General features: G+C 35.9%; 1 pseudogene; it reads right to left on the bottom strand.

Annotated features, from left to right (window-relative positions):
* Positions 1–33,285: 33,285 nt before the first annotated feature.
* LOC138822093 (U6 spliceosomal RNA) lies at positions 33,286–33,385 on the bottom strand (annotated as a pseudogene).
* Positions 33,386–144,179: the final 110,794 nt, after the last annotated feature.

Here is a 144,179-nt window from a genome sequence, read left to right as displayed (position 1 = left end):
AACAATCTCTGATGAGTTAATTGCTTTCAGAAATATTCGTTTGAGCCAACAAATACAGATATCGTTTGATTTTAATTACTTTCTGCTATTAGGACTTTCACAGACACCAAAATCAGAGGATATTAATTTTTCTGATAAAACACATAATAAATTTTTGTAATTAATATAACATGAAGACTGTAACCTTAATAGCACTAAAATACTAATATTCACATTGTATAATAAATTGACATCCGTTGGTTACCTCAATTTTTAGATTATTTATAATTTTTAGAATATTTATAAGTGTAAATTGTTTGCAATCTATAGAAAATAAGAAAAAGATTTGCATGCATATTACTACAGATGCAAACAGATTCACCTGGTTATTCATGATCTTCTATTCGTTGTTTTCATTCACACATGGAGTACATACAAAGAAGTGAAAATTGCAAACTTGAATTTACTAAAGGGTTAATTACATGGAGTTTATGTTGGACTAATAGCAGATTTTAGAAATTAGTTTTGTCTCTTCCTTTCACCCTCCTTTCCTTCCTTTGTTTCTTCCTTCATTCCTTCCTTCCTTTATTCCTTCCCTCCTTCTTTATTTCTTTCTTTTCTCCCTCCTTCCCTCGATCCCTATTCTCTCTCTTTTTCTTTCTTTCTTTCTTTCTTTCCTTCCTTCCTTCCTTCCTTCCTTTCTTCCTTCCTTCCTTTCTTTCTTTCTTTCTTCCTTCCTTTCTTTCTTTCTTTCTTTCTTTCTTTCTTTCTTTCTTTCTTTCTTTCTTTCTTTCTTTCTTTCATTGACAATATTTCTTATGGCTATAGAAATATACCAACTGTTGTACTCTAAGGTATTATGAGTAATTATAAATATAACTAGATTAATATTAATTTTAATTTCCTGTTATATTTTGACAAATTATACTAAAAACAATTTCACAAGCGTTGCAAGATATGTATCAAATATTACTTTTCATGATATTGTTTATTTCTTCAAACTAAAATAAGAATTTAGACACAATATTGTGTATGTGTGTGTTGTTCTTGTAATTTTAACTCAAGACCTAAAACTTAGTTTCTTTTTTCCCTCAAAGATATTTCTCTATCATTTGAGCCAGAATAACGTTTTTGGCTTTGTGTGTGTGTGTGTGTGTGTGTGTGTGTGTGTGTGTGTGTGTGTATGTGTGTGTGTGTGTATGTGTGTGTTATGATTTGTGTGTGATATGTGTGTGTGTTGTGATGTGTGTGGGCTTTGAACCGCAGCTTTCTGAGTAGCGAGGATTACAAGCTTGAGACACCTAAACTTAGCAAAGATTTAACATGTTTAAGAATAAATTTCATATTATTAGTTTTTTAGAGGTTCAATTTAACAAACTAACATTTAGTTATTTATTTAGTTATTAAACTTGAATGTGCAGTGTGAAAAATAGTTTTCATTTTTATGAAAAAATATACACTCAAAGGTTTAGATGACAGAATCTTTGGACAAATTGAAATATTATATTATTCAAAAGCGAAAAATAGTCATTAATCAAATTTCTCATGTAAACTAAAAGCAAAAGTCTCTGTCAGACTGAATGAAGCAATTTTACATTACATTTAAAATTATCTACTTTGGTCACATAATTTTCTCTTCCTTTGAACATAAGCTATATTTGACAGAAAAAAGTAGATTCTTAAATTTTGGGGTATATAAAAATATCAGTTATTGGTCATGTATTTCTGAGGTTTGAATAACAAGTCATTTCAGAGAAACACTGAATTTCATGTATTTTATGTCATTAGTGATTTTAGAAATGAATCAATCTCAATATGAGATAAGTACAGCACTATATTCCATCAGTTATCCAATTATTCCAACAGACTTCAATAGAACTTATTTTTGAATAGCTATTCTATAGAATAACTAAGAAATAAATGATCGTGATAGTATTTATTGTTCCTTCAACTAGAAAGAAAGAATCTCACTATAGATGACACATACTTGAATGGAAATGCCATAAAATTATGAAAAATTCAAGTCATTATGAGTTAGATGAAATAGTCATTTTTGAAGGTCAAAAATGAAAACTCTTGAAGCTTCCTTATCTGTTAAATAAAAAGCATTTGCATTCTAAATATTTCATTCATCTCTCCAGCAATGGTATAACCAAACCACCTTTATGCCAAATAGCTTCTCTGATTAAGTCAAGTAAATATTTAGGAACAGAAGTTATCACAATTGTATAGAAGTATCTATCCTCCACTCAATAAATTAAATCTGAAATCAAAAAGGATTGGGATTAATAATTAGCTTTCACTATGTTGCCATAAAGAGGTGAACCCTTTCAAGTGGGCATAGTCATAAAGATTTGGTCACTGACAACTTGTGATCAAAGAGGATGTCAACATCAAAGTCCTTTCTTCCTCTTCCTTCTTTTAATTCTCTTTCTCCTTCTTCTTTTCCTTCTCCCTCTCCCTCTTTCCCTGCTCCTCTTTCTCCCTTCCCCCATTCCTATTCCACCTCTTCTTTACTTCCTGGCTTCCATGAATACAAATAATCCATCACATGTTCCTGACATGGGGTACTGTGCCACCAGCAATCCAAAGCTATGAGGATAAGAAACATAAAATGAAATGTTTAAAATCAGAAGTCAAGATTTATCTTTCCTCCTTTTAAGTTAATTTTTAATGTATTTTGTCATATTAATAGGAGACTGAAACACCATATTCTCATTTATTTTAAGCGATAAGATTTACTGGAAAATAAATCAGACCAACATCGCCCTAATGAAATGATTGATTAAATTAATATTATATTAGGACAAATCTACTTTAAAATATTAGATATAATTGAATAAGAGGCAAAAAATCACCTCTATGATTTCTTATGAAAAGACAGCAGAATACGATCTGTTAACAAAAATGGGTCCCATGGAACAATGGGAAACAAAATCTATACCTACAGATTGTGATATGGCTAGAAATTAGTTTCCACTATGCTAAGTCTTTGACATTTTAGGTTTGTTTACACAGCTACTGTCATCTCTTAGGAAATGACTTTAGTATTACTCAAGGGTTTGCAGCTTATAGCCCAGCAACAAATAATGCTTCTAAATGTAAAAAGGCAGGGGGGTCTAGTTCAAAGCTGGCTTGGTGCCAGCTTAGTAAGGTATAGTTGCACCATGGAAGAGGGGTAAAACAGCAGTGGTTATAAAAACAAAAAGCACTGGTCTGAAGCCTCAAAATAAGGACCCCATTTTGTGTGGACCAAACAGTCTCTAACATGAGGTTCTTTTTAAATTAACAGGCACGATTTTAGATTTTTGCAGAGTGAGATGATGCATAGTTACAGACAAAGTCTGATATGCCAGGTAATCCAGTCTGCTCTTTCACATGTTACCCAATTGCCAGGTTTCAACACAAATGACTACAATGAGATTGTCCAAATTATACTGTGACTTTTACCTCTCATGAATCAAAATTCTGTCTAAAAATTTCTGTCTTGCAGATGTTTTCACAACATTTCGCATGATCTTTTCTACTATTTTGTCTTCATTATTGATGCTCATACCACTTTTTTGTTGTTGTCTTTTGTGTATCAGCCATTTTTAGTGCTTGAACTCAATTTTTAATGGTCTCCCTTGTATTTTTTGCTCATGGCTGATGACACGCTATTCCTTGTGCCACATCCTCACCTTCTGCCTCCTGCGAGATATTTGGAGATAAATTTTCACATTTTTGTCTGTTTGGACTGATATTGAGCTAAAATATTCAGGTGTTAACTTCCTGAGTTTCTATGATTATACACATGAACAACACCAAGCTTTGCTGTACTTTTAATTATGTCTTAGAAGAAAGTGAAGTATATTTGTGTTAAGTGTGTAATTTTCAAATACAAGTTTACTTGATATAATGTAACATCAATTTGAACAGTTAAATCAATGAATGCTACACATTCCCAAAGAAATATAATTGAAAAAATAAATAATTATTTTCTTTAAACAAGTAAAGGAACTATGAATTTCTTTCACTTTACAATTCATGTTTTATATAACTTTAATTAGCAAACTTCCATGACTAAAAGTAAATATATTAATTTTATACTACAAGAAGCAAAGTGATTATACTTAAGATTAGATATTTCATCACAGCCAGAAGATATGTTTTTGAGCATTCTCCCCATAAAGAAATGTTACATGCAGAAATTAATGGATTTGATGTGGCTTGATCAGTAAACAACATATAAATAAATGGGATTATCTCTCCATACTTCATAAATGTGTAAAAAATAATTATGTAGCTAGGCGCCAATGGCTCATGCTTGTCACCCTATTTACTAAGGAGGCTGAGAGGTGAGAATCATGGTTCAAAGCCAGCCTAGGCAGGAAAGACCATGAGACTCTTATCTCCAATGACCCACTAGAAAACTGGCTGCGGCTCAAGTGGTAGAGCACTAGTCTTGAGCTGAAGACCTGACCGACATCGTCCTGGTCCAGATTTCAAGCTCCATGACCGACAAAAATTAAAAATAAACAGTTACAAATAAACTAGTATTTTGGTATAAATGTTAAAATATGTATTATAAAAATTTTTAAATCCTCACTAGATATACTAGTTTATATAAACATAGAGAAATGAACTCTGGTTTTAAATGTCATTGAATCAATTGTGTAAATCACACATTTCTCACTCAATACATATTTGTATGTTTATATACTTATATGCCATAAGTATAATTAACTGATATGTTATAGGCAGTGTTGTTTTAGGAATATCCTTTTCTAACATTAACCCTTCTACCCTAAAATAAATAGGCTCTCCAACCTTGTAAGAAGTTTCATCTCATGGAAGGAGAAAAATATAAACCATAATCATTTTTTGGAACAACTGTAACATTTTACATGAATTTCACTTAGTTTAAGAAACAAAACATTCAAGTCATCTTAACTGTACAAGTAATAACAAAATGTCTTCTGAGCTTTTCAGTCTCTTAAGAGATGAAAACCTTTAAAATTATATCTATTTTTTTCTGCCTAACATCCTATTCCTTAGGAAGATCTTTTGTGTAAACCTTGTGTTCCTGTTTAGAAGACAGGAACAAAGGCAATAATGAAAATAGCAAAGGAAAATATTTGAAACAATTATAAAACAATCGTTGACACTCCTGTTTTCACTGGTTTTAATGAGAATATACGTTAAAGTATCACGTTTTTGTTATCATTTAAAGAGCAATAATTAAACTTCAATTAACAGTGAAGAAGGGAACAGAAAACTGAAGACAGCTTGACTTTGAACAATCCAACATAAATAACATGGATTTTTTTTCTATGTAGTTGCCAAAATAATAGAGAGCAACACCCAAAGGCAAGAAAACACCTGAGTCAAAGCAGTAAATGTTTGTCTATAAAGTAATGGTGAGGGTCTGACTCGTTCAAAGTCAGGCTTGCAAAGAGGAAAAGTGTATTTGCTTTAGTGTGAACGAAAAAAACATATAAAAATCCTTTATTGAAAATTTACATATCTAGACTAGGACTTCTTGTGTTGTAGAAGAGGAAAGGTATGAAAAAGTTCAAGATTGTTTGACTATTCCCAAGATCATTCTTCTTTATCAGCTATAGCAATGCAAGTAGCCTTGGTAACTCTTAGTATCATGATTGTTTACATTTAGAAGCATTATTTGTTGCTGGGGTATAAGCTGCACACCCTTGAGTATTAATAAAGTCATTTCCTAAGAGATGATAGTAGCTAAAATGTCAAAGACTTAGCATAGTGCAAACTATTTTCTAGCTATATCACAATCAGTAGGTGTAGATTTTTTTCCCCATTGTTCCATGGGAACCATTTTTGTTAACATCTTTTTCACCATCTGGTGATCCTATTACATCCTATACCATCCTGGGATTGCTTATCTTTACGGGATTCTCTAATTTCTGTTGGAAAGTTAGGAAGGAGAGAAGATTGAGTTACTGTTTCATTTTACCTTATTTTTTTATTACCTTAGAAACTGTAAATCAAAATAACATAAATTATCTTTATAATAACAGGAGACAGATTTCATTTCTATATTCTTACCCTAGCCTTCTACATAACTTTGGTACTTAGTGATCCCCAAGTATGAAAATGAAGATAGGGAGCTTCTTGTTTAAATATTATTTACGAATTCAGGACTTCATTAATGCAAGTCCCTTAGTAGTATGTACATCATACATGTGTAAAAAGCTGGAGACAACTTTTTCTTATTCTTAGGAACTAGGACACGTGGTATCCTTGTAGTTGCATCAGGAAAAGGCTAGTTATGTTAGCTTACTACACCAAATTTGCTGTAAAATATTACTACAAGATAATTGTCTTGAATAATCCGTATTTATCATTTACATTTCTAAAGGACAGAAATCTAAAATAAGTCTCACTAGAGTAAAATAAAGCCTCCTACAGAGCTAAAATATTTTTTTCAGGTGATTCTAGTGTAAAAGGCCTTTACTTCCTGTTCCTCTTTCCAGAAACTTCAGTATGTTTGTTCTTGTCTTTTCCTTAATCTTCTAATGTAGCATCTTTACATCTTTTTGATGATTCGTACCTAATGATATCCCTTTTGAACTACAACTGGGACTTTTGAGTATATTTTGCCCATCTGATAATTATTCAAATTTATGTTCCTTGGGTAATGAAAGGTGATTATTTTACAAACTTATATATAAAATGTAAATCTACATTTGATTGCTTAGATATTTCGGGACTATAGATATTTTTGGAAAGGAATTTTACTGCCTACCACAATGAGTGTGTAAGCATTCTTTCTACTATAACCTGTTATCCTTTCATTAATTTTGAACAACATATTTCTTCAATGAAATATAACTTAAAAATTTAGTTCCTGAAAGCATTTAATCCTGATTAAAAATTGTCATGTACTAGAAATCTTAAATATTAGACAGCAGTTTTGACATTATCGCTTTTTGTATATTCTGCTTACAATCTTCTCTTTTCAAGAGCATTTGATTATTATTTTGGAATTATGGTTAATAGTTATTTGACTGATATTTTTAAAGAATGCAACACCAATACTGGTTCTTGTCTTTTAACTTATTTATGTGTAATCTATTTCTGAAAGAAACACAGCTATTTGAATTACATGAACTGCTTATTAAAGTGTGGAGAGGAAAAGAAGAAAAAAGATGTCACTGTGTGTATGTCAGATTGACAATTTACCTAAAAGTTATTTTCTTAACATCATGTATTTTTCATTTTGTTTGGATTCTGATAAAATTTAGCCTCTCAACTCACACAATGTTAATGCAGTCTTATTAAATGCCTACTAAAAGCAAACAAAAAATACTATATATTTTAAATTTTTTAATTGTTAAAATTATTATTTATTAAAAAACAATATTTTTTAAAAATTAGCCAAGGAAATTGTTTATTAGATGTTTAGAGTCGTGTTCAGACTCTATTTTTGAAGCCAGAATGGGGAAAAATCATGCTTTTCTTCTTCCTTGATGCACTCTGATTTATTTCATATATTTCTGAAAGAATAAAATTCTGGCTTTGAAGCCTTTTGCTTGTTATCCACAATGTGTCATTCTTCCTTTATTAATAGGAGAATTTAGAGAAAGGATGAGAATTCTCACTAGAAAAACGAGAAGAAGAAAAGAGAAGCGAGAAATCTAGATATTTCTTCCTCATCTCAATCACAAGTTCTTGATAATGATTGTGGATGTTAGATGTAGTGCTCTAAAGTGATTAAACACATTTATAGAAAAAGTTAACCCCTCAAATGATCACATAGAGAATGCTTATTTGTTTAAAAAATGAAATAGCATCAAACAGGAAGTGTTATTTATTTGTTTAGTACTTGTTTAGTATTTCTTAAATTCTGATGTGCTGTAGTCATACAAGAATGGTAAGAAACTAACATATTAATATCACATTCTAATATTCGCTTAATGCTTGCTGTGTTTGAGTTTTGCTTCAATTTTACATGCTATATTCTTCCAGTATATAAGTTGAAAAAGATTCCCTCTGGAAATATGCTATTTTTATAGGTAAGGGTAAAGAAGTTAGCTCTTAGACACAGACAATGGGATAGAAATCTTCCCCTAGAAGTAGCCTTTGACCACTTCTGGTTCATTTTTGTAAGCCGAAGAAAGTCACATGACCCATTTTGACATTGCAGAGTAGAGGTAAATCTCACCTACAGTAAGCTGATGCAGGGTAGACTAATATGCCAAGATATGCAATACTTGGGATAAAGAGGAAAAAGAAGAGAACTATAATACAATCAGTCATACTTGCCATCACATGTCTCTGCAGGAAGGAAATTATTATGTACCTTTGTTTCTAAAACTACTGAGATCTTCAAATCATGTCTTTTATGTTTCCATGTTACTGGAATTAGAGAACATCTTAATACTGAGACAGAATAAAATCTAAAAGAAAGCGGGACTAATCATTTCAATACTACATTTTGTTCTGCTAGGACATGAAACCATTTTATAGACAATACTTTATACTGGTAACTTCTTTTTTCCAGAACTGGATTTTGTTAATATATGTGACTATCCACCAGAATAAATGTTTTCATTTATCTGCATTTTGTGTAGACAGCATATTAAAGTAGATGTGGAGTTCATCAGTAGCACTTTTTAAAAGTGCAAAAAATGTGGACTGGGAGCCAACATACATATTTTTCCAACATCACCTTCTACTTTCTCCTTCTTTCTTCCTAGGAAATACACCCAATCAATAAAAAGGTTTGGATTTTTGGCTCTTGAACTTGAAAGTTGAAGTAGAATATTATGGATGTCTGGGACGACTTTTTATGTTTTTTTTTTAATATAATAATGTAACATGCAGCATCCCTATGAGCCCTGCAGGTCTTAACACTGTACTTCTTTAGGGATGTGATAGGAATGTCAGCCTTACTGTTTTGCACTTCCTTTTCTACCACCTAGCCTAAATTATAATACATAGTAATGGAATGAAAAAGTAATGCCATATTAAGAAAATCATTTAGGGCTCTGGAAATTTGGCTTCATGGTACAGTGATTGCTTAGAATGCAAGAAGTCCTGGGTTCAATTCCTCATTACCACATAAACAGAAAAGGAAGTGGTGCTGTGCCTCAAGTGGTAGAGTGTAAGCCTTAAGCCATAAGAAAGAAAGAAAGAATGAAAAATCTCAGGAAGAGTTCGCTGGCCCTGAGATCAAGCCCCAGGACTGGCAAAAAATTCTTTAGCTAGTAAATGCCAAATTAAGAACCTATGTTTGAATATATAATTGCTCCTTCCAATTATGACTTAACAATAGTTCTTAATTCATGTACTTTGCCTATATTAGAAGGCTATGTTGAGAAAAAAAACTTTTTGTTTGTAAGTCATGGCAATTAATGTCAGGAATGTGCTTAGATATCAGGTGAAGATTAATCCTGGAAATTCAAAGATTCCAGGCTTTTGAGTGGTCAATGCTAATCACAATGAGAAGGGTAGTCTAAGTGAGAATTGGAAATCTTTTTGGTCAGTATGGCACCAAAAAGGCACCAGCTAATTAATAGTTGGGATAGAAGTGAAGGAATGAATCCAGATGGAAGAAATAAATGAGAATTGCTAGTTGTTTTTGTTGTTGTTGTTGTTGTTGTTTTTAAAGAGGTAGCCGAGTATGAACAGCACCATGCACGTGGTATTCAGGTAAGGAGTAGGTTTATTCTTCATTCCGGCTGGCACCAGGCCATCTTGGTTCCTCCACGTTGTGGGGAAAGGCCTGGGAAAGATTGCTGGGAGATCTGGGAAAGAGAAAGAGCTGGGAAAGAGAGAGAGCTGGGAAAGAGAAAAGAGCTAGAAAAGAGAGCATCTGGGAAAGAGATGGGAAAGAGAGAGCTAGGAAAGAGAAGAGATCTGGGAAAGAGAAGAGGAGGAAAGAGCTGAGAAAGAGCTAGAAAAGTGCAGAGAGAGGGCGTCTGGGCCTGGGCTAGGTCTTCTCTAGGGTATGGGCGCAGTAAGGTGTGGCCACATGAAATTCAGATTGACCTCAGTGGATGCAGATGTGACCTCTTCCAGGTGTCCTAGTTGACTAGGTAACACAGGTACTAGGTGGAGACTTTGCTGAGAGGAGGGTGGAGTCTGCTAGCCATCTAGGAGTGGACCTTACAATAATAATAACTAAATTATACCAGAAAATGTTCTAGGGAACCATATTGGATTAATGAAGAACTAGTTTTGAACCAAGCTTATTTTTCATTACCTTTAGCATTCTATATCACTTATGCTTGTTCTTAATCTCTGTGTGATAAATTGTATGAAATTCTTTGTTGTTCTTTCCTATCTGATCTCCATTGCTTTCGAAAAATTTCAGTCTTTCTATATTTATCTACTAACAATTATTTATACTAAGTCTACCATCACAGACATCAGAGGATGCTAAAGTAAGAGTCCAATAGCTCATGAGCCATTAATGTAACAACATGGAAAAGGAGGACATATTTATTGCTACCTCAAATTTTCTGAAAAGCTGAAATGTCATCATTTGATTCAAATTTCCATTATTTGTCTACAGTGTCATTAAGTGCACATAAATACAAATATGAGCCAGGTGCTTGTGGCTCACACCTGTCATCCTAGCTACTCAAGAGGTTGAGAACAGAGGATTGTGGTTCAAAGCTAGCCTGGTCAGGAAAGTACATGAGACACTTATCTTCAATTAACCATCAAAAACCAGGAAGTGGTGCTGTATCTAAACTGGTAGAGCACTCAATTTGAGCTCAAGAGCGGAGGAACAGTGCCCAGGATCAGAGTTCATTCCCCACGACCAACAAAAAAAGTAAAAAATTCAAATATACTTTAAGTTTCCCCAATAGGAACTACGAAGTGAATAGTAATCTTCCCAAGCAGAAAAATTTTTCCAATATGATTCAGTGCTCCGACTTTTGTTGAATTATTTAAATTATGGCTTCTTTGCTGGATGTATTCTCTTCTTTTAAAAATTTTCAAATGTTATTTTTATAATAACCTTCATCTAAAATTTCTTGGTTCAAAAGGGTAGTTCATACAGTTGATGTCACTTAGCTTTCTTAATATCTCAGTTTAAAGCCAACCGAGGCAGGAGAATCTGTCAAATTCTTATCTTCAATTAAACACCAAAAAATCCGGAAGTGGACTTTTGGCTCAAGCAGTAGAGTACAAGTTTTGGGGGCAGGTGGGCTGGAAAGACATCTGTTCAGGGACAGGTTCCAGGCTCTGAGTTCAAGCCCCAGAAGCAGCACAAACTAAAGAAACAAACAAGCAAACAAAAAAAAACCCACATATTTCTTTGGGACCATCCTTAAAGCCCTGGTTTGAAAAGAGGCTACTTTTGCTGATCCTGCTTTTTGGAATCCTTATTGATATGGCGAAATCAGGACCAGAATAAAGGAATGGATATCTGGATTTTACAACAAGAGAATCATCTCAGGAGTTAAATATCCATGCATAAGACATTTTAAAACCTCCGTGTCTTTGTTTCTTTGCAGTAGAACATTGTACAACAATGTTATTTCCATTTTTTCTGTGCTGGCCTTCAAATGGCATATTGTTTCCTTTTGTAATACTCTCAACTAGAAGTCTACAGAAAGTTTTATGAGTAAGGAGCACACTCGAAAAAGTCAGGGACAGAGTTTCCTTCAAGTCTTGGATTATTTTCTTGTACAGTAAAAGGACAACACAAATTAACCTGAACTTTGTAATTTCTCTATGTTCAATTTCTCTCCTGGATTCAGTTTCTACTTCCTGTAAAAGTTCCTTCCAATTACTTCCAGGAACAATCTACAGTGCTGCTCCAGGAAAAGTGAATGTTTTCTGGCTTCATTGAAATAGCACAAAGACATCTTTGGGCATGAGGTAACACATGTTTCAGAGACAACTTAGTAATGAGAAAATATGGAATTTACATGGCTTATAAAACATTATCCATGTACATATGGCCATATAAGACTACGTTAAGTGAAATGAGCCCCCAAATAGGGACACAACTTGTTTTTTTCTTTCTTACTATTGTATTTTATGTAGCTTACATATATAATGTGGTTTTTTGTTGCTCTTCTATTTTCTTCCTCCATGATATAACCCGTTTCCCCTGTTTGATATCGGTGACCTTGCACATACATTTTTCTAATGTGGTGAGGGGAAGGGAAATAAAATGGTGAAACAAGGATATAGTATGACCTGTTGTAACAATGAGATGAACAAAACACTATGTTGAAAACGAACTTTACAATTTGGGAATAGGAGGGGAGGGTTGCAGTGGTGGGGAAAAAAGGTATGGCAGGGGAAAGACAAAAGAGGAGGTAACAATGTTCGTTAGATAATGTAGTCATTAACTTACTTATGTAACTCTAACCCTTCTGTCCACCATGTTCAAAATTAAAAACATGAAAAAAAATTATCCTGGAGTACATTAAGTTCAAATTTCCTAAGTGCTCTGTAAATTAAGTCTTATTTTAAGTGGGAAGAAGGTTCTCAGAAACATTTTTTGTCAGTGTTTTTGTTGTGCATTATTACCCAAGTGTACATAAGTTAAGAGAAGGAGAAACAAAAGGAATAGGAGAAAGAGAAGTTCTGTATTTAAGTTTAATGGTTCAATACTCTATAGAAGACTCTGCAAATAAGACAACTTTGAAATAATAAAGCCAAGGCCAGTATGTAGATCTATGGGAGGGACATAGAGAAAGCATTACTACTAAGTGGAATATGAAGGATGAGACCAGTCTCTTTCTTCTACTAGCTCTAAATCATGATAGGTAATCATGCAAATTTGTAAAAAGTAGAATGGAAGAATAATTCTGGTTCCAAGCCAGTCAGATATAAGACCATGGACTTAACTGGAAAAAAGGCCATGTCGAGATAGCAGGAATTATACTAGCAATGAACTAGTGGCTAAGATCACATTTCTTTTTCTTTTTCTTTTTTTTTTCTTTTTTTTAGATGGTAGTGGGCCTGAACTCCGGGCCTGGGCACTGTCCCTCTATTCTTCAGCTGAAAACTTTTTCTCTACCTTTGAGCCCCACACACTTCCAGTTTTCTGGTGGGTAATTAGAGATAAATGCCTCAGAAACTTTCCTACTCATGCTGGATTTGAACTCCAGTCCTCAGATCTCAGCCTCCTATTTAGCTAGGATTACCAGTGTGAACCACTTGAAACCTGCTTAGGATCACATTTCTAACATGTATACTCAGCATATGTAATGTGTATGGTCATCTATCTTTATATGAACTCGAGTTGAAAATCTGGGAAACAGCTTAGATTTTACAAATGGTTGTAGTTCAAAAGTTGATACCCCTGGAGAAATAAAACTTAAGAATGAAAAGGAGTCTGGGAAGTTCAGTTTGCATCTAGCTTGGGCAAAACAGTCTTTGAGACACTATAATTAACCAGCCAAAAGATGCATTAGAAGAATGTCTCAAGTGATGGAATACTAGTTATGAGCAAGAATGCTGAAAAAGAGCTTGAGGTTTTTGCGTACATATATACATATAAATACGCACATACACACGGAGGCACTTATATGTTCAAACACACATATGGAACAACTCTCAGATTCTGTAGAAAAGTTAGAAAATATGTCCTGAGTAAAAATAAAATCAAGTGATAATTTTGAATATTAGAAAGTCCTCAAGTGAAATTTCCCCATAAAGCTTGAGAATATTACATAGGAACAGAGATAGTAAGGAAGACAAGTCATCATTAATAAAAGGATCGGATCCAGGGAGGAATGAATCAGAGACCCCTTCAGATGCATTGGAAAATGTTCATATCCTGTGTCAAGTGTTAGAACAGCTTTGAAAATAGTACATAAACAGTCTGAGCCATCAGTCTAGTGGAAAATATAATTGGAGAAGTTCAGAATTGCTAGTCTGTATCTATATTAAATAAATAAAAAAACTATGGTAGGACAATGTGATACAAGCCAGGAATTCTAGCACTCATACTAAGACAGGTGATTAGAGAGTGGAATGACATAGTGATACTTTCAGTGGAATAGGTAGTATAATTTTGTCTTAGTAAAACAAACCAAGAAAGGAATAAAAAATAAACCAGAAAGGAATACACAGTTGAAAGTTTGAACTAATTTTGTCAATATGTTTTTTTAATTTAGTTTTATTTTTTTTGTGAACATACTGTACAGAGGGTTTACAATTACATGGGCAGGATAATGCATACATTTCTTACCAAGCAAGTTTCCTATTGAAATGCAACTCATATATAATCCTCAGTTGTGTTTAAATGTCGTCTTCATTACAGAACATTACTAGATGCAAAAGAGCTCATGATTTCTAACCAAGAATTTGAAAAAGCAATCATCATTCTGTTAGATTCCAAAGAATTGATGAAGATTACAAAACCTTAAGCCTAGAGAAATAGGAAAGTTCATTTAATGTAGGACTTTGTAGACCTGGCTAGATAAGAATTTAGACTTAAAATAAATATTTTTGTTTGTAATTTAATATTCTATAGGATATTATGAAATTGTTTTTACTTAGATTAATTTACAATTTCACAAATGATTCTGGCATTCTATTTGCCTAAAATATTCTTTCAAGTAAGGTATAATTAGAACTTAGTTAATTTCAACAGTTTATAAGTAACATGATAATGTGAATAATCTAGATAAAGTTGACAACAAATTGATGCTATTAATTTACAAATTTACCAAAAGGGCACAACTTTTTGAGACTTTGGTGTACCATGTTATGAAGAGAGTAATTGTGTGACATTTTTTTTCTACCAATACATATCAGAGGAAGAAATTTCCTTAATTATATACCTCTGTATACAATGAGAAAAATTCTAGGGTTAGGGTTTGTTTTTACTTTGTTTTTGTTGTTTGGTTTGTCCTAGGGCTTAACTTCTTAGCCTGGGCACTGTCCGTGAGCCTATTTTGCTCAAGGATACTGCTCTACCACTTGAACCTCAGTACCACTTGTGTCAGGCATTTCGTGAGCAGTTTATTGGAGGCAAGAATCTAAGGAACCATCCTTCCTGGGATTTGTACAAGAGTCTTCAGATCTTAATATTCAGACATTCAGATCTTCTGAATATCTATAATAGATAAAATATATAACTATAAATAATATTTGCAAGTGTTCTGATCTCAAGAATAACACTGGGTGGAAAATGATGTAGCAAAGTTCAGTATAGTGTTCTTTCCACAATACGAAGAGCATCACATTAGCAGAAGTGTAGTATTTTTTCACAATAGTTATATGCTTTTCATGTTGTGAATTTAAGGAATTTTAAGGTGCACATTACAAGTTGGAAATTGTTGGGCTAGGATGACTTTATGGCATAAAACTTGGGATTGATGGTTATAGAAATAATGGCTTACATTGATGAACAAATGTTTACTCTAGAGGAATTAATATAGATACTTCATAGTTTTACCTTCTACCAGACTGTGGCTATTTTTTCTGTTGAATTTAAATATGTTACGACCCATTGAAAACTGCACTTATTGCAGAATTAAATAAAATGCAAACAGGTACTATTTTGAATGACTCTAGTATGGCATGTTCAGAATTTGAAAATGAGTAGTTTGTAGTCATAGGAATGCTGAAGAACATATATAATCTGTCCTCTTAACAATTATTCCGTTTTAAAAGTCAGGAGTCTCAACAGAATTGAACTAATTTTGTTTCAGTATAAGACAATAATAAAACAATGTTTTTTTCAAAATAATGGCAAGTATAATCTCAAAATATTGTATAGTTTGATAATATTCAGTTGAAGACCCTCTGATAAAGGGGTAATTAATTCAAATTAGCAGCCAAAATGTTCATTTCTTTTTTGGGGGGGGGATCCGGTCGTGGGTCCTGAACTCTGGGTCTGGGCGCTGTCCCTCAGCTCTTCAGCTGAAGGCTAGCGCTCTACCACTTGAGCCACAGCACCACTTCCGGCTTTTTTCTTTTTGCTTATGTGGTGCTGAGGAATCGAACCCAGGGCTTCAGGCATGCAAGGCAAGCGCTCTACCACTGAGCCATCTTCCCAGCCAAACAAAATGTTCATTTCTTAAAAAGGTAATATACATAGAATACTATTTACTATACCAATACAGTGAAATTATATTTTATACAGCTCATTTTTAATTTAATTTTATTGTCAAGGTGATATATAGAAGGGGTTGCAGTAATTATAAGGTAGTGAATACATTACATGTGTAACTTTTTACCCCCTCCCTCATTTTTCTCACAGTTTTCCTTCAGCCCAATACCCCTCATAAGTTGTAATGTAAATTTCCAACACGTTGTCTTGTGAGTATTGCTATTGCATTGGTTTGCCCTTTGTTCATTGTCTTGCCATTTCGTTGTTCCTCTTCCCTTGCCAAATTAAGATAAATGTATATACAATACACAGGATACTGAAATCAAATATAACAGTGATAAACCAATGGGAAAACACAAGAGAAAAAAGAAATCACATAGTACATTAAAAACAACAACCACAAACAGAAAACTCTGTTCCCATATCCAGGAGTCCATTTTGCTCATCATCTTCTTATATGGTCATACATACATAGTTATTGAGCAATTCTGCTCAACTGCTAGGACTATCCTAGACATTTCCTACTTATTACAAATGAGAAAACCACGGAATCTGTTTCTTTGTGTCTCATTTATTTTACTTCGTAGGATTTTTCCAAGTTTTTCCAGTTCCGTATGAATTTGAAGTATAAAATTCCACCGTGCATACATAAACCACATTTTATCAATTGGTTCACCTATTGAGTGGCATATTGGTTTAAAACATGACTGCATGTAAGTATCACTGAGGATCATTCAAAAATGAGAGATGCCACTTCACCAGACATTCTAAAAGCATGATTTCTAAGTAAGATAGGATTTTATGGTGGTACGAGTTTTGAGAAATCTCGATGAGTCTCATGTATATCTTGCACTGAATTAAGCAGGAAGATATCCAATATCATAGAGGATAAAAATGGTAGTGTCAAAAATATTTCCCTTGAGAAAGATACAGGAGGCTTCCAGAAGTATAAAGTATTTCAGATAATTTTGAAGAAATTAGAAATGCAAGCTTAAGTATGTCTCTTTAAATAATAATTATGTAAGTGGAAGGGCAAAAGAAGGGGACGAGAAGAAAATAACTGACAGCAGATCATTGTCCCAAGATAGAGTATAAAAAGACATAATCTATAACTTTCAAGTTAAAGAGAGACCAATAGAATACATCCCATTTAATTTAGGTACATGCAAAATAATTACTTTGCTTTTTCCTACTTTAATGCTCCAAAACAATTGAAGATTTATAAGAAAAGTTATGTGATTGCCATTGTTTCAACCTGAATAATAACTGTGATGAGCCCTTTTTTCTCACTTTGCAGTTGGAAAATATCCCTAGTTGAAGATGTTGTGGCTGATTAGATTTAGAGTTAGGGGCTTGTACTTGTACATTTATCCCAGAATAGGTTAAAGCAGTTTCTCCCTCCCCAAGATATCCAAGTACGTTGTCTGAATCTGTACTTTGAACACACCCTCACACCTAAGCACATTATTTGAAAATATACTTCAGCATTTCTTGACACATTCTACTTTGTGCCCTTGTCTTCTTTGCACATTCCTTTTGAGTTTATAGTTGCTCTATTTCCATTTCATCTGTAAAAACTGCTAAGAAAAATTTTCAACTACCACTTCTTTGCACATGCCCAGTCTATCTATGAAGGTATATTGTCCATGTTAAGCAATAGGGTAGTGCTAACTCTCTGAGGAGAAAAGTTCCATAATATGACCCTGTGTCCATATTAGAGTGTGTGTAGAATTTAAAGCATTTTAAGACAAACTGTGATATTAGAATTGAAAGGCTCCTTAGTGACATTTTCTGGGAGCTCATTAGTTTTCCCAAGAGAAATATGAATATCCACAAAATCTGGATTAATATTTTTAATTTTACCACTGTGTATGCATCCATATTAAAAATTTGCACAAAGAAAGAAGCAAAAAAATCTAAACCATAACAGGTAGATTGACTATGTGCTTATAACAAATTATGAAATAGATTTTGGAAGTATTGCAAATTCCTAACCAGTATGAATTAACTTCCGCTCTCCCCACCACTACACACAAATATTTAAGAGTGTGAACAGAATTATTTCAAGTAATATACTGTAAATGTTACTGCAATATCTAAAATTCCCTTGAAAGTAATAGATTCTACATTCTATTGAAATATTAGTTATTTTATTCTAGGAAACTTTTGGAACAGTAGATTGTATATCTTTGAAATGAAAAAGGTCAAAAAATAGTAGCATAAAAGTTTTAGAGGAAGTCTGTCTTCAGCAATATATATATATATATATTATATGAAAAAGACATACATTTTAGAGATTATTTGTCATCAGAAATATATACATATATCTGAATTTATGTGTAGAACAATGTAAATTATAGTGAAACTAAAATATTAAAACATAATCAAAATTTAAAAAATACATGAAACCATGTGCCAGTGACTCACGCCTATAATTTGAGCTATTCTGGGTAATGAGATCTTAGAATTGTGTCCGAAACTAGCCCAGACAGGAAAGTACATTTTAGGGGGATGGGAAGGTGGCTTAGTGGTAGAGCGCTTGCCTTGCATGCATGAGGCCGTGGGTTCAATTCCTCAGCACAGACATAAGCAAAAAGATAAAAGCTGGAAGTGGCGCTGTGGCTCAAGTGGTCGATCTCTAGCCTTGAGCTGAAGAGCTGAGGGACAGCGGCCAGGCCATAGTTCAGGCCCCACTACTGGAACCCCTCCCCCCTGCAAAAAAAAGTACTTGTTAGATTCTTATCTCCATTTAACTACTAAAAACAGGAGTTACCACTGTGCCTCAAGTTGTAGAATGCTAGTTTGAGCATAAAAAGGCTTAGGGATAATGCCCAGGCCTTGCAAACAACAACAACAATATATATTTCATTAATTTCAAAAAGGCACCTTTTAACTGCTGTGAACATTTATTAGAAACATGAATATATCCCTCTGGAAAATGTTAAGTTAAAACTATAAAATATATTATATTAAAGACATGACTATTTAGTTTAAGATATATAGGTAATGATTAGGAATTAAGAATAATGATAATATATTGGGACTGTTCTTTTATTCTATTTTACTATAGTAATAAAATGATATTTGTAATGATTGTATAAAAATACTAATGTTTGGTATTTGAGTTATAATAAGCAATAAACATTTTAAATTGATTTCCATAGGAAAAATTCATTTTCTTAATGGTATCAATTCTTTTTTATTCTTTTCTTTTTTTACCTTTTCCTCACTTTTAAAAAAAAATTATTTTTTATTGTGAACATACTGAACAGAGGGGTTACAATTACATGGGCAAGGTAATGAGTACATTTCTTATCAAGCATTGCCACCTCCTCCTTTGTTTACCCTTCACATCCCTTCCCAGGGTATCAATTCTTTTGTAATGTCAAAACAATTAAAAAATTAATCCAAGGCTGGTTTGCTCTAAGACTATATTTGTTTTCTTGTTCTAGTTTTTATATGTTGGTAGAAATTAAAATTCCAAAAATTCAATGGATATTGGTATTCAGGAACATCTTTATAGGTACTAATATTGGAGTTGCTTAAGTGGAATTCTTTTATTTAATTTGTTATTTTCACAAATAAATCAAGATGATTATGTATTTTGTTTCTTTTCACTGCTATAGGCTCTTACCTTAAGAATAATTTTTTTCCTAGCAAAGTAGAGAATAAAATTGGATTGAGGAAATAACATATGACTTTCATAGAATGCAGATGCATAGATTTTGGTCATCTGTCATTTGCTAAAAGTTTCTTCTAGAAAAGGTTATCAATTACTTATAAGTGATGCATAATTAATAGATTTTACAGTTATCACATACACTTTTTGATTGAGTTATCTCTGTATAAACTCAAAACAAAAACGGACCAAAAAAACTCAAAATACACAGAAATCACATTTTTGTTTTAAACGCTGTAGTTTACAAATAATTTTTAGCCAACAATGAAAACATCTTTTTAGGTATTCTACAATTTGTGTGAAGTGTTTTTAACTATAGTTTTCTTTTTTGCTGACATGAAATTCACATGCAATATATAATCTCATTTTATTGTATACATTTTAGTGCTTTGGAAGTAAATTGTACAATAATAGGTTTTCCAAGCCTAATTTTCACAAACTTGCATTTCTTCAAATAGAAATGCTGTAAATTTTAGAACAGACATTAAAATAGATATAAAATTCACTTACAGGAATTTGTCCAGCATATATCCTCTATAGTGTGTCTTTTCAAATTTGTTTTTGGGGATTATTTCCAGGGTCTCACACATATTATTCAAGTACACTGTCAAGGAATTACATTCCCTGTCCAAACAAGTTTTTTACTTCTCTTTAATACATACATAGAAATGTAATGGCTGGATCATATACAATTCTCTTTGACCTTTTGAAGACTTGAAAACTTGCTTGCCAAAATGATGGCAGTATTATACAAATCATTCTCCTATGTAGAGTTTATCATTTTCTCCACAAATGCATTACTATATTTTGTGTCATCTTTTTATATTAGGGTCATACGTGTGAGTTTTCTTTGTCTTTTTTCTTAGAAACTAAAGAGGAACTTATTTCATATGCTCCTCCTATTGACTATTAATTTACATATGTTCTTCAAAGAAATATCCTATTCAGGTGAAAATTTATATAGAATTAGAAGATATAAAAATACTTAAGATTCAGAAATATTGTAGCATTAACATTGTAGCATTAAAAAATATGTTCCCTGTATCTGTTGGATATGTTTTCACTTCGGTTATAGTATCCTTTGAATTATGAAAAGATATCACTTGATATAATCCAGTTTATTCTTGCTTTTCTTTAGCCACTGATGCTGTCCATGTCAAATTTTTAGAAACCCTTACTGATGCAATGTCATGAAATTTTACATTTATGTCTTATAGGTTTTCACATCTCACATTTAGTTTGATAAACATTTTTATTTTAAATTTTTGTATAAGTCTGGAGGCAGGAAGGGGGCCTGAAGCTCATATCTGTAACCCTAGCTACTGAGGAGTTTGAGATCTGAGGATCACAGTTTAAAGCCATCTCGGGTAGGAACTTCCACGAGAATCATATCCAAGAAACCCCTAGAAAACCAGATCTGATTCTGTGACTCAAGCGGTAGGGCACTCACATTGATCAGAAGAGCACACAGACAGCGCCTAAGCCCAGAGTTCAAGCCCCATGAATGACAAAAAAAAAAAAAAAAAGGATTGAGGTAGTAGTCTAAGATCATTCTTTAAATCTCGAGAGACAATAGTGTCAATACACCCATTTAAGATTTTATTTTTATTTCATGAAGTCATAGGATAGTTTTCAAATCTATTGATCATAAAACTAAGAATTTATTTTTGACCAATCTGTTACATTCTTCTATGTATCTGCTCTTATAGTAGAACTATTTTATCTTCACTACAAAACATGGTAATAAGATTCAAAGCTAGTATGAAGGCTGAAGCGACACCATTTTACAAGATTTTTCTGACTGACCTGTATTCCTTGAATTTACATATGAGTTTATTGAGCACGTGGACCAATATTCTACAGAAATATCTAGATGTTTGATGTCACTCATATTTTGTACCTTGGAAAAACACAAGACCCCAGATATTATACATAGAGAAATGTCTTTAGAGAATACTGGAAACAACTAAAATTAATTTAGGACTGAGTTAATATTTAGATAGTGCTGTAGCATAAAAAATCTGAATGATAACAGCTTGAGCTGTACAAGAGAGGAGAGTGAGAGGGGAAAAAATGATGGACCACATAGGAGCTATATGTGTTTCAAAAAACAGAAAGACTTCAGAGAAGAGAAGGAGAAAAGTAAAGTGTCCTGAGTCAAGTGTCTTTTTAATCCATGTAATAGTTTGGACCAAAAGTGAGTGAAAAATGGGAAAAATAAAATAGAAAATAAAGCATTGTATATACCTGTTACAATGTAAGGAAATGTAATAGGATGTAATTAATTCCCAAAGAATAGGATGTAATTAATTCCCAAAGAAATAAGAGAAAGAAAAGCTAAACTCTAAAGGTAGAAAGAAAGAAGAGAGAAAAGAAGCAAATTAAAACCTTTACTAATAACAATCACAAGAGTTTTGAAGTGGAAAGGCAGTGGGAATATTCTAAATAACAATAAAAATTGCTAGCGTGGATAGAATATGGATCACATTTTATCATATGTAATTTTGAAAACAAATACTAGGAATGACAGTTTCAAAGTCATGATTTAAAACTTTATTTGGATTATAACTAGGTAGTGTATCCCAGTGATAAAACATTGGCCTAGCATGTGTGAAGCAATGGTGTGATCTCCCAAACATTACAAAGTACACACAAAGCACACACACACACAAACCACATAAACACACACATACACACCACATACACACATTTGGAATATTTATATTATCTTATTAAACCGAGGAAATTATCACAAATAGTAAAAGTATGTTAATATATGTAATCTTAATATTGCTCGTACTATTTCAAAGTTTATTAGAAATAAAATAATCACAATATACTTGGATTAAGTAAATTGAAAATTAATAGAAGACATGAGAATCTTTGCAAATAAATTTAAATAATAAACATTTTGAAACATATGTCCTTTTATTTTGACAAAAGATTGATGTTACTGGTGTTTTAACTCAAGATTTAGAACATGATAGCGAGGTGCGCTATATAACACTAGCGATGGCTTTATCGCTAATCATTTCATTCTGAATAGTTTTATAATAAGGTCACAGAGTTTCTCAGTATCTCTCGAATTACAAACCCTATTTACACTTCCCACCATAGCTAGAAAATGGATACCACAAATCACAATGCCGAGCTCAAACTTTTCTTTTAATCCAAGTAAAAATATTTCCAAAAAGTGACCAAGTAATGAAGCCTTTCTTAATAAAGTATGTGCTTCTTGAAAATACAGTATTTGTTACCTGGACAAATACATTAATAACTATAAGAAAATAAATTTATTTAAAATCATTAGCCATTTAAAAATTAAGAAAACAATTTTTAAATAGTCACATGTTAAATATTATAAAAGCAAAATACATATGTCTGAATAATTTACATGTGTAAAAATCATGCAAAAATAAATTAAGTAATCCTACAAATCTGAAAAAATGAATTACCCTAAAGAAACAAAAGAAATCATTTAAGCCCAAAATTTGAAATTTAATAAATAAAATGAAGTGTACTCTTTAGTTGACTTAATTAAGTGTAAACCCTCAGTATATCTATTTTATAATAAAAATGCATTAACAAAGAAAGCAAAAGTACCCATGGATCAAGAGCAACAGCAAAAGCATCAGTAGTTCTTCTTTTGAGTGTAAAAAAAAAATCGATGGAAGAGATAACAATGTTCCTTCCCTATGAAATGTACTCATTACTTTACCTTATTTATTTAACTGTAACCCCTGCGTACATTACCATTAAAATAAAATTAAATTGAAATTAAAAATAAACCAAATGATATACCAATTAAGAATTCTTAGAAGCCATTGGTTAAAAACATTGTAAAAAAACTGCCCTAAATACCCAAGGAATATACTTTGATGATAGTATTTAAATATGTCAACTTCAGCAGAAAAGCAAAAAGTTTCAAAACTGTTACAAAGTAAAGTAATAAATCAGAATATATTACTGTTAATAATAATCATAAGATGAATTTATAGTGGTAGTCAAATATGTAAGAAATGAGGCAATTTACCATTCATTTGCACTTAATAAGTGAGAAAGAATTTTTTAGGTCTTTTTAAATTATTATAAGATTAATGAAGAAACTATTCTTTCACATCATATGATAATCAGATGAAGCTGATATTAGAGCAAAGAACAGATTTTACTAAGTTTTTGAATGTTCATGTATATACTTACTTTGGTTGAGGGAAATTCAGGGTCTTTCAACTTGGGGTATATTTTTCTTGCGAGGCCGTCGTCATATTAGTGGTTAATTTTAGGATAGGGCTTTCCTTTCCACAAGAACATGCACCTGATCTGTCCTTTTAGCCTTCCCATTATCAATGGCATCCGAGATGAACACCAACTTGTCCAGCCTGCTACCTTGACTGGCCTGGATCCACAGTCCTTCCAAGCATAGTAACTAGATAGTGAAGGATGGTGGAAATGATCCAATGCACCCAGCTATAGATTGAGAAGGAATTCCACTAAAATTTTGGCCTGTGTTCTGTTCTCAAGGATCCTAAATAGTTAAGAGTACCGATAGGACCCCCTAGTGCCAAGCAATAACAGTATTTTTAAAGCAATTAGACGTATATATGACTTAGGCTTGTGATTACCTCAGGAAATGAATGAAAGAGCAGTGAAGCATAGAAGACAGGCAGAATTTTAACTAGGTACTCAGAGGCTGAATAAGCTTAACTAGCTACTCGGGAGTCTGAAATCTCATGACCACTGTTCAAAGCCAGTCCAATAATGAAAATACAAGAGATTATCTTTAAAAAAAAACGGAAGTGGCTGAAGTGGTAGACCACTATCCTTGGTCAAAGAAGCTGAGGAATAGTTCCCAGGCACTATCAAGCCTCAAGAATGATGAATGCATGCATGAGCACATGCACATGTGTGTTTGCATACTCGCATGTGCATGAACACACACACACAAATGAGTATTTCAATGTGAAGTTCTTTATTTTTTTACCTTACTGTACTTTAATTCCCTGTATTAGTTCACAAATTAACGAAATCAGATAAGAACCTATTTACATAAAATTCATCATGTTTCTCTAAAATCTACACTCTTTTTGGAAGCCTGCTTTTATTTGACCCAAAAATAAATTATTCAGGAAGTCAATTCATCATTCTCAAGTCTATAGTATTAGATGATTGCTTAGGTTCTTCCTAGCAATATGATTTTGTGAAATCCTGCATCAAGCAATATATTTCTTTCACTAGAAGGGAAGCCTCTGTCAAACAATTAATAATAGGTTTTTCACCTCCTGGCATGCATCTGTATTTATATTATCTTCATATATTTCATGATCTGTGTATGACAAAGACTAATGTGAAAGTAAAAACACCCTTCTCAGCGCTTAGCATTTGTATACCATTCATAGATATGAAGATGCTTAAATGTTACTGAAATTGCTTTGGAATAAATAATGTTCACCCTGACTATCTTGAGAAAGAAGAATTGGTTTCTCAGCACTTTAGGTAAGAACATCGGGGAAGGAAACAAAAGGAAAATTGAGGAACAACTAAACACATACATTCAAATGAAACAAAACAAGACAAGAAAACACAAATTAATTCAGCACTCATAAACCTGCAGGAAATGCAAAGATTTTTTTTAAAAAAATCAGCTATGACAAGCTTATGAAAATCCTGACTACATGGGAGTGCACTGATGTGAGAACAGTGGCTAAAGCCGAGATTATACAGAAAAAACTGTGCATAATACCATTCACTTGTTATTCTAAATTCCCGGAAGAATAAGATAAAGTGGACTGAGTCCAAGATCATACACAAGTAGGAAGCCAGTTTCTATCTGAAAGATTATCAGGATAATTTAGGGATGGGCACATGACAAAGTGGTAAGAACATCCATTTAGGGGGCACAAGACACTGAATTCAAACTGTAATATTAGGGGTATTAAAGAAAAAAGCTATGATTTTAAATAATTGGAATAATTGTAACACTTGAGTATTTTAGTGGAGAAAAATCCATTAGAGAGATAGAATGAACGCACGTTCCAATGCTACTTTAGTGATAATGTTTAGTGGTACTTCAGACAAAACAGAGTTATTTTGCAGATGAGCATGGATGTGCATTTGGGTGATGGAAATACTCTACTTACACAGGTGTAAATTAAATAGATTTTTTTGGATAGATTGTAGTTCTTGAACTAAGTGCCTGGGTGATGTCCCTGAGCTTTTTCTCTCAAGGCTATCACTCTATTCCTTTGAGCCACAGTTCGAATTCTTATTTTCCATTGGTTGTTTGGAGATAAGAGGCTCATGGACTTTCCTGCCCAGGATGGCTTTAAACCATGTTCATCAGATCTCAGCCTCCTGAGAAACCTGGATTCCAGGCATGAGCCATCGATGTTTTTAATAATTTAGTAAATTGTATACTTATAGAAGTTATAAATTATCATTGTAACCTGTGTAATATATGTATGTATGTATATATCAATGCATACAGATAGAAATAGTTTAACATATTTTTCTATCTACAGTACATATATGAAATCATCCTTCATTATAAAATAAAATGGAAACAAAAGTTAATGAGAAGAAAAACAAAGGGAATTGTTACACGTTTCTTTTTGTTGAATGAAATATGTATCAGTTTAGAAAAAACCATCTCTACTTTAACAAAATGGATAATTGCTATTAATTCCAATCCATCTATTTGCCCATATTGTGCATCCTCACACATGAATGTCAAAATCAAACCACACTTTTTGTGTGTATTTAACTCACCTGTTATAATTTAGGGGATTGATGAAATAATCAAATAAAGATTAAAATAATAGTAAGTGAGGCTATGAGTTAGAGCTGAAAAAGATTTTAAATATTATAATACCTAATTAAAATGTATATTTCTTAGTTTTATTTTGTTGTTGTGTCTCTCATTCATACATTAGGAAAGTACATAGAAGGTTCTCACTAAATTTATGTAAGTATTAAAAATATATTGAAAGAATATGGACACAGTGTGGTTTTAGCTTATTGAGACATGTAGAGGATAGTGTGTTTTGAGGACTTGCAATACGTTGTGATGGAGATGAAAGGAAGGATGAGCTTATTCTAGAAAACTGACTAGAGGATTGCTCCCAGAAATATAGTGATGAATTCTTCCAAAAGGTTACAGTAAAATCACTTTCACAACCTTGTTCATTACTGCAATATTCACCACAGCCAAGTCATGGAAACAGCGAAGATGCCTTTTGGCAGGGGGATGTTTGGAGGAAATATGTCATATATATACAATTGGGTTGCACCTATCTATTATGAGGACTGTTACATTATTTGCAAAGAAAGGGATAGATCTAAAAATATGTTAAGTAAAAGAAGTCAGAGCCTGACACACAAAGGACCCATGCTCTGTCGCATATTTGGAAGCCAGAATTTTATGCAAGTTAAACAACAGTATTAACCAAAGCTTTCATTTTTCAGAGCAGTATTTAAAGGTGTAATTTCTTATAAAATTGAACTTTTAATCCAACTAAATTAATACCAGGAAACTATCACTTGGAAGATGTGAGGGGAAGTCAAAGGGAAGGAATAAAGAGAGTTATGGAGGAAAAAAGTGAAGACATAATATTCAATGCAAATAATATGAAACTAGAAAAAATTAAAGTGGGGTGAGGTTTGGAAGGGTAGGGAAAAGTTATATAAAGATCCATTATATTAAAAAAACTCATTTTTTGAATGGAAATTTCCGTGTACACCTAGTTAAGATAATAAAAATATGATTAATAATAATGGAGACATTTGATCTTAAACCCTGTTCTCTTAAACCATGAGTCAATATAATAATTTCCTCCTCAGAAACTTTCTTTGCAGGTATTTTCCTCATAGTGACAGAAAAGTGATCAATGCAATGAATATCAATACCTCACATTGCACATATAAAATCATAGTAAAAATGTTAGAATTCATCACATGATAAAATAACAGGTAGAATGTGCCAAATGCTAATTGAATGTTTTTCCAAGTACTTTACCTATGGTATATAATTTAATCCTCACAATAATTCCATAAAGTTGAACTACTTACATTTTTAATTCTTGGATGATAACATTGAAGTCTTCAGAGTTGGAATTACTAGTATAACATTGCACACATGGTAAGTGTTAGCCTGAGGATCATCTCCCACTGTATCAATTAATCTCATTCTATTTTATGACGAAAATACCAGCACTTAGTCTACAAATTTTAGGAAAATTTCCCAGAATTATTGTTTTCACTTTCACAATATTTCACTTTATCTTTGTTAGAAAATAGGGAACTGTAATATGAAAACTCAAAGTTCATAATCAATGCATACCATCCTGGTGAAAGGAACTGCTAAAGTATAACATTCTTGATTTCTAGCTCAAAATAGTAGAAATCATATTTTATCCCTTCACTCAACACTGCACTGCCTGGGGACCCTATCTCTGTTTAACACTGTCTTACTGAAAGAATGACCTCCCCAATTCCTGATGGAAACAGACTGCAGGTCTGATGGACCAATCATTTCCACATTGTAGGTCAACTAAGTTGTTTACCTTTCTAAGTATTTTGATTGCTTTTTATACCCAACATTTTGAGAGAAAGGTACTACTTTAAAATGCTATTAAAGCAACACTGATATAAAAATCACCTTTGACCCCAGATACATATTTTACCTTTCCTATACTGAAAAATGCACTCTGAACTATCATTAATGTTAGGAATGAGAGGATAAAAAATCATAGACACCAAGACCTAAGTATGAATTAAAGACTCAGCAACTTGTGAATACTATTGGTTTAAAAACACATGAAGGGCGGGGTAGGTGGCTTAGTGGTAGAGCACTTGCCTTGCATTCATGAAGCCCTGGGTTCGATTCCTTAGCACCACACAAGAAAAAAGAAAAAAGCTGGAAGTGACGCTGTGGCTCAAGTGGTAGAGCGCTAGACTTGAGCTGAAGAGCTTAGGGACAGTGCCCAGAGTTCCAGCCCCACTACCGGACCACTCCCCCCAAAATAAAGACATAAATAGTACCATTTTTTTTCAAAATTTCTTATAATAGTGAAGATTCAATTATAAACTATTAACACTTGAAAATAAGTCATTTTCATGGGGGTAGAACACAAAACACAAGTTTAATCCTAATCATATTAAAAGGCTTTTATTTGTACTACAAATTCATTCTTATAACTACAAAGATTCTAAAAATTACTGAAGCACAGTGACAAAAAATAATTTAACTGCATCATCTACATTCAAAGGAGACAGTGCTAATAAAAAACAAAATTATACTAATAATTAGTTTACCCAATTCACTTACATTATTTATTCTATTTCTTTTACTTTCATAAAAACTGGCTTTTCATAAAATGATCCATAAAAAAACCTATATACCCACTTACATTTTCAGATCTTAACAATATTTTTTCAGAAATGTCTTTAGCTGTATAGTCAATGAACTAAAATATTACTAAAATATTTAAATGGTTTTCAGAAATTGCAAGACTCGCTCTGGGATGTTATTTATATTGGAAAAGATATTTGAAAAGCCTTATTTGTTAAAGTTGTGATAGTTACTCCCACAAAAGAACCATTAATGAAGAAACCTTTGTATGTGCAAAACAACTTCAAATGCATCCACAACCTGGAGATGACACAGGTTTTAGTTTTTTTTAATATATATCTAAGAAGCATAGCTACAATCCTGATTTTCAGTCAATATGATGTGATATTCAAACCTTAAAAATACGGGGTTTTGTTCAAGCCCCATGACCGACAAAAAAACAAAAACAAAAAAACAAAAAAAAATACGGGGCTTATTTAACTTAGTGTGAATAGATACGATCTTACAAATAAAGTTATTTTCAACAGAAATCCGGAAAGAGTTTATCCACCTTGAGTTTCACAGAAATAATCAGAGAGTAATACCTATTTGGTCAAGTCGGTCAAAATCACTCCATGAATATTTCTTAAAAATATAACCAATTTAAGAAGTCAAATACATATTTTGTACTGACAGTCATCTTACAGCAATAACTTACTACCTAATTATTTATTCATCTTTTTACCTAACGTATATTAAGAACTGAAAATGATCTCTTTTATCTAACTTATGTTGTAAATGCTTTGATTATGGTGATGTTATAAACAAATAAAATGTACAGAAGGGTGGTTCCACTGAAATGACAGGACAGAACACTGATAAATAAAAAACATTGCAACACAGCTCATTTCAGCATGACCCTGTTCATATTGGCAAGCAACATTGCAACAACACACACACACACACACACACATACATAAACACACATGTGTGCACAAGTACACACACATACACATGCATGCCAAATTCAGGGTTTATTTTACAAAAAAATATTAATGATTAGGACGAATGATAATTTGCCTTATTACAAAATAATACATAATGCAGTCACCATGGTAGTTACATTTTATCTGCCCCTCAACATGTGACCACTTAATTTATTTTAGGTAATTATTTAACTAATTCATTCTTTCATTAGTTAAATACTAATACTAGAGCTTGAACTCAGGGCCTAGCTCTGTCCCAGAATTTGTTTTTTGGTTTTTTTTTTTTTTAGTTTTTTCAAGGCTAGCATTATATTGCTTGTACCACAGCTCCATTTCTAGCTTATGCTGGTTACTTTCAAACCAGAATCTAATGGACGTTTTTTTATTGGTCTGGTTTCAAACCAAAATCATCAAATTTAGTCTTTCTGATTATCTCGGAATAAAGACATGAGTCAACACTGTGGCTCCTACTTTTTCCTATACTTATCTATTGCACATACTTGGATAGCAATTTAATATTGAGAGTATAGAAGCAAGATGTATAGTGATTATATTGTTCTGTCAGAAATTCAAGTTAGTAATGTAAATTTCTTCTTAAGACCATACACAAAAAATACTTAAGAAGAAATCTGATGTGTGTGTGTGTGTGTGTGTGTGTGTGTGTGTGTGTGTGTGTGTGTGTGTGTGTGTGTGTGTGTGTGTACTGTTGCAATACGTTTCACATATAAGCACTGTGCAGGGGTGTCCAGACATTCACAGTAATTGCGTGAATATCTGCCTTGAGCTACCAACTCATGGACAATGTCAAATTGTCCACTCTAGGCTTCCTGAGGAAGAGGGGTATACTCATCATCAGCCCTAGCATTCATATGAGTGGCCTTTTTGGAAATTAGTCTCCGCACTGTAGTAAGCTGCAAGAAAAGCACTCTAACACTGAGCCACCTTTCCAGCCCAGATGGAAGCAACACAGATGCCCCTCGGTAGTTGAATGGATCAAGCAAATGTGGAATATATACACAATGGAATTCTATGCCTCCATCAGAAAGAATGACATTGCCCCATTTTTTAGGAAATGGAAAGACTTGGAAAAATTATATTAAGTGAAGTAAGCCAAGCCCAAAGAAACATAGGTCCCATGGTTTCCCTTATTTGCAATAGCTAGTATATGTATGAGTCAAGCAAAAAAGATCAGATAAAGTGAAGTTAGGAAAATGAACCCAAAGATATGTATTTAAATATTTTTTTCTTTCATGCATTTGTTTCTAACGTATTTATAAGATTATTTGTTGCTTTGTATGTCCCTCCCCCATAGTGTACCCCTTGCTTTCACTGTATTTGATGTCGGTATAATTTGTGGAAGGGAAGGGGAAAAATAAGTCGCTTTAATAAGGATACAAGTGGATCGTTGCCACAATGAGAAGTACACGTTGTCACGTTGAAAACGAACTTTACAACTTTGTTGGGGGGAGGGAGTGGGTGGGGAGACTGGGGGAGGCTGGAAGGGATGGGAAAGGTAAACAAAGGAGGAGGCTAAAATGCTTGATAAGAAATGTACTCACTATCTTGCCCCTGTAATTGTAACCCCTCTGTACAGTATTTTCACAATAAAAACAAAACAAAACCAAACAAAAAAAAGTAATTTAAGTAGTCATGCAAAGGACTTTTATTTTACTACTGCATTATACATTTTTTCTAATGCTGAGTACCAATAAATAATGAATGTATTAGAAAGCTCTTAAAGCTCATATATTGAATAGTAAGTTCTCTTACACTATATCATTGTATTTCCCAAATCATTTACGTAGAAGGCATTGTTTCCTCTTTTCGCATTTCTAGAATAAGCTGCACATGAAGACACCACTGGTCCTCATTTTCATTCTTTTCATTTGAATACAGAGGAAAGTCTTTCCTCTGCTCTCTATCAATTTCCTACTCTCCAGTTAGAATAATTTAAAATAGTAAAAATGGAAAAAGAGAAAATAAATCATGGTGGAAAAACATGCAGAAAATTCACCGGATTTTTCTGACCAGTTCAACCAACGTGAACTATTGGGGATATACATGGACACCTCATTCACACTAGTACTCAAATTCTCTGGTTAGGCAATTCTGATGAAGACAAGGAACAAGATGAAAACGTGAGGAATGGTATCAATTGCAATAAAATAATGGAGAAGAATGCAAGCAAATTTCTTCTTTGGGATGCCGAAATTAATCGGCTTACTGCAGTGCAGAGACTACTTTCCCAAAAGGCCACTCACATGAATACCAGGAATGAGGATAAGTATACCCCTCTTCATCGGGAAGCCTAGAGTGGACATATAGATATTGTCCATGAGTTGGTAGCTCAAGGCAGATATTCATGCAATAACTGTGAATGACTTGGCACCCCTGCATAGTACTTATATATGGAATAATACCAGAATGGATTCTTTCTTAATTCATCATGATCCAGATACCAATCCCCAAACTAATGGCATCTTGACGCCCTTGCATCTTGCTGCTGGGAATAGGAATAGCAAAGATATGTTCTATCTCCTTCTGTTGAACCATTGTATCAAACCGGGTCTGAAGAACAACTTGGAAGAAACTGCATTTGATATTGCCAAAAGGATAAGTATGTATCACTACCTCTTTGAAGTTGTGGAAAGCTGTACAAATTATTCTCTTATGTAGTAATGGTTTGGTTAAGTTTCTTAAATTTCAAAGGTGCCATTCCATCCTTTGTGTCCCTACAAAATATTTTGATAATAAAAAGCAACAGCAATATCTTAATTTAAAAATTCATGGATTCCATGGTATTGTTCCACGTGAATTGCCTCACTTTGATGTCAAAATGTATTCAAGAGTTGATTGTATGCATCTATAATGATTTCTGCAGAGCTTGTCATTTTTTTAAAATTTTAACTTATCTGTTGTATAGTATAGAAACTAAAGTTATTCCTGGTGCTTGTCTGAAAAAAAAAGTATATCTAGGTTTGTATAGAGTCCATAATCTATTTCATTATCTTCTAGATATAATACTTTGAAGTCTACATTGTTTTATAATATATAGATTCATTAATAAATGCGTCCTTTCAGATTACATTCCATATAAAAAATTCAAGTTTTGTAAAGGCTATGCTATGTAAGGGCCTTTCTAAGGTGAAGATTTAATACACTGATGTCAAACTAACCTTTAATTCTATGAATTACATGTATTGTTACACTTGTGTTTTTGTAATCAACTTTTTAATAACTGTTTGTCATTTCTTGCATTTGTAGAATGAAAAATATGGAATATTTCACGAATTATTGTATCATCCTTCTGCAAGTGCCATGTTAATCTCTGTATTGTTGTCATTTGGGTAGACCTGCTGCTGAAGCATGTAGTATCCTCTAAATTTAAGTAGTTAATGATGCAATCTTTATACAGGCATATATCCTTGGTTGCCTATTTGTAACAAGGAACCCTTATTGTCCCTAAAATGCTATTGATCTTATTTCTCTAAATTTCTGTGTATAGTGGGAAAAACTTACATTGTTTGGTCGATTACTCACATTTGCAATTTTTTGTCAATGACTATTTTGTCGTTTTCATTTTAAATTTGATCATATTTTGAAGCCTTTATAGCGAAATCCAAAGGTGATGGCTTTTCAAGTACTTACTTATCAACTGAGTTAACTTTGTGGAGCTAATGGATTAAAAGTAAGCCTTGCTTAAAAGCTACTTCTAAATTTCTGCAGCTTAAAATTTCCTAAATGAGGTCGCAGTGGTACAAATGTCTTCCTGAACCTTTACCCTTCTTCAATGTAGGAACAGACCAACCAGAACATCTTACCCTGACAGCATAGATTGTCTTACTGGAACAAAACTAATTTTAGTTACAAGGGTTCATAGAGAGATGAACACTTCAGACCGAATTGTTCAGAATAGAAGGTATTTTATCAAAATATAATTGTTTATTATACCTATCATTTCAAAAGTAGCTAAAGCCAAGAAGGTGAAAAAATTGTTCATATGCATGTTTACCTAATATCCTGGCCAGTCTACCATCCAACCAGGCAGGAACTTACACTACTGACTTTCTATCAACAAATATTTCCATAGCTCCTGGAGAAGTCCATATGTTTCTCCCGGATATTAGGACTTAATTTGGTAATGTTTTAATCAAAGTGTTTCCTCTTGCCTCTAGGCTGTAAATTTACAAATAGTAAGGTTCTATGTTTAATTCTACCAAAAACTGAGGTAGAGATAATGGAATAATACTTTAAAGCACAGTTGCCTTTGATACCCTAACCACAACAGAACAATGCATAACAATTTCTTATATTATATATACTTATATATTTTATATTTATATGTGCTGATCTTAAATTTCACGCAGTGAACCTTACTAGAATTAATTGATAATTTAACAAATAAATTGAAATTTACTCCCATAAATAGATTGGAACATAAATAATTAGGTTTAGAATATATATTAGTATATAAAAAGTATCAATGCAATGTCTTCGGTATAAACTTGTGATACCTTCTAACTGTTCTTGGTCTTCTGAATTCACATAATAAAAAAAAACAGTAAGTATTGTTTTCCTCTAATCTAGAAGATATTTCACACTGCTGCTGTATTTATTGTGTTAACTCACTAGTCCCAAAGTGTTTTTCTACGTATTTCTGAAACATTCTTACTGATTACACCCAAATTTTGCTGATATGATCCTAAAAACTATTATTCTTCTGCAGTACCCACGGGTCCAAGGATATCAGATCCCAGTTGCCTGCATCACTAGATAATATGGGCAAGACTTCTCACCTTGGCCCATGCAACATGCTAAGAGAAAGTAATTGAAGACCCATCTCAATTTCTCATTTCCTATAATATTTCAGTACTAAAATACCTCGCAGGAATTAGCAGTAAGCAATTGTGAAATGTAAGACAACTTAAAATGAAAGATGAGATCACAAAATATGAGAGAAAGTACTGTAGTTCAAACTTTCAATTTACAGATGCCCAGCCCATATGAGTGAACAAAATCACAAATGTCACAAGATTATTTTTAATACCCCACTCCTAATGATGAATAAAAGATTTCAGTCCAGCATAAGTAGGCCAAAAAATCCCTGGAATGATAGATCCATAATTGTTCTACCAAGGCTAGGAAAACTTGACTTAGAGGTCAAATATAATTTCGAAAAACATTAATTGAGAAGACCCTTAGAAATTCAAAACACTGGTACTTCAGTAAATCTTGGTTTTGTACTCTAAAAATGTTGTCATTCTCAAACCAATGATAACCTACATTTAATCTCTTGAAAGTATATTCCTTTTCAAATAAACTTTTAAAAATCATATTCACCAAAATAACACTTGACAGGTAGATGATAGTGACATTAAAAGTTTTTCAAGTGTAGGAATCAAGTTACAATAGTTGATTTATTTACCCAGCCCTAATGCCAAATAAGTTCAACCAGTCATTAATGGGTAGAAATAGTATCTCCCACCATTTGCGTTGGTCAGTAGGTGCCTTCCAGAAATGTGTTAAATAGATCAGCCTCCCATAATTCAAACCCAAATATTAGCTAATAAAGTAAATTTCATCACATAAGAAGGTACATTTTAAAAAGTCACTAGTAGTTGCCTTATCATTGTTGCCTTATCATATAATTTCCCTATCTGTCAAACAAAGTAAGAAATATGATTTTAAGTCTTGAATATGGGTACTGATCAGAGATGTGACAAAGATAAAATCTGTCTTCTATTTCTATCATATTCCTCTACAGTAGTAAATTTAATTTTCTTCTTTTTCTAAAACTTATAGGTAGTAGAAAATATCATCCCATGTAAAATAAAATAATCACACACCATTGTACAAAGCCATTTATAAAAACTGGTAGTTAGGTATAAATTCTAAGTGATTTTTAAACTTTCTTGGTGACTAAAGATTAATCTTCCAAAAAGATGAGAATAAAATCATGTCTAGGTGCTTCACATCTCCAGTCTTGCAAATTGTTATTGCAGATGAATGAATTATGGAAATATAAGCTGACATCAGTTCAAGTATATGTGGGATTGAAACTCCATGGAATGTATATAAATCTTTCAAAGTATTAACAGACAGTTTAGCAGAATGACTATCAGGAAGTTGAAACCAGAAAGGAATAATAGTAAAGACATAAAATGAATGAAAAATGGAACAAGGGGCAAGTACAGCTAGAATACTCAATGTACAAATGTAATAAAGGAAGTGGTGAATCTGAAATAAATCTTGGAGAAAGGGTTGGTTGAGAATGATAAAAAGTGACTCTGATCCAGAAGCATTGGACAATTAGTTGGACATATTTAATTGTAACACACTTGCACAACCTTTTGAAATTCAGTTAAAAACACAACTACAAACAAAAACAAACAAAAATCACAACCAACAGCAATCTTTAGAGAGTATGTATATGAGCTCACAAAATTTTAAGCAGTTAATGAAGCGCTGTCATGGGAGAAGCAAACAAACTGTTGAAAGAGGGCAGTTTGGTGTAAGGGAGAATTTTGAACACATTTAAATAGATTGTCAAAGGTTATATATCACCTACATCTACTGCAAATATTTTCTTCTGTGAGTATTCTTTTTTGGGGGGGTGTCCGGTCATGGGGCCTGAACTCTGGGCTGGGCGCTGTCCCTCAGCTCTTCAGCTCAAAGCTAGCGCTCTACCACTTGAGCCATAGCTCCACTTCCGGCCATTTTCTTTTTGCTTATGTGATGCTGAGGAATCGAACCCAGGGCCTCAGGCATGCAAGGCAAGCGCTCTACCACTGAGCCACTTTCCCAGCCCCCATTCTTTGAGTATTCTTTGTCTGAACTGGTTACTCCAGTCCTGAGGTACACTTTATAGTTTGTGGAGATAGAATGGAAGAAACAAGAACAAGAACGCATTACACCACTGGAGAGAATACAGTCCTCTATGGTTTCTCTCATCTTTCTTCACTACTCTTTTCTCATACTTTTAATAAAGTCAAGTGATTTTGAATTACATCTTTCCTTCTTTTTCAGAGAATTACTGTTTGGTAATTAAATGTCAATTCACAAATTTTGATGTCTTTTTTTAAAAAGAACTTTGAATTTAAATTCCACTACAACCTTGTTTCACACAGTGAGAATATATTTCCTGGGTAAGGACAATTCTCAAGGGAACCTACAGGATTCACAGCAAGGTTTGTGAGGCTTGTTTGTTTAGTGTGAAAATGAGTCATATTCACCCATATTGCTAGCTCTCAGCTAAGTCTCCACGGATTTCTTTGCATGAAAGCTTATTTTCCCAGACAATTTTAAATTGTCTTAATAGTCTAAGTTGTTAAAACGTTTGAACAATTAAAATTTACCTGTCATAAATTTTAAAACTCTTTTGAAATTCTTTTATCAGAATCGTGAATTCACCTATCTTAATCCTGCCTTCACCATCAAAAACAGTTAACGTGTTGTTTTCATGATATAGTGTCCATGGAACTATTTTCCAGTGCCTTTGTTATGCATATATATGACCATATAAGCTGATGCTGAGCAAAATGAACTCCAAGATATGGAAACAGAAATATTTATTTGCGGTTGTTGGTTTTTATGTACTATGTGATTTCTATTTCTTTTGAGATTTTCCCCTATGGTTTATCCCCTGCTGTGTTTGATTTTGGTACCATGTGTATTGTGTATACATTTACCTTAATTAGGTAAGGGAACAGGAACAAAAAAATGGTGAGGCAAAGAACAAAGAGCAAACCAATGCAATAGCAATTCTCACAAGACAATAAGTTGGAAATGTACATTAAAACTTTTGAGGGGCATAGGGGTGAAGGAAAAACTGTGAGAAAAATGAGAGAGGGGATAACAAGTTTGAAAAGTTATGCATTCAGTACCTTACAATTGCTGTAACCCCAGTGAACATTAAAATTTCACATTAAAATTAAATTTAAAAAATAAGCTGATGAAATAAAATTTCACTGCTTTGGTATAGTAAATATTATTCTGCATGAAGTAACTTTTAAAAAATCAGTATTATTTGGCATCTAATTTGAATTAATTACCTCTTCTTTTTCAGAGGGTCATCAACTGGAATGATATCCAACTAGACATTTTTTTCACAATATACTTGCCAGTATTTTGAAAATAGAATAAATTTAGTACTTTCTTATATTAAAAGAGAAAACAGTTTAATTCTATGGAAACCCATAACTTTTAAAAGTAAATAAGTTGTTAAGAGGACAGAATGTATGTGGTCTTCAAAATTCCTATGACTAATAACTACTCATTTTCAAATTCTGAACATTCCATACCTGAGAGATTCAAAATATACCTGTTTGCATGTTATGTAATTCTGCAATAGATGCATTTTCCAATTGGGTGTTACGGACTGAGAAGTGAACAGAAAAAGAGCCACATTCTGATTTGGGATAAAACTATGAAGCATGTTATAATTAATTCTTCAAGAGTAAGCAGTTGTTTATCAGATTAAGCTATTATTTCATGACCATCAATCACAAGATTTATGCCATAAAGTCATCCTAGCCCACCAGTTTCCAACTTGTAGGGTGCACCTCAAAATTCCCTTAATTCACATCAAGAATAGCTTATCTCCATTGTGAAAATACACTGCACCTCTGCTAATGTGATGCCCTCCGTGTTCTGGAAAGAGCACCACAATAAACTGGGTTGCATCATTTTTCCTCCACTGGTATTCTTGCAAATATTATTTATATTTATACTTTTTAACTATCATAGATAATCAGGATTCTAAGATTGAAAGATTACAGTTCAAAGCCTGTGAAGACTCAGGGTCTATGTTGAAGGGGTAGAATGATGCAGGCTCCGGCCTCAGGATTATCTGAGGACTGTGTTTGAGTATTAGGAAAACTCTTGGTATGCCGGGCTAGAGAGGGAAAATGTTCTCTCTCCCTATCTCAAAACACATGTCACAGACTCCTGGGAGCTGATGAAGGAGCTCTTCTGCTTGCTTAATCATAGTTGAACAGCTGGTCAAGCATTTTCCTGAGATTGGAGAAGTGGTTTGAGCTTGCTCTAAAATAGTTTAGATAATAATATACCAAGACAGGGCTGGGAAGGTGCTCAGTGGTAGAGCGCTTGCCTTGCATGCATGAGGCCCTGAGTTCGATTCCTCAGCACCACATAAGCAAAAAGAAAAAAGCCGGGAGTGGTGATGTTGCTCAAGTGGTAGAGCTCTAGCATTGACCTGAATTGCTGAGGGACAGCACCCAGGCCCAGAGTTAAGGACCCATGACTGGACCCCCCCAAAATAATAATATACCAAGGCATTGTCTCATAGGTCAAGTAAAAATATTTCTGTTGAAATTTTTGTGTCAATGTCTTCTTACCAAATCTTGGCAAAGATCATGCTTGCTTGTCTTTAAATACCCACTAACAATAAAGCATAGCATGCACTGGCAATTGCTGTTTGCACTATGCATCCCCTGTGTCCTGGTGATTTCGTTACCCTTACGCAGGAACCCCAAGGCACTAGACAATACAATTGGCACCCAAACAGCGACCCTTCATTGTTGAATTCAGGAAGGGATATTCAGGTAAGTACTTTTAATGACAGGGTGATGGGACAAGTTAAATCTACTCCGTACTTACATATGCTTAAACATTTCCTTGCTGCTTATGGTCTAAATATTTCTTCTTCTGACATAGAAATATGTATTAATGTAGTTAGGGAATGTAATCCTTGGTTCGCCGATGAAGGAATATTAGATGTTGATAATTGGAAACGAGTAAAGAATAACATAGAAAGAGCTATTCGAGAAGGGGAAAAGATTCCTATTAGATTTTGGGTCATTTGGGCTATTTTACGTACCCTTTTTAAAGCTTAGAATGAGGAAAGATTAATAGCCGACTTAAAGAAAGAGGCCACCCTTTCTATTGTAGATTTACAATTGGACTCTGAGGTTAAGGACGGAATTGATAAGGATGCATTGCCATTAACAGAGAAAAAACAAGAAGTAAAAAAAAGGCTGAAAGGAACAAACTGAAAGTGTAAATAAAATGTCTGAGCAAATGGAATTGATTTAATCAAAATTACAACATATGTAGTGGGAAATTAGCAGAGTGAAAGGAGAACCTGAGAAAGTGAAAGTAAAGCAGCCTTCGGCTCCTTCACTGGCCGATGCAATTTTTACAGCATCATTCCCTCACAAAACAGAAGGCTCAGACAGTGAGTTTGATGATGAAATGCCTATATTTCTCTTATCCTGTAATTCAACCACCCCCTAGGAATGGTGTATCTCAACCAGCCAGATATGAAGGTGCTGCTGTTGATGATATTGGTAAACTTAAGAAGGCAGTGATGTTGTATGGTCCTTGTAAGGTCCGCTCCAGGATGGCGAGCAGACTCCACCCTCCTCCCAGCAAAGTCTCCACCCAGTACCTGCGTTACCTAGGCAACTGCTATACCTGGAAGAGGTCACATCTGCATCCCCTGAGGTCACATCTGAATTTGGTGTGGCCACACCTTTCTCTGCCCATACCCTACATAAGGCCTAGCCCAGGCCCAGAGGCACTCTCTTGCTGCTCTTTTCTAGCTCTCTCTGCTCTCTGCTCTTTTCTAGCTCTCCCACTGTTCTTTTCTAGCTCTCTGTTCTCTCTCTCTGCTCTCTCACTGTTCTTTTACCCTAGATAAGGCCTAGCCCAGGCCCAGTGGCACTCTCTCCCTGCTCTTTTCTAGCTCTCTCTGCTCTCTGCTCTTTTCTAGCTCTCCCACTGTTCTTTTCTAGCTCTCTGCTTTCTCTCTATGCTCTCTCACTGTTCTTTTCTAGCTCTCTGTTCTCTCTCTCTGCTCTCTCAGTTCTTTTCTAGCTCTCTCTGCTCTCTCTCTGCTCTCTTGCTGCTCTTTTCTAGCTCTCTGCTCTCTCACAGCTCTTTTCTAGCTCTCTGTTCTCTTGCTGCTCTTTTCTAGCTCTCTCTCTTCTCTCTCTTTCCTCTCTCTCTTTCCCTTCTCTTTGCCAGCTCTCTCTTTCCTAGGCCTTTCCCAGCCGTGTGGAATGCCTACCTTGCCTGGTCCCAGCAGGTCTACTCAATAAACCTACCCCTTACCTGAATACCACGTGAGTGGTGTTGATCTTACTCGGCTACCGCTTTTTAAAAACCTAACATAAATGGTGCCGTGACTCAGATAAAGGGCTTAAAGTCAGGATAGCTGGGATTTCTCTCAGGATTTTTTTCCCTTTTTTTTCTTTTTTCTTTCTTTTTTTTTTTTTACCTTTTTGCTCTGAGGAATACCCACAGTTCTGATGGCCTTTTGCGAACCCATCTGTCTGTTGCAGACACAGTGCATCGATACCATTGCTCGCCTTCACATCCACGTCCACACCACTTCTCTACTCTGGTGAGTGACGCTACTCTATGGTTCTCTGTTGCTCTCTCTAGAGGGCTCTGGGGGAAGTCGGGACGCAGCTTCTGCCTGGTCAGCTCTCCTTCACTCACCAGACTGACTCTCTCCTACTCATTTAATAGGGTGCTGCGAATCATGTCTGAGCCATGAAACCCCTTTGAAATGTCTCCTGCACTCCCTGGAAAATCAGAGCACCTCATTTTTATGCCATTCTCAGATGTAGACAGTTTTTGCTACTGCAATGGTAAATGGTCAGAATTCTGTTTGTTTTCGGGCTCTCTTTGCTCTCTCTCTGCCATTCATGGCCAACTTTCCCTATCTCTCCCTTTCTTTTTTCTACATTTTGGCTTGTGCCCTGAAGAGTGCAACGCTGGCTGGGTCCCAGGGACCCCCTCTAGGTTCTCTCTCAAAGGCTAGCCAATTGTAGTCTTGGTCTATTTGTTCAAATTGTCTTTGCCTTTTTTTTTTTTTCAGAAATTCGCCATCTTGAGTTCGCCATCGTGGCCACATGGTGGCTTAAGGGTTTGGCCCCATCTGACCCTTAACCTTCCACCAAACTTACTACTCCATCCGGCTATTCTAAGGTGCCTTGCTAACAATTGGCTCTTTTCACAGGCCATGGTAACTGAGGCCCAAACATGTGATGTGCTTTGTTAGCAAATAGGTCTAAACATTGTTGTCAAAATTTTAGGTTTTGAGTTTTGCCTTTTTTGTTTTGTGTTCTGTATTCTACTGACTACATGGTTCTAAAATACTGGGCATATCTGTGCTAAAATTCTCATCACATCAAATGAGTTTTGTCATTTCAGAATATTTGTTGGCAATTCTTGATAAGCCTTTTTGCTTTGCGTTGTGTATTCTACTGACTACATGGTTCTAAAATACTTGGCATATCTGTGCTGAAATTCTCATGACATCTAATGAGTTTTGTCATTTCAGAATATTTGTCGGTCAATTCTTGATAAGAACCAGGTAAGCTCTACTTATTCTACTTGATCTCCTTGTTGCTTTAATTGGAAATAATAAAGGGCTTTTGTGGCAAAGATTGCAGTTCAAAGGCAGCCCGGGCTGAAAAAACCCTAAGACTCCATCTCCCAAATAACCTGCAAAGAGCACAGCTGGAAGCATGGCTCAAGACTATCTCTAAGCAGCCAAAAAATAGCAATTGTAACTCAAAGTGGTAGAGCAGTATCATTGAGCAGAAGTGCTCAGGGACTGTGGCCAGGCCTTGAGTTCAAACCTCCTTGAATACCAACTGGGACAAGCCATCCCAGCAATGAGCACCTAGACTCAGCCAGTCTGGGGAACAAGGGAACATGGAGAGGAGTAAGAGGAGATGTCACATCAGGTACTTTGTTCTTGCCCTTTCAAAATTAACCAGAGCCGGGAGGTCAGGGGAAGTAAGAAGCCTGCACATCCAATGTCTATACCTGTCTACCTATTAATGGAACAGGAATTTATATTCTTTCCTTTGTCACCTGACTTCGCTACCTAGTCACCAGATGTCAGAAGTAGCTAGGGACATTTCTACAACATTTTCAGCCCCAAGTCATTCCTCTTGACATTTATTTGCTCTCTAGTATTTTTTTCCAGCCCCTCAATGATCATGAGACTTCTCCAGACTTCATCTAAGGACTCACGCCACCAAGGGACAGCTGCTGCTCACTGCCTTCTCTGGGAGGGGACCAAATTCCAGCTTTTTATCCCTATTGTTGATGCCTCCTTGTCAGCAGGAAGTAGCCAGAGAGAATCCATGCCCTATTTTATGATTATTAAAAGGCTAGAATGTAAGGTCTGATCCAGGATGGCAAGCAGACTCCACTCTCCTCACAGCAAAGTCTCCATCCAGTACCTGCGTTACCTAGGCAACTGGGACACCTGGAAGAGGTCACATCTGCATCCCCTGCGGTCACATCTGAATTTGATGTGGCCACACCTTTCTCTGCCCCTACCCTAGATAAGGCCTGGCCCAGGCCCAGAGGCACTCTCTTGCTGCTCTTTTCTAGCTCTCTATGCTCTCTGCTCTTTTCTAGCTCTCTTAATGTTCTTTTCTAGCTCTCTGCTTTCTCACTGTTCTTTTCTAGCTCTCTGCTCTCTCTCTCTCTGCTCTTTTGCTGCTCTTTTCTAGCTCTCTGCTCTCTCGTAGCTCTTTTCTAGCTCTCTCCCTTCTCTCTCTTTCTTTTCTCTTTCCCAGCTCTCCCTTTCCTAGGCCTTTCCCAGACACATGGAGTGCTAACCTTTCCTGGACCCAGCAGGTCTACTGAATAAACCTACCCCTTACCTGAATATCACGTGTGTGGTGCTGTTCTTACTCGGCTACCTCTTTTTAAAAACCTAGCAGTCCTCAGTCTCATTATGTTAAGAAATTGTATAATGGGCTTGCCTGACATTACAATAATTTTGTTCCAGAGGATTGGAAGATGCTTTGTAGAGCCTTGTTTAAGAAACTGAAATACCTACAATGGCAAATGTGGTTTATTGAGTTATGTACAAAAAGGGCTAGACAAAATGCACAGAGCAATAATCCACGCCTGCAGATGTTCATATGCAAGTGAACTCTCCTGAAGAGATCCATGAGGAGTTAAGAGACATAGGTATTGAGGCATGGGAAAGGATTCGATCAGAAGGAGAGCATTATGGCTTTGGACTAAAGTAATTCAAAAACCTAATAAACCCTATGTTGAATTTTTATCACGATTGAAATTGACCTTGGAATGTACTGTTGTGGGAGAGGCTGCAGGGCAACATCTGCTGCACATGTTGGCTTATGAGAATGCTAAGAAGGACTGTAGATGAGCCCTATTGCCTATTAAAGAATCTGGGGATGTGACTACATATTTAAGGGCCTGCAAAGACATTACATCTGAATCCAGGCGTATACAGGAGTTTGTTGAAGCTATGGCCACTACCTAGCATGCTTTGCAAACAAAATCCTGTAATCTAAAGTGTTTTGGATATGGTCAAATGGGACATATAAAGAAAAAAATTTAAAAGGCTACTGATGTTAACAAGGGAGGACCGGGAATTTGCCCTAAACGTAAAAAAGGGAAGCACTGGGCAAGGGACTGTAGATCAAAAATAGACAATAATGGAATTCCTATAAAAGATGTTTACCCTATGCAAGAAAACTCTCCATCGGGCCAGCCCTGGGGCCCAAGATTAATAAGCGAGGGCAGCCAATCATCTTTTCCCTTGTCCCTGCCACAGCCCACAGCGCCGCAGTGGACATACCAGCCTTAAAAGATTTTATTTTGAAAGGTGATGATAAGCCACAAAAAATTCCTACCAGAATTTGTGGACCTTTACCTGAAGGAATATTTGGCCTAATGACTGGTAGATCCAGTCTTAATGCAAAAGGAGTTTTAGTGTATTTATTGATGTATAGTATATTTAGTATATTTCGTATATTTATTGATGCTGACTCTATTGGGAAATAAAAAATTTAATGTCAGCTGCTACAGATATTTCCTTTAAAAATGGAGAAAGAATTGCTCAAATCTTGTTATTACCATATATATCTATTGGAAAGTCATTTACACCCCACATTGGGGGATTTGGAAGTACCAACCAACAAAATGTGTTTTGGACTACTCATATTACTAAAACGCAGCCTAAGATTAAGATTAATATTCAGGAAAAGATATTGACAGGACTAATAGATACTGGCTCATATATTACAATTATTAACACTCATGAATGGCCGAATCATTTATTATATAAAATAATCCCCTGTAATATTAAAGGAGTTAGCAATACTCCTGTAAATTTTATAGGACAAACAGTGTCATATGTTACTATAACCTCAGAAGACGGACAGAGAGCTGTCCTTAAAACTTATATTACGGAAGTTCCATTTAACATAATTGGTAGAGATGTACTGGAACAATGGGGAGCGCATATTCAATTTTAACATTTTTAGATGGAGCCCATAAAGATATTATGGAAATTTGAGGAACTTCTTTGGAATGAACAATGTCCTTTATCTAAAGAAAAATTAGAAGCATTTCATCAATTAGTTGAAAAACAGTTAACCAAAGGACATATTGAGCCGTCTATTTCACCATGGAATTCTCCAATATTTGTTATTAAAAAGAAGTCAGGGAAATGAAGATGCGGACTGATTTACGAGGAGGTAAGGCATCCATGTACCATATGGAGGCTTTACAACCTGGTATACCGTCTCCTGCCATGCTTCCTAAAAATTGGCCAATAATAGTAATAGATTTACAAGATTGCTTTTTGACCATTCCTGTACATGTAAAAGATTGTAAAAGATTTGCCTTTTCTTTACCATCAAGCCCCTCATCAGTGCTTCCAATAGAAGGTGTTGCCCCAACGAATGATGAATTCTCCAATTATTTGTCAGATGTATATTGATAAGGCCTTAAAATCTGTTAGACAAAAATGGCCTCACATTTATATTTTTCATTACATGGATGATAATCATTTGCAGGACCAAATATGACAGAATTAGAATTGGTGTTACAGTGTTTACCCTCTATATTTAAAGATTTTGGATTAATAATAGCACCTGAAAAAATACAAAAAGATACGGTGGTAAAATATTTAGGATATGTTGTTGTTTTTTGATTGTTTGTTTGTTTGTTTGTTTGTTTGTCGGTCGTGGGGCTTGAACTCTGGGCCTGGGCGCTGTCCCTCAGCTCTTCAGCTCAAGGCGAGCACTCTACCACTTGAGCTACAGCACCACTTCCGGTTTTCTGGTGGTTAATTGGAGATAGGAGTCTTATGGTCTTTCCTGCCCGAGCTGGCTTTGAACCGCGATCCTCAGATCTCAGCCTCCTGAGTAGCTAGGATTACAGGCGTGAGCCACCAGCGCCAGCCCGGCATGTTTTTTTTTTTTTTTTATTGTGAAAATATGGTACAGAGGGGTTACAATTACATGGGCAAGATAGTGAGTACATTTCTTTTCAAGCATTGTAGTCTCCTCCTTTGTTTACCCTTCCCATCCCTTCCCATCATTCCTTCCCCCCATCCAATCCCCCCCCCCAAGTTGTAAAGTTCGTTTTTGATATGACAACTTGTACTTCTCATTGTTGCAACAGGTCCACCTGTATCCTTACTTAAATGACTTTTTTTCCCCTTCCTCTCCACAAGTTATACCGACATCAAATACAGCGAAAGCAGGGGTTAAACTGTGGGGGGGGGACATACAAAGCAACAAATAAATGATCTTATAATTGCGTTAGAAACAAATGCATGAAAGAAAAAACATTTAAAACACATATCTTAGGATTTATTTTCCTAACATCACCTTATCTGACTTTTTCAGCTTGTCTCATACATATATTAGATATTGCAAATAAGGGAAAACATGGGACCAATGTTTCTTTGGGCTTGGCTTACTTCACTTAATATAATTATTTTTCCAAGTCTTTTCATTTCACTAAAAATGGGGCAATGTCATCCTCTATACTCCTGGATTGGAAAGATTAACATTGTGAAAATAGCAATACTTCCCAAGGCTATCTACAAATTCAATGCGATACCTATCAAAATTCCAACATCATTCTTCAAGGAAATAGAAGTGGCAATCCAAAAATTCATATGGAACAATAAAAGACCCCGAATAGCAAAAATGCTCCTCAACGGAAAGAACACTCCTGGAGGGATATCAATACCAAATTTCTAACTCTACTATAAAGCCATAGTAATCAAAACAGCTTGGTACTGGCACAAGAACCGACCTCAGATCCAATGGAATAGAATTGAAAACACAGAAATGAACTTACAGACTTATAGCCATCTAATCTTTGATAAGGGAGCTAAAAAAATAGAATGGAAGAAAGATAGCCTCTTCAGTAAATGGTGCTGGCAAAATTGGTTAACTACTTGTAGAAAACCAAAGCTAGATCCTTATCTATCACCCTGCACCAGAATCAGCTGCAAATGGATCAAAGACCTCGAAGTCACAGCAGACACTCTGAAAACATTACAGGATGGAATAGGAGAAATCCTAGGTCTCCTTGGCGCAGGCTGAAATTTTCTTAACAGAGACCTGGAAACACAACAAATCAAAGAAAGGTTGGACAAATGGGATTGCATGAAGTTGCAGTGCTTCTGCATGGCAAAGTACATAGCTAGCAAGATCAATAGAAAGCCCACGGATTGGGAGAAGATCTTCACTAACCATACAATGGACAAGGGTCTCATATCTAAAATAAACTTGGAACTCAAAAAATTAAATGCGCCAACAACAAGTCCTCAAAGAAATAACTGCCCAATAAATAAGTGGGCTAATTACTTAAAGAGAAACTTCTCTGAAGAAGAAAGAAGGATGACCAATAGACACATGAAGAAATGCTCAACATCCCTAGCCATAAAAGAAATGCAAATCCAAACAACATTGAGATACCACCTCACCCCAGTTAGAATGGCTAAAATCAAGAACTCTAATAACAACATATGCTGGAGGGGACGTGGACAGAAGGGAACCTTACTTCATTGTTGGTGGGAGTGTAAACTTGTTCAAACACTTTGGAAAGTAGTGTGGAGGTTCCTCAAAAGACTCCATATAGAGCTCCCCTATTACCCAGCAGTACCACTTTTGGGCATTTACCCAAATGTTTACAAACAAGACCACGCTAAAGCTACCAGCACAACTATGTTTATTGGAGCATTACTTACCATAGCTAAGATCTGGAACCAACCGAGATGCCCCTCAGTAGATGAATGGATCAAGAAAATGTCGTATATATATACAATGGAATTCTATGCCTCCATCAGAATATGTTGTTTGTAGATAAACAGTGACACCTCAAAAAATATATTTATGACGTGATCAATTACATATATTAAATAATTTTCAAAAGTTACTAGGAGATATTATTTGCATGCGACAGGCCTTAGGAATTCATACTTATCAATTACATAATTTGTTTTCATTGCTACAAGGGGAGCCTGATTTACATAGCAAAAGAACTTTAACTAAGGAAGCTAAAAGAGAAGTACAATTTGTAGAACAGAGAATAAAAAAATTGTTTTTACATCGAGTAGCGCTAAATCAACTCATAAATTCATATATTTTAGATACATGGAAATACCCAACAGGAATTATACGACAAAATGTGCTACCATTAGAATGGATTTATACACGGCATAGTTTTACAAAAAATATTATGCCTTATGAACAACAGTTAGCAATTATTATTTAACAAGCCAGGCAATGGGTATTTACCCTATCGGGGTATGATTATTTGAAATTATCTTTCCTTTGCCAAAAGACCAAGTAAAATATTTGTTAAACTTGAAATGCTACAAATAGCATTAGTAAATTTTACTGGGCAATTTTCCTATCATTTTCCCAAAGGTAGTTTGTGGGATTGCTTGCATATATAACAACTTGTCATTAATAATATAATTACCAAGGCCCCTATTTCCACTGCTCTTACCGTTTTTACAGATGGCTCCAAAACAAAAAGTGCTATTGGACAACAAATAAATATTGGGTACAAACAGCTACTTAAGCATCAGTTCAACAAAATGAACTTTTTGCTATTATTAAGATGTTACAAGATTTTGTGGGATATATTAATATTGTTACTGATTCTGCCTATGCTGTAGGAGTTGTGACTAATATAGTCACTGCTGTTACACATTCTTCTAAACTCCAGCTAAACCAATTATTTAAACAATTAAGAGCATTACTGCAACAATGTAATGCCAAAGTGTTTGTAACTCACATTAGAGCTCACTCTTCGTTACCTGAGTACCTTGTATATGGCAATAATCAGGTTGATAAATTAGTTAGTTTTGCTTCTGCTAAACAGGATCATGCTCATTTACATACAAATGCTAGCCATTTATATATGCATTATAAAATACCTTATTCTCAAGCTAAACAAATTATAAAAAGGTGTCCTATCTGTAGACCAATGCATTTGAGAGTTGTACCTGCTGGAGTAAATCCTCACGGTTTACAACCTAACGAGTTCTGGCAAAGGGATCTAATCCATGTATAAGCCTTTGGCCATTTTTCCTTTGTACATGTTACAATAGATACACATTCCAAATTTGTTTGGGCTTCTGCCCTTATGGAAGAAACTGTTAACCATGTAATAGAACACTTATTGGAAGCTTTTGTCATTATGGGAGTGCCTGCCAAAATAAAGACTGATAATGGACCATCCTATAAAAGTATCAGATTTAAAAGATTTTGTGAACTTTATGATGTGGTACATATTACAAGAATAAAATATAACCCCCAAGGACAAGCCATTATTGAACTAGTTCATGGCACACTAAAACAACAAATTAAAAAATTAAAAAGGAGGAAAAGGTTGGATGAGGTTATGGATATTTTGTGGTTTTCCATGCAAAATCCTAAAATAATTTTACATCAAGCTCTTTATGTTCTTAATTTTTTAAACTTACTACAAGGAGATATTTTAACTAGTGCTGAGCACCATTTTGAACAAATATCAGAAAAACCTTATTTAAATGCTCCTGTATGGATTAAGATTGCATTGGATGCAGAATGGCAATTAGGAACATTATTACATAAGGGGCGAGGATAGGGTTTTGTGTCTACACAGTTTGGCAAACAACACTAGCTTCCTGCCTGATGGATACAGATGCGGCCCAGTGAGGACAACCCCGTATCCTGCAAGGAATCGGACACCAGTTGAGGAAAAATAAATCCCCACTGCCCATTTGGGGGCAGGTTAAAAAGTTGACTGGAGAAGGAAAAAAGATGTTACAATTCAATGGTAAACCTGTCACGGCTGAGAACTTGTTCCTGGCCATGTGTGCCCTGCTTACTGTAAACTCTTTCCATCCTAATGCTAATGTAACTTATTGGGCCTTTGCTCCTAACCCTCCTTTATTGGAATCTGTTGTTTGGGGAGACATGCATATAACCGTCTATACTGTTCCTGCGGTTTTATCTGCTCCTTGGAATAATTTCACATTTTCCAATAAGGATGATGGTAGCTTTTTAAATTTTACTTACTATACTCATTCCTTGCCTGTTTGTCTGCGGCCTCCTCCATGTTTAGTAATGAATTGGCAACATTGGGTTTTACCTGGGAAACGCACTTCCAATTCTAAAACACAGCTGCAACGATTAACTACTTGGCCATTAATAGTAGCTGAGAAAGTGTCACTGATGGCGAGTTATCCTTACCTATGTGCCCTGTTTTTACTTATATTGATTTAAAATATCAGCCTTTTGTTTGGCAAGAGTGTAGAGGAACATTTGGAAAAATGTTCAATAATTTTATTATTTAAGGACCTTTTGGACAGTTTATTAGCACATGTTCAGAATGGAATATTACCAGATGTGATTTATCAAATGTTACTAGGATGCCAGAAGCCATTAATGGATCGCTTACTGGAGCTCGATTGATGGCCTGGGGAGATGGAGACATTGCAGATGCTCTATGGGCTTTCAGGGCTGCAACCACTGCTGTTCAGACTCATCTTTGGAAGGTCGCAGCCGCGCTCAAACCCTTGATGCTATCAAATGGATCGTTTTCAGGGATGGCGAACTCTGCATCCACTTATAATTTTACTTTGTACAAATCTTATGATGCAACTGCTTGTGTACCTCTGCCTTATGCATTTTTAGTGGGAAATTTTACATTTTCTCCTACTATTTCTTGTTTTAATTGTCGCCTGTATTCTTGCATTAAATTCCTCTCTTAAATTTAATGACAGTCATAGTACTATGATATTACAACAAAGAACACATATTTGGCTACCTGTTAAATTAGGAAGAGAATGGTCCCAAAATCCTTTGGATAGTGTTGTTATTGAACTTTTTACCAAACTACTAAAATGTACAAAGCATATGATTGCTTGCTTGTAGTTAAATAACACTAATAATAAAGCACAGCATGCAGTGGCAATTGCTGTTTGCATTCTGCATCCCCAGTGTCCTGGTGATTTTGTTACCCTTACCCAGGGATCCCAACGCACTAGATGTTGACAAGAATCTCTAGATTCTTATCTCCAATAAACTTCTCAGCAAAAGCCAGACACAAGTGAGCTGAGTTTGAAGTGGTAGGGCACAGGCCTTGAGCATAAACAGGCTCAGAGACAGTGTCCAGTCCCCGAGTTTAAGACCTAGGACAAACCAATAAAACAAAAACAAAAATAAAACAAATCCCAAACCTAGCATTTTTCTCACTGTATACAGAGGCACGTAATTAAGAAAATTGCTTCCTGTGTTACATACAGGTAGAAGAAAGATGTGACACAATTATTCTCTTCATCCCATGTTATACCAAAGCCTCAAAAAATCGCCCTTTTTCTAAATTTATAAATTAATATAATCCATTTGTTGCCAACTCTGTCTACATTATTCACATTATCATTTTATACATGAAGTGTTGGTATTATCTATTAACTGAGTTCTAATTATAACTCTCATGAAAGAATATTCTAGGCAAATAGATTGCGAGAAATATTTGTAAATTTGTCAATTAAACCCTCTACTTAAAAAGAATTTTGTAGTATCCTATAGAATATGAAATTACAAACAAAACCAAAATATTTATTTTAAATCTAAACTCTAATTTTGCAAGATCTACATAGTCCCACATTAGATTAACTTTGCTATTTTTCCATGCTTAAGCTTTTGTAATCCTTCATCCTTTCCTTGGAACTTATCAGAATGATGATTACTTACTTTTTCAAATTTTGGATGGGAATCATGAGCCATTTTGCATCTAAGAATGTTCTGTAATGAAGAGAACATTTAAAACACATCTGAGGATTATATATGACTTGCATTTCAATAGGAAACTTGACTTCTCAAAACATAATGACAAAATTAGCCCAAACTACCAACTTTTTATTCCATTCTTGTTTGGTTTGTTTTATTAGGACAAAATTATACTATCTGGTCCAGGGAAGGTATCACTGAGCACTTCCACTATCTAACCTCCTGTCTTAGTCTGAGTGCTAGAATTCTAGCCTTGTATCACATTGCCCCTCCATAGTTTCTTGGTAAATTTAATCTAGATACAGACTAGCAATTCTGAATTTCTCTAGTAATATTATCCACTATACTGTTCAGAGTATTCATGTACTCTTTTCAAAGATGTTCTAGCATTTGACACAGGATATGAACATTTTCAGATGTACCTGCAAGAGTCTCTGATTCATTCCTCCATGGATCCAATCACATTAATAATGATTACTTGACTCTCTTACTATCTCTGGTCCCTATCTATGTAATATTCTTCAAATTTTTTGAAGAAGGTTCACTTGAGGACTTTCTAACATTAAAAATTATCACTTGATTCTAGTCTTACTCAGGACATATTTTCTATTGTTTTCTAACTTTTCCACATATTCTGAGAGATGCTTCATATGTGTATTTGTGTGTGCACATATAAGTGTATCTGTATATATGTGTATGTGTATGCTTGTACGTATGTATACAAAATTGTTAAGATCTTATTCAGCAATCTTGCTCATGACTGATATTCCAATACTTGAGCCATGCTTCCAATCCAGCTTTTGGCTGGTTAATTATAGTTTCTCAAAGACTGTTCTGCCCAGGCTGGATGCAAACTGAACTTCCCAGATTCCTTTACATTCTTAGGTTTTATTTCTCCAGTAGTATCAACTTTTAAATTATAAACATTTTTGTGAGTGTAAAGGCTAAGCTGTAGCCTAGATTTTTAACTTAAGAATTCATATAAAGATAGATGAACATGCACATTATATATGCTGTTTGTACACTGTTAGAAGTGTGATCCTAAGCTGGGTTGTGGTGAGATCTTCGGATAGGGTTCAAAGCCAGGCCAGGCAGGAAAGTCCTGGAGACTCTTTTTCCAATTAACTACAAGAAAACGGAAAGTGGCACTGTGGCTCAAATATAGAGCATTAGCCTTGAGCTGAATAGCAGAAGGACAGCTCCCAGGCCCAGTGTTCAAGTGCCAAGACCACCACCAACAAAAAATACATAAGTAAAGGAAAGAAAATAAATGTGATCTTATCCACCAGTTCATGGCTAGTATAATACCTGCACTCTCAGTATGGACTTTTTTTTTCCAATTAAGTCCTTGCTCTTATATCTGATTTACATTGGAAACAGAATTATGCTTCCATCCTACTGTCTACAAAGTTGCAAGATTAGCAAGCGTGATTTAGAAAGGGAGTGGCCTCATACTTCCTGTTCCACTTAGGAGTAATGCTTTGTATATATCACTCTCAAATCTACATACTGGACTTGGCTTTATTGTTTCAACGTGGTCTTATTTGTAGAATGTTCTATAGTGTATTGAACCCTTATACTTAAACACAAAACTTCTCTTTCTCCTATTATTGCTATTGTTTCCTTACTGTTAACTCATGTACACTTGGGAAATAATGCACAGCACATACACTCACAAAAAAAAAAAAAAAAAAAAAAAAAGATCGGAGAAACTTCTTCCCCTTTAAAATTCGCCTTACTTTATAGAGCACTTACAAAGTTTGAACTCAATATACTCATGGAAAATGTATTTAAAAGCAATATAAATTTCATATTTTCTCTTCACTAAGTTGTCTCTGAAACACGTGTAACCTCAGAGCAGGGTGTCCTTGTGTTATTTCGGTGAAGCAAGAAAACATTCATTATACCTCAGGGAGCATCATATATTGTTCCTGGAAGTAACTGCTACTGGATGTGGAAACGGATCCCAGGAGAGGAATGGAACATAGAGGATTGACAAAGTTCAAGTTAACTTGTGCTTTCCTTTTTATTGTACAAGAAAACCCCAAGGCTTGAAGGAAACTCTGTCCCCGACTTTTTCGTGTGTGTTTTACTCATATATAACTTTTCTGTAAACTTCTAATTGAGAGTATTACAAAAAGAAATAATGTGCCATTTGAAGACCAGCATAGAACCAAAGGAAATAACATTGTTTTAAACATGTTCTATTGCAGGGACTGGGAATTTGCTTCAGTGGTAGAGCACTTGCCTTGCATGCATGAGGCCCAGGTTTGATTCTTCAGCACCACATAAGCAAAAAATAAGCCAGAAGTGGTGCTGTGGCTCAAGTTGTAGAGCGCTAGCCTTGAGTTGAAGAGCTGAAGGACAGCGCTCAGGCCCAGAGTTCAGTCCCATGACTGGACCCCCCCAAAACCATTCTGCTGCTAAGAAACAAAGACATGGAGGTTTTAAAGTGTCTTATCGCTGGTATTGTCACCCCTGTGATGATTCTCTTGTTTCAGGAGTCAGTTATTCCTTTAATTTGGTCCTGAATTCTCCAGAGCAATAAGGATTCCAAAAAAGCATCCAGTTAGTATGATCAGCGAAAGGAGCCTCTTCTCAGACCAGTACTCCTTTAAGGAGAGTCCCAATGAAATATCTGTGATTTTTTGTTTGCTTGTTTTTTTTAGTTTGTGTTGGTTATGGGGCTTAAACTCATAGGTTGGATCCTGTCCCTGAACATTTTTCTTTCCTGCACACCTGCCCCCAAAGCTAGTACTCTACTGCTTGAACCAAAACTCCACTTGTGGCTTTTTTGCTGTGTAATTATAGATAAAAGTTTGACAGACTCTCCTGCCAGAGTTGGATTCGAACTAAGATAGTAAGAAAGCCAAGTGATATCAACTGTATAGAGTCGCTCTTCAAAGAAGAAATATTAGATGTTTATTGTAAAGCTAATATTTGACATTTTTCTTTATTTTTTATTGTGAAAATACCTTACAGAGGAGACACATTTACATGGGCAAGATAACAAGTACATTTCTTATCAAGCATTGTTGGCTCTTCATTGTTTTCCCTTCCCATCCCTTCCCATACTCCCCCTTTCCCCCCATACCATCCTCCCCCGCACCAAAGTTGTAAAGTATGTTTTTTGACAAAACGACTTGTACATCTCATTGTTGCAATGGGTCCACCTGTATCCCTAACGATTTGTTTTTAAAGAATATGTCCAGCACAGATATCATAACATAACTCACCAAAAGTAGGTGCACTGGATCATTTTGGAATTATTTTTTTTGCTTGGGAAGATTATTGATCTTGTCGTTCCGTTTGGGGAAACTTAAAGTTATATTTCACCTTTTTTGTTGGTTGTGGGGCTTGAATTCTGATCCTGGGCACTGTCCCTCCTCTCTTCAGTTCAAGTTGAGTGCACTACCACTTTAGCTACAGCACGACTTCCGGGTTTCTGGTGGTTAATTGAAGATTAAGGTCTCATGGACTTTCCTGACAAGGCTGGCTTTGAATCCTCTGGTCTCAACCTCCTGAGTAGCTAGGGTTACAGGTGTAAACCACCAGCACCCATTTCATATTTGCATTTAGGTGCACTGAATGACACTGTGTATACAAAGAATGGAAATTTTAACGAAATGAATGGAAATTTAACGAAATTTTAACATTGCAGCTTTTCAGAAAAATTGAGGTAGCAGTAAATATGCCCTCCTTTTCCATTTTGTTACATTAATGACTCCTGAGCTATGGGACCCTTACATTAGCATCCTGTGACATCTGTATGGGTGTATTTAGTATTAGGAAATGTTCATAGAGAAATATAGAATGACTGAGATTTTTAGAAAACAACGGAGATAAGGTATGAAAGAACAGCATAGAAGGAGATACATTTATCACACAGAGATTAAGAACTAGCCTAAGAGATTTAGAATGCTAAAGGCAATGAGGAAAAGCCTAGTTGATAAGTAGTTCTTCAATAACCAAAAATGGTTCTCTAGACCAGTTTCTGGTATACCTTATTTACTGTCATTTTTTCCTTCCATCTGGAGTTACTCCTTATTTTCTGTCACAACTATTAATTAACCTCTGCCTTTTTGATGCCAAAACTGATCAAAAAGATTTCAAAATCACACTTAGACTACTTTTCACTTTGTGATTAGCAGTGATGACACAAAATCCTGGAATCCTTGGATTTCCACAATTAATCTTCAGCTGACATCTAAGCACATTCCTGGCATTAATTGCTGTGACTTAATGAACAAAACATTTTTCAACACAGTATCCTAACATAAGTAAAGTACATGAATTAGGGGCTATTGTCAGGTGTCAGTATGGCAGGAGCAAATATATATTTCAAGTATGGGTTCTTTATTTTCCATTTACTAATTTTTTTGCCAGTTCAGGGGCTTAAACTCAGGGGAAGGAAATTATTCCTGAGCTTTTTTTTATTCTCAAGGCTAGCACTCTACCACTTGAGGCACACCATTCCTTCTAGTGTTTTGTTTTTTCTATTTTATTGAGGAATTGAACCCAGAGTTTCAAGCATGCTAGGCAATCACCATACCATGAAGCCACATTCCCAGAGCCCTAAATGACTTTCTTAAGAAGGCATTACATTTTTATTCCGTAACTATGTATCATAAGTTTGGCCAGGTGCTAGAAAATGATATAGAAAGCAATAAAATACAATAAGTCCAGTAAGGCTGGATGGACAATGAATTTCATGGTCTAGCCAGGGCACAGTGTGGCTTACCTCAGGGAGCTGTTTCAAAAGGCTGAGCGAGAAAGCTCCTGACCCACCTCCAGTATGAGAGGGTCACCTTGGATTCCAGACACATGGGGATGCTGGGCCCCCTCCTCCAGCACCCATTCAACAAGTTTTTGTGAAAGTGAGAGAGACAAGTCAGAATTAAATTTCAGTTGGGTGCCAGTGGCTCAGAACTCTAATCCTAACTACACTGGAGGCTGACATATGAGGATCATGGTTCATAGCCAGCCCCCGCAGGAACATCTCTGAGACTCTTATTTCCAAAGAACCACCAGAAAATCAGAAGTGGTGCTGTGGGCTCTAGCCCACCGAAAAAGGCACTAGTCTTTTTCTGAGGAGCTCAGGAACAGCACCCATGCCTAGGGTTCAAGCCCCACAACTGACAAGAAGTGGACTTCCTACCACAAGAAGTGGATTGAATAGCACCCATTGTCCTAGGGAGCAGGGTAGTGAAGTCAGGCCAAGCTTCCTGTGAAGTTGAAGTCATAAGGAGGTCACCTGACTTTTCTGTGCCTTGGTTTCCCCAGATGCAAAATTCAACACAGTGAAGGATCCCCTTCCTCATAGGGATAGGGTAATGTTGAAAGAGAGCCATGTTTTGTTTCAAAATCCCCAGCTGTTGCATGATTAATAACTGGCCCCACCTGAGCCCTTTGTGGGTATCTTCCTATCATTTGCTCACAGAATTGCAGAGAACTTTCTCTGAATGCCATTCTCTCCATGCCAAGCCATGCTCCAGAGATTTCCTCTGTATAAATCCCTTGTTTCCTCAAAACTGTCATGTGAGGAGAATGAGGTCTGATGGTTGTGTCCCTACCCAGAACTTCACCTGTGGTCAAGAATCGGCTGCTGTGGACTAAAAGTTTGGGATAATCCATTTAAATCGATGACTGAGCATGGCGCTACATGTTTACCATCCCAACTACAGAGGACCAGGCCTGGTGGAGCAAACCTGTCCCAGATAGGAGGACCTTGATCCAGTCCAACTAGAGCATACATTGAGTCTCTGTTTCAGAAATACCCAAGACAGAAAGGTGGCTCCTCAGAGCCAGGTGAGGAAACAAGCAGGGGGTCATGATGCCCCCACAGGGGTGTCTGATCCCAGGTACTGGTGATTTGGGGGCAGCCACTTACCTATGCTTGTTGGGAAAAGCTGCTCCAAGTGGGTCAAGCAGCAATGGCAGCAACATTGCAAACATATGGGCCAAGACCAGAGAACCAGGGACAGGGACCAGGTCAGGGCTTTAGGCGGGTTGGCAGTGCACCATTACCTGAGGTTTGAAATCCTGCAACTTGGGAATAGAGGGAGGGAGCCGGGGTGCGGGGCAGGCATCTCAATTTCCTACTATAATCCAAAGTTGCTTGAGTCTCTTCCTCACCACTCAGCCACCTCTACCTTCATCAACTGCTGGTAGTGTTGTAAACTAACAGAGGAAATCCCAGGTGCTACTAGGAAGTATGGAATGTGGGTGTGACCACCATTCTTGTATCCCATTTGTCAGAAATAACCATGAAAGAATGGGGTGTGGCCAGAATTCTGTGATGCAAGCACCATGGTCGGAGTCAAGAAGACATCAGCTCCCCCAGCCCTTTTCCCAGGGACTAATGTCCAATTCAGTTGGAGACAAGAGGGTGACCTGCTTTAGCTAGATGGCTGCACAGATTATTGTGTATGTCTGTTTGTTGCCAGCCCCGGACCTTGAACTCAGGATCTGGGCACAGTCTGTGAGCTGCTTTTGCTCAAGGCTCGCCCTCCACACTGGAGACCTGGGCTTCTGGCTTTGTTGGCACTGAAGTTGGACAGGGATCTCAGGGACTTTCCTGACTAGGATGACTTTGACCATGATCCTCCCATCACATCCTTGTAAGTATCAAGGAGGACTGCTGAGAGCCACTGGTGCCTGTCTAATCATTGGTATTGCTGATATTCTTGGACAGACCGGTGAGTACCCTATCTCTGGTTGAAGTGGTGGGAGCTGGAGCCCACAGTTGGAATCCTGGTCCTGCCACCTCCAAATGGTTGGGGATCCTAAGGAACTCATTCCTATCCATATGAATACCAATGGAATGTGATGTATGTCATGATTGAATGGGCGGTTCTTGAATGATTCTAGGATAAAATTATACACAATTATATTATAGGACACTGATCGATTTTAGTTAATTCTGTATTAAGCAGTTAAACAATCACATTCATAAAATGGAGGCATAATGAAATGCATAAGAATTGGGCCTCACATACTGCAAAGGTACCATTTTTCTGCCAGGACTGGGATTGAAACTCAATGTCTTGGTAACTCTGTTGCACTGTGTGGGAATGGGAAGCTGGCCTCCTTAAAGTCAAGAAATTCAGGTCTGTTCCATATGCCTAAAATAGATCTCCACCACAAGAAAACATCCTTTTGATGTACAATTTACATATATGATTTATATTTATATACATATGTTGCCTCCATATTGCATTCAGTGTAGTTATTTTATTTTTTGTTGTATTTATGTATTGACCATTTATTTTATTGACTATTATGGAACATAAAATATTGATTACATTGATTACACAGGATATAGGTCTGCATATGTATTGCACTTCATACCTGACACCCAGGACTTTCACAGAAAAGGAAAACATGTGTCACCATCATCTTCTTACTCCACGATTCATTTTTGGGAGTGCTGGCATCTGAACTCAAGACCTACAAGCCTATAAGGCCCAATTCATGAATGGGTGAGTGTTAGCCTGCCATCCTGGGGCAAATTGAGCTGACAGGCTGTTCCCAGGACCTCAGATCAAGCCCCAGGGATGACCAAAATAAGAAAAGATTGACATGCAGATGGCAGTACGCTAATAAATATATATCTTTATAGAGTGTCAGAGATGTCTATACATTATTCAGTTATATAGACTACATTCATTCCAATTCCTGCGTATTAATTATGCCTCCAGGTAATTAATGTAATGTAATTAATTAATTGTTTTCATCCTTAAACTATTAATGAAATCAGTGTCCTGAAATTATTGCGTTCCTTTAAGTAATAATATTCTTTCAATGCTTCATAAATATTAAATAAAATGAATCAGCCTCCTGAAATGATGCTGTCTAATTTTATAGCAGCATCATTCATGATCAATTCATTCAACCGTGACATTGACAATATTCCATTGTTAAGCCTATGGATGGTAACCATTTTCTTAGTATCTCCTGCAATTGGTTGGTGTCAGGACAGCGATTCGAAATCAGGGCCTATGTTGCCACGTGGGCCTATGGCTTCCCTGATAGTCTGGCAGCCTTCAGCAATGCAAGGTGAATTATCCTTTGCAACAGTGTCATTCAGACCCATGAGGGTCACCATGCAAAGGAAGAAAACATAAAGTGGCCATATTGTTTCTGTGCATTGCTTTCCCTGCAAGGCCTGGGTTTCTAGGATCCCAGAAGGAGCTGTAAATCTAGTGGCTGCAACTCAACCTAGGGTGATCAAAGCTGAGGCAGAGTTACGACGACCTGAGTTCAAGCGCCGTATTGAGAAAAGTAAAATGAAAAATTTAGCTCCCTGGCTTGCAATTCAAGCTGTTTATTCTTCCAGGCTTTGGATTTGAACTCAGGATCTGGATAAATCTGCAGCAATGTGGATGAAGGGGAAGATCACCGTACTTGAAGATAAGAAACTCAGGCCTGTACACTAGTCCTGAATTCAAGCCCCAGCTCTGGAAACCTACCATTTAGATACATTGTAAAGGTAGGATTTATACTTACCTATATATGTTCAGTCCATACATGTTTGGTGTGGTTGTTCTTATATTTTTTGTTTTATTCATTTATTTACCATTGATTGTACTAAGATGAAACCCCTTTAATTTATTACATTGATGACATCCTAGATTTATAAAAATGTTCTCCATCATGCCAGGATTCTCAGGATCACCCAGGATATTCAGAGAAAAGGAAAATAAGTTTCACACTTGGCTTCTTACTCCACGATCCACTTGTTGGTAGTGCTGGGATCTTAACTGAGGTCCTAGTAGGACCAATTGGCCAATAAGTGAAGGTGAACACACTAAACTGTGAGCAACTAATGAGCTAGGCCATTCTCAGGATCTGACATTGATTGCCAGGGTGGTCCACTATAGTCATGAATTCATAATTTAAACATACGATCTATATTGACATACATGTTTGTACAGCATCTTGTGTTTGGTGAACTTCTTCTCCTTATTTTGTCTCTATTTCATGGAGGTATTGTGTATTTTACTAAATATAGTGACAGGTATAACTTTGCTGAGATGGATGAAAACCTGTTCCTATGGTTATAGTGTTGCCTATCAATTCCTCTTCTTGGTTGAGACTCAGGACTTTCACAGGAGAGGAAAATGTGTGCAACAACTGCCTTCTGACATCAGGAAGAATCTTTTGTGAACGCTGGGATTTGAATTCAGGTTTGGATAGCTTTGTTGGACTGAGGTGGAAGGGGAAACACACCATCCTTGAGCCTTGTTGAGGGCCTGATTTGAAGCCCCAGCACTGGACAAAATAGCAAGCACACCTTTTTTAAACATAGGATCTCTCTTTACCTATAGGTGTGGTATGCATCTTGCATTCAGTGTAGTTAAACTTTTTATTAATATTTTATTTATCTTATTCATGGATGTATTGTGCATTTTATTGAAAATTGTGTCAGATATAACTGTGCTTACATGGATGACAACCTATTCCCATGGCTATTGAGTTGCTTATATAGCATTTTCCATCCTCAATGAGACTCAGGACATTCACAGAACAGGAAAACATGAGCAACCCTAGGGTTTTCACATAAGAATGAATCTTTGGGCAGTGCTGGAATTTGAACTCAAGGCCTAGCAGGCCCAATTGGTGAATGGGTCATGGTGAGCACACCAGCCTGTGAACCACTAAGGAGGTAGGCCATTCCTGGGACCTGACATGGAGTACTGGTGGGGGCCAATATAGTCATAAATTCATAATTAAACAAAGGATCTATATTTCCATACATGGGTGGGCGACATCTTGTGTTGGGTGTAGTCATTCTCTTTATTTTGTGTCTTAGTCATTGATGTATTATGAATTTTCGTGAGTATAGGTTGACAGATATAACTGTGGTGAACTGGATGACAACTTATTCCCATGAATATAGAGTTACCTATACCTTCTCTATCCTAGCTGAGACCCAGAATTGCACAGCACATGAAAACAGGTGCACTGACTGGCTTCTAACATCAGGGTGAATTTTATGCAGTGCTGAGATTTGAACTGGAGGCCTAGGAAGCCCAACTGCCCAATGTGTCCACGTGATCAAACCAGACTGTGAGCCAGTAAGGAGCTGGGCTGTTCCCATGAACTGAGATCGAGCCCCAGGGAGGCCAAAATAGTCCTCAATTCATCATTGAAACATGGGATGTATATTCACATCCGTGTGTGTACTGCATCGTATATTAAGTGTAGTTATTGTCTTTATTTTGTATTCTATTCATGGATGTATTGTGTATTTTCTTGAGTATATGATGACAGGTATAACTCAGCTGACATGTATAACAACTTATTCCCATGACCGCAGGGTGGCCCATGCAATCTCCATCCTAGCTGAAACCCAGGAAATGCACAGGAAAGGAAAACAGGGGCAAGAATTTGCTTCTGACATCAAGATGAATCTTTTGACAGGGCTGGTATCTGAACTCGGGGCCTAGCAGGCCTAATTGGTGAATGGGTCCAATGAGCACACCAGCCTTTGAGCCATGAAGAAGCTAGGCATTCCCAGTACAAAGAAATACTCCTATAAATATGTTAGAAACAATGCAAGCAAGAAAAAAAATTTCAATACTTATCCTTGGGTTCATTTCACCTATTGTATTGATCTGGTTTAATCAATTCTCTGCCTGCACTACCAGATTATTTGAAGAATACATAAGATAATCACACTGAGAAGTGATTTAGAGAATTAATTCATATTGTTTATTTTGAATTTTTTGAGGTAAGTACTTGGATTCAAATTCAGAGCATTGCATTTGCGAGGCAGGCATCTGACCACTTGAACCATGCCACATCCAGCAATTTGTGCTTTTTTTGTGTTTGAGATAGAATCTTGTATTTGGTTATTCTTAGGCTACCTGTATAGTGAACTTCCTAGTTTTATGTTCAACATAGGTAGGATGACAGCCACACATTGGCACACCCAGCTTTTATTGATTGAGCTGGAACTTTCTTGTATGTTTTCCAGCTTGACCTCGAAATGCAACTATCGATATTTCCATTTGCAGAGTAGCTAGGATTATAGGTATAAACCACCTCATTTGACTTATTATATGGTTTTATGAAAATTCTGAAAGTATGAGAAAATCCTCTAGAGTTACTAACCATATCTATATTCTAGGTGATACACTAATGATTATTCTGTCAAAAACTTTTTGACATTATTCTGACAAACGTTTTTAAAATTTTTTTTGCAAAATGCCATTCAGAGGGGTTACAATTACATGAGTAAGGTAATTAGTACATTTCTTATCAAGCATTGTTGCCTCCTCCTGTTTCCACTTCTCATCCCTTCCGATTTCCCCTCTCCAAGCCCCCAACATACCACCCCTGGCAAAAGTTGTAAAGTTTGTTATTGGAAGTAATGACTTGTATAGCTCATTGTTGCAATGGGTACAACGTATCCCTATTTAAAGGTTGGTTTTGCACATTCCCTCCACAAATTATACCAATATCAAATAAAATGGAAACAGGGGTTGTACCATGGGGGAGGGACATACAAAGCAACAAAAAATAATCTTATAAATATGTTAGAAACAATTGCAAGAAAGAAAAAAAACATTTCAATACTTATCTTGAGGTTCATTTCACCTAACATGAACTTATCTTACCTTTTCTGCTTGTCTCAAAAATATACTAGTAATTGCAAATAAGGGAAACCATGGGACTTATATTTTTGGGCCTGGCTTCTTTCACTTAATTTTTTCCAAGTCTTTCCATTTCCTAACAAATTGGGCAATGTCATTCTTTCTGATAGAGGCATAGAATTCCATTGGGTATATCTACCACATTTTCTAGATCCATTCATCCAATGAGGGGCATCTGGGTGGGTTCCATAACTTATCTATGGTAAATAATGTTGCAATAAAAATAGTTGTGCTGGTAGCTTTAGTATGGTCTTGTTTGTGATCATTTGGGTAAATGCCCTAAAGTGGGATTGCTGGGAAATAGGGGAGCTCTATGTGGAGTCTTTTGAGGAACCTCCATACTACTTTCCAAAGTGGTTGAACATGTTTACACTCTCACCAACAATGCAGTAAGATTCCCTTCTGTCCCCATCTAATCCAGTATCTGTTGTTATTAGAGTTCTTGATTATACCTATTCTAACTGGGCTGAGGTGGTATCTCAATGTTGGGTTGATTTGAATTTATTTTATAGCTAGAGAGATTGAGTATTTCTTCATATGACTATCGGCCATCCTTCTTTCCTCTTCAGAGAAGTTTCCCTTTAAGACGTTAGCTCACATATTTATTGGGCAGTTGTTTCTCTGAGGATTTGTTATTGGGCGATTTAATTTTTTGAGTTCCAGGTATATTTTAGATATGAGACCCTTGTCCATTGTATGGCAACTGAATATCATCTCCCAATCCATGGGCTTTCTATAGATCTTGCTAGCTATGTTCTTTGCCTTGCAGAAGCTCTGCAAATTCATGCAATCCCATTTGTCCAAAATTTCTTTGATTTGTTGTGTTTCTGGGTCTCCATTAAGTAAATTTTGGACTGTGCCAAGGAGACCTGTAATGTTTTCAGAGTGTCTGCTTTGACTCCAAGGTCTTTGATCCATTTGGAGTTGATTCTTGTGCAGGGTGATATATAAGAATCTAGCTTTAGTTTTCTACAAGTGATTAACCAATTTTGCCAGCACCATTTACTGAAGAGGCTGTCTTTCTTACAATCTAATTATTTAGCTTCCTTATCAAAGATTAGATGGCTATATATCTGTAGGTTCAATTCTATTCCATTGGTCCCGAGGTCTGCTCTTGTGCCATTACCAAGTTGTTTTGATTACTATGGTGTTGTAGTAGAGTTTGAAATTTGGTATTGATAGTCCTCCAGAACTTTTTTTTTTCTGTTAATGATCTTTTATGCTATCCAGGGTCTTTTATTGTTCCATATGAACTTTTGGATTGTCTCTTGTATTCCTTGAAGAATGAATTTGGGATATTGATAGGTATTGCATTGAATTTGTAGATAGCCTTGGGAAGTATTGCCATTTTCAGGATATTGATCCTTCCAATCCAGGAGCATGGGAGATTTTGCCACTTTCCGTGTTCTGTTTTGATTTCCTTTTCCAGGTTTTTAAAGTTTTTATCATAGAGGTCCTTCAATTTTGGTTAAGTTAATTTCTAGGTATTTTATTTTTTGTGGAGCTATTATGAATGGAGTTGCTTTCCTGATTTCAGCCACACTTCTCTCATTCTTGGCATACAGAAAAGCCATTGATTTTGAGGGTTAACTTTATACCCTGTTACTTTGCCCCAGGTTTGAGTAAGCTTGAATAATTTGGGAGTGGAGTCAGTGGGATTCTTTAAATACAAGATCATTCCATCTGCAAAGAGGGAGAGTTTTCCATCATCGTTCCCTATTTGGATCCATTTTATGTTTGCATCTTGTCTTATTGCTGTAGCTAGTCATTCTAATACTAGATTGAAGAGGAGTGGCAAGAATGGACATCCTTGTCTCATTCCTGATTTAATAGGAAATGGCTTTAGTTTTTCACCATTAAATATAATGCTGGATGTAGGTTTGTCATATACAGCTTTTATTGTATTGAGGAATGTTCCCTGGATTCCTAGTTTTCCAGAGTCTTCATTATCAATGGGTGCTGAATCTTGCCAAATGCCTTTTCTGCATCTACTGAGATAATCATGTGGTTCTTATCCTTGGTCTTGTTGATGTGATTAATTTTATTAATTGATTAGTGTATATTGACCCAGATTTGCATCCCTGAAATGAATCCTGTTTGATCGTGGTGTTTGATTTTTTGCATGAATTGTTGAAGTTGATTGGCCAAAATTTAGCATCAATGTTCATCCAAGAAATGGGTCTATAAATCTCTTTTTTGATGAGTCCCTGACTGGTTTCAGGATAAGGGTTATGATGTCTTCATAGAATGAGTTCAGTAGTGAACTTTCTCTTTCAAATTCATTGAAGGGCTATTGGTGTGAGCTCTGCTTTAAAGGCTTTGTAGAATTCTGCTGCAAATCTTTCTGGTACTGGGGTTTTCTTAGATGGGACTCCTCTTATTGTTGTTTCTATCTCAATGATTGATATGGTCCTGCTAAAATGTTTTAACTCATCTTGGTTTAGATTTGTCTTGTCAATATTTGCTAGGAAAAGGTCAATTTCTGCCAAGTTCTCAAACTTATTAGCATAGTTTTGATACGTATTCCCTTTTAATGTTCTGAATCTTGGTTGTTTCTCTGGTGATGTTTCCATTCTCAGCACCGAGTTTATTTATTTGGGTGAGTTTTCTTCTTTTTATGATAAGATTTGTTAAGGGCCTGTCAACTTTGTTAATTTTGTCGAGGAACCAGCTCATTGTTTTGTTGATTCTTTCTATGGTTTTCTTCGATTCTAATTAGTTTAATTCTGATTTAATTTTAATTATTTCTTTCCATCTCCTGATTTAGGTTTATCTTGCTGCTCTTTTTCAAGGAGGTTCAGATGTCTCATTAAATTGTTGGTTTTAGATCTATCCAAATAGCTGATGTAGGAACTCAAAGCTATAAACTCGCCTCTGACTACTGCCTTTGCTCTGTTCCAGAAAAGCTGGTAATTTGTGTGCTCATTTTTTTGAATATCATGAACATTTGAATTTCCTTTCTAATCTCTTCCCTGACCCACTGGTGATTCAACAGTGTGTTGTTCAGCCTCCATGTGTTACAGGACTTTCTTCGGTGGTTTTTGGTGTTGAGTTCTAATTTTATTACCTTGTGGTGTGAGCGAATGCAAGGTATAACTTCAATGTTTCTGAATTTGGACAAGATTGCTTAGTGACCTAAAATGTAGTCTATTTTGGAAAATGTACCATGTGCTGCAGAGAAAAACGTTTATTCTGATGCTGCTGGGTAGGTGTCTGTTAAATCTAGTTGATATATGCAGCTGTTTAGATCAGCGGTATTAGACTTGAGCTGAAGAGCTGAGGGACATTGTCCAGTCCCAGAGTTCAGGCCCCAAAACTGACCCAAAAAATGCCTCTGCCTCATCTGCCTTGGTTGCTTTGACTCCCCTCATGTTGGCATACTAGGAGGCCAGCATAAGATGAAGCTCCTGAAACCTTTTTGGATAGAAAAAGAAACCACTGCATGGGAATTGAGGGGTGTTTTAGAAGATGTTTGGAGCTGAACATAGGAAGGAGGGCTCATGGCTTCAGCCTCAGTTGTCTTTTGAACCATTGCCCAGTTACCAGCTATAAGTTTTTGCTCCAAAATCAATGTGGCAAAGTCTGCAATTCTTATTGACTCATCGACATACACAGACCTAGTTAGGCATCCAGAATGACTTAAAATGTAGATTTCCTAATTCAGAGAAATCTGTACCAGAGCAAATGGGCATAAAGAACTTTTTTTAAAAATTTTTTTATTTTATTTTATTTGTGAACATACTGTACAGAGGAGTTACAATTACATGGGCAGGATAATGCGTACATTTCTTACCAAGCGGGCAGAAAGAACTTTATTTAATCAGGTTCAATTCATTTTTACTTGCTTATAATTTAAATGAGAGAACAATATCAAACTATCCAAGCTTTCACAAAATCAAAATATCCAAGCAACTACATTTTACAGGAAGTAAATATTCACAGCACAAATCAGAATTTCTTAAGAGCTGGTACTTTCAGAAAATAAGGAATTAGGGTTCAGGACACATGTCAGATACATTTCACAACAGCATCAAAATTAAATTCATTACCACAGGTGGCAAAAGTTGCTTACTCTCAGCATGTAAGCACATTATCATTGTTTTCTGGTCCTTAGTAAAAAAGATGGAAGAATTTGATTTCCCTTCTCAATTTCAATCTTCAAATTCACATTTTCTTCTAAGGAAGTCATTTATCTCACACACCTGACAATACATAATATGTCTTCAAACCAGGGTCTCCTGGGCATCTGGGAGCAAAATAGGAAGAGTGAAACAGGCTACAGGAAGCTTGATTGTTCAGGAATAAATCATGTTTGTACTTCTGCTTTTTCTTTTTAATTGTGAAAATACCATACAGAGAGGTTTCAATTACCTGAGAAAGGTAATGAGTACATTTCTTATCAAGCATTGTTGCCATGGAAAGACTTGATGGCACAGCTAAGCTAGTTTGGGAGTGCTTGTCCTTTCCAGCACCCAGGTGGGAAGATGGTTAGTTGGGAGGGGAGAAATGTCTTAGAGTTTCAGAAAAAGGCAAAAGAATTGTGCATGTTTTTTCTTCTCAGAAAATAACCTTTAAAAAAGATACGTTTTTCACTTCACAAAACAATTATACAGTAGTCCCCTTCACTGTAATTTCCCCTTCTGTAGTTAGTTACTGCAGAGCACATGGGCAGCAAAGATGGCGCTGAGAGGGAGTTGAGTCAGCAGAGCTCAATTTACCTTATGTTCAGTGCTTAACCAGCCCGTGAAAGCTTAGGTGCATGATAGGGTGTGACCTTGACAGTGGTTGGTTCCTCTTCCTCCCCTGCCATGCCACCTGCTGTTTTTTGCTTTAAAAAGGGCTGCTCTCTGTTAATAAATGAGTTTTCTTCCTGCTTGACTTGGCTCCCCGCTGTGTCTGATTTTCTCTCGGGCTAAGAGGACTGGAGAATGGGCTAGCACCGCACTTACCTTTCCCCTTCTTTTTTTTATTGTGAAAATACTTTACAGAGGGGTTACAATTACATGGGCAAGATAATAAATACATTTCTTGTCAAGCATTGTAATATCTTCCTTTGTTTCCCCTTCCCATCCCTTCCCATCCTCCCCCTGCCCACACCCACCCCCCCTCACCAAAGTTTAAAGTTCGTTTTCGACATAACGACTTGTACATCTCATTGTTGTACATATCCATATTTAGACTATTTGTTTTTCCCCTTCCCCTCTACAAATTATACCTGGGATGGACAAAGACCCAAAGAGTTACCTGTGCTCAAATATGCTCTGAAAAGTTTAATGGAAAAACATCTCATAATTTGAAAGAGACCACATTCACATAATACCTTTATTCTTTTTTTTTTTTTTTTTTGGTTCTTTTGGAGCTAAAGTTTAATTGTATATATCTTTGATTATTTTCCTGCCTAGGCTTCTGTTTCCTGGAATTACAGGTATGCACTTCCACATCCATTTCACTATTTTTTACAGTATATTGTTACAATTTTTCTATTTTTATTAGTTACTGTTATAATTGTCTTACTGTACCTAATTTATAACTGAAGTTTTATTGTAACTATATTTGTTTCTTCTTCTTCTTCTTCTTCTTCTTCTTCTTCTTCTTCTTCTTCTTCTTCTTCTTCTTCTTCTTCTCCTCCTTCTCCTCCTCCTCCTCCTCCTCCTCCTTCTCCTCCTCCTCCTCCTCCTCCTCCTCCTCCTCCTCCTCCTCCTCCTCCTCCTCCTCCTCCTCCTCCTCCTCCTCCTCCTCCTCCTCCTCCTCCTTCTTCTTCTTCTTCTTCTTCTTCTTCTTCTTCTTCTTCTTCTTCTTCTTCTTCTTCTTCTTCTTCTTCTTCCTCCTCCTCTTTTCTCAGTGCTGAAGATCTAGCGCAGGGTCTTGCATATAAAAGGCTTGGTCTCTAACACAGTTCTACATCCCAACCATCTACAGCTTCAAAAAAGCTAGTTTGTGAATTTCACAATGTTTAATAATCAACACAAATTTTCCTTTTCCTTTCTAGGCTCCAGAAAATGGAAAAGTGGGGTGGGGGAATAAATGGGACAGTCACCTAGGGAAAATTTTGCTTATTATCTTATTTTTTGTTCATATGGCATTTAAAAATATATTACCATATAATTTAAATAATATTTTTAAAATTTCTTCATAGGAACAAAGAATAACTAAAAGTTTTTTCGTTTTGATGTATAAAGTTCACAATGCTATCTCTTTAAGAATCTTTTAAAACATTCTATTGACAATCTCCATAGAGGCAAAACAGAAGTATATATATTAAATATTCTAATCATCATATGAAATAATTAGGAAGGGCAAATCAATAGAAACAATGAAAACTATGTCAAACACAATGAACAGGACAATTACCCATCAAACAGATGCTTATCATGTTTGAAAACAGCAGTCAGAGAATTTGCAGAATTACTGACAGGACAAAGTTTGAATTCAAAGAGAGAGGAAAACCCTTAAAATATTGAAAGACAAACATGCACCAATATGTCATGCCTGTAATCCTACATGCTCAGGACACTCATTAGTGGCTAAAGAAAAGCAAGAATAAATCGGTTAACAACTAATGATAACCTTTCATAATTCAAAGGACACTATAACAGAAGTGAAAATATATCCAACAGATACAAGGCACATATTTGTTAATGCTACAATGTTAATGCTACAATGATCCTGAGTCTTAAGTATTTTTATATCTTGTAATTCTCTCTCTCTATATATATTTTGGGTCCGGTCATGGGGCTTGAACCCTGGGCCTGGGTGCTGTCCTTCAGCTCTTCAGCTCAAGGCTAGTCCTCTAACACTTGAGCCACAGCGCCACTTGCTGATTTGTTCTTTTTGCTTATGTGGTGCCGAGGAATTGAACCCAGGGTTTCAAGAATGCAAGGCATGAGTTCTACAACTTAGCCACCTTCCAAGCCCTTAATTCTATATATTTTTTTCTGAATAGTATACTTCTTTTTATTTAATAGTGAAAATACTGAACAGAGGGGTTACAATTACATTAGCAAAGTAATGAGTACATTTCTTTTTTTTTTTTTTTTTTTTTTTTGTTGGTCGTGGGGCTTGAACTCTGGGCCTGGGCGCTGTCCCTCAGCTCTTCAGCTCAAGGCGAGCGCTGTACCACTTGAGCTACAGCGCCACTTCTGGTTTTCTGGTGTTTTATTGGAGATAGGAGTCTCACAGTCTCTCCTGCCCGGGCTGGCTTTGAACCGCGATCCTCAGATCTCAGCCTCCTGAGTAGCTAGGATTACAGGCGTGAGCCACCAGCGCCCGGCATGAGTACATTTCTTATCAAGCATTGTTGCCTCCTCCTCTTTTTCACTTTCACATCCATTCTCATTCCCCCACCAAGTGTCCCCCTACCTCCTCCCCCAGGCCAAAGTTGTAAAGGTCATTTTTCAACATAACAACTTGTATAGTTCATTGTTGCAATGGGTCCATCTGTATCCTTATTTAAACTATTTGGTTTTCCCTTCCCCTCCACAAATTATACCAACATCAAATACAGTGAAAACTAGGGGTTATACTGTGGGGGAGGGACAAACAAAGCAACAAAGAAATAATCTTATAAGTGTTAGAAACAATCACAAGAAAGAAAAAAAACATTTGAATACTTATATTGGGGTTCATTTCACCTCACATCAACTCATCTGACCGTTTCTACTTGTCTCACAAATATACATTATTGTAAATAAGGGAAACCATGGAATATATGTTTCATTGGGCCTGGCTTACTTCACTTAATTAATTTTTTCCAAGTCTTTCTATTTCCTAAGAAATGGGGCAATGTCATTCTTTCTGATAGAGGCATAGAAGTCCATTTTGTATATATACCACAGTTTCTTAATCCATTCATCTACTGAGGGGCATCTGGGTTGGTTCAATATCTTACCTATGGTAAATAATGCTGCAATAAACAACAGTCGTGCAGGTTGCTTTAAAATAATCACGTTTGTATCATTTGGGTAAATGCTCAAAAGTGGGATTGCTTGGAAATAGGGCAGCTATATGTGGAGTCTTTTGAGGAATCTCCATACTACTTTCCAAAGTGGTTGAACAAGTTTACACGCCCACAAACAATGAAGTAGGGTTCCCTTCTGGACACATACCATCCAGAATCAGTTGTTAGAGTTCTTGATTATAGCCATAGTAACAAGGGTGAGGTGGAATCTGAATGTTGTTTTGATTCGTATTTATTTTATAGCTAAGGAGGTTGAGCATTCCTTCATGTGTCTACTGGCCATCCTTCTTTCCTCTTCAGAGAAGTTTCTCTTTAAGTCTTTAGCCCACTTATTTATTGGGCAGTTGTTTGTGTGAAGATTTGTAGTTAGAGGATTTAATTTTTTGATTTCCAGGTTTATTTTACATATGAGAACCTTGTCCGTTGTATGGCTAGTGAAGATCTTCTCCCAATCCTTCGGCTTTCTATTGATCTTGCTAGCTTCATCCTTTGCCATGCAGAAACTCTGCAATTTCATGCAATCCCATTTGTCCAACCTTTCTTTGATTTATTGTGTTTCTTGGTCTCTTTTAACAAAATTTCGGCATGTGCCAAGGAGACTTAGAGTTTCTCCAATTCCACCCTGTAATGTTTTCAGAGTCCATTTGGAGTTGATTCTTTGGCAGGGTGATATATAAGGATGTAGATTTAGTTTTCTACAAGTGATTAACCATTTTGGCCAGCACCACTTACTGAAGAGGCTGTCTTTCTTCCATTCTAATTTTTAGCTTCGTTATCGAAGATTAGATGGCTATAGGTCTGTAGGTTCATTTTTGGATTTTCAATTATATTCCATTGGTCCTGAAGTCTGTTCTTGTGTCAGTATCAAGCTGTTTTGATTACAATGGTGTGGTAGTAGAGTTTGAAATTTGGTATGGATATTCCTCCACCCCTTTTCTTTCTGTTTTTGATCATTTTGGCTATTCGGGGTCTTTTATTGTTCTGTATGAATTTTTGGATTGTCTCTTCTACTTCCTTGAACAATGACGTTGGAATATTGATAGGTATCACACTGAATTTGTAGATAGCCTTGGGAAGTATTGCCATTTTCACGATGTGGATCCTTCCAATCCAGGAGCATGGGAGGTTTTTCCAGTTTCTAAGTACTGTTTTGATTTTCTTTTTCAGGTTTCTATAGTTTTCATCAGCCGGGCACTGTTGGCTCATGCCTGTAATCCTAGCTATTCAGGAGGTTGAGATCTGAGGATCATAGTTCAAAGCTAGCCAGGGAAGTTAAGTCAGAGAGACTCTAATTTCCAATAAACCACTAGAAAACCAGAAGTGGTGCTGTGTCTCAAGTGATAGAGAGCTCGCCTTGAGCTGAAGACCTGTGGGAGAACACCCAGGAACAGAGTTCAAGACCCATGACTGACAAAAAACAAAAAAAGTTTCCATCATTAAGGTCCTTCACTTTTTGATTAATTCCTAAGTGTTCTATTTGGAGGGGTGGCTATTACAGATGGAATTGTTTTCCTGGTTTCAGCCACATTTTTCTCATTGTTGGATTAGAGAAAAACCATTGTATTTGAGGGTCAATTTTATAACCGGCAACTTTGCCAAAGTTTTGAATCACTATGAGTAATTTGGGAATGGATTCCATAGGATTCTTTAAATACAAGATCATGTCATCTACAAAGAGGGTGAGTTTTACTTAATCTTTCCCAATTTGGATCCATTTTATGTTTGCACCTTGTCTTATTGTTGTAGCTTGGCATTCTAACACTAAATTGAAAAAAACTGGAGAGAGTGGACATCCTTGTCCCCTTCTTTTTTTTTATTGTGAAAATACTTTACAGAGGGGTTACAATTACATGGGCAAGATTGTCAAGCATTTTAATCTCGTCCTTTGTTTCCCCTTCCCATCCCTTCCCATCCTCCCCCTACCCCCCACCCCCCCCCACCAAAGTTGTAAAGTTCGTTTTCGACATAACGACTTGTACATCTCATTGTTGCAATGGGTCTACCTGTATCCATATTTAGACTATTTGTTTTTCCCCTTCCCCTCTACAAATTATACTAACATCAAATACAGAGAAAGAGGGGGTTATACTGTGAGGGAGGGACATACAAAGCAACAAGGAAATAATTTTACAATTGTGTTAGAAACAATTGCATGAAGAAATAAAAACATTTGAATACATATCTTAGGATTCATTTCCCTAACATCAAATTATCTGACCTTTTCTGCTTGACTCAGACATACTAGATACTCCTAGTAAGGGAAACCATGGGGCGTATGTTTCTTTGGGCCTGGCTTACTTCACTTAATATAATTTTTACCAAGCCTTACCATTTCCTAACAAATGGGGCAATGTCATTCTTTCTGATGTAGGCATAGAATTCAATTGTGTATATATACCACATTTTCTTGATCCATTCATCTACTGAGGGACATCTGAGTTGGTTCCTTATCTTAGCTACAGTAAATAATGCTACAATAAACATAGTCGTGCTGGTAGCTTTAGTGTGGACTTGTTTGTGAACATTTGGGTAAGTGCCGCACAGGCTGAAATTTTCTTAATAGAGACCAAGAAACACGACAAATCAAAGAAAGGTTGGACAAATGGGATTGCATGAAACTGCAGAGCTTCTGCATGGCAAAGGTCATAGTTAGCAAGATCAATAGAAAGCCCACAGATTGGGAGAATATCTTCACTAGCCATAAAACTGAAAATAGTCTCATAACTAAAATATATCTGGAGGGGCTGGGAAGGTGGCTTAGTGGTAGAGCGAATGCCTTGCATGCCAGAGGCCCTGGGTTCGATTCCTCAGCACCACATAAGCAAAAAGAAAAAAGCCAGAAGTAGTGCTGTGGCTCAAGTGGTAGAGCGCTAGCCTTGAGCTGAAGAGCTGAGGGACAGCGCCCAGGCCCAGACTTCAGGCCCCATGACCCGACCCAAAAAAACAAACAAACAAACAAAATAAAATATACCTGTAAATCAAAAAATTAAATCCCCCAACAACAAATCTTCAAAGAAACAACTGCCCAATAAATAATTAGGCTAAAGCCTTAAAGAGAAACGTTTCTGAAGAGGAAAGAAGGATTGCCAATAGATACATTAAGAAATGCTCAACCTCCCTAGCCATAAAAAAATGCAAATCAAAACAACATTGAGATACCACCTCACTCCTGTTAGAATGGCTAAAATCAAGAACTCTAACAACAACAGATTCTTTCGGGGATGTGGACAGAAGGGAACCTTAATGCAGTGTTGGTGGGAGTGTAAATTTGTTCAACCACTTTGGAGAGTAGTATGGAGATTTCTCAAAAGACTCCACATAGTGCTTCCCTATGACCCAGCAATCCGTTGTCCCCTTCTTGATTTAAGAGAAAATGGCTTTAGTTTTTCACCATTAAGTATAATGCTGGCTGTAGGTTTGTCATATACAGCCTTTATTCAATTGAGGAATGTTCCCTGGATTCCTAATTTTTCCAGAGCTTTCATCATAAAGGGATTGTTGGATATTGTCTAATGCTTTTTCTCAAACAATTGAGATAACCATGTGGTTCTTACCCTTGCTCTTGTTGTTACAATGTATTATATTAATTGATTTGCGTATATTGACCCAACTTTGCATCCCTGAAATTAATCTTGTTTGATCGTGGTGTATTATTTTTTGGATGAATTGTTGAAGTCAATTGACCAAAATTTTGTTGAGAAGTTTTGCATCATTGTTCATCAAAGAAATGTGTTTAAACTTCTCTTTTCTGATGAGTACCTGCCTGGTTTGGGGATGAGGGTTTTGATGTCCTCATGGAATAAGTTCTGTAGTGAACTTTCAATTTCATTGAAGAGTTGGAGTAGTATTGGGGTGAGCTCTGCGTTGAAGGCCTTGTAGAATTCTGATGTAAATCTGTCAGGTCTTGGGCTTTTTTTAGATAGGAATTCTCTTAAGGCTGTTTCTATCTTAATGCTTGATATGGGCTGTTAAAATGGTTTAATTCATCTTGTTTTAGTTTCAGCAGCATGTCGATATTTGCTATGAAAACGTCGATTTTTGCCAAGTTCTCAAACTTATTAGCATAGTTTTGAGAAATATTCCCTTATAATGTTCTGAATCTTGGTTGTTTCTCTGGTGATGTTTCCATTCTCATCTCTGAGTTTATTTCTTTGGGTGAGTTTTCTTTTTCTGATAAGATTTGTTAAGAGTATGTCAATTTTGTTAATGATTTTGAAGAACCAATTCTTTGTTTTATTGATTCTTTCTATGTTTTTTGAATCTAATTCATTTAATTCTTATATAATTTTAATTATTTCTTTCCATCTACTGGGTTGGTGTTTATCTTGCTACTCTTTTTCAAGGAGGTGCAGATGTCTCATTAAATTGTTGGTTTCATATATCTCCAACTTGCCTCTGAGTAATGACTTTTCTGTGTCCCAGAGGAACTGGTAATTTGTGTGCTCGTTTTTGTTGAATATCATGAACACTTAAATTTCCTTTCTAATCTCTTACATGACTTACTCGCGATTCAACAGTGTGTTGTTCAGCATCCATGTGTTACAGGACTTACTTTGGTGGCTTTTGGCGTTGAATTCTAATTTTATTTCCTGTGGTCTGAGAGAATGCAAGGTATAACTTCAATGTTTCTGAATTTGGACTTTTGTTTTGTGACCTAAAATGTGGTCAGTTTTTGAAAATGTTCTATATGCTGCTGAGACAAAGGTGTATTCTGATACTGCTGGGTGAATTATGCGTTAGATGTCTGTTAAATCCAGTTGATCCTTGCAGTTGTTTAGATCTGCAGGTTATTGTGTTTTTGCCGAGTTGATCTATCTAGTGGGGACAGTTGTGTGTTAAAGTCCCCAAGAATTAATGTCTTTAGATCTATGTGAGCTTTGAAGGAAAGTAGTTTTTCTTGGATAAATGCGTGCTCCGTTGTTTGGCAAATAGATATTTAGAATTGTAATATTTTCCTGAAGGAGCAATCCCTTAATTAGTATGTAGCGACCTTCTTTTTCTCTTCTCACGAATTTTAATTTAAAGTCTATTTTATCTGATATTAGGATTGCAACTCCCACCTGTTTATGGGGGTCATTTACTTGGTAGATTTTGTTCGTCTTTCACTTTCAAAATGTGTTTGTTTTTATGGGCAAGATGTGACTTATCACTTATTATAATTCAAATACCATGCAAGAGTAATTTTATATAATCATTACAGGTATCATTTTATCACTATCATGAAACAGAATAAAAGACCATTCCAAATTATTACCTACCTATCATTATACTTAATTCCTAAACATTAGCTAAATATCTTAAACAATCTAAATAGTCATGTCTTTAACATAGACATAAATATTCTGTACTTTTTACTTAAAAATTTCCAGGGGCATATATTCATGTTTCTAAGAAATGTTAACAGCAGTTAAAAATGCTTTTGTGAAATTAATGTGAGACATGTTGTTGTTGTTTACAAGTCCTGGACATTGTCCCTAAGCTTTATTTGTGCTCAAGGCCAGCACTGCACAACTTGAAGCACAGGGCTAATTTCTGTTTTTAAATGGTTAATTGGAGAATAAGAATATAACATGTACTTTTCTGTTTGGGCTAGATGTGAAAACAATTGTTAGATCGCAGCCACCACAGGAGCTAGAATTATAGGCGTGAGTTACCGTCACTTGGTTTGATGATTTTTTAATTTTAATTCTGTTTTAAGATGTTTGTTTCACTATAATGCACATAATTCTATATATAAATTTATATTTATATATATATATATGACGACAAATTCCTTCTAAAAATGTATGACTGTCTACACATAACATTTATACACAAACACACACACACACACACACACACAAACACACACATATTTCTGAATATATACACTTCCTCTAAAACTTTTATGCTACTATTTTTTACCCTTTGCATTTCAATAGATAATCTATTTTTCCAAATGTTTCCTAGAGTAAAATGACTAATATTTCAATAGAAAGTAGAATATATTATTTTCAAGGTAATTTTAGATATACACATGATGTTGTAGTAATATTTATAGTATATTACTTGAAAAAATTCATTTCAAACCCTTAAATATTTGTGTGTAATGACAGGGAGAGGGGAAGTTAATTCATACTGGTTAGAAATGTGCAATGCTTCAAAAATCTGTTCAATGATTTGTTATACTCACATAGTCAAGCTACCTGTTATGGTTTAGTTCTTTTTCTTTCTTTATTTATTCAAAAATTTAACACGGATGCATGCACAGTGGTAATATAAAAATTATTAATCAAAATACAAATAATACAAAATCATAGACACATACCAGACTTTCAATAATTAGCACTTATGATGATAATAATAATTTTGCTGAAGATGATGATGACCAGAGTGACCTTGATAATGGCAATGTTATGATTGAAAAAGAAAAATTTTTAGACATCTTTAAATTTAGATTTCCCACATTGAATACATAATAATAAACAGCATTGGATTACATACAATAAGAATAACAAGAGGAGAGTTTCAATATCAAGAAATAACAATCCCATAATCAGGTGAGACAGTAAATCCCCAACGTTATTCTTGCAGTCTCTCTAATGTATACTCAATTTTCTTGGTGGTATTGTTTTCTTATAAATAAACTCGTTTATTTTCACATGTTTATTATCCCACATAGATATAATATAATAAGCTGAGTGCTTTGCTATCAAATGATCTTGTTTGTTCGAGCCTTGGGAACTTAGGAGAAAGCCTTTCACCACCCACATAGCCAGTAGCTTAGTTGTATATCCCTAGAGGTAACAATACATGCCTCAAGCATGCTTCACTCATTAGGCAGAAATCCTTAGTCAGTTGTAGTTTCTATCCAGGTCACTGAAGAAAATCTATGTATAAATTTATGAAGAACACTTGGCAGCACATAAAGCAATAAGAAAAATTTGATGGACTAAGATTAGTTTTCAAGTTAGTGTCATTAGTTCAAGTAACATCCTCATATAGATACTATTCAATAACCAATGTTTTCCAATGATATGTTGAGTATGTCCTTCAATACAAATGTAGACACATGACCCAATTTACATAATACCACATACATATCTGTAGTTGCCTTAAAAGGACACAACCCTTAGTGTCAGGAGGTAAACTTTATTTTTATTTCTGCATGAAACAATTTGTGACTTTATACCAACAAACTGAATTTGATTCTTTCCTTATTTGTAAGCTAAGGTGGAAAATGTAAGGACTCTTCACTTTTCTTTTTTCTTGCTCTAGGACTAAGCAAAGTATTCTTCAATATTTCTGGTAGATTACATCCATTTATAGATGAGAAATGTAAGGCCAACAGTCAATGTAGTGAGTAAATAATGATACTAGAATTTGTGTCTGAGCTCTTCCCTCTGCATGCTTACAAGGAGCAGTAATTTGTTGATGGAGAGGACCAATATGAAAACACTATGGGGAAAAACATACTTTGTAAAAAGTTGTTTAAGACTAGGTGACCAGTGATGAGTGCATGAAACAGACTTGTGTCAGGCGCATAAAAAGGAGTACATAGAAATCATATTAGTGCTGGGCGCCAGTGCGTCATGCCTATAATCCTATCTACTCGGGAGGCTGAGATCTGAGGATCACGGTTTAAAGCCAGCCCAGGCAGGGCTCAATCTCAGGTCCTGGAATGGATTTAACACTCTATTGGCTCACAGGCTGGTGTACTCACAATGACCCATTAATCACTTGGGTTTGCTAGGCCTTGAGTTTAAATCCCACCACTGTCAAAAGATGAATACTGATGTAAGAAGCCAAGTGATCCTCCTCTTTTCCTGTGCTGTGAAAGTACTGCTTCTCAGCTAGGTATGGAACATGCTATATAGGCAAATCTATAGCCATGGGAACAGGTTGACATCCTTGTCAGCACAGTTTTACCTGTCACCATACTCAGTAAAATACACAATATCTCCATGAATTAGACACATATTAAGGAGAAGTGCACCGAATGCAAGATGCTGTCCATACATGTACATCAATAGAGGTCCTATCTTTAAATTATGAATTTATGCCATCCTGGCCTTCCCTGGTGCTCAATATCAGGTCCTGGAAACAGTGTAGCTCCTCAGTTGCTCACAGGCCAGTGTCTTCACCTTGACCCTTTCACCAATTGGACCTGCTAGATTCAAATAACAACACTGTCAAAACATGAATCCTGATGTGAGCAGTACATCATTTCACCTGCTTTCCAGTCCTGTGAAAGTCCTGGGTCTCATCTAGGATGGACAAGGCATAGGAAACTCTATAGACATAGGAATAGGTTGTCATGCATGTCAACACAGTTATATCTGTCATCATACTCAATAAAATACAAAATGCATCTCTAAGACACACAATAAAATAAATAACTACACTGAAACATGATGCATTCCCCACATGTATGTAAATAGAGATCCTATTGGGAATATGATTTTTGTCAGTGTTGGGCTTCAATTCAGGCACTGGGAGCACGCCTGAACATGTAGTCTTCAAGGATGATGATCTTCTCCTTCTCCCACAGTGCAACAGAGTTACCCAGACCTGAGTTCAAATCCCAGCTCTGGCAGTAAAATGGGGCGTATTCGGAGCTAGGGTGCTTCCTTCATAATTTTTTTTAACAGAATCAGAGGTTGAACTCAAGTCGTGGCAACTCTGCTTCAGTTCCGATCATCTTAGGCTGCAGCCTCTGGACCTATAACCCATCATCGGATCCTAGGACCCCAGGGCTTGCAGGAAAATAAAATAACTGCGAAGGGAAAAATAAAGTTGCAGGAAGTTCCACTTGGTGCTTTTATGCTCATTTTCCTTTGCATGATGATCATGCTGGGTCCGAACTCGGCGGCCTGCAGAGTGAAGTTGACCTGGAGTGACTGAAGTTCTGCTGGCTCTCGCAGAAGCCCAAGGCGTTGGGGTATCAGAGAACTCAAGGTCGAATGCAGGTCAGCCCCCCTCCATTGAGGGAATGGCGGGAGATCCTGAGATACTCTTTTCTGGCACTTGGAAACCTCATGGAATTCGATCAATCTCATCTTTGAATGAGTACTTTCTGCAGGATGCATGTAGGAAATGATAGGCAAAACTCATTGTGTATCAGTGAAGAGTTGATGAAGGTTGACCATAATCATCACAGTCATGAAATGGAGGCATCGGGAAAGATCCAAGAATCGGTAGTCATGGGGTATATTGGATTCCATCACAGGTCGCCATCTATCCTACTGTATACAAATATGCAGACTACCTTTAGCTTAAGAATGGATTAGTATTGTGCTCTCTCTCTCCCACTTCCGGGGCTCAATCTCAGTTCCTGGGAACAGCTTAGTTCCATATTAGCTATCTGCCTGGTATCCTCACCTTGACCCTTTCTCCTGTTGGGTTTGCTAAGATCTAAGTTCCAACCCCAACACTGCCAAAGGAGGAATGCAGATGTGAGAATCCAATATGTCCACTTGTTTTCCTGCCCTATGAAAATTCTGGGATGGAGAAGGCTTAAGCAATGCTATAGACATGGGAATTAGTTCTCATTCCTGGAAGCACAGTTATATCTGTCATCATAACTCAATAAAATACAAAATGCATCCCTGACTAAGACACAATAAAAAGAATAACTACATTGAACACATGATGCATTCCACACATGTATTTAAATAGAGATCCTATGTTTGATATAGGTGGGCATATATTTTGCCAGTGTGAGGCCTGGGAGCAGACCTGACCTTGTAGTCTTCAAAGACAGTGAATCTTCCCACACACCCATAGTGCTATAGTGTTACCCAGATCTGAGTTGGAATCCCGGCTGTGGTAGAAAAAAATGGTGCAAATTCTGAGCTAAGGTAGTTTATTATTTATTATTTTTTATTTTATTGTATTTTTTCCAACCAAGCGATTTGAACTCAATTCATGGCAACTCTACCTCAGCTTCGATCACTTTACGTTGGTGGGCTGCCATGGGCATCTAGCCGATCCTGTGATCCTAGGCCCTGAAGCCTTGCAGGAGAAAAAAAAAAACCCTCAGTGAAAAATAGCTGCGGGATGGATTTTTTACATTTTATTCCTTTACATGGTGACCAACCTGGGTCTGAATGACAAGGCTACAAGTTTACTTCACTTTGCATTGGCCAAGGCTAGTGGGCTATCGCGGAAGCCACAGGCCCATATGTCATCGAAGGCCCCGATATTGAATCCTGGTCCTGACACCTATCAGTTGGGAGACTTCCCAAGAGACTTTTTCCTATGCACGGGAATAACGATGGAATGTTTGGAAACTCATGATTGAATAAGTTTCTGCAGGCATCAGTCTAATCTAAAATGGGATGCAATGATCCTAGGACACTGATTGATCTTAATGAATGGTTTATTAAGAATGAAAACAATCCTATTCCTTCAATGGCAGCATAATAAATACCTAAGAGTTGGAAGGAATGTAGTTGATGTCATTGAATCCTAAGTAGATGTCTCTGGAATTCTATACAAATATATATTTATTGGTATTCTGCCACCTGCCTATCCATGTATTGTTATTTTGTCCAACCCTGTGGCTCAATCTCAGGGTCTGGGAACTGCCTGGCAGCTTCCATGGCTAGAGGTTGCCGCGTTGACACATTCATTCATGAATTGGGTCTGCTAGGCCCTGAGTTCAGATCTCAGCACTGCAAACAATTGGATTGTGGAATAAGAAGCCAAGTGTGACACCTGTTTTCCTTTTCTCTGAGAGTCCTGGGTGTCAGACATCATGGACAACATATCTATAAATTTAGATACTATGTGATGGGATGTCATCAGTATAATAAATGGAATGCATATCCTCACAGTCAATAAAGGGTAAATAATTGAATAAAACAAAAATACAGTCAATAACCACAACAAACAGGAGATGGACTGAACATCTATAGGTAAATACAAATTCTATCTTTACAATGAATATAAATAGTATGTTTGCCAGGGCTGGGGCTTGAATTCAGGTCTAGGGACCAGGCCCGACTTCTTGTCTTTAAGCATGGTGAGCTTCCCCTTCGTCCACAGTGCTACAGAGTTACCCAGACCCTGAGTTCAAATCCAAAGCCTGGTAGAGAAAAACAGCGTGAATTGCAAGCCAGGGAGCTAATTTTTTTTCTTTGCGAACCAAGTGCTTGAACTCAGGTCATGGCACCTCTGCTCAGCTTCCATGATCCTAGGCTGGGGTGCAGCCACTGGAGCCACAGCCGATCCTGGGATCCTAGATCTCCAAGCCTTGCAAGTGGGAAAAATATGCACATAAAAAAGTGGCAAAGCCGTCACTGGTGGCTCACAAATATAATCCAAGCTACACAGGAGGCTGAGATCTGAAGATCGAAGTTGAAAACCAGCCAGGGCAGGAAAGTTCTTGAGAATCCTATCTCCAAAAAACCACTAGAAACCCGGAAGTAGCACTGTGACTCAAGCAGTAGTTTCATAACATGTTAGTTAAAATAGATCAGAGGACTTAGAGGGTTCCAGGAAGATGGCGGAGGACAAGCTGGAATCTGAACAAGCTCTCGCATAGAAAGCAGTTTTAGAGTTCCAGTGAACAGGCCTAAGCCAGAGAATCACACCAAGTGTGACATCACAGGATAGAGGGTTAGACAAGAGAGGGAAAGCCAAGGCAAGATGACACATCTGAGCGCTTGCCAGCAGCCGCCCCTGTGGCGGTGGCAGGGTCGCGGCAGAGACTGCAGCTGGGGCCATACCTGAGCACTCACACAGAGAGTTCGGGATGAAGGAGCCAGACGCAGCGGCCAAGCGGATTCTACTCAACACCAGCAACAACCGACAAGGAGCAGACATCTTCATCCTGCAGTTTGCAGACCAGAGACGACCCAGGATCCAATACTCGGCATGAGTAGAAGCCCGACATCCTCACTCCTTCTCAGGGAGCAGAGGAGGGAAGGCCACCCTCCCCCCCAACACCGGTGATCTCCACCTTGGATACTGAGAAAGCTCGGAGGAGCTGCCAGCTCCAACTCAGGCCTTGGAATAAAACGAGTCATTTAGCAGGTCACAAGAACATAACAGCGAAGTGACCTGCCAGACTCGGCTCCATCCAGGGAAAAGTCACCCAGCTCAGGCGCCAGCCATTGGAGTGGCCTTCCTCACTGGCTAACCAGAGCCAGAGGCTGCCCCTCCCTCTAGCAGCCTTGGCAATCAATGGAAAAACAGAAACCCTGAGAATGGCTCCAGGCTGGGCTCTGTGAGATTTTTCACAAAATAGCCCCAGGGAAAAGCTACTGATTGTTGAAAGGCCTCAACTCTACCCAGAACCTAGCCTCACCACTGCATCCCCCTCTGTTGTGATTCTCAAAGCAGATCACCCTCCCATTAAACTAATCTGGAAGGGGGATCTCAAAATCTTGGGTAAAGCAGAGCATTTTTCTGCCTGTTCGAACAAACTGACTTAAGAAACCAATCAAGCCACAGGACCTTAAGCTGACCAGAGACTCCAACAAGAGGCTGGTTACAGACAAAAGGGAGATACAGGATTCTTCCCAAAAAAATAAAAAAAATCAAAGAACTTTTTTTTTCTTCTTTTTTTCTTATTCTTTTTGGTAACTTATATATATAATTTTTTTTACTTTTCTAAAAATTTTATTAATATTTAATTTTTGCCTTTTTTGAAAAAAATAATTGTTTTCCAGTAACTTTCTTTTCCTCTTATAATTTTTATTTTAGGAATATATGAATGTGCGTTTTCCTTTCTTATCTTGTCGTCTTTCTCTTTTTTTTCTTTCTTAACTATCTTTTTGTTTTTCGTCTAGCTCTACTGAACTTCTGATTTTTTCTCCCTTTCTTATCCTTCTCACCTTTTACTCTCCTTTGATCTTCTTTATGTGACTTAACTCTTGTCCTGCACATCCTCAGATAAACCCGTGTTTAACAAGGAGACCCTATCCCCCACTGTGCACACACTTAATCCACAAATTTATTACTCAATTCAAAACCTCTGAGACTTAAATTCCTTAATAGCAGTACTACCTCTTTATACCTATATAATATTTTAAGCATTTTTTTAAAGTTTTTCACTTCTCCTCTATGTCCCTTCCCCTCTCTTAATATACTCACATTCCTCTCTATATAGATGGTCTTTTAGCCTCCATAATAATATTAATTTTTACATTTCTATTTTTTCTGGTCTCTTTTCATTTCCCTTTCTCTTTCTTCTTTTTTTCTCTCTCTCTACTTGCATCCTACCCAACCCATTTCCTGCATTGGGATTAGGACATAGTTAACTCTCCCTGTGCCTCCCCACACCAATCTATTCCTATTTTTTACCCACATCTCTCCCTAACCCTAATAATTTCTGGTTTTCCAAATTCTTCTCTGTGGTTCGAAGCCCATTAACATATAGTTGTTTGATGTTGAATAGATGTATCTGTTGAACTAGATTGTATCTGTAGACTATTGACTGTACAAATGCAAACTTTGGTTGATGGTTGCCTTAAGATAGTGTTCTAGCACATAACTGGTGCTATTTTCATCTCATATGGGCAGAGTAAGCCGGAAAAACACAATAAAAATGGCAAGTCCGGGTATCTCAATTCCCAATCTTGATAATCAGGGGTCAGAACAGATAATGAATAAACCAGAGGAGAGTTCCCAAATAGCTCTACAAACACTGTGGCAAACATGATAAATGAGAAGTTTGACAACTTACAAAGGACTCTGTATGAGCGTGAAAGGGAGAGAGAGGAGGCATCCCAAAGCTTATACAGGAATATCATAAGCGTGAGGAAGCTACTCAAAAACTGATACAGGATTTGCGTGAACAACTTGAGAATACTCAAAGAGAAAGGGAGGAATGGCGTGAGCAGGCTGAGAACACTCAAAGAGAACTGCAGGAATCCCACGAACGGGAGGAAAGAGAACTACAGGAATCCCACGAACGGGAGGAAGATAATCAAGAGTAATACTGGAATTGAGAGACCAGGTAGAGAATACACAAAGATCACTAAAGGCATTCATGGAATCCATTAACAAAGAGCTGAAGGAAGTCAGGGAGACCACAAAGGGAATGCTGAATGGAACCCAACAGAAGGAATGGGAGTCCAAAGAAACCATATCCAATCAACTAGGTGATTTGAGAACAAACACTGAACACCAAATTAAGGAAGTAAAGAAATTCATACAAGACCTAAAACAGAGCTTCAACAAAGAACTTGAAGCCATCAAAGCTAACCAATTAGAAGGAAAAGAGATAAAAAAAACAAAGTAGAGAGTCTTGACAGCAGGTTAGACCATGCAGAAGATCGAATCTCAGGTATTGAAGACAGCCTAGATATTATAGAGAAAGAACATACAACCATCCAAGACAAGTCCAAGAAATATGATAGATCTATCCAACACCTGGAAGACACCATCAGAAGGCCTAATCTAAGGATAATGGGTGTAGAGGAACACCTAGAAACAGAAGTTAATGGTATAGGAAATTTGTTTAACAGGATCCTAGCAGAGAACTTCCCAAACATACAAAAAGATAGGCCTATTCAGATACAAGAAGCTTTTAGAACCCCAAATAGACCAAACCAGAATAGGACATCCCACCGTCACATTATAATACACACAGGATCAACTCAGACCAAGGAAAAGATCGTTAAAGCTGTCAAGGGGAAAAGGGTAATCACCTATAAAGGGAAACCAATTAGAATCACCTCAGATTTCTCAGCAGAGACAATCAAAGCAAGAAGAGTCTGGAATGATGTATGCCATGCCCTAAAAACAAACAACTATTAACCAAGAATACTGTACCCAGCTAAACTCTGCTTCATAACTGAAGGCCAAATAAAAAACTTCCAAAGCAAAGAAAAATTGAAACAATACATCTCCACCAAACCAGCCCTATAAAATATTCTTAAAGATGTCCTACACATAGAAAACCAACAAGACCACAATAAAGGCCAAGAAACTGCACCCAAACTGACAATACAAGAACCATAGGAAGAACCCAGTTTTTGCAGTCCCCAAGAAGTTGGATAACATGGCAGGAACTCCCAAATACCTCTCAGTCCTATCTCTTAACGTTAACGGACTGAACTCTCCAATTAAGCGACATAGACTGTCTAGTTGGATTAAAAAACAAGACCCTTCTATCTGCTGCCTGCAGGAGTCACATCTTGCCCATAAAAACAAACACATTTTCATTGTTAATGGCTGGAACAAAATCTACCAAGCAAACGGCCCCCATAAACAGGCGGGAGTTCCAATCCTAATATCATATAAAATAGACTTCAAATTAAAATTCTTGAGAAGAGATAAAGAAGGTCGCTACATACTAATTAAAGGATCTCTCCTTCAGGAGGATACTACAATTCTAAATATCTATTCGCCAAACAATGGAGCACCCAAATTTATCAAAGAAACACTACTTTCCCTCAAATCCCATATAAATCCAAAGACATTAATTGTTGGGGATTTTAACACACCCCTCTCCCCACTAGATAGATCAACTCGGCAAAAACTCAACAGAGAAACCGCAGATCTAAACAGCTGCATAGATCAACTAGTCTTAACAGACATCTACTGAACATTTCACCCAGTAGCATCAAAATACACGTTTTTCTCAGCAGCACATGGAAGGTTTTCTAAATTAGACCACATTTTAGGCCATAAATCACACTTGTCTAAATTAAGAAACATTGAAGTTATTCCTTGCATCCTCTCTGACCAGAAGGAAATAAAATTAGAACTCAACACCAAAAGCCACCAAAGAAAGTCCGGCATCACATGGAGGCTGAACAACACACTGCTGAATCATAAGTGGGTCATGGAAGAGATTAGAAAGGAAATTAAAATGTTCATGCTATTCAACAAAAATGAACACTCAAATTACCAGCTCCTATGGGACACAGCAAAGGCAGTACTCAGAGGCAAGTTTATAGCTCTGAGCTCCTACATCAACAAATTGGAGCGATCTGAAACTAACAATTTAATGACACATCTAAACCTTCTTGAAAAAGAGCAGCAAGATAAACCCCAATCCAGTAGATGGAAAGAAATAATCAAAATTAAATCAGAATTAAATGAATTAGAATCCAAAAATACTATAGAAAGAATCAACAAATCAAAGAGTTGGTTCTTCGAAAAACTTAACAAAATTGACAGACCCTTAGGAAATCTTATCAGAAAAATGAGAGAACACACCCAAATTATTAAACTCAGAGATGAGAATGGAAACATCCCCACGGAAAAAACCAAGATTCAGAACATTATAAGGGAATACTTCTCAAAACTTTATGCTAATAAGTTTGAGAACTTGACAGAAATGGACCTTTTCCTAGCAAATATTGACATGCCAAAACTATACCAAGATGAGTTAAACTATCTTAACAGGCCCATATTAAGCACTAAAATAGAAACAGCAATAAGAGACCTCCCAGCTAAGAAAAGTCCAGGACCAGATTGTTTTACAGCGGAATTTTACAAGGCCTTCAAAGCAGAGCTCACACCAATACTCCTCCAACTCTTCAATGAAATTGATAGAGAAAGCTCACTACTGAACACATTCTATGAAGCCATCATATCCCTCATCCCAAAACCAGGCAGGGACTCATCAAAGAAAGAGAATTTCTTTGATGAATATTGATGCAAAACTTCTCAACAAAATTTTGGCCAATCGAATTCAACAATTCATGCAAAAAATCATATACCACGATCAAACAGGATTCATTTCAGGGATGCAAAGCTGGTTCAATATATGCAAATCAATTAATATTATTCATCACATCAACAGGAGCAAGAATAAGAACCACATGGTTATCTCAATAGATGCAGAAAAAGCATTCGACAAGATCCAACACCCCATCATGATGAAGGTTTTGGAAAAATTAGGAATCCATGGAACATTTCTCAATATAATAAAGGCTGTATATGACAAACCTACAACCAGCATTATTCTCAATGTTGAACAACTAAAGCCTTTTCCTCTTAACTCAGGAACAAGACAAAGATGCCCACACTCTCCACTTCTCTTCAATCTAGTATTAGAATGTGTAGATATAGCAATAAGACAAGATGCAGACATAAAGGGGATCCAAATAGGGAAAGAAGAAATAAAACTGTCCCTCTTTGCAAATGACATGATCTTGTATTTAAAGAATCCCATAGACTCCACTCCCAAATTACACAAGCTGATTCAAAACTTTGGCAAAGTAGCAGGTTATAAAATTAACCCCCCAAAATCAATGCCTTTTCTGTCTGCCAACAACGAGAAAAGTGTGGCTGAAATTAGGAAAGCAACTCCATTTGTAATAGCCCCACAAAAAATAAAATACCTAGGAATTACCACAAAAAATAAAATACCTAGGAATTAACTAAAGAAGTGAAGGACCTCTATGATGAAAACTTTAAATCTTGAAAAAGGAAATCAACACAGAACTAAAAAAATGGCAAAGCCTCCCATGCTCCTGGATTGGAAAGATTAACTTCGTGAAAATGGCAATACTTCCCAAGGCTATCTACAAATTCAACGCAATACCTATCAAAATTCCAACCTCATTCTTCAAGGAAATGGAAGAGGCAATCGAAAAATTCATATGGAACAATAAAAGACCCCGAATAGCAAAAACGCTCCTCAACGGAAAGAATACTGCTGGAGGAATATCAATACCAAATTTCAAACTCTACTATAAAGCCATAGTAATCAAAACACCTTGGTATTGGCATAAGAACAGAACTCAGGACCAATGGAATAGAACTGAAAACACAGAAATTAACCTACAGACCTATAGCCATCTAATCTTCGATAAGGGAGCTTAAACAATAGAATGGGAGAAAGACAGCCTCTTCAATAAATGGTGCTGGCAAAATTAGTTAACTACATGTAGAAAACTAAAGCTATATCCGTATATATCACCCTGCACCAGAATCAACTCCAAATGGATCAAAGACCTTGAAGTCAAAGCAGACACTCTGAAAACATTACAGGATGGAATAGGAGAAACCCTAGGTCTCCTTGGCTCAGGCCGAAATTTTTTGAATAGAGAACCGGAAACACAACAAATCAAAGAAACGTTGGACAAATGGGATTGCATAAAGTTGCAGACCTTCTGCAGGGCAAATGACATAGCTAGAAAGATTAATAGAAAGCCCATGGATTGGGAGAAAATCTTTACTAGCCATACAACGGACAACGGTCTCATATCTAAAATATACTTGGAACTTAAAAAATTAAACCCCCCAACAACAAATCCTCAAAGAAACAACTGCCCAATAAATAAGTGGGCAAAAGACTTAAAGAGAAACTTCTCTGAATAAGAAAGAAGGATGGCCAATAGACACATGAAATGTTCAACATCCCTAGCTATAAAAGAAATGCAAATCAAAACAACATTGAGATATCACCTCACCCCAGTTAGAACGGCAAAAATCAAGATGCTGGAGGGGATGTGGACAGAAAGGAACCTTACTTCATTGTTGGTGGGAATGTAAACTTGTTCAACCACTTTGGAAAGCTGTATGGAGTTTCCTCAAAAGACTTCACATAGAACTCCCCTATGACCCAGCAATCCCACTTTTGGGCATTTACCCAAATGTTTACAAACAAGACCACACTAAAGCTACCAACACAACAATGTTTATTGCAGCATTATTTACCATAGCTAAGATATGGAACCAACCCAGATGCCCCTCAGTAGATGAATGGATCAAGAAAATGTAGTATATATACACAATGGAATTCTATGCCTGCATCAGAAAGAATGACATTACCCCATTTGTTAGAAAATGGAAAAACTTGGAAAAAATTGTATTAAGTAAAGTAAGCCAGGCCCAAAGAAACATAGGTCCCATGGTTTCCCTTATTTGCAATATCTAGTATATGTATGAGTCAAGCTGAAAAGGTCAGATAATGTGATGTCAGGAAAATGAACCCTTAGATATATATTTTAATGTTTTTTTTCATGCATGTGTTTCTAACGCATTTATAAGATCATCTCTTTGTTGCTTTATATGTCCCTCTCCCACAGTATAACCCATGCTTTCACTATATTTGATGTCAGTATAACTTGTGGAGGAGAGAGGGAAAAACCAGTTGTTTAAGGATACAGGTGGACCTGTTGCAACAATGAGAAGTACAAGTTGTCATGTCTAAAATGAGCTCTACAACATCAGTGCGGGGGGAGGAAGGGGGTAGAAGAAGGATTGGGATTGTGGGGGAGGGGTGAGGCTGGGAAGGGGTGTGAAGGATAAACCAAAGGAGGAGGCTGAAATGCTTGGTAAGAAATGTATGCATTATCCTGCCCATGTAATTGTAACTCCTCTGTACAGTATGTTCACAAATAAAATAAAATTAAATATAAAAAAATCGATCAGAGTCCTAGGATATAATTGTGTATTATGTTATCCTAGAATAGTTCAAGAAGTGCCCTTTCAATCATGACATATATCACATTCCATTGGTATTCATATGGATAAGAATGAGTTTCTTAGGATCTCCTGACTTTTGGAGGTGGCAGGACCAGGATTCAAACTGTGGGCTCCACCTTCCACCATTTAATCTCCAGCACAGGGAACTCACAGGTCTGTCCAAGAACATCAGCAAGACCAACAATTAGGCAGGCACCTGCGCCTCTCAGCAGTCCTCCTTAATACTTACAAGTCTGTGATAGGAGGATCATGGTCAAAGTTACCTTAGGCAGGAATATCCTTGAGACTCCTGTCCAACTTCAGTGCCAAGAAAGCCAGAAGTAGAGCTGTATGGCTCCAGAGGTTGAGGGCTAACCTTGAGCAAATGCAACTCACGGACTGTGCCCAGATCCTGAGTTAAAGGTCCGGGACTGAAAACAAACAGACATACAGAACAATCTGTGCAACCATCCAGCTAAAGCAGGTCACCTTCTTGTTCCCAACTGAATTGGACATTTTCCTGGGAAACTGCTCTCATCTTGACTCCGCCCATTCTGGCTGCATCACAGTATTCTGGTCACACCTCCATTCTTTCATGGTTCTTTCTGACCAATGGGATACAAGAATGGTGGTCACACCCACATTCCATGCTGCGCAGAAGCACCGGGATTCCCTCTGTTGGTTGACACCACTACCAGCAGTTGAGGATTGTAGAGTTAGCTAAGTGGTGAGCAAGAGACTCCAGGTGACTGGAGTAGAGTACGAAATTGACATCCTAATCAGTTAGTGGGAGAAGAGGGGAATTCCCAGAGGCTGGGAACGTGGTCAGCCCATCTTTCCCATCTCAGCACTCAGATGTCTGAAACAACAAGACTCCATGAGAAAGCTACGGGCATGAAACTGCTGCCAGAACACCGGTAGAAGAATCCTCTTGACAGACCTGTAAGATTCAAGAAAACAAAGAATATGAAAAAAGGAAGGATCCCCAAGAAACACACCACAAGGGAGCGTGATTCAATGGAAGGTCCGGCCAAAGGTGATGCCCACCAAGGGCTTCCCGTGCCTTTGGACTTAGTAACAGCCACGAGGTTTCAGAGTGTCAATGGTGCTGATACCAACAAGGACCTACAGAAGTGCTAACGACACGTGGATCTCAGCAAAGAAGAAATCAGGCACTCTATGCTGAGATCCAATCACTGAAGCAGCAAAAGACAGACCTTCAAGATCAACGGGAGAAAGAGAGGGAGAAGATAGCCCAGGTGCGTGCAGCATCTAAAATAGAGCTAGAGATCCACAATGCACCCATACAGAGGTTGGTTTCGGCAGAAAGCAATTTACAATCCCTCCTGCAGCAGGCGACCGATGACACAGAAAGGGAGCACGAAGCTCTCACCAGCAGCCTGCAGGCCGCAGAGCAGTGCAGGGCAGAGCTGGAGATGTCGGATTCTGTGGTTACTGATCACAGAATCAGACTGAAATGTTCTTTGAACAGCTGCATGATGTGACCCTTCTGCTCAAGGAAAAGGCCAGAAGTTTTGATGACCTGGAGCAAGAGAACTCAAAGTTATAGGAGAAGCTGGAAGTGCTCTGGACAACTGGAAGAAAGGAATCTGCAAGTTCCAACAAGCACTGGTGGGGCATGAGTTACTGAAGAGACTACTGGACAACGTGAGCTGACTAGTGAGCACAGTGAATCTAGAGACAGACACCTTCACAGAAGACCTGAGCATTGAGAGGTCCACGTGGAAGTAAGATACCTGGCAGCTGACCCAGCGGGTAAACCAACTGACAGAGGAGAAGGAGCAAGGGGCAAGGCAGGTGTTCAGCCTAGAGAACAGGCTGGAGGAACCATGGCCCATCTCAGGTCTAGTGGCAGTTACAGGCCCACGACTACTGCACGCAGATGGAGTTGACAAACCGGGAGGAATAACTTCACATCCAGGTCCAGGAAAACCAGAGGCTCCATCTCCAGAACCCGGAGCAGCAGGAGCAATGGTGGAGACTGGAGGAAAAGGCCAAGGATTGGCAGGAGATCCCTGAGACCCCATGAGGCGCATATGTGTGTGACGGACAGCTGGAGGAGCAGCTGGCCCTGCTGTGGGACGCTCTCCACGGGGTGAGTGGTGAGAAGGAGGAGCTCGCCAGCATCCTGGACACAGAGCAGCAGGTGAAGAAACACCTGCAGGAACAGCTGGTCCACAGAAAGGAGAAGATAGAGGAATGGAAAGAAATGGCTGAGATAGAAAGAAAGTCAAGCATCTCAGGACCAGCAGGAGCAGTGCTTGGCCCAGCTGCAGGAGCTCAGAGCCACCTGTGAGCGGCACATCACCTACAATTAGCGGCTGAGTTCCAAGAAGGAGGCCCTGCAGCAGCACCTAGAGAGGCAGACCCAATGTGGCACATTCTGCCACAGCTGCCCCACATCCAGAGCCACCCACAGCTCATGGGCTCAGGTGAGGAGCGCTCCCTCCCTTTCTTCTGTAGACTGATGCAGATGATGACTGTGTGACATAATATCTCTCCAAAGCCTCAGCAGCCACTGAAAGTAGGTGGACAGGTGTCCTTCTCTCAGGCTTCCATCTGCTGAGTCATGGGAAGGGTAAACTGCGGGTCGGGTAGGGCAAAGGCTGCCGGGAGGTGGCCAATATTCAAGGGACATTTAATGGACTTTTGGTGGCCAGAGAAGAGGGCCATGTTATGCTTATCACAAAGAATACATGTTCTCAAAGGGAGAACAAGCCTCCAATAAAGATTTGTTGTTCCAGTCCTGGGGCTTGAACTCAGGTCCTGGTCACTGTCCCTGAGCTCTTTCTCTCATGGCTAGCACTCTACCACTTGAGCCACAGGACCACTTCTTGTTTTCTTATGGTTCATCGATGATAAGAGTCTCACACACTTTCCTGCCCAGGCTAGCTTTGAACAGTGATCTTCCAGATCTCAGCTTCCAGAGTAGCTAGAATGACAGGAATGAGCCACCAGTTCCCAGCATTTGATACCTTTTGAAGGCATCTTGGTGAGTCTGTAAAAGGAGACCCAAAGGCCCTGGATAGACCTTGACCCAATCAAGGAGTTGGGATTGGGAAGGCTGACCTTCTAGCCATTCTGTTCCCCAAAATTAAAGATGCAAGGTGGTGTTGGATGCATCAGACACCTAGGCCAACAGCCACCAGACACAGTGGGGAAAAGGTAGAGAATACCCAAAGATTGCAGTGCAGAAATCTTTGATTTTCCATGCATGTCGTGTGTGTATGTGTGTGTGTGTGTGTGTGTGTGTGTGTGTGTGTGTGTGTGTGTGTGTGTGTGTGTGTGTGTGAATTGAGCCACAACCCTACTTGCTTTTCGATGGTTAATTTTAGGTAAGTCTCAAGGGCTTTCCTGTCCAGGGTGGCTTCAAAGCATGATGGGGGCCCCAGGGAAACAAGAGTAAATACAATCCCTTTGGTGGGCAACTCCTGCCTCTTCGTGGCCAGACGTGGAATATGCGTCCCTGTGCCATTGTGGGGGACTATCCTCCCCTAGAGTTCTATTTGGGGAAGTGACCAGGGCCAACCTGACTTTCACTCACCCTGAGTGCTGATTCCAGAGCAGATCTGTTCCACCCTAGGCCAAGAGAGCTCCAGTAGGCCCTGTTCCCAGGGACACAAGGAAGTGAGAAGTCAGCTCCAGGCCCAGCTAAGAGCCTTTGCCCAACTTGTCCTTCCTGATCACCATAAGGCCTGTCAAAGAACAATCCAAAAAAACAAACAAACCAAAATTGGAGCTGTGAATCAAAGTGGTAGAGCTCTAGCATTGAAACAAAGAGCTCAGGGACATGGGCCCCAAGCTTTGAGTTCAAGACCCCCAGCTGACCTTCCCCCATAAAACACACATTAGCTAAATGTGAACTAGTAGGATTTGTGAAGTGTTTCTGAAAAATGATGATACTGAAGAAAGCACCCTAATTCTAATGACAGCTGAACTTGTGACATAAAGGTATGTGCTGAGTCCTTCACAGGGTACTGTTTTCTGGGTCCTTCCCATATAGCGTGTTTTTTCTGAGTCTTCAAAAACCATGCTGTGTGCTGATTCATCCCAAAGGGTGCTATGTTCTGAGTCCTGGAGAAGAGTGCTCTGTGCTGGGTTTTTCAAAGGGTGCTGTGTGCTGAGTCCATTATACAATATACTTTATGCTGAGTCCTTCAAAAGTGCAGTGTGCTAATTCATCCCAAGTGGTGCTATGTGCTGACCCCTTGAGAAGGGAGGGACAGGTGAGTTTTTCAATGGGGGCTGTGGGCCCAGTCCTTTACACAGGGTACTTTTGCTGAGAGCTTCAAAGAGGGCCGTGTGCTGAGTTATCCCAATGGGTGCAATGTGCTGCATCCTTGAGAAGAGGAGGATGAGGTGAGTTCTGTCTGCCGAGTCCTGTAGACAGTGTGCTCTGTATTGTCTTTCAAATAGTGCTGTGTGCTGATTTCTTCCACAAGGTGGTATGTGCTGAGTCCTACAAAACTGTGCTATGTGCTGAATTTTTCAAAGGGTGCTGTGCACTCAGTGTTTTACACAGGGCTACATACTCAGCCCTTCAAAGGGTAGTATCATCAAAGTATATTCCTTGGGTACTTGGGGCAGATTTTTATAAAGTTTTTAACTAATGACTTCTAAGAATTCTTAATTGCTATATTATTTATTTTTAATTTCAATATAATTTTATTGTATACGTAATGTACAGAGGGGTTACAGTTACACAAATAAGGTAATGAGTACATTTCTTTTGGAAGGAACATTGTTATCCCCTCCATCGATTTTTTGTATACTCAAACAATTATTGATGCTTTAGCTGTTTCTATTGATCAAATGTACTTTTGCTTTCATTGTTCATGCATTTTTATTATAAAATTGATATAAGAAGTGTTTACAGTTACTTAAGTCAACTAAAGAGTACACTGCATTTTATTTTCTATATTTCAAATTTTGATCTTGATTACTTATTTTCTTGTTTCTTTAGGATAATTCTTTTTTCAGAGTTGTAGGATTAATTTAATTTTGCACGATTGTTGGACATGTAAATTATTCAGAGACATGTATGTTGCTTTTAAAATACTTCATATGTGAATATTTAAAATTATTTTCTTAATTTTTATATGGTTGGTGAATTTAAATAAATTGATTTTCTTATAGTTCTAAACATATTTTTCCAGGTAACAAATAATTACTCTATTTTCAAGAACCACATACTTTTTCCAAGTTTTTCCATTTCCTAACAAATGGGGCAATGTCGTTCTTTCTGATGGAGGCATAGAATTCCATTGTGTATATATACCACATTTTCTTGATCCATTCATCTACTGAGGGGCATCTGGATTGGTTCCATATATTTGCTATGGTAAATAATGCTGCAATAAACATAGTTGTGCTGGTAGCTTTAGTGTGGTCTTGTTTGTAAACATTTGGGTAAATGCCCAAAAGTGGGATTGCTGGGTCATAGGGGAGTTCTATGTGAAGTCTTTTGAGGAACCTCCGAAAATGAACCCTTAGATGTGTATTTTAATGTTTTTTTTCTTTCATGCATGTGTTTCTAACGTGTTTATAAGATTATCTCTTTGTTGCTTTGTATATCCCTCCCCCACAATATAACCCCTGCTTTCACTATATTTGATGTCAGTATAACTTGTGGAGGAGATGGGCAAAAACCAGTTGTTTAAGGATACAGGTGGACCTGTTGCAACAATGAGAAGTACAAGTTGTCATGTACAAAACGAGCTCTACATCGTCAGTGCGGGGGGAGGAAGGGGGGTAGAAGAACGATTGGGATTGGGGGGGAGGGGGAGGCTGGGAAGGGATGTGAAGGATAAACAAAGGAGGAGGCTGCAATGCTTGGTAAGAAATGTACGCATTATCCTGCCCATGTAATTGTAACTCCTCTGTACATTATGTTCACAAATAAAATTAAATTAAATTAAAAAAAAAAGAACCACATACTATATTAAGAAAGGCTTCATTTCTTGGTTACTTTTGTGTAAATATTTGTACTTGAATAAAAAACGGTTGAGCTTGTCATGGTGATTTGTGGCTTCCATTTTCTACCTATGGTAGGAACTGAAAATAGGGTTTGTAATTCGGGAGAGCCTGAGAAACTATGAGACCTTATCATAAAAGTATGTAGAGTGAAATGTTTAGAGATATAGCCACCAGTAGTGAGATATAGAGCACCTGGTTATCATATTCTAAAACTTGAGGTTAAAACACCAGTAACATTAATCTCTTGTCAAAATAAAAGGATACATGTTTCAAAATGTTTATTATTTAAAACTTATTTGCAAGATTCTCATGTCTTCTGTTTCTTAATTTTCATTTTACTTAATCTATAAGAATCCAAGTATATTGTGACTATTTGATTTCTACTAAACGTTTAAATAGTACGAGCAATAGTATGATTTCATATATTAACCTATTTTTATTATTTGTAATATTTTCCTCTATTTAATATTATGATATCAATATTCCAAATGTGTGTATGTGCTGTGTGTGTGTGTGTGTGTGTGTGTGTTTATGTGGTTTGTGTGTATTTGTGCTTTGTGTGTACTTTGTATTTCTTGGGAGATAACAGCATTATTTCACATATGGTATGTCAAAATTTTACCACTGAACTATACTGTGTAGTTATAATGTAAATAGTGTTTTAAATTATGACTTTTAAATTTTCATTCCTAGTATGTTTTTTCAAAATTATATATGATACAATGTGATCCATTTTTTATCCACGTTAGCAATTTTTATTGTTATTTTATTGTTATTTAGAAGATTTCCACTGCTTTTTCACTTCCAAATTCTTGTGTTTGTTATTGATAAAGGTTTAACTTTGCTTCTTTTCTCTCTTCATTCTTTTTGCCTTTAGAGTTTACCTATTGTTTCCTTTATTTCTTTGGAAATTAATTATCATATTCCTATTACAATTTATTTACATTGTAAGAGGTCTATACAATGCTTTACTTTCTATTTTATTTTTCCCATCTTCTCTGACTCTCAGTCCACACTATTAGGTGGATTAAAAAAAACTTGATTAAGGACACTTTAATTATTTTCCTTCTTCTCTTCTCTGAAGTCTTTTAGTTTTGAAACACAATAACAATGACGTACAGCTCCTAGGTGGTCCATCATTCTATCCCCTTTCACTCTCCTCTGTAGTACAGCTCAAGTCGTTATCATTCAACTTTATTATGCTATAGTGTTATCTAAATCTTAACTCATTTCTAAATTAATTTTAGTTGTTTTAAGCATTCTCTAAAGACATTTTTTCCCTATATAATATCTGGAGTCTTGTGTGTTCACAAGGTACAAAATATGAGTGACTATCAATCTGTAGTATATTGGTCCACCTGCTCAATAAAGTTGTATGTAAACTCAAGGAATACAGATCAGTCAGAACAATCTTGTAAAATGGTGTAGCTTGAGCACTCATACTAGATTTGAATCTTATTACCATGTTTATTAGTGAAAGAACCGATACATAGAAGAATGTAACAGATTTATCAAAAATAAATTCTTAGTTTTATTGTCAATAAATTTTGAAAAGGATGCCATGACTTAATGAAATAAAAATAGAATTTTAAATGTGTGTATTGGCACTATTGCTTCTCTAGTTTTAAAGAATGATCTTAGACTACTACCTCAAACCTTATACAAAAATTTAAACTAAAAAAAATGATTATCAAACTAAATGTGAGTTGTAAAAACCTACAAAACATAAATGTAAAAATTCATGACAATGGATCGTAAAGGTTTCCAAAATTTTGACATGGAAAGCATTAGTGGCTAAAGAAAAGCAAGATTAAACTAATATCAACTGATAACCTTTCTTAATTCTATGAAACTAGTGAAAACATATCCAACAGATAGAGGGCACATATTTGTTAATGCTAAAATGTTAATGGTACAATGATCCTGAATCTTAAGTATTTTATACTTCTAATTCTGTATGAATTTTTCCCGAACAGGATATTTCTATAAAGAACATATGTAAATTAATAGTCAATAGGAGGAGCATATGAATTAAGCTCCTCTTTAGTGTCTAAGAAAAAAAGAAAAAGAAAACTCACTAGTATGACCATAATATAAAAAGATGACACAAAATATACTAATGCATTTGTGGAGAAATTCATATACTCTGCATAGCAGAATTATTTGGGTAATACTGCAGTCATTTAGCAAGCAAGTTTTCAAGTCTTCAAAAGGTCAAAGAGAATTGTATAGGTTCTAGCCATTACACTTCTATGTATGTATTAAGGAGAAGTAAAAAAACTTGTATGGATCAGGAATGTAGTTCATAGACAGTGCACTTGGACAGTATGAGTGAGAACCTGGAAATAATTCCCCAAAACAAATTGTGAAAAGACACCCTATAGAAGATGTATGCAGGACAAATTCCTGTAACTCAATTTTATACCTATTTTAATATCTGTTCTAAAATTTATAGCATTTCTATTTGAAGAAATGCAAGTTTGTGAAAATTAGGCTTGGAAAACCTATGATTGTACAATTCACTTCCAAAGCACTAAAATGTATACAATGAAAGGAGATAATATATTGCATGTGAATTTCATGTCCAAAAACGAACTTTACAACTTTGGCTGGGGGAAAGGGAGGGGGGAAGAGGGAAGGGGAGGGAACAGGGAAGGGGGGCGGAGATGGGAAGGGATAGGAAGGTGAAACAAAGGAAGAGGCAATAATGGTTGATAAGAAATGTACTCATTACCTTGCTCATGTAATTGTAACTCATCTGTACAGTATTTTCACAATAAAAAATGAAAAAACACAGCTTGCTAGTATGTATTCTTTTAAAGATCTTATAAATATCTTCCCTGTATCATTTGTAGCATCAAACATTACTTAAGCACACAGAAAAGACATAGTACTTTACATTAGTGGATCCAGTTTCTGATCTTGAGAATGTAGAATTTTGTAAGAACCTATGACAACTCACGGCCATATTTTCATGAATATTTTCATGTAGCTAGAACTAAATTACTAAAATATTCACTTGGAAAATATGCACTAAAATATCCACGTACTAAGCTTTTCTGTTTTATTTCTTGGTATTTCATTTAGTATGTTTTTTCTCTATTTTCTTTATCCATTTATCTGGCTTCCCAATCCTTCTTACTCTTCTCTAAAATATTGTTTAATTTGTACGTTTGTTCTAGTTTTCCTACACTCAGACTGAGCTCTTTACCCTGAGATTTTCACATAAATGACTTTGACTCAGATAATTTCTTACTTTAAGTTGAGTGCTTCTCAACTTAGTGTATGCCCCAGGTCACTTTAATACCATTCTATTCTGCTTTATATATCTTATGACATTTGCAATGAAGTCTATCTGCTTATTTCATTTTTCTCTCCATTTATTAAAGCACTGGATTTAGGAGATTTGGGGACACATCTTTTGTTCATTTCTGTAGATGCAGCAGATAAGACTCCTCCAGAGATAGACCCAGAATTCCTGCTTACGGATACTGGACATTCTGTCTATATCAAAGACACAATTTTTATGTATCTTCCAAGATTTGTTGTATTATAACTGAGAGTCCTAGAGACTTCTTACATTTTTTCACACTTGATAACCAAAAAAATGTGATACAATAGATATTAGCAAAATTTGTTTAACACAATGTTTCTGCATCCACTTTCTGGCCATGTATGGTAAGTCAGTTCCATCCTGAAAGGAACACTTCCTTTGTGTTAGCCAGCATATTAAATCATATACCTGACTTTATTAATTTTATCAAATGCTACAAACTTGAAGAGACATCATATTATTTCATCCGATTTTGATTCTTCAACTGGTTACAGATTCAATTTTGGAACACCGATGGAATTTATCATTTATCATAGACAACTGCTTATTCTGAGGATATCTGTTTCTCTTCACAAAGTCTGCCGGGAATTATCACTTCGTTCAATTCTCACACTCATGTACTTTTGAAATTCTATTATTTTGTTTCCACTATCTGGATTTTTCTTTCTCTCCATATGATGATGTCAATGCTCATCTTTCAGTCATAATTAAATAACAACTGTATTATAGTTATGAACAAATTCTCTCTTCCTAAGTATATGCTACAAATTTTGACATTATATGATATACTAGTAATTGTATTATATATATATATATATATATATATATATATATGCACACACACACACACACACACACACACATATATATATATATATATATATCTTTTTCTGTTGGGAGTACAATAGACTTGTGTGGATAATTATTAGTCATCTTCACTTAATCATACACACTACCACAGACTGAATGAACTATAACACAAATTCATATCCTCATATAAACCTGAACATTCAAAATCAAACCTATCAGCAGTGTTAGTTTCTTCTGGACACTATTCAAGAAGATCCAATTGATCCTACTCAACTCATTTCTGGTGGTATTCTGACAATCTATTGCATTCTTTACCTTGTAAAGACAACACCATGACATCTGCCTTTCTCCTTGAGTGTATACTTTTGCCCAAATATTATTTATATTAAGACATTAGTCCCACTGGATTAGGGATCTTCCATACTTAGAAATGACTTCCTCTTAACTGAATTGTCAATGTCACTTTTCCCAGGAAACAAAGGAAGAGGCAAAAATGCTTGATAGGAAATAGACTCATTACCTTGCTCATGTAATTGTAACGCCTCTGTATGATATTTTCACAATAAAAAACTTATTAATAAGTAAAATAAATAAAAAATAAAATAAATTCTCAATCATGGGCATTGGCAGTTTAGGACTTCCACAGAAAAATATATAAAACAAGTTAACTAATTCCAGTGGTATTACAGAAGATAGTAATGCAACAAACTACGTTTGTTTTTTTCATAAAACTACTTAAAATAGATTAAGTGACAACAAAGCAGTCTTAAACTAACAGTATTCTTAGCATAATGTTTTATTTCAGTATGTACCAATCTATTACTTAAGAAAATGTATTTAGCTCCCCTGATTTGTTTCATAAAAAAGACTGTTATAGGTTTTTTTTTAATTTTTATTTTACTAAGCATATAGTTTCTGCAGTATTCTAAGTTCTTTCCCTTTAGAATACTCTAAGGGCTTATCTTTAATTGAAATACTTTATAGTCAGTGGCTTAGCAGACTTCCAGTGACTTCCACTATCTACTAGGTTCTTATTTATGTCTTTTTTGGTGCTAGTATTAGGGTTTGAAATAAAAGCCTTATACTATTGCTTGGCTTTTTCCACTCAAGGCTGGTGCCTTACCACTCATACAAACTTCCACATCCAGCTATTTGCTAGTTATTGAGTCTAAGAATTTTGAGGACTTGAGGATTTGTCTGCTGGAGCAGGTTTGTACCCTCGTCCTTGGTTCTCATCCTCTTAGTAGTCATGATTATAGATGAGAGACACCATGACCTGGCAGGTATACTTTTTTTTTTTCCTGTCGTGGGGCTTGAACTCTGGGCCTGGCCACTGTCCCTCATCTCTTCAGCTCAAAAGGGTCAATCTACCACTTGAGCCACAGTGCCATTTCCGATTTTTTGGTTAATTAGAGATAAGATTTTCACAGCTTTTCCTGCCCAGGCTGGCTTTGAACAATGATCTTCAGATCTCAGCCTCCGGAGTAGCTAGTATTCCAGGCATGAGCTACCGGCACCCCGCTAAGCTTGAAGATTTTTATTTGTCCTAGACATGGGCTTGAAGTCAAGCCCTGATCCCTGTCCTTGAGCTTCTTTTGCTCCAGGCTAGCATTCTTATCTGGTGTGACTTCAAACCATAATCCTCAGATCTCAGCCTGCTAAGTAGCAAAGGTTATAGGTATGAGCCACCAACACCTGGCTAGATTTAAACTTTTATATTCAGTTATACAGTTTTAAAAAATCCTACTAGCAAATCCTAGAACGTACCTCTTTGAGATTTTGAATAATTTCACCTATTTTGTCCTTTATGCTACATCTGAATTTTTAATAAAACCTCTCCTTTCATTCAGATGATTTTGTTGATGGCTGAACAACACTGTGTAATTGGGGCCGGAATACTGAAATCATGCAGCTGTTGATTTACCGATTCTAACATACAGTTCTTTTAGTCTAATTTTTACCTATCTCAACTTCCATTCATAAACTCAGTTTTGAAAATGCACATTTTTCATTGCATTAATAGTGAAAATTTTAATTTTGGAACCTGGACATTTTTTTAAACATTTTTCACAGCTCTGCCAGCTAAATAACTATCTTTGTAAACATGAAATTTTGATGTGTGAAAGCTGCCTTCACATTCTGATGTCTGAATAGGCAGTTATACAGCTTAATCTCTGATAAATTTTCTATGTCAGAAGTCAATGTGCCATATCTTATTTTTTATGAAAGTTTCTCCTTTCTTTAAAAAATTTTTATGCTATGTTTTAAACTGAGTGAAATTCCATAGCCTATTTTATTAACTTCAGAGCTCTTACAGATTGTAGGGGCAATGCTAGAAAATGTAGACAATTAATTACTACTGTCTCCAACTAGAGGTTTTGTTTTATTTGCAAAACCTAGAATATACTATCATTTCTCCCCATCATTTACATTCTTTCTCATGTATATCATTTGTACACTGAAATGACCCCTATATAGTCACACTCTGTTGCTTACAAGTAAAAATAGATGCTTGAAATATTAGGTGTCAGTTGAATAAAAGTGTAAAGGTAATAATTCTAAGAAAGACAGTCTTATTTTTTAATGAGGCCTAATTCATGAGGATACTTTCAAAGCATGTGTGTTTTGTATAATTACATCTGAATATTAGGAAATTATGATTTGCTACAGCTGGAAAGCATGCATAATGTACATATTCAGAAGCTGGAGAAACAAACATATGTCATCATGTTGTCTAGATGAATAGAAAAAAACACAAAAACCCACAAAATCAAAATATAGATAACTCACCCAGAAATACTTTTCAAAACAACATTAAAGCCATCAGGGTAGAATTAGGGTTAGAATCTATAAGGATTAATAGTGATATTTTGTGCAAGTTTGCCTAGTAGTTAATTATCAAATATTTATAATTAATAAATATCTATTTTCATACATATGAAAAGCCAATAGTTATACAACAAAGGACTCAATATCACTTTTACAGCAATATAAATAAATATACACATGAATTTTGGATTTGAAAACATTATGGACACTTCAAGAAATTATTCATAATTCTAATATACAGCAGTTTTGTCTATGGGTACATTGCCAATAAAATGATGTCAACATTTTGAAGAGCCATGTGCACCTTCACTTCTATTTTTATATTATTTTTTGAAACCAAGAAATGGAAATAGAGTGTCCTGATTGATTGTTGAACCAATAAAAATATATTACATATATGTATACATATATATTTATGTATAAACACATGTGTATATTATATGCATATCACTGGAATATTATTCAGACAAAATGAGAGAAATTCTGTGATATTACAATGTTTGAAAGCTAACAAGTTTGTTCTCCCAATAAGAGAGATAATTGCGGTTATCATGGTTAAGGGGATGGTGAGGTATTTCTCAAAGTAAACTTCAAGTCATAGGATGAATGAGTTTTGGGAATCTGTGTACAGAATGACTAAAGCTATAGATTCTATTCGAATACATTTATCTTTAAGAATACTAGAAAAGTTACCTTCCTCCTTTATTAAAAATATAATATAGTTGATACTTGCTTCCATTTTTCTTTGAATGATCTTATGACTTTTTTCTGGGAGCTTGATGATGGATATGATTTTATATGAGACCATCAATTATTCTTCAGAAAAATAATTCTAGAGTTTTGATACACCAAGTAAACTAGTTTTGCTATATCTAATTCAGAAAAGCATGTACTTTCTCTTAAATAAGTTTTAAAAGTCATAATGAGACATTAAATTTGTTTCAATCTACATTGTAAAATATCAGGAAAGAGAGTAGAAACATATAACTGTAACACTGGATCTTAAATATGTTGGATAAAGTAGAAAGATATTAGTTTAATTTACCTCTCTCTATATATCCCTCATTTTCAAAACCAGAGATTTTCAGAAATAATGAATGTGTTTGCTGACTTTTAATATGCTTTGAAGCTAAAATCAGAACCAATATCACTCAATACTAACTCTTCTGGCCAGAAATACCATTAAAATGTTCAGCTTACAAAAGTAATTTAAGAAAACATAAGTCACCAAGCATGTTTCCTATGTTTTCAAAAATGCCTCAATATGGAGAATACAAATTTTACTAGTGGAAACAATCATGCACAATTATGACACCTTCTTAAAGGAAAATACATCTTTATGAATCAATGCAAAACTCATTTATTGAATATCTGCTGGATGTCACAATGTGCTCTACTAAAGAATCATAAGAGAATTGGAAGTTCTTTCAGAGAAATGTTTGTTGTTGTTGTTGCTGTTTGTTTTCCTTTAATTTTTTCTGTCAGTCCTGGATCTTGAACTCAAGGTCTTGACTTTGGCCCTGAACAAATTTTGTTCAAAGCTATCACACTATCATTTAAACCGCAGCTTCGCTTCTAGGTTTTGTATTGGGGGTTTTGGTTTTTTTTTGAGTAATTAGTTGGAGATAAGAGGCCCATGAACTTTCGTCCCCAGTCTGGCTTCAAACCCTGATACTAAGATCTCAGCCCCAGGGAAAATGAAGCCTGCAGGCATGAGTTACTGGCAGCCAGCCGTTATTATATTTTTACATAACAATTGTCCATCCTAGTTTGAATGGCTTTTCAGTAAATCATGCTATTGAAATGCTGTGAATTTTTTCCTCTCATATTTGTAATAGTAAACACATGCTTCTTTTGGTATATTGATGAAGTAATGGCTTTAATACAAGTTACGTACAATGGATATACAACACTGTTTCAAGGTGTTTATGGTTTTCATAAATTTCTATCATATCATTTCAGGGTGAACTGTATAAATTTTTCTAACTATAAACCATCCTTGTTAATAAAGCGGCTGAATTATTGAACAAGTTGGACAAAGAATTAGCCAAGGAGGGGCCAGCTGATCAACTTTTTAAATTATTAAACATAAGGGTCCTTGTACAAAATTCAAATTTTATTTTGCTCAGTTTAGGCATTAATAATACATAAAACAAAAAGCCACACTCAATTCTTTTCTTCTAAGTAAGGAGTCTGTTTCAATAAATAAGATCTGTGGTTTGATGCTGAGAGCTCTATTGTTTGGTTATTATGTTACTATCTGATTGTTCCTTCTTCTTATTTAAACATTTAATGAAAGGTTTTATGAATCTTGTGTCAGGCTTTGAAGCAAAAGGCATAATTTAAAGCATCTAATAAGTAAATAAATGTCAGAATACTGAAAAATCATGGGATATGCAAAATATATTAAAAGTGGTTTTAATAATAAAGCAACAGATTCTACTTTTCTCTTGAGATGATGAAGTATACAAAATGAGATTGTACTATATTTTAAAGACAAGACTATGAAATTCTAATTGCATACTTATGTCCTTAGTTGTTTCTCAAAAATAACCAAAGCATTATAAAAATTGTCCTGCTAGATACTTAAATAATTTACTAAATGATTATTTAATACATACTAATGAGACTAAAAGCACTGAAAATTTTAGTAATAGTCAAAATTATTTTATATTATAAACATGAAGTGTTTATGCTAATGTTTAGAAATCTGTCAATACTGAGTTAGTTTTTTTAATTTAATTTCTGCGCACATATTGGAATGAACTCTGAACCTCACATTCTACGCTTTCTTGCTCAAGCATGATACATTATCCCTTGAGCCATACCTTCCGTCCAGAATTTTGTTGGTTAACTGGAAATAAAGTTTCTCATGCTTTTGCTACCTGGACAAAGTTAGGTCACTATCCTCTGTAGCTCAGCCTATTCAGTAGCTGTGTTACATGTATTTTAACCCACTAATTAGTTGTAGTATGTCAAATTTTCTCTTTAAATTACCCAAATCTTATCTCCTTTCCTACATTAAAAAAAGATTATAGGGGGCTGGGAATGTGACTCAGTGGTAGAGCACTTGCCTTGCATGCCTGAGGCCCTGGGTTCAATTACTCATCACCACATAAGCAAAAAAGAAAAAAGACAGAAGTGGCACTATAGTTCAAGTGGTAGAGTGCTAGCCTTGAGCTGAAGAGCTGAGGGACAGCGCCCAGGCCAAGAGTTCAGGCCCCACGACCGGACCTCCCCCCCAAAAAAAGATTATAGGAATTTTTAGAATCCAAATTAAGCTTAATTTTACATTTTGTAAATGAAAATCATAAAAATTTCTGTTTGCCCATTTGTTAGGAAATGGAAAGACTTGAAAAAATTATATTAAGTGAAGTAAGCCAGCCACAAAGAAACATAGGCCCCATGGTTTCCCTTATTTGCAATTACTTGTATATGTCTGAGTCAAGCAGAAAAGGTCAGATAAATTGATGTTAGATGAAATGAAACCCAAGATAAATATTCAAATGTTTTTTTTTCTTTCATGCCATTGTTTCTAACATATTTATAATATAATTTTTATGTTGCTTTGTATGTCCCTCCCACACGGTATAACCCCTGCTTTCACTGTATTTGATGTTGGTATAATTTGTGGAGGGGAAGAGAAAAAAACAAATTCTTTAATTCGGGATACAGATGGACCCATTGCAACAATGAGACATACAAGTTGTTATGTCGAAAAACAAACTTTACAACTTTGGCCGGGGTGGAGATGGCGGGGGAAGGAGGGGAGATTTAGGGGGGCGGGGGGGGGGAGATGGGAAGGGATAGGAAGGGGAAACAAAGGAAGAGGCAACAATGCTTGATAGGAAATGTACTCATTGTCTTACCCATGTAATTTTAACTCCTCTGTACGGTATTTTCATAATGAAAAAAATTGTTTGATTCAGTCCTTCTTTCTCACAAAAATTGAGGTAAGTCAGTTTTACAAAGGGTTTTAATTGAGAGGTTGGCTATGTGGTTATTTATTCTAAATTTTTTTCCTTTAGAGTTATGTGGCACCACGCACATATTCTAGGTTTTTCAAGATTTGCATTGAGGTTTGAGTGCTCCACTTTGGTATCCTGTTTATATTTTTTACTCTAGAGTTGTACAAAGAATAATTATAGCAGCAAAATTGTTCCTTTGTACTAAGAAGGTTAAGTAAGGTGGGCTTCAGTGACACAAACTGATTATTCTAGTTACTCAGGAGGCTGAGACCTAAGGATCTCAGTTCAAAGCCAGCCTAGACAGGAAAGTCTGTGAGACTCTTATCTCCAATTACCTACCAGAAAACCAGAAGTGCACTGTGGTTCAAGTGGTAGAGCATTAGCCTCGAGCTGAAGAGCTCAGGGACAGTGCCTAGGCCCAGAGTACAAGCCCCATTAAAGACCAAAAAAAAATGTACCATATGTGTAACCAGCACCCATCAAACCATCAAATTACAGATGATGCATTACCCTTTTGGAAAACTTTCTTCTCATTATAATGATAATGAATGTTATTTCTGGTATGCAAGTCTACCCTTAAGTAATTCTAGCTTGGCCATAAGCCGTAAATCTTGGATGAAAATACTGATTTCTCCCAGGCATAGTCCTTGTATGTATGGCTATGTTTATGAGAGTTGAGTATTGTGTAGATAAAGAATGCTTAATACAGAATCTGGTAAGCACACAGGATATGTAAAATTTTATTATGGAAACTTTGATACTCAAAATACAGAAATCAAGATGCATTATACATTAGGAATTAAACTACAAAATGTGAATGCTTTATTTTATTTCCCCAATGTCACTCAAACTACATTCAACATGAAAAGACAACATTATAATTGAATGATTATAAAACAATATATTATATTATAAACAATAAAAATATTAAGAAGACAGAAAATCACAGGTTTTGGTATTCTGAATATATACCTGTTTTGAGTACAACAACAAAAAATTAAGCCTAACAGAAACAACATGTTTTATTATTTTTAGTGGTATAGCAACAATTTCAATATAAATAAAAATATACTCCAATCATAATCTAAATAGATATATTTAGAATTGTTTTTAAAGTCTAAGAGACATAAGTATATGAGTATAGAAAGAAATAAAGGAGAAAAGATATGAAGTTGACAGAAAATGTTTGCATAGACTTTCAAACATTTCTTTTGTCAGGACTTTTGAATCTGGCTGGTATTATATTCTGTGAGAAATCAACTTTGCTTTCTCATGTAAACTAATTTTCAAAACAGATATCCATATATCATGTTACTATCACTGTTTAAAAATCAGATTATTTTATATCAAAAGCTAAACCAAAGCATAAGATGGTGACTTTCTTTTCACTTTGTCCTAAAGATGTGAAGGCTATATAAAACCTATATACTGAAAATCTATCTATTCAAGTTGAAAAAAGATAGATGTTACCAGTCCATATTAACTGCTAGCATAATTTTATTATTTGTAATAAATACATTACTAATGTCAAAAACTCAATCTCACTCAATTGCGTTTATACTGAAGAACTAAAAATTATATTCACCATTTTGCAGTCACTAACTGCTGACTTCGCTTCTGTAACTTGCTTTTGCTAACGTTAAAGTCTAAAGATAGGTCTGTGTCAACAAACTCTAAAGAATGTAACCGCCGTGATAGAAAACTAACTGCTGACCTCGGGCCCAGACATTCCCAGAGTCCGGAACAATGGCTAACACATATTCCGGATCCTCCTCCAGGAACTGGACCCTGAGATAACGACCATCTGACAGGACCAGCAAACTAGGCCGAATGTCAACCAATCGCAAGCCTGTAACTATGGGAATTCCCCCTAACCCTTATCATCCAAAGTAACTATCCCCCTTGAGTCACCCCGCGCCAATCATTTTACAAAGAGTGTTACAAAACTTCCTGCGTGGTATAGAGATTTGCTGTGAGTGTCTACCGGGGCCCTGCCCCTACCTTAAAATGAATAAAAAGTGCTGTAACCCTGTGTTCAGGGCCTCTTGTTAACACCCCTACAAAGGTGTGCAGGAGGTCCGTGCTCGCATGTTCGTTAATAAACGACTCTTTGCAGCTTGCATTTTCCAAGGTCTCTGGTGATCTACGGGGGGCCTCCAAGACTCTGGGTACTACAATACATGCACAAGTCCAGTGTTGTGTCTTTATATTTGGAATGTGAATGTGTGAATCACATTGTTTAGCTTTGTAGGTACCTCTTTTTTAATTTTTTTATTATAATTAATTTATTTTTTTGTTGTGAAAATACAGAGGGGTTACGATTACATGGGCAAGATAATGAATACATTTCTTATCAAGTATTGTTGCCTCCTCCTTTGTTTTCCCTTCCCAATCGTTCCTATACCCACCGCCCTGCCCTCCCTACCCGAACCTCCCACCCACACCGAAGTTGTAAAGTTCCATTTTCTACATAACAACCCATTGTTATGTTATGTTATGGCTCCACCTTTATCCTTATTTAAACGATTTGTTTTTTCCCTTCCCTTCTACAAATTATACCAACATCAAATACAGTGAAAGCAGGGGTTATACCATGGGGGAGGGACATACAAAGCTACAAAGAAATCATTTTATAAATATGTTAGATACAATCGCAAGAAAGAAAACAGACCATTTGATTACTTATCTTGGGGTTCATTTCTCTAAGATGAACTTATCTGACCTTTTCTGCTTGACTCAAGACATACAATTGTTATTGCAAATAAGGAAAACCATGGGGCTATGTTTCTTTGGGCCTGGCTTACTTCACTTAATGTAATTTTTCTGTCTTTCCATTTCCTAACAAATGGGGCAATGTCATTCTTTCTCATGGAAGGATAGAGTTGCATTGTGTATATATACCACATTTTCTTGATCCATTCATCTGCTGAAGGGCATCTGGGTTGGTTTCATATCTTAGCTATGGTAAATAATGCTACAATAAATATAGTTGTGCTTGTGGTTAACTACTTGTAGAAAACTAAAGATAGATCCTTATATATCATACTCCAATAGAATCAACTCCAAATGGATCAAAGACCTCGTAGTCAAAACAGACATTCTGAAAACATTACAGTATGGAATAGCAGAAACCCTAGGTCTCCCTGGCACAGGCTGAAATTGTCTTAATAGAGAACCAGAAACACAACAAATCAAAGAAAGTTTGCACAAATGGGATTGCATAAAATTGCAGAGCTTCTGCATGGCAAAGGACATAGCTAGCAAGATTAATAGAAACCCCATGGATTGGGAGAAGATCTTCACTAGCCATACAACATACAAGGGTCTCATATCTAAAATATACCTGGAACTCAAATAATTAAAACCCCCAACAACAAATCTTCAAAGAAACAACTGCCCAATAAATAAGTGGTCTAAAGGCTTAAAGAGAAACTTCTCTGAAGAAGAAAGAAGGATGGCCAATAAACACATGAAGAAATGCTCAACCTCCCTAGCCATAAAAGCAATGCAAATGAAATCAACATTGGGATACCATTTCACCCCAGTTAGAATGGCTATAATCAAGAACTCTAATAACAACAGATGCTGGAGGGGATGTAGACAGAAGGGAACCTTACTTCATTGTTGATGGGAGTGTAACCTTGTTCAATCACTTTGGAAAGCAGTATGGAGTTCCCTCAAAAGACTCCACATAGAGCTCCCCTAGGACCCAGCAATCCCATTTTTGGGCTTTTACCCCCATGATCACAAACAAGACCACACTAACGCTACCAGCATAATTATATTTATCATACGTACCACTTTTAAATTTTATCCCTCAACTTGCTAACATAGCTCTTTTATTTTTTGCACACGAACCTTCATCCCAATCAAATGATTTACCATGCTATCTTCACGTGTAGCAACAAGGTCACATAAAACTGTCAGAACGTGTGGTAAAAAATGTTTTAAAAAAGACGGTCATTCGTGCTGTGAATGTGGCTTAGTGGTAAAGGAATTGCCTAGCATGCATGAAGCCCTGAATTTGATTCCTCAGTACCTCATAAACAGAAAAATTCAGAAGTGATGCTGTATTTTAAATGGTAGAGTGCTAGCCTTGAACAAAAGAATCTCAAGGACAGTTCCAGGCCGAGATCAAGTCCAGAACTGGCCAAAAAATAATTGACTATACTTTAACCACAGTTCATTTGTACAACTCTTTGTTAAATAACTTGGCCGAGCTTTAGTCTTGTATGATTCGCTAGAGATTACAATAAAGCCACTATCGTTGGCGTGCCGATATTAACTAATTGAGTTGTTTTCTGTTCCCCAATTTTTGTTAATATAAATTAGTTATAGAAGGGATTTCCTTTTGACAAGACCATATATGTAGATAGTATACCTTGATCTGACTCATCACAAGCATCATTGTCTTTCTGTGCTGCTCCCCCTTCCAAAACTTACTTCTTTATTTTTCCATTTCACACAGTTACTTAAAATATTCTAACCATATTCACCCTCCTATACCCTCTCTTGTTACCCTTCCCCACTCCAATTGCTGCCAACCATCCAGTCAGGACCTTTTGGACATTCTTTGCCTACATTCTCCTAAGTGTATGTTAATTTAGATGTCAAGAATGAGACACTATTGTCTTCTTTCTCAACCTATTTAATTCCAAAATCTTTCCTCCATTTACATAATCATTGCTGTAGCAAGCCCAAAAGTCATAGTTCTCTTTGGATATGTTAATAGTCTTATTTGTCTTTCACAATCTTAAATATATTCAATGATAACTAGCTAGCTAGCTAGCTAGATACATACATACATAGATAGATAGGTACAGAGAGAAAGAAAGAGAGAGAGAGAGAGAGAGAGAGAGAGAGAGAGAGAGAGAGAGAGAGAGAGAGAGAGAGAGAGAAATAGATAATTCTATCAGGATACAGTATACATAACCATGTATGTGTGTCTGTATGTAACTTTTCTTCAAAACACAAGTTGTCAAATTCTTATAACAACCTTTCAGTATTACTGCCTGCCTTCATCACTCATTTTTTCCTTAGAAGTCTGTTTCATGGTTCTCAATGTGATCTTTTCTTTGCCAGCATCATGCCATTGATGTGTTCAACTCTGTTCTTCTATTTCACATTTAGTGCAGAATCTAGAGTTTCAGGCACAGTTCATTCATCTTCTCCTTTCTTCTTTCTTTCTCTGAAAATTCATGTAGACAACTTTGTTCTGAATTCATCACTTACACCACAGCGTTTTTGAAACATAGCTAAGAATGAGAATACGTAATTACACTTTATCCTTGAGAAGTAGCCTTTACACCATTAGGCATATTAATATTTCATGGAAATATTTAAATATGATTTTATTATGTTTAAGCAGTACAAAAAGCAAACCAATTTAATTACAGTGCTAGAAAATATTCCTTTAGAAAATGACCTTTTGTTTTGCTTTGTTTCTTCGGAATATAAAATCATGATGAATTATATACATGTGAGATTAATTTTTAACTGCTTCTGCCTTCTCTAAATGTATAGGTAAGTGACATTCTATTTAAAATACCCATTTGAAGCTGGGTGCTGTTAGTTCACAACTGTGATCCCACCTATTTATTATATTGAGATTTGAGGATTCAGGTTCAAACAAATTAGAGCAAGAAAGTTCGTGAGACCCTTACCTCCAATTAACCATCAAAAAGCAAGAACTGGAGCTGTGAATCACATAATGGAAGTCTACTCTTGAGAAGAAAATCTCAGGGAGAGTGCCTAAACACTGAGTTCAAGCCCTAGAACCAGTGTGTGCATACACACACACACACACACACACACACACACACACACACACACACACACACACACACACACAAAACAATTTGGTACTCTTTGTTTCTATTACAAATATTTTGTAAGAGCTCTAATAACAACAGATGATGGAGGGGATGTGGACAGAAGGGAACCTTACTGCATTGTTGGTGGGAGTGTAAACTTGTTTCACCACTTTGGAAAGTAGTATGGAAGTTCCTCAAAAGTCTCCACATAGAGCTCCCCTATGACCCAGCAATCCTACTTTTGAGCATTTACCCCAATGAACACAAACAAGACCATACTAAAGCTACCAGCACAACTAGGCTTATTGCAGCATTATTTACCATAGCTAAGATATGGAACCAACCCAGATGCCCCTCAGTAGATGAATGGATCAAGAAAACGTGGTATATATACACAATGGAATTCTATGCCTCCATCAGAAAGAATGGCTTTGCTCCATTTGTTAGGAAATGGAAAGACTTGGAAAAAATTATATTAAATGAAGTAAGCTAGACCCAAAGAAACATAGGTCCCATGGTTTCCTTTATTTTCAATAACTAGTATCTGTCTGAGACAAGCAGAAATGGTTAGATAAGTTGATGTTAAGCGAAATGAACCCCAAGATAAGGACTCAATTTTTTTTTCTTGCTTGCTATTGTGTCTAACATATTTATATGATATTTCTTTGTTGCTTTGTATGTCCCTCCCCCATTGTATAAGCCCTGTTTTCACTCTATTTGATGTTGGTATAATTTCTATAATGGAAGGAAAAAAATAAATTGTTTAAATAGGGATACAGGTGGACCCATTGCAACAATTTATAAGATATTATGTTGAAAAACGAAATTTACAACTTTGATGGGTCGGGGGGAGGAATTGGGAGGGCAGGGATGGTAAGGAGAAACAAAGGAGGAGGCAACAATGCTTGATAAGGAATATACTCATTACCTTGCCCATGTAATTGTAACCCCTGTGTAGGGCATTTTCACAATTAAAAACATAAATAAATAAATAAATATATGAATATATAAATTAATTGAGAAAAAACCCAAAAAGGTGGAAAAGATACCAAATTTCTATAGTTTGTCATGATCTAATTGTTTTGAAAAAATTTAAAAGCAGAAAGAAGCATTCACTTAAAAATCTGGCCAAAATGTACATTATAAAAATATTTTGTATGTATAAACTATTTTCTCTAATCAACTCCAAAGGGTGAAACTACCCATAGCTTAGGTTTGTGTAGTATATCTAGCTTTTTACTAAGATATGGCCCTTCAAATGCCCACTGATCTTCAAATTCTGTATTCAATATAAAGACAGGCCCTTCCTCAACACTGGTTCTCCTGTGGTCAGATCTATAGCATCTTGGATTTATTCTCTTGGGTAGTAAGGTATGCTTGTGTGGGTGTATGGGTTAGGTTAAACATGTATGAGATAACACTTTTGCCTCTATTCTCAACATGACTAGATTTTCCAAATAATGAATCAGACTTTTTGCATATCACCATTCTGAAGAAGCATATTGACTTCAATTCTTAAGTGGTGTAGCAATTATGCCTTTATGTCTAGAGATATATTAGAACTTTGGTCAAAGTTCTAACGTTTTTCTTTCTCTAATAGCCATCTAGATAGGATCCCATTGTAATCTTATCCAACCATGTCTAGAAGTATAAAATATCATTCACAGGGTGACTCACAAATCCATTGCTCAAAATTCCACTTTACAAGCACTTATGTATTAATTCTGTCTCTACACTAAGGCACTGTCTGAAGAACTTGTGAAGATTTGTTGTTAGGGGACATATGGAAATATAGGAAAAAAGCACTATGTTTAATTGTTTGTGGAGGAAAATTAGGACATTTGGGTTACATTTATATAATGTACCGTCCCTTAACATGTGTGCTTATCTTGAAATAGAGATTTTAGAAACATTGCATTTAATCAAAGAAATGTTTGAAGGTTATCACTAAAATAATGTAATTTTAATATGGTGTAAATTTCTGTGAATAGATTATATTTTAAAAATAACACTAATGAACAAAAAAAGAAAATAGATTTTCTGGCTAAATCAAGTGACTTTAGCATTTTCAATCCAAATATAATACCACAAAGTTATGTGATATTATAATGTGTATTGCAGGCTTAATTCATTTGAGATGTGTTAGAATAATAATATTAATGTAATAATTTTAATTTTTTTAAACTTCTAGACCAGAATAACAAAATACATTTCACTCTATATAAATCCATATTCTCTTTTTTGTAGTACTATGATTTAGATTTATTTTGTAAATTACTCTTGCTTAATTATTTTGATAACGTTTTTCAATATTATGTAAAGTACAAAAAATTACAAGAACTGTATAATACACTATGACTGAAAAATGATAAATGGGAATAAAATAACTAAACAGTTAAAGAGAATTGAATTAGTAATAAAACATCTCAACAAAGAAAAGTCTGAGATTACAAGACTTCATGACTAATTGTACCCAACATTGTGCTTTGTATGTATTAGTACTGAGGCTAGAGCTCAGGGAATGACCATGAGTTTTTGTGCTTATGCCTGTATTCTCAGCTGAGATCTGAAAACTGCAGTTAAAAACAGCCCAGGAAGAAAAGTCTGAGGCTTTTGTTTCTAATTAATCAGGAGACAGCTGGGATTGAAGGTGTGGCTCAAGGAGTAGAGTGCCAGCCTTTAATGTAATAGCTAAGAAACAGCACTCAATCCCTTAGTTCAAGACCAAATACTGCAATAATAAAATTAAACAAACATTCCTCATTATTTATTTTAAATTCTTTTGTTGTAAGTTAAATATTCCCAGAAGCCACATTTTAAAATATAGTATATTGGAGTCATTATTATATAGTTAACAGGCTGCAGGCTGCAAGTTGTTACAAAGGCCTATAGCATGCGAATACACATAACATAGCTAGGAAACATACTAAAGAGGAAAGAAATAACAAAAGTAATACCAACAAGCCAATTCAGCTCCAATGGAGAACTGAATTGGGACTCCATGATGATTGAGATGAGCCAGGAGACACTACACAGGACACCATCACGAAGACACAGGTGGCATGGAGTTCCTGGCCTAGGCTGGTCCAGGCCTAAATAGGTAGGCACAGGGGGCAAATACTCAGGAAAATCCCAGTCCCAGGCACTAGACTGACAGATTCAGCAACCTATCAGCCAAGTGCCTGCCCTGCCTCTAGGGGTCCAGTCACACTCATTAACTGGAAGGCACATGATGGGGCGGGGGGGGGCCTTTCCTTCCCCCAGCATAAGAAAAGATGCCAGACCCTACCATCTACCATGTGGCCAATATGGCGCCAGCCAGACTTGGCCTCCTTACTTCACTCCCAAAAATTATGTGTAGAAGGAAAAACTGCAGCACCATAAAGCCCTTAGAAAATACATTAACAGTTCACATCATGCTCAATGAAAATTGAAGTATTTTTTCCTAACATCAAGAAAAACATTTCTATTTTTATATGTATATATATAGTTTCATAGACTAATTTTTCACCTTATCAAATTATAATCTTTTGTAGACAGTTTGTCAAAATAAATGACAAATGATCACCAAAATGATATGAACTTGAAAAAATAGCAAAGTAAGAGAACACAGTTTCATGGCCTGAATCTTAAGATGTTAAGATGTGCAAAAGTACTATAAATAGATAGACATAGGTATTTATTTTCAAACCATAGTCATAGAATACTATGAAAACAGCTCATAAACATAATCAATGATGTTTTAAATGTTGACATTCTCAGTATTTTGGTGTACACTGTTTGAAGATTATTACCTTGTGGATAAAATTCCTGTTATTTCATGTCAAATGAGCATTTTATCTATAACAGTACATGTTGTTTTACAAAAGACTTATAAACTATCTAATTACACTATTAATTCCTCTGGAATTAATAATACATTTATTTCACCAAACCAACAGTTTTAACATCTTCTCCTGTTTCACTGGAAGATTTGTATTTGTCCTTACAAACTGAAAGGGTAAAACAATTTAAAATTTCCCAGATGAATATACATAACTTTTAATTTTTGTCACAAAAGAGGTTCCGAATTATTGACAGAATCCTTAAGTACATGCAATTTATTTCTTACTGGAGTTTGTACATTTTTAGGTGATGATTTGGCTTCACACATATGACAGACACACATGTATCTGCAATATTATTAAAACTGTTTTAGCTGGCTCTGAGGGTTCATGCCTTTAATTCTAGCTATTCAGGAGGCTGAGCTCAGAGAATTGTAGTTCAAAGCCAGGCTGGGAAAGAAAGTTCATGAGTCTCTCTTCTCCAATTAACCATCAGAAAACCAGAAATGGAACTATGTCTTAAATAGTAGAATGCTAGCCTTGAGTAGAAAATCTCAGGGACAGGGACCATTCCCTGAGTTGAAGCCCCACAACACAATGCACACACACACACACACACACACACACACACAGTGAAGGATTTCATTGTGATATTTGCTGTCATGAAAGGAAGCTCTATATCTTGAGGTATTGTAGATAATTTGAGGCCAATGGGAGGGGTTAGGCAAATGAGGAGAAACGGTGGGAGAATGCAATCATAATATAAAATGTATATATGTGAAAATAAATCTAGGAAATTACAAGGGATGGGTGGGGTTGGGAGAGCTGGTGTAGAATTATGCAGGCAATGACACTAAACAAGATGTGTTGTACTTACAAATTGATATACTTGAGAACTTTTGGACAACTCAACAATAATAAAATAAAAATCTAATCTAATCTAACAAAATTTACATATAACAGTCTCCTTTGTATAAAAATAATTTAATGCTTCTGAAATAACATTTTATCTATCAAATAGTAATCAACCAAAATAAAGTGATAGTGATATTTCTCACAAATAGTTAATTCTCAAACAATGTTAGAATATGCCAAAGTAACCTGTAATGGATTGTTAACACAGTAGAAATTTTTGATGAGTTTTTTTTCTTTAGGCATATACTTGATAAATCATCACATAAAATCTCATAAAGCTATAGATTCTTTTGTGGATGAAGTACATTAACTGTACTTCTTTTAAACTTTAGTTACTGGTGTTCCTCAATATATTAGCAATGATTTTATTACCTCAAAATAATAATATTAAAGTGTACAAAAATAATATCTACAAATAGATCTATCATATTATTCTCAAATAAAAATTTGGCTTGTGTCAGTTATCATAAATCAAACTTTTGTTTGCCAAGTTCCTATTCTGAGAACAAGAACAAGTGAGTTATATCTGTTTTTATCTCCCTTTTTCCTGATTTTTAAGGGACTTGCGTAAATTTTATCTTTTTTGATAGACCATACAATTCTTTATATTTTAATTGGCTTAAATCAAAATATTCAATTTCTAGAATCAATGAAGACATACTTATATTCCATACAACCCGTATCCTCCCATCCAGTTAAAACAAAACCATTCACAATAGATTATACTTTCATGAAGGAAAATGCATCACAAATAATATTATCATTATTTGGTCTACTTGTTAATCAGAAAATGGAGGAACTTTTTACATGACACATATGGTCAGATTTCACAAGGTAACCAAAGTAAATCCTCTGTGTATCAATGATACCATTTAGAAGTTATTTTAATAATCTCTTATAATTCCACAACTCAGATTATTTAGTTCATATGGCCAAGTATAATGAATTGTATGTTCTAGTAGTTAAGAGAAAACAATGCTTACATAGACATTTTAATTAAGTACACAATGCACTTTGTGTATAAATAAATTAGGAAAATGGGAAAATATTGTGATCATTTGTATATATAGTATTAAGAATAGGTGATTGCTTATCTTTAATGACTTTTTTTCTTGATTCTGGGGCTTGAACTCTGGGCCTGGGTGCTGTACCGGGGATCTTCAGCTCAAGGCTAACACTCTACCATTTGAGCCACACTGCCACTTTTGGTTTTCTGGTAGTTAATTGGAGATAAGAGTCCCGTGGATGTTCCTGCCCAGACTCACTCTGAACTGTGATCCTCAGATCTCAGCCTCTTGAGTAGCTAGGATTACAGTTTTGAACCATGGACCCTCGGTTGTCTTCAATGATTTTATATAAAGCATGAACAATACATAGAGATTATGTATGAAATGTATTGTTGTTTTATTGATTCTATTTTAATATCTTAATTTTTTCATTTATGTTATTTGATTGATTCCATCCCATTCATGAATTTAGAGCAGAGTTTAACTCTTCCTAAATAGTAACAAATATTTCAATACACAGTTTAAAACACAATCAGTTTATTATACATAAGTTACATGTTGATCACTCTCTTGTTTATATGAATCTTTCACACATCAAATCAATCAAAATAAATAGGGAAAATTCACTTAAAATTAAAAATCTCTTAAAATTCTAGCACTCGAATCTATCTCCTTTATCAGGGTAAGAGATCAATAATGACAGAAATATATTGTTTGCTGTTTAAATCAAAATATTGTTGGCATATGGAGAATAAATACACATTAAAAATAGCACAGGCAAATATTCCCCATTATACGAAATTATTAAGATAGGACTTTGAAAGAGATGCAGTAACAGTTAATGAATTGGTCTGTGTACATGGATGTGTTCAGTTACATACACTGATTGAGGTTATGGTAATTGGCTTATTCAGTTATGGAGATCAAGAGGTACTTATTTTCTGTCATTTAGTTTCTGGATAGCTAGGAAAGTCAGTTGTAATTCAGTGGTAAGTGATGCCCTAAGAACCATGGGAAATTCCATATTGCATACACCTGAGAATGATATGATTGTTTTGGTATGCTTTTGGATTTTCGTGTGTGTGTGTGTGTGTGTGTGTGTGTGTGTGTGTGTGTGTGTGTGTGTGTGTGTGTGTGTGTGTGTGTGTGTGTGTGCGTGTGTGTGTGCAAGTCCTGGGTCTTGCACTCAGGGCATGGGCACTGTCCCTGAGTTGTTTTTTTTTGTTTTGTTTTGCTCAAGGGCAACACTCTACCATTGAGCCACAACTCCAATTCCAGTTTTTCTGGTGGTTAATTGGAGACAGGAATTTCATAGGCTTCCTTTCTGGGCTGATTTTTTTTGGGGGGTCCAGTCGTGGAGCCTGAATTCTGGGCCTGGGTGCTGTCCCTCAGATCTTCAGCTCAAGGCTAGCATTCTACCACTTGATCCACAGTGCCACTTCTGGCTTTTTCTCTTTGCTTATGTGGTGCTCAGGAATCGAACTCAGGGCCTCATGCATGCAAGGCAAGCGCTCTACCACTGAGCCACCTTTCCAGCCCCCTGGGCTGATTTTGAAAGATGATCTTCACATCTCAGCTGCCTAAATTGTTAGGATTATAAATTTGAACCCAGCTGCCCCGTTTTAGTGTTTTTACTCAGGCAAACACATCCATTTGTATCACTGCAACTATGCTTATCCACACACGATAAAACACTACATAAGGTAATAAAAGTATGAGCTACTATTTATTTATCATCATGTATTCTAAGGCGATGACTGTATCTGAATAATGATTCCTTTTTTATATTTTACATAGACTTTAATCATAATTATTGTATTTCATTGATTTGTCACTATATACAAATCTGAGGTTCCTAATTAGATTCAGCCTAAAAAAACAATGTAAAACATTTTCAAACAATGGCAACATTCTAATATCCTAGCATTCTAGAAAAGAATTCACCTCTTTTTTTCCATTGTTCCTTTCAACTTGCGTTGTCTGTACCCTGAAGAGAAATCTAAAGTTAATGTCTGTCTTTTTTCCTTGACATCTTGTATCTAACATCAGGCTATCTGTTCTCAGTGAAGTCTTTATATGTTATTTTATGATCAAAAAGTTACATATAGTGTTGAAGAAAAACCAACAATCATGTGTGTGTGTGAGAGAGAGAGAATCATGTTAAAATTGTTTATTTCACTGAATTTAAGAAGAGGTCATCAATTCTGTCCAATATAAGGAGAGCATTAGAAATATGCCAAGTGGATATGGCAAAAAAATCTGACCAGTAGAATTGTTAAAATAACATAAAAGGATCTTATCAGCAATGCTCACTAATACATAAAACATAAATCCTGTAAATTACCCCTTCTTTTTTATTATGTATATACATATACTGAAGCATCACATTCTCTCCTAGGACCTTGCTTTCATTGCTAATCACAAATACTAACATAAAGAAGGTAAGCTTCAAAGCAAATTTTGAGAATTTACAAAATTATGTATCACTAGCTAAGAATAGGAACAATGTCTAAGTAACTAATTTGTGGCATCCTGATATTAAAATACCTTAAGGAAGGGTGGCACTTTTTTCATTTAATGTATATTTAGAGCATCAGATTTGCTCTGGGCATTTATTTTTTTCTTTTTAGGATATTTTTCTAAGAAATTAATTAGACTCAGAGAATGGCATTTAAGATATTTTATGCCCTTGGTTGGAGAAAGTCAGCCTTGGAATTTCACTTAAAATCCACATAAGAAAAATTTTGAAAATTGAAAATCAATGACATTTGATTGCACTTATCCTTTTAGGAAACTTTAGGGAGCTTTCTCATAAGAAACCAAATCACTTGTGGGAAAATTTATCCAATTCCTGTAAGCCTTAGTCTCATCTTCAGTGGGGGATAGATCATAATTAGTCATGTGCAGAGCTTCAACAAAAGTAAGGGAAAACAAATTATTTCACTAAGAAAGGACAAGTAAAGGCTAAAGTGCCAACACACAGGTCCACTAAAATAAGACATCTAATCAAATGTTTGTGGAATGTTTACCCTTACCCCCCTCCTGCTCCTTTAACACTGAAAGAACACAACTAATTAACAGGAGATTATGACTGAAAATGCTTTAGAGAAACATAAAGATTTAAAGTCCTGTCTTGGCCAAGACAAGAGCCAAAACCAAGAATGTCCATTTTAAATAGATGCCAACTCCAGCCACAATGAAACAATTTCTGCCTCTAGAATTTGTTTATTTTAGCTTATATCTTTAGGTAGTATGAATGATTTTTTTATTGTGAGAATACTGTACAGAGGGTTACAATTACATGTGCAAGATAATGAGTACATTTCTTATCAAGCATTGTAGCCTCCTCCTTTGTTTCCCCTTCCCATCCCTTCCCAGCCTCCCAGTATGAATGATTTTTTACATACTATTATTGCCATTTCAAAAAATGCAGTATCAAGAGGTCATTAAGAATGGTATTTTATTTATATATATTTATAAATTTAAGATAACTGTAATATTCAGTTCATTCATGAAGATTGACACAGAACATAGATCTACAGTGAGAAATGAGAAATGTAAATATAATTTACCTAAAGTCTCAAAAATTAGGATTATATATATATATATATATATATATATATATATATATATATTATATTCTTAACAGAAGAGAGAACAGATAAATCACAGAATAAGCTTCTAGGAGTAAACTACTGACTGTTCTTCTAAATGTATCCTTGGTTAAGTTGGAACAAAAACATGTTTAGATATAAAATATTTACACTTGGGCTATTGTATCATAAATATGTGTGCTTTTGACTGAAAATGTTTATACTAAAACACATCTTGGCAGCAATAAGTACACAGTGTATTCAGATCTTCAATCCTAGTACCATTCCTCAATAAAAAGAAATCATTTATGTTAGAACTAGTTCATAAAATACATGAGATGGGTTTGGGGCATCTTGCAGTTCCGGGTATTTAAAATAAAAGCTTAATAATGTAATATAGTCAATGCAATTAGGTCCGAATGTTTCTTAAAGTTGTGTCTTAAGAGCTGGTCTTAAAGCAGGTCTCTTTAGAGCTGAAGTGCTTAAGTGCCAGTCTTTCTATACATAAAGTTTCACATTCTCTGCTGGATTATCAGCTATTCTTTTTACTTTCATAGAAATGGCTCAAGTGCTATTGAGACCTACTAAAATGTTGAACATTCACTTCAGCTTGTTTTATTGGCTGGAGCAAGTTACATGACTAAATATACAGAAAAGACCTGAGAAAATACACCCTCATTCTCTTATTGTGTATGTGCTTAATGTAGCATTCCACAAGCTCTGGAGGTAAAGTGGAGGGTCCAAGAAATGGCCCATCATTCAGGAAGAAATGAGTCATAGTATAGACTCATGGTGTTCTTACCGATCCTCCCATTTCTTGTAATGAACAATAAGAATTTGGGAAATATGATTCTAAAAATTTAGGGTCTCTAAGAAAGAGAAGGAAATATTTGTGAACCTTTTGATCACTGTCTTTTGCAAGGAGGTATTTTTTCCCCTCACTGAAACATCCCTAACCATACAGAATCATGGTGGAATGCTCTTACTGACCTGTGGGTACAGAAATCCTGGAGAAGCTGAGGTACCTGGAATATAGGGAGAAGGGTCCAAATCTACATAGACAAACAGCTCAATGAGTCTCTGCAGGGATTCCAAGATGGCATTAGGAATAGTAAACTGAGAGTTGCACATAAGGTTTGACAAGGAATTATGAGAGACTTGTGTGCTATTAGCCATATGGTATAAATGCCAGAGAATTATAAACCATTTGCTGTATGCTCTAAGTATTTGATACCACAATTGCAAAAATTAAAAAAATCCTCCAGGGTACAAGAGATATTCTTTAATCAATTCTGCCAAACATTTAAAGGAAAATTAATACAAATAAAACCGATTATAAGGGAACAGATGAACAGAGACCATTTTCTAACTACAGAGACACTAAGGTTATACAATTCTCAGGAAAAATATTTTAAGAGAAAGTCACAGAGCAGTCAAGTTCAGGAACATAAACAGACACAGATATACACATAAAGAATTATTAAAATGATTTTTAAAAATCTAAGCACGTATAATTGTTTTTGATAAGAACAAAGGGATGTCAGTTTGGTATCACAGTGAATATTAAACAATGTTGCTTTCTTTAGTACTACAGTAAAATAAACAAAACTTTCTTCCTCAGTGATTATACCATTATACCATTTTATATCACCTTTAGAAAGGAATGGAAAATACTGTTTCCCATATCCTTATCTTTATTTGCTTAGTTTTATGATTTCTAACTCAGGCAGTCATACGTGCTAGTATGGTGTTCTCCTGTTTAGCCATGCCTTCAGCTATTTTTTATATTGGTTAGTTTTAAGATATATCTTGTTTGTTTGCTTGTTTGTTTGTTTGTTTCTTTTTAACCGGGGACTTGTGCCTAAAATGCAATCCTACTATTTTCCATTTGGCTGGAATGTCCGGCATATGTCAATATACCCTGCTCCCTCCATTGAAATGAAGTCTCATTTATTTTTGCCAAAGGTTGACCATTGAAAAATGTGCAGATTTCTATTACCCACTCTTCTTTATGCCCATATGATCCCTGGAGAATACAATTGCTAAACTTGGAAAATGTGCAATGTAGAAATTAATAGAAAAAAACATTTAGACATGTCTAAACAAACACATCAAAAGTATATAATTTTCCATATTATCCCTATTCTATCATAGAAAGTTATAACTTACCAAAACCTTCACACATAAACTGTGAAGGTGCTGTTCACAATAGAGAAATGAAGTAGAAATTTTAAAAGGCAGAATTTTTTTCATAACTGCATAAAATGGCCATGGTAAACCCAATACTGTAGTAACCATAGATCAACCTCCTGTGGCTATTGTAGTGAGCTTGAATTTTATGAGAATCCCTAATCATCCTCATTTGAGCATTTGCTCTAGTTGAGGAAGGCCTAACATTTGTGTTTCCCTTGATGGTATTCTCATTCTATCCTTGTCTGTCTCTTTCTCAGCCTCGCCTGTTCTCCGTAATTGCTTTGCCACTTTATTTTTGTGTGGTGTCTGTTTATGTGTGCATTTTCATTCAGTTCACATTGGAAATGCCAAGGACATGAGATGCTCACTTCCACCACCACCCACTGGTAACAAAATGACATCTTTCTATGGAAGACTACAATTAATCATGTGACTTACTACTTCCCTTCTCCATATTGTTATTTCTCATGTCTTGTTTTTTATTCATATAACTGCCCGTTTATGCAAAGTATGCTATCCATGTATTCAGTTCCTAACATCTTCCCCTACCAGAATGAAAACTTTAAGAAGTCAGATATCCTGTCTGTTTTACTAAGTAATGTAGCCCCGGGGACTAGCATAGGAGTCTGAACAGAAAAGAAATCTAGCAAAGAACCCATAAAACAATCTATAGATGAATTTGAAATTGAGAGGGAAATTATCCATAGCAAGTTATTCAATGGCTGCTTATCAATCCTTAAAATCAATTACAGCACAACGCATTTGACATAGGTGCTCTTGCTTTTTATCCTCAGAAATATTTCTCCAAAAAAGTCTTTGTTTCCTCGTGCCACTTTGACAACTACATTTAAATGTTTATTCCTTGCTTTGAAGATGTTGTAAGACATCAAGATGTAAGATATCATGCCTTATAATTATTGTTTACAATCATTCTAGAGGCTTTTCCAATTAGTCTCATGCATTTCAATATAATTTATAGGTAATCAGTTCCACATATACATCATTATTGACATAACCAAGTTACAGAGTTTACCAATCAAAACACAAAACTGTTGCTTTATATCTTTACTTATTTATGGTCATTTCTTTTATTTTTTTCTGAGAAAAAAAATGTTTAAACTTCACATGTTGGTCTTATTTGGCTATGACAGAATGTCAAAGCCAAATTCCAGCTGGAATTTGTTAGTTATTTTTTTAATTAAAAAAAAATAGCGGTATATTCTCTGCCATATTGGAACCTGTGGAGGACCTGTTGGGATTATAACACTTCAAATAGGCCAAATGAGTAGAGGCTGTGTTGCAAGGATATTTTCCCCAGCTATATGCTGGCTTTCCTTAAAATGGAAGGTGTTTAATGCCCAAGATGATAACAATTTTACTTGGCAAGAGATGTGTTTACGTATACAAAGTAAAAAACAAAAGAAAAAACACAGTAACTCCTGTTTGCAAACCCATCAAAACTAATCTGGTGAAAGATAATTGGCACCCATGGAAACAGAGGCATGATTTCTGGCAAACTCCAAAGCAAGGCAATCACATAGGATCAGTGTGATGTTTTAGTCCTCCAGGATGTAAACTAACGAAAACTAAATAAAGTATTTGTAAATGTTCTAGAAATTCATTGTAAAAATGAGTTTCAATTAACCATGTAAGTCAGTGTATGAGTAAAATGTATCCTGATCCATATAACCACGTTAATATTTCTCCCCATATCTCCCAATCACACCATCTCTTAGTTACCTGGTTCCATTTTTTCATAGGTACACTGAACATTATGACAGCATTTTTTTCTGGATGTGGAATCTCTAGTAATTGTCTCCTTTTCCTGGCTTCAAGCTCATCCTTGGGATCTCAGCCTCCTAATTAACTAATATTATACATTTGAGACACTAGTGTCTTCTTTTGAAATAGCTCCATATTTCTACTCTGATCTCCTTTTTTAGCCTATTCTACAGAAATATGTCACAATAACACATTTAAAATAGTGTCCCATACATCATTTAGGAATTTAGGTTAGATGCTGGTGGCTTACTTCTATAGAAGTCTCTGAGATCTGAGAAAGTTGGTATGAAGCTGGCCTGGGCAAGAAAGTTCATGAGACTCTCATCTCCAATTAACTACCAAGAAGCCAAAAATAGAGCTAGCTATTCTGGTGTCTGAGATCTGAGAATCATATTTTGAAACAAGCCCTGGAAGCCAATCTGAAAGATTTTTATTTCCAATAAAAAAAACTCCAAATGGAGTTGGGGCTAGAGGTAGAGTGCATGCTATAAGTGGAAAAAGCTGAATTAGATCACACAGGTCTTGAGTTCAAGCCCCGTACCAATATAAAATGTATATAGCACACATCTCTGACTTGTGACATTGAAATCTGTTTAATCAACTATGTATTTAAGATTATGTTAAAAACTAATCGCACCATTTTATGAGAAATGTGTCACATATATTGTCAAAACAAATTAATGAATTTCCAGTTGAAGTTTGTTGGGTTTGAGAGTCCCCCAGTAAAATAACTTCAGTGTCCAATGGATGCTTATGTCTTTCACACGCATGAATTCTGACAATAAGAATTATGACCTGCTGCTTTAAATGCTGCTTTGAAAATTAAGCACAGTGTTTGACATCTTTTAATTAGAAGGCATTTTGTTTTAGTGCCCATATGAATTAATAAATGATAGAGATGTCTCAGAAAGTCTTTAAGCATTAAATGTTATTTGAGGCAATTTAAGTAAATTTAAATTATCTATTTGCAATCAACACATATATTGATAATGCTTATTTGTGTAGGCTAGAGCAATGTCATACATCACCAAAATTTAATTTGGGAAAATTTTATACAACTGTTGGCGACTCATGAGGTTTTGAAAAATATAGCTTTAATGTTTTCCCAAATTGTACAGATTATTTTACAAATCATGTATATCATGAAGGTATTTCACAATATGATAAATGTTAATGGATACTGCACAGAACTTTAAATGAACTCACTCCCTTGGGTCAAAGAAAACTGACTGACCCCCTTAAAGATCAAACTTGTGGCTTTGACCATTCTTCACTTTGCAGGAATAAATGTAATATATTTCCCACACCTATATGCTTTTTATGAATGTTTAAGTGTACATATATTTTTAATGAATGATTCCCAGATAATTTGTTTGAAATATTTGGTACTATTTCTTTGGCAGTGATAAGAGGCTTCCATTTTTAATATATAGTTCCTAATGATAATCCATGAGTGTTTTTTTTATTTTTTTAGGATTTTTATTTTTATTTTTTTTAGGAAATGGCATCTATATTGCTATACTTTGGAGTACAAAGTATCTAAACAGCTAAATAGCTAAAACCTTCCATTCCCACCTGCAAAAATCTATACGATTGTGATGTTGTTTTGGGCATACATGGAAAGACTTGTAGCTGAGGTGTCCAGCTAAAACTGCCACTTCTAGAGACAGTTCTGTATTGGGAGTTCCCAGCTGAGGGTCCAGTTTGCCCATTCATTGACACTTGTACTCAGTAACACTTGTTTTCAAATAACACTTGTTTTCTCAACTCAGAGGAGAGTGGTGGTGACAGCTTTTGATCATGGTTCCTTTCAGAGTAGATCAACAGCTACACTTCATTGTCTCTTATTCCCTTCAACATTGTCCTGTGACTTGGAAAGTAGCTTTTGTATTTCAGCACTACTGATGAGAGGACAGCTCACAGGCTAGGTCTGTGCTGGAATGGAAGATGGCTCTAGGAAAGCTGCTGTGAAGATAGATGGATAGTTCACTGAGGAAGTGAGCCTGCAAAACAGGTCTACTGTGAAGTTTACGTCCTGTAGCTTTCGGCCTCTGAGGCAGACCTCCATGAGTGTTTTAATAACATGGTGTGTCACTTTTTTCTACAAGTAAATTTTATATTCAAATTAACATTAGACCTTTATTTTATACTAATCATTGTGTAGAGTAAGGAGAGTTTATTTTAAATCATTTTGATATATGATTAAGAGGAAATTGAACTTGACAAAAATGTATAGTATGGACATTGATTTTTTGTAATAAAATGAATAGTATACCCATTTTTAATTTTTATTTTCAAAATTGACTCTTTTGTTCACTGAGACTTTGTTATGTTTCCCCTTCCACAGGATTGTTGAAGTCTGATTTTTTCACTACTATGGATATTTTGTATCTACATATTTTCTCCTTGCTACTCCTCTTCCCACCCCCCGACCCATGTTGTTGTGTATATGTTTAAAAATGTAATTCAAGAATATTAGGAGCTTCAATTTCTACCAGGAGGTTAATAGGAGAGAAGAATCTTTCAATGGCTGAATGGTAAACCCAAGTGGCATCACCATCAGCTCTTAGATAAAATTATTAACAAAATTTACTCTAGCATATATCATTTGGGAAACATGGAGCCTAAGTTCCATGTCTGTTTGAATGAATAAACTAAGTTGAGAGACCTGTGTTAACTTCTCACTCTTTAAGAATTCATTTCGTTAAGATCTTACAGGACTATTTTGTGGTATCATCATGTTTAAGTCAAAAGACTGCTAAATCCACAGGAAAAATATTAATAGTTCAAAAAAATCTTCCTTTGAATCTTGAACAGTTTTACTTCCTACAGATATTAAAGCTGTTTCTCTGGGCATACATTTACAGAAAACTAAAAGTGTAACCCTGTTTGTCACGATGCACTAATATCAATTTAAAGTGAACAAGACCTCAATGTCAGAAGCAAAACTTTGAAATTACTGCAAGGGAGTAACAGAAACATTAGTACAGGTAGAAACTTCCTTTAAAAAAAATACGGGGGCACAATAGTTAGAAGAAAGGCTGGACAAGTGTGTCTGCACAGGTAAGGACAGATCTATTAACTAGGAAGAGAGCCAACAGACTGTGAGACCTTTACCAGCAATACATCAGATAAATTCCTAATATCCAGTACAATCATCCTTTGCTATATGGCAGTTCACTTATTGTGGCTTCATTGTGTTGCAGGTGTCATGGAGTTTTCACTATATTGTGGGATTTTGCAGTATTTATATAGTCATATAATATTGATGACTTTAACTATTTCTGGCTAAAAAAATTAAACAATATAAAATATTAATTAAAACATATTAGAAGAATATTAAAAATAAAATACAGTATGTAGTTCATTAGAGGATGAACACCTTACTGTGCACAATTGAGATGCAGTACTATACACCACTAGTGCTTGTACAAGTTTGCCAATGTGAGGTTGTAAAACTATTGGCTGATGTAACGGAAGTCAACAAACCACAGTACTGTGCTCTGTATCCTGGGAGCTGATTGGCCCAGTAACCATAGAATCAGTCTCTTTATTCTTTCCTACTGGGCCCAATCTTTCAATCTTTCAGTATCCCTCTTTTTTTGGGGGGGGGGTCTGGTCGTGGGGCCTGAACTCTGAGCCTGGGCGCTGTCCCTCAGGTCTTCATCTCAAGGCTAACGCTCTACAACTTAAGCCACAGTGCCACTTCCAGCTTTTTTCTTTTTGCTTATGTGGTGCTGAGGAATCGAACCCAGGGACTCAGGAATGCAAGTCAAGCGCTCTACCACTGAGCCACCTTCCCAGCCCTCAGCATCCCTCTTTGTCCCCTTTACATGGACATCTGATCACTATATGTAGTGTTGCTCTGTAGTGTTGTGTTTTGTGAAGTTTTTGTAAAAGTCTGAATTTATTTCTAGTCCTATGATGCCACCCAAACTTTCTGCACCTTCTAAGGCTTCTGGAAGTGAAGCCAAGTGCCAGAGGAAGTTGCTTACTGTCAAACAAAATGTGGACGTTCTCAGCCTGTAAAAGGAAGGCAAAAGCTACATGGCTATAGCCTGCCATTATTGTATCAACAGATGTACAATTCAACACATAAAGATGAAAAGAACATTAGGTTTACCACAAGAATGACTTTTTTTGGTTATGGGGGCTGAACTCTGGGTCTGGGCACTGTCCTTCAGCTCTTCAGCTCAAGGCTAGCTCCCTACCACTTGAGACAGTGCCACTTGCAGCTTTTTTCTGCTTTTATGGTACTAAGGAATCGAACTCAGGGCTGCATGCATGTGATGCAAGCACTCTACCACTGAGCCAACTTCCCAGCACCAAGGAAGACTTTTAACAAGACTGCAAAAAGATAGTCATTTCTCACAATAAGGCCATTGTAAGGATGAAGTCTGCATTGGACCTGTGGATAAATGAATGGAGGAAGAAGAATATCCCCTGGGATACAAACACCATCTGGACAAAGGCCAAGGAACTTTATGATTGTTTTTTAGAAAGCATGGATTTTCACAATGCTGAAGAAGATGATGACAACAACAATGCAGAAGCAATACTGTGGAGTGCTGCCCACACCAGAACCACCACATTCAGTGCCAGCAAGGATTGGTTTGATAAATTTCAAAGATGCATTGGATTCAAGAGTGTTTCTCTGTATGGAGAAGCTGCCATTGTGGATAAAACCAGAGCCAAGGAGTATGAGAGTGAAGAACATGTTCAAATCTATCATTGAGGAAGGGGCTACAAGCCTGAAGTTTTCTACATGGATGAGAGGGACTTATTTTGGAAATGAATGCCATCTCCCACTTGTATTATGAAGGACAAATCCAAAGCCTTTAGTTTTAAGGCTCAAAAAGATGGAGTAACTGATTATGTATGGGAATGCTGGGAGCTTTATGGTAAAGCCAGGGCTTAAATAAATCACAAAACCCCAGTGCCCTAAAAAACAATACTAGATGCACAACCCCAGGGCCTCAATCATGAAAACTCCTCACAGCTGATTGGTTCTACCAGTGCTTTATCTTAGAGGTTAAGCTTTATTAGGCAGAGAAAAACCTCAAGTTCAAATTCCTTTTGACCATGTACACTGCTGGAAGCTATGTTGTTGATCTCTTTTATAATGGTGTCCAGATAGAGTTCTTAGAGAAAAACGTTACATTGCTCATTTCGCCCAAGGTTATATTCACGCTTGTAAGGTGATCTGCACTTTTGAAACATGCTACTAAATCTGGTTGAAGCTATGGACTCAGATAAAATGCTTCTTGCCGATGTTTACTGGTGTGATAACAATACTGTATCTTGTCTCTTAAATATTTTGAAGTCCATAAAGGAGATGAAGACTGAAACAGAAATGCCAGCTGGAAACATTTGTAGCCACAAGTGGTCCATGATTACAAGGGATTCTTCCTTGATGAAGTACATCACTCTGCATCAGGTAAGGCTGTGAAATTGACAAAACTACTGGGAGGAGATGGTTTCAATGACGTGACATTTGATGATATGTATGACCTGATCAATATTTACTCACAACCGCTGATGGTAAGACCTAATGTAGATGATGAAGTCAGCAAGTCAAGAAGAGAAAGAGGAACAAGACCAACTCTGGGCTGGAGAAAAGGAGCAGGGTGGTCAAACACTCGATCATCTTGAAACCATGGTCAGAATAGCCAAAGAACTTCAGCGAGTGACTGAGGAATGGGATCCCCAGATGCTTCGTTCATCATACTTCATAAATACAAATACGGGTGGCATGTCAGTTTATAAAAAAAAAAAAAACCTCTTCACTCAGAAGAAAAAGCAGCACCTGCAACTCCCCATAAGTATGGGCATCACTTGGATGAAGAGCTCAGTTAGGCCCAGGCTTTTAGTGGAAATAGAAATTATGGCCTGAAGATACTGCACCATATGATGAAGCATCTGATGCAGTGGTGCCTTCAGAAAAGCTGTAATGTTCCTCTTGAATGTGTAGTAGATATGTATCATTGTCATCACCTTTATCACCATCAGTGCTGCACAGCTACATAATTTCTGATCATCATTCAAGTTGTTTAATTCATTGGTAAGTGCCCACGTATAGTTTTATATGTCGTTAAAATTATGTAGGTTTTAAAAGTGTTGTTATAATTATGTAGGTTTAACAGGATAGAAAGTTTTTAAGGGCATGTAAAGAGGGTGGGAAAGGGGAAAAGTTTAAAAAAAGAGTGGGAAAAGTAGTAGGAAGGGTTTGTTAAGCATTATATATATATATATATATGTATATATACATATATCATAAATATATTGCTGCTATTTCATGGATTTTCATCTGTTGCAGTGGTCTCTGGAATGTAGCTCTCATAATAGGTGAGGGATCCCTCTATATAAGGAATTATAAGGGATTATATATATAAGGAATTACAAGGGATTCCTCTATATAAGGAATCCTTCTATATAAGGATCCCTCTATATAATAAACTATCCCCTCCCAAACCTTGTACACCAATCAATAATTTGTCAAGGGAGCTAAGGAGAGACTTCTCAGAAGAAGAGGTATGAATGGCAAAAAACACATGTGGAAATACTTATCATCCCTGGCCATAAAAGAAATATAAAACAACTCTGAGATTCCATCTCACCACAGTTAGATTGGCCAACATTGTCAATTTAATCAACAACAAATGTTTGCAGAGATATGGGGAAAGAGGAACCTTACTGTACTGTTGGTGGGAATATAAACTAGTATAATCACTATAGACAGCATTCTCGAGGTTACTCAAAAGAATAAACATATATCTTTCCTACAAGCCAGCCAAACCACTCCTGGGCATCTACCCTGAACATCATGAGCCAGGATATGATAAACAAAAACACCTGCATATCCATGTTCATTGACACACTATTCACAAGAACAAGAGCCAAGATATGGAAACAGCCCAGATGTCTCACAATAGATGAATGGATCAAAAAAGTACAGTACCTATACACAATGGCATGTTACACAGCCATTAGAAAGAGTAAAATAATATCATTTGCAGTGAAATGGATAGAACTAGAACAAATCATGCTAAATGTAAGTTCAGAGAAATATACAGCCAATTTGGAAATTAGAACTAAATGTCATTGGGATATGATAAATGATACAGGATTCTAGATATACACAATAATACCAAAAGAGGATACTCTTAGGAGAGAAACAAAAGGGTGCAATGTCTATGTGCCTCTTCCTATTTTTATCAAATTATCTATCTATCTATCTATCTATCTATCTATCTATCTATCTATCTATCTATCTATCTATCTATCTATCTATCTATCTATCTATCTATCTATCTATCTATCTATCTATCTATCTATCTATCTTTCTATCTATCTATCTATCTATCTATCTATCTATCTATCTATCTATCTATCTATCTGTCTGTCTGTCTGTCTGTCTGTCTGTCTGTCTGTCTCTCTGTCTTTCTGTCTATCTGTCCATTCATCCATCCATCTAGCTATGACCTCCTCCAAGATATGGAAACAAGATATGTCTCTTTTTAAATTTAATTTTCAATGATTTTGTCTTCCATTATGTGTGTTGTAATCAAGTGTATATCTTTGGAGGGTTGGGGGGAAGGTTCAGAACTCAAGGGGAAAAGGATGTAAAAGGATAGCAATGGAGCTCACTGGACACTAATGAAAATGTTTTATACAACCTATGAGTGGAGATAGGAGGGAGGGACTGGGAGAGAATGAGGGAACAGAAGACATTGTAAGAGGGAATGTACTCATTACCTGACTCATGTAATTATAATTCCTCTGTACACCACCATTATGATAACAATAAAGTCACTTAAAAATATTCCATTTAGGGCTGGGAAGGTTGCTCAGTGGTAGAGTGCTTGCCTTGCATGCCTGAGGCCCTGGGTTCGATTCCTCAGCACCACATCAGCAAAAAGAAAAAAGCCAGAAGTGCCACTGTGGCTCAAGTAGTAGAGTGCTAGCCTTGAGCTGAAGAGCTGAGGGACTGTGCCCAGGCCCAGAGTTCAGGCCCCACGACCGGAAAAATTATTACATTTACTCTTCTCACATATTTAGCTATAATCTAAAACTATCTAATACATATATGTGTACATGTATGTAAAGTTTTGACAATTATTCCATATTTGTTCAGTATTTTTCTTGTTAATAAACTTTAATGTTCTGGATACGAAATGTGTGGATGAACTTATCTATACATATGTAATTAAATTTAAATTTATGACAATCTATATAAAATAAATTATTGTGGATATTTGTGAAAACATAAAATAGTTCATAAACAACAAAAGCCCTAAAATTTAAAGATTTTAAATATAAGACCTTGTCTTTTTTTGGTCCAAAACACAATGCATAACAAATACTTAGATTATCATAATCAAATCACTTCAATAGAGACAATTTCCCTTAGCGGTGAGCATCTTAAATCAAAGGTACTGCTTAGAGTTGTAAGCAGCCAGTCCAAGCCAGTATCATTGAGTCTCATGGAAGTCATGCAGGGAATATACTCTATCATACCTCAAGGGTGGAGATTGTACTGCATGACAAGGTAAAACCTTTGGAACAAAAAGAACTGGAAGAATTTAGTAGTTATTATGTTTTGCAATATATTGCCTAACTAAAAGTCAAATTGCTACTTTTGATCATTCCAAGTTTCAAAACTTGAAAAGAAAAAAAAGCTGAAAAGGAATAAATAAAAATAAGTAAATAAATAAAAATTATTTAATGAATAGATTTAGTTTATAGTACTTAAAGGTAACAGTAAATTTTTAAACTAATATCTTTTTATTGGATGAATTCTCCAACAAAAGTGAATGTTACATATGAACATGTCTATTTTTTTGAAATATGTGTTGTCTTTCATATATAGATAGATGATACAAAGGTGATAGATACTGAGATACCTATAACATTTGATTATTTCACTATCTAAATATTGTGAGTTTGTGAGCATTTTAAAACCAAAAATGCCACATATTAATACACTTAAATGAGCCAAATATATCTTATAATCAATCTTCATCTCCTAAATATTGTTTTCAGTAATACAGTCTTGTCATGTAAAATATTATTTCCAGTCTTCCTACTTATTATATTACACTAATGCATACTTTAGTATTTTGTGCAATCACTAAGTGTGTGTAAAATAATTTTACATAATATTCTGGAAATTTTAGTAACTAGTTCAAAATCTGGAGGATTTACCTTATATAAAAAATATCATTATAAAAGACAAAGTCTTGGCTGGGCATGTGGCTTAGGGGTAGAGGGCTTGCTAGCCTGCATGAAGCTCTGGGCTTGATTCCTCAGTACCACATAAATAGAAAAGGGCAGGAGTGGCACTGTGGCTCAAGTGGTGGAGTGCTAGCCTTGAGCAAAACTAGCTCAGGGACAGTGCCCAGGCCCCGAGTTCAAGCCCCAGGACTGACAAAATGAAATAAAATGAAGTGTTCTTAAATCTATTTGGGACTAATCAGAAGTGAAAGAGAGAAAAAGTAAATACTAATGATCTATATTATTAAAATGAACATTTTTGAATCTATACAAAAAACTAGATTAGCGATACATTTAATCAATTAGATTTGTAAGACAATATGTTAAACAGTATGAAAATTGCTTCTTCACAAGATGGAAAGAATGGAAAAATTCAAAATATTTTCAGATGAATCCTTGTGAATTAAGACATCCAACTCAACTTTATGGAGACATGTAATAATTAACATCTTTATATATTCTATGTGGCCATTTTTATACTTTACTCTTTAAATTTCCTGCTTTCATCATTTTAGAAAAAAATGGATCATAGAACTCAACATCTCTTTCTAAAAATGGAGCAAAAATTGAGATTTTGACTAACAGAAAACAGTAATTTACTAATAGTATGTAATATTATTTTACTTAATATAATACATGACTTACATAAGAGAAGCAAACATAATGCATATATGATATATAGTACATTCACATATGGTAGTATCATGATTATATGCAACATAAATTGTCTTTATGTTTAAAAACATGCTGTTTTGGCTGATTACTGATGGCTCAGGCCTGTAATCTTCCTCAGGAGGCTGAGATCTGATATTCCCAGTTCAAGCAAACCCAGGCAGAATAGACTCCGAGACTTTTATCTCTAGTTCACAAGCAAAGAGCAATAAGGAAAGATGTGACTAAATAAATTGGTACATTGCCTGTATTCAGTGAAAAAGTCAAGTGAGAGCAGAAATTGCAGCCTCAGTAAAGGAACAAAATAAGTAATCTGCTTTGTTAAATTATTAGCTATCTACAAATTAAAAAAACTATGTAGATGTATTTAAATATGTTCTTAATAGTGAAATTTAGATATATTTGCTTATGTGAATGAACTCATTTTGTTGTTGTTGTTGTTTTTAATGTACTATGTGATTTTTTTGTTTCTTTTTATTTTATTTTATTTTTTATTGTGTGAATACCATACAGAGAAGTTACAATTACATGGGCAAGATAACAAGTACATTTCTTATCAAGCATTTTTGCCTCCTCTTTGTTTGCCTTCCCATCCCTTCCCATACTCCCCCCACCTCCCCTCACCTGATTATCCCCCCCCACCAAAGTTGTAAAGTTCATTTTTTGACATAACGACTTGTACATCTCATTGTTGCAATGGGTCCACTTGTATCCCTAATTAAACAATTTGTTTTTGCCCTTCCCATCCACAAATTATTCCAACATCAAATACAGTGAAAGCAGGGGTAATACCATGGGGGAGGGATATACAAAACAACATAGAAATCATCTTACAAATATGTTAGAAACAATTGCATGAAAGAAAAAAAATTGAATACTTATCTTGGGGTTCATTCCCCTAACATCAATTTATCTGACCTTTTCTGCTTGACTCAGATATATACTAGTTTTTGCAAATAAGGGAAACCATGGGACCTATGTATCTTTCGGCCTGGCTTATGACATTGCCCCATTTGTTAGGAAATGGAAAGACTTGAACTCATTTTTTTTATAAAGAATGGTTTAGTTTTTATTTTTAGTAGACAATAATTACACATATTTATAGATTACAAAGTGATACATTTGATAAAATCAGGATATTTATAATCTCTGTGTTGAGAACCAACCCACCCTTCTCAAGTTATTTTGTAATAAATAATAAATAAATACAAATCATGTTTACTCTGTTTAATTAATTTTTGCATGACCTCAGATAAGACAAGTTACTTCTCATTATTCCTGCTAGTATTTTACGTTTTCTCCTCTTTATATTTCCATGTACTTATGGAGAAATAATCTGCTTATAAAAATAAAATATGATGAGAATGGCAATAGCATTGTGCAGTTGACAGGTATACTTGGTGGTGTTGCTTGCAAAAGCCATTTCTTTCCAAATTAAAGAATAATTTTAAAGAAAATATTTAAATCGATATTTTCCTGGCTGATAAGTATTGTATGTAGAAAGACAAAGATGGGATCCATGTTTCCCAAAGCCATATAGGAAATGTACAATGGAGGAACTTTAAGAAAATCCTTTAATGATAATCACAGATGATTCAATAAACTATAAAAGAAATATGGAATAAAATGGAACAGATATAATCTTGCCTTGAATTGTAGTATTAAGGAAATGAGAAGCTGACATTATTCTGACTAGTTAAATGCCTGCAATCGTAGCTGTTCAGGAGACTGAGATCGAAGGATCCCATGCCAAATCCATGCAGGGCAGAGGGAATCCAAGAGACTCTAATTAAGGAGCAAAAATGCTGGAGGTATGGCTCAAGTGGAAGAGAGCTAGTTTTGACCCAAAAACTAGCCCTAAGTTTAAACTTCAATAACAAAAGGAAAAGAAAAGAAAAGGCACAGGAATATTTCAAAGTATTGTTTTTATGTTGTTCAATGTAGTGCTTTTAGCTAAGGCATCATTTCACAACCTAATTACAGGATAGATTCAATACATTTTCCTCATGAAATCCTAGAAGCAATTTAAATATTCATAGATCCATGGATATATGCTTCTTTAATGTGTGTAGCTGAGTGAAATTTTTATTTATATTCGTCTGCATACATATTAGGAGACAACGATAAACTTACATGAAATTGTAATGTGACATAGCAGAAAAAAAAGCATCCCATACATTTTCACCCATCATGAAAAAGTGGTCAATGTTATTTCCTATTATCCAAATTTAATGTTTTTCTTAACTAATACAACATATTGGAAAAGTAATAACTATTTATGAATCAAAATCAAAGTAATATTACCTATCCATATCATCTATAGAACATATGTAGTTTGATTTTCCTAATGTAAACAATAAAATAGCTTTAATAACTATGAAAAAATATGATAAGTACAAGTGTAAATGAATATTTTTATTTACAGAGACCAATGTTTTTGAACAATCAATCCTATCTGAAAATAATTGATTTGAATTAATTTAAAATTATGAGAGGAATAATGCCCCAGAAGAAAGACCTCTCTGTTTTAGTTCAACTGTGATCTTTACTTTTGTTCTCCAACTTGTGTTTTTCCAAGAAAAACTAAACAGAAAAGTCTCTAGGGTTAATGGAATAACCCAAAACACAAATCCAAAGGAATTCTACTTTCAAAAGTACTATATGCCAAAAGCTATATCAAGTTGTCATGGAAACCTTCTCTATAAAATTCAGATGTAGTGATAAAAAATGTATAATTTAAATGAAAATATGATTATAAGATAATAGGGAAAACAATGAAAATTAAATTATGATACATTCTAACAAAATTACATAATGCAGAATTTTAATTTTATTATGGTAAATTTTACATTATGATTTTATATTATGATTTATAATATGATACACTTTACTAAAATTGCATTTAATATAATAATAAATAAATTATCTTCTTAAATTTTAATTGATTCTCAATTTGTATCAACTATTTGTGATTTAAGTTAGGTAAATTTTCCAAAACTGTAATATCATAGGAGGCAAGTGCCACTCTTACCTACAGTTGTAATTATTAAACTCTAACATATTTTTGGTAAGTTTACTCAAGTTATCATTCCCAAGGTATTTAATAAGAGAGTTTGCAGTCTATGGATAAAGGGGAAATTTATTTATATCCTGTAGCAAGATGCCACAGGATTTTATTCAGGATGTCTGATTTTCTAGAGTGTTTTATCCAATATATTACAACAGATATAATTATTAACAAATAAATTTAGTTAAAATATACATATATAATATAGCTCACATTTTTCCTTTATGAAGAAATATCTAAAGTTCACATTATTCTTTGCAGGATAGGTTTAAACAATTTTAATTAATTGATTATCAGGTCACAGAAGATTTAGTTAATGATCATGTAATTTGCTCTCTATTTGCAATTAGTGATAAAATTAGCAAGGATCACATATTGACAAATGATTAAAAATAGCTTCTCAATGCGCTCACAGGTACTTTTACTGTCTTTAGTAGGGAATCCTATTCTGTTACTTATCGCACACAATTAAATTTAAAGAGGGAAAGGTAGAGTTTCATTTTTAAAGTATGAATATTTTTATGAAGATAAATCCTTACACTTAAGAGGTACCATAAAATTTATTTTTATCTCATTTAAATTGCTGTTGTTGTTTTCCATTGTTATTTATGGGTCTATATGCAATCATAAAGTCAGGCGAATGGCATCATTATGTTCATAAAAGTTATTGGCAGGAACCCAGGCTGAAAATATTCCCCACTGAATTACAAGTGCATTGATGCAATTTAAGGTCATATTTACTTATCATTTGTCTTCTTTATAGATTTTTACCTTGTGACAAACACAAGAGGCATCCAACCTTAAATAATCATGCATTAAATTTGTTTTCCAGCAAAAAAATCATTCATGTCTACCTGGAGATTTTCTGATTCTTAAGAATTGTTTCAAATGCTGAGTTCTCTCTCTCTCTCTCTCTCTCTCTCTCTCTCTCTCTCTCTCTCTCTCTCTCTCTCTCTCTCTCTCTCTCTCTCTCTCTCTCTCTCTCTCCTCTCTCTCCTCTCTCTCTCTCTCTCTCTCTCTCTCTCTCTCTCTCTCTCTCTCTCTCTCTCTCTCTCTCTCTCTCTCTCTCTCTCTCTCTCTCTCTCTCTCTCTCTCTCTCTCTATCTCTCTCTCTCGCTCTCTCTCTTCCTGTCCTTTGGGAAACCAGGGGTATTTTCTTAGCTTACTTCTACACTAAGGCTGTGATTTCAGTCATACTCTCGGTATGGTAATATTATTTATTCTAAAGTAACATGGTATTTCATAGAAAAAAATTGAAGATAAATTTTATTTTCTTTTGTTCATAAGCTTTTTATTCCAGTCTCTCAAGTTAAAAACATTCTTTGTGGCATTTTACATGATTACATATGGCTTACAAAATAGTATCATAATTGTTCCCTGAGAGAATTTTACTATCCTTCAATAAATTAATTAAATTGTTAGTCTAGATTTTAGTAAGCAATCTAGCATAAGCATTGTGAACTGTTTCTAAATAAAAATGAGGGTATCAGCTTTAACTTTGGAAATTATATTAGTAGGTTAAAAATGATCATTCAAACTGGACTAACAGTCTACAGTTTTGGCTTTGTAGGAAGCAATGAACACTATCTAAAATTACCTTTTGTACATTTTATTTAGAAGATTATATATGAAAATTTATTTCTGCATAAATCATTTGTGTGTTTTTTTCAGATTTCTTAGCATATTTAAACTACAACTTGTAGTGTTGCTTGTTTTTATTTACTGTTTTTCTTGGTCTGAGACCAAGGTGTGGGCTCTGTCCTTGAGTTTTTGTGCTCAAAGCTAGTTTTTTTTACTGCTTTAAGCCACAGTGCTACTTCTGGTTTAATTAAACGACATAGACTGTCTAGTTGGATCAAAAAGCAAGATACTTCTGGTTTTCTAGTGGTTAATTGAAGATGTGCCTCATGGACTTTACTGCCCAGGTTGGCTTTTTAGCATCATTCTCAGAGCCCAGCCTCCTGACTAGCTAGGATTAAGGCATGAGCCACTAGAGCTCTACATAAAAGTTGTATGAGACAAATGTCTATATTTTGTTTTATATTACTATTTCAATTATATTAATTTCATTTTTATGTATATATACTATACATACATGTATATATCTATAGATATGTATATATCTATCTTTATAGATATTTATGAATGTGGCATAATGAAATCACTAAAGAGGGAGTTGTTTGAAAAATGGGGTAAAGAATAAGAATATGCTGGAGGTGAATTTTTCCAAAATAAACTACATATATATGAAAATATCACAAGACTCTCATTGTACAAATCTATGTGAATTCAAAAAAGTAGGAGATTCACACACACACACACACACACACATATATAGATAGATAGATAGATAGATAGATAGATAGATAGATAGATAGATAGATAGATAGATAGATAGATAGATAGATAGATAGATAGATAGATAGAGATAGAGATAGAGAGAGATAATTTGAGTGTGTATGTGTATGTGTGTATGTGCATGTGTTGATACTGTATCTTGAACTCAGGGTCTAGCTACTGTCCCTTAGCTGTTGTAGCTTAAAAAGAGTAAATAAAAAGAGTTGGCCCTTCCTTAACAACTTGAGTCACAGATCCATTTAAAACTTACTCCTGGTTAATTGGAGATCAAGAGTCTCACAGACTTACCTTCCATGGGCTGTCTTCAAACTAATTCCCTCAGATCTCAGCCTTCTAAGTATCTAGAGTAAAGATATATTTCACCAGCACCATACTTGCAATAATCATTTACCATTTTTTCACTATAAATTGTAAAAAAAAAGCACTTTTTAAAATGCAGGTCTACTGGTTATAACTCTCATTTTTTTATTTGCTTGGCAAATTCTTTTAGCATTCATTCTAGATGACTTCTTTCTTATCTGCCTCAAAATCCTGTTTTTTGTTGTTGGTTTGTCTATTATATTTAGTTAAAGTTTGCCTCTGTGTAGATCTCACTTGGGTTTAATTTATTTGAGGACATTTTGGTTTCATATAGCAAGTCATGTATTTCCTTCTCTGGGAAGTTTTTTCCCTGAGTTTTCTTCAGAGATTATACTAACACATACAGAGGTTTTCTTGGTGGTGTCCATAGATTATTTGGCAATTTTCATCCATTCTTTAACTGCTCTGGTTGGTAATTTTCAAATAACCTCTTTCCAAGTTTTCTGATTCTTAGGCATCATGGACTTTTTTTGTTGTAGTTCTTTATTGGATTATTCAATTAATTCATTTTTTTAGTTCTACCATTTCTGATGGTTTTGTGTTTTGCTACTTAATATCCCTTTCACTTTATTCATTTATTTTCCCTACAGTTTGATTTTGAAATATTTTCTTGTAACTCAGTTAATTCAAAGCAATTATTTTAAACCACAGGCAGTTCATGAGAAGTCCATTTCCTTACCATAAGTTAGTGGGACAATGTAGTTTCCTTTGGTGGTTCCACATTTGCCTAAGTCTTTGTGATTTTTGCCTTTAAGATCCCACTGGATCTGGATGCCAGTGGCTCATGTCTGTAATCCTAGCTACTCAGGAGACAGAGATCTGAGAATTGCTATTTCAAGCCAGTCTGGGCAGGAAAGGCTGAGACTGAGACTTTTATGTACAATTAATCCCTAGAAAACCAAATTTGGTGCTATGGCTCAAAGTGTTAGAGCACTAGCCTTGAGCTACTGAGCCTGGGGATAGCGCCTAGGCCCGAGAAAAGCCCCAAACTGACAAAAAAGAAAAAAGAAAAAGAAAAGACACCTCATTTTCTCATTTCTTGACAGTTTTTAGAACAACTTGATTTCTTTAAATAGTGCCATATTTGCTTGAGTGTCTGTGATCCTTGTCATCTTGCTTTGATAACTTGCATTTTCAGGAGAAATGACTCATCCAATTTTCACAGATTGGGTTTGTCAATTGTTGACAATTATCTGCTGGCTCTCCTGATAATTGGGCCTATTTCTGGGACTGCAGTTGAGCAGGGCCTGCTAAAATTCGGTTGTGAGAACATTTCCAGATCTTCTTTGAATCTTGAGCCTAATACTAGCTACCAGAATAAATATGGCTTTACTCAGGA

This window comes from Dipodomys merriami, unplaced genomic scaffold (genome assembly GCF_024711535.1).
Source record: "Dipodomys merriami isolate MVZ:Mamm:240054 unplaced genomic scaffold, mDipMer1.0.p SCAF_982, whole genome shotgun sequence".
NCBI classification, from domain to species: Eukaryota; Metazoa; Chordata; class Mammalia; order Rodentia; family Heteromyidae; genus Dipodomys; species Dipodomys merriami.
The sequence above is the reverse complement of the archived record's forward strand: the minus strand, read 5'-3'. Positions and strand labels throughout refer to the sequence as shown.